Below are 144,179 nucleotides of genomic sequence, written 5' to 3' on the forward strand. Positions count from 1 at the left end.
GGATGGGTTCTTGACAGAATGTGCTCTTGTAAGATGGTGAAGTTCAGACTTGGGAGTGTTCACCAGAGTCTGGGATGGCTCATCAGTGAGGCTGAACTATCAACAAGAGTTGTGGAAAGTCCAGGAGATGGAATATTTTGTGGGATGGGTTTCCTGCCTCAACTTCCTGAGTAGAGGACCGCTTGAAGCAATGATCATCTTACAGTTGGAGCATGCCACTTTAAGGGTTTAAAACTGATGGGATGTTTTCTGCAGGGAAGGCTATACAATGCAGTGCTACCTTCCCTGGAGGTGTGGGATGGAGGTGGGAAGCTCTGGGCTGAGGCTTTCCCCGTGTTAAGCCGCTTGTTGGGAAAAGGGAAGAGAATTGATGAACATGTGAGAAAGGGGTGAGAGAGAGAGGAGGTTGTGGACTTCACAGATGCACCCACTAGGCTCTGCTATTCCAGGCGCACTGTGTACTTGGCTGCACTCAGTCCTCATACTACCTTCTCATGATTTACTGATGATAGTTGAAGATAAACTCAGCCTAGTAAGGCCCAGGTATACCTGCTTGTGGTGCCAGCTCTGTTTGAAGAGTTTTATGACCTTCTTCAGGGCGACTAACAATGTCTCAGGCCTGAAAGGTTACTTGCGGGACATGTCTAATGACCCTCACTAAGCTGGCAGGCTGGCTTCCTCCTTGTTCCCTGCTTGATTTCTCCAACCCGTGGGCTTATTAAAAAGGAGTGAAGTGTTTGGCTCCCTCTGGTGGTCAGAAAAGTATTACAAAAAACTAAAACTAAAGTTTGCCAGAGTTATTGTAAATATTTATGACTGTAGTGCGATGCCATGACACATGCATGCATATTTCATGATCATATCTGAGGAATTTGCATGTCTACTCCCTCATACCTTTATTTCAATTAGAATTGTTCAGAGCACAGAGGGTGGGGGTATTAAAAATCCTCTTATCTAGCTGTTTTGGAATGTGTAACTCATTACAATTAAATGCTGTAACCCTTCTGTGCAGTAGTTTAGTAAATAGCAATTATTAATCTAGTCTGTTTGCAATGACTTTCGGTGATGGAAGAAAAATCACTGCATGGGAAAGGTATGGTGGATCCAAGAGGGAGGAGGGTGTTTTAGAAATGGGGTTTCTGGAATGCTATAGGTGCTCCACAGAACTCCAATGAATTAGTGGATGAAGCAGAGACCTTGAAGCTAGATGGAACCAAAGGGATAGGTGTGAATTAGACCCAGCACCACACAACACAACTGAGACTTGTGCACAAGTCACGATCAGCTGCGGGGCCTCAAAGCCTCTGCCTGTGTAATCATGGGGTTGGGCTATGCCGGCCCTGTTCATTCCAGGCTGCATTTATCAATCATCTGGGAGGTTTAAAAGTACTGACAACTGGATCCTGACTCAAGGGATACTGTCTCAACATGTCTGAAGTAGGGGTATGTACAACATTTTTTACAAAACTTAGGGCCTGTGGGTGAGGCCCTGAGCTGGTAAGGGTGCCTGATGCCAAGTCTGAAGACATGAGTTCCATCCTGAGGACCCACATGGTGGAAAGAGAGAATTGACTTCTGTGAATAGTCCTTTGACCTTTAGTCCTTTGACCTTCACATGAGTGCCATGATATGCACAGCCCCTTCCCCAACACATGCACACACAAAAATAAATAAGTTAAAATGTACCAGAGTTTTCTTTTAAAAAGCTCCTTAGGTGGTTCCAGGTGGCAGGGAGGCTTAGAAACATCCGAGCTATTTTAGGGGAGACCCATCTGGCTGTTATTGCCTCTGATTCAGAGATTGTTTTTGAAGGATTTCACTACATGTTACCTGTGTTCTGCAGCAGATGATGTTATTTCACCATCAGGACAATGGGCTGACATTTGTCACCCATAAACCCAGACATAGATGTGGATGTTTGCATCCATAAGGAGATCTCAGCAATAGGTCAAAGGGATCTGATTTATTTTCCATGCCTGTAACGCAATTAAGTGTGCATTAGAAGGAAATCTACACTCTGGACATACAGAATAGCAGCGGCATGATGATTTCAAATGGCCAGTTTGCTAAGGTTTCCATTGTGTTGTCTCAGCACGCATTATGCATTGGAGCAAACATGGGTTCACTGGAGAGAGAAACACCTTCAGAAGATGTTTCATAGCCTCAAGCACTATTACTACATCTCCTTCACCATTCCTTCTCTCTGTGTCTTTGCATGAAACTTAATACTGATGGGGAAGGGCAAAGAAAAGCCAAGCCATAATGCGGGCAGCTATTCTTGAGATAAGCAGAGCCGTTTAGAGCAAGCTGTGCCTGTTAGCATCATTCAGAGGGCAGACGCTGTTCTGAGGTGCTCTGGGAAGACCATGTGCAGAAAGAGGAAATGTGTGAAGCATATTTTAGACTTCTGCCCCGAGTCCCCCCACACTCTCTCAGGTCACTGAGTAAGCATTCACACGAGATGGCTAACTGGGCCCAGATGGGGCTGCGTCCAGATGACATGAGCTCTGGATTAGATTAACAAGAAACCGCACGGAACAATGTCAGCAGTAAGAAGCACCCCTGATTGAGTGCTACCCAATGCCAGATGCCATGCTGCAGACACCTGAGCTTGAAAACAGGTTGCAGACCTCTTTCTTTTTATTGCTTAAGGCCTACCTGCCTGTAATAGCTCCCCTCCCTGGCCTTTCCAAGAACACTGTGCAGCAGGAAGGGTTTGCAGTGCCCTCAAATGAACTCAGTCTGTCAGGGCCTGATCTGCATTATTGTCAGAGAACAAGAGGCGGGTTGGATCCCACACCAACTTAGCTTCCCCAGAGAAGGACACTGTGCAAAGGGCACGCTTTGTTGGCCTCAAAGAATCCTGTTGTAATCATTTCACTCCTCAGTGTGCAGCCTGTGGTTCTTTGTGGTAACTGAAAGATACAGTCAAAGTGTTAGGAGCAAAATCAAAGGACTGTATCAAAGTCAGATGGAAGCCACAGAAAGGTTCTCTTGCTGGAAAAAAAAATGTTAACTTCTATCTCACCTGACAGTTGATCATACATATGTACATAATTTAGCGTTTTGAAAAATAGATGAAATAATCTCATAGTTGGAATTGTCGTAATAAAATGAGCTAGCATTTTCTGAGTTCTTTATTTCAGGAATTGTACTAGGTTCTATGGAAATAATAAACACTACTGCTAATTCTTACCATATGACCATGAGGTATGTTTTCTTATTCCATTTAACAAACTGGGAAATCTGGTTCCAAAGTGGTTAAATAATTTGCCTAGGTGTCAGTCGTTTGTACACTTTATAAGTGTCAGAGCTGGGATTCAGCAGCACATCTTGTTGCCTTCCAGTGATTTTCACCACACAATAAACATGCAAATGTTCAAGTGGCCCAGCGATCTGGTTTTGAAAAGCATAGAGAGCACATTTCAGAGATGTTCAGACTACTCCGGTCCTGGGAAGAGAGAGGGAGGCTGATGGAGCAGGAGGCTTCCTTCCAGTCCAGGAAGAGCTTTGTGAAGCTGAATTGGCCAAGTCACATTAATAGCCACAGGCTAAGAATACATCAATATAGTACCTGTCAAAGAAAGAAATTGCTCTTCATTGGCACTGATAAAGTTCTGAGGGAAATACATAGGGTTTGTCAGAGAGTGTAAAGTTGCCATGCAATGTGGTGATCAGGGAAACTGAGGCAGATTTTGGCTCTGGCTGCACAAAATTTGCTTTCTGACAACCACTGGACATGAGCAGAAGCTGTTATGCTGTGCTGACAACCTTTCTGGGGAATCCATTTATCTGTAGGCCTTGGACCAGTAGCCTTTAAAATCCTGCAGTATCAATTTGACCTCCAGGGGGCACTCAGACACCTTTATAGCCTGCAGCAGCTGTTCAAGGGAACAGAGCATGTAGTTCTGTCAAACCCTGTCCAAATCTTCACTATGTGTTTCTAAGTCAGAGTATCCACTTATTCATCCATCCATCCATCCATCCATCCATCCATCCATCCATCCATCCATCCATCCATCCAACCATCCAAACCTCTCACTTATACCTTCTCTCAGCCTAAACAGCTTTTGAATATACCCTAAAAGTCTGGTATTCTACATTATAGATATTTGAAATAGGTTGCACAGTTGCTTTTGAGACACTTATTCAAAGTCCAAACAGTTCTCCTCCTCGTTGAATCCTTGCACAGAGTATCAGGCTTTGTACTAGATAGATTCTTGGCATAGTACGGCTTGGGAAAAGCACCAGTTTTGTCTTCTATAACGTGTAGAGGAAATTTGTTTCCTTTAGTTATGTGTTTATTGCTTTCTGTTTCTTATTCTAGTCTCTTGAAACTCAGCACACAGGCAGACATGATTTTTTTGAAAAGGTAGTGTGAAGATCACAATCATAATCACTGACTTTGTGAGTGTCATGAAAAACAGTACATCTGAAACGTACCCTAGAGGGGTGAAAATGAAAAACTTAGGGACACAGGAACTAGAGATGGGAAAAGGCTAGAGGAAGAGCAATCACACCATTCTGGGTTTCCAGCCTTGGAAAAGGATGAATGAATCTGAGGGGAATTAGGACGAACTCTGAGGATGGTGCTGAGCCTTGGAGAGCTGCATTTTGAGCAGGATCTGAAGCATCTCTCCTCTCCATACCACACGAATATGTCTTTACACATTTGAGCAGCTTTCATGCTAATATGCCTTGATAATGGCACTGAATACAGTGCTATGAATACAACAAAGAAAATTCCTGCTCACAAGCTTATGTTTTGGGGGAGAAAAATAAGTAACTCAATAACAAAATCATTCCAGATGAGGATAAACGTGAGGAGGATGGTCACACAGGAAACTTCGTCAGGGAATGGTCAAGATGTGGTTTATTTAGGTAGGATTGGCATAAACAAATTTTCTGGGGTTATATTGGATCTGAAACCAGAACAAGAAGCACCCGAGTCTTTCTTAGCATTCTTAATTCTGAGGAAACAGCAGCTAGTGACAATCAACACCTCTGGTAAATTCTTAGAAAGATTTCACACTCTGTACATAGTCAACTATGGGAATTAGAAGTGGGAGGGGAAAGAGGGAGATGGAGTGAGGCTTTGTATAGGCAATAATTGACTTGTGTCAGTAGCCTTCTTAAATACCAAAGACAGACATAATGAGAATGAAGTCAGGGAAACAATCTCATTCACAATCGCCCTTTAAAAAGCCTTAGGATAAACAACCAAACAAGTGACAGACCTATACAATGAATATTTTAAAACACTGTGATAGTTCCTGAGCCTTGAGGGAAGGAGTTATGATATAAAAGACTCATTTATGACTGAGCAGGCCGTGGGCACTTATTCTCTGTATTCAGAGCAGTTGTGAGTTTCAGCATTAGTCGCCAAGCACAAAGCAGCTTCTCTAATTAGGTCTGAAAGCTTTACTAATCTGTGGGTAGAGAAATATTTATTTAAAAGCAGTTTGACTGTGTTTATTTAGCAAAATACTAGTAGTAGGCTCCTCCTTCGGGCCTATGAGCTTCCTGGCCACTGGTTCTTGCCTAGATTTACAGTATTACGAATGAGTTTCCTCCTGAGCAATTTATGGCTTCCATAACATTGTGCCACTAGTATTTCACTAGCCACTGAGAAGCAGGACCAGTTTGTACTCTCCTGGATCAGAGAGCAATGGACCTTGAGAGAATCAACTCCTTGTATTCCTTATGGTGTCCCGTCATATGGTATGGTATGGTAGCTCAGGACTTTGTTTTATTATTCTGACCACCTACTTACTACAAATATAGATGAAATCATGCTAACTTTAGAGTGCCTTACAGGTATAGAAAAAGTTCTGGGAGATGTATAAGTATAACATGTATACCTAAATGAGTGAGGATGGGAAATAAGTTCCAATAAGCTGTGAGGGTCTGGTGAAGGGATAAAAATGTTGGGTGTCAGAAGGTCAAGGAAGACACACAGGGTACCCTACTGAGGCACTGATAAAATTTTACAACAACCTATACTACTAATGTAAACCACAGTTACTATACCTTTCAGGACTCCTGTGGATACTGACATACTTTCATACTCTATTCCTGTGGGATGTTCTGTATGGCAAATGTGTTGCTCTGATTGGTTAGTCGATGACAAACAGCATGTGAAGATGCCGGTAAGCCACGAGCCACGTGGCAAGGTATAGATTTATGGAAATGGATTAATTTAAGCTATAAAAACAGTTATCAAGAAGCCTGCCACGGCCATACAGTTTGTAAGCAATATAAGTCTCTGTGTTTACTTGGTTGGGTCAAAGTGGCTGTGGGACTGGCGGGTGACAAAGATTTGTCCTGACTATGGACCAGGCAGGAAAACTCTAGCTACACTCTACCTTGTTTAAGTTGTCCATCCTTCATATAATTTTAGAGGAGAGTCAGGGTGTAAGGGATTGGGACAAAAGAACTCAAAAGGCTTATGAGCAAACTAAACGTCTTATGTCTCAGTGGCTCAAAACCATTTGGCTTGGAGCTTACTGGGAGTCCTTGAACTACAACTGGGGACAGGGCAGAAATAATCATACCAAATAGATTTAATAAGGCCCTGGTTCCATTCGTGGAAAGATACAGAATCCAACATACAGCATTGGAGTAGAAACTCATAGTCATAGACAAAATTTGTCAGAAGGTGTCCATTACTGGACCTACTATAGTAAACACTGTGGTTAAAACTGTTAACCAGCCATGAATTTTCCTTCACCACTCTCTCTCTTCTTTACGGCTCTATAATGCTCCCTCTGGTATGGTACACCTCTTTTCCTAATTGCTCTCCCACTTCAAGGCTAAACTGTAGGGGAAATGGGCCAGCCAAAGAAACCCAGCCTGTCCCTGAACCCAGAGCCAGTGAAAGAAACATACCCTGGATCTGAGACCTGACCCAGTGAAAAAAACACTTTATCCCTGAACCCAGAGCCCAGGAAACATGCCCTGACTCTGAAACCAGTGCCAAAGAAACACACTTTGTCCCTAGAATCAGAGATAGTGAAAGAAATATGCCCTGGCCCTAAAAGTAGAGCCAAAAGACTAAAAAGGACCATTGAAAGAAACTCAGTTTGGCCCTGAAATCAGAGCCATCTCTGCCCCAAGGAAACTAACCAATTCCTGAACAGGAAAACTAACCAGTCCCTTAGCAGAAAATCGTCTCCCTGGAGAAACTCCACCGTAAGAAGCCCTATATAAACCCTTCTGCCTGTTCGGTTGTGGGCTGTGCTTTCCCACCCCAGCAGAGGCAGCCACTCTCGGGCACTCCTCCTTCCCAAATAAATCTCTTTCTCAAGAGTCTTGGGTGAAATCTTCATTCATCGGGGCAGAACAGAAGAACCTTGCTGAGATGTCCCTTAGGGGACTGAGCAAGGGGGAGCAGAAAAAAGTAACAACTTTTTGTGGGAGTCGGAGGAGATTGCTACATTTCTTCAGGGCTTTCCCCTTTAGCAGCATGAAGCTGAAGAAGCAATATCTTGGGCTGGAGAGAAGAAGCAGCAGAGCTCTGCTGGGAAGCTCTCTTAAGTGCTGGCAGAGCAAAGCTCAGCTATAATGGCTCTTTCTAGGAGAGGAGCAGGATTGCTATATCCTGCAGGGAGACCATCTGCCACCACACCCCAGCTTCAGGTATAGCCTGATGACTTCCCAATAGTCAGGATACCTTTCCCTTCAGCGCTGTAACACTTGCTTACACCAACCATGGCCCTGTATTTGATTGAAATAGTCAGAAATCAGTAGGTTTTTACAATGCTATCAATCTAATCGACACTTATAGAATACTTTGCTTGGCAGTAGCAGCCCTATTGATAAACCTCTATTTTTTTTTAAATTATTTGTTTTTTGGCAGCCACTTCTGAGAAACTTCACCATTCAACTTCTCTGGAAATGGAATGCCATTCCTATGGGTCAGTGTCCCATCCTTCTTCCATACTGGAGACCCTCTGAAGTGCATCTTCAGCATTCCCGTGTCCTTAATAGTATGGGGCTGCTTTTACAGGTTAGTGCTGGTCACTTTCCTTCATCTGGCAGAATGTTTTCTGGTAGCCATGTTCTCTTCAAGGGGGTTCAAATCTCAGCTTCTGTGCATGGCAGCATCACTCCCCAGATTCTTTCATTTGCCATTATTTCTTAACCCAGAGATAACAACTTCTCTTTTTTTCACCCACTATGTTTAAACCTCATAGAACTAATGGGTAATGAACCATCTTCTGCAATTTTAGCTTGAGAATGTTTTTTATATGAAAATTTCCCTTTGTGGACATCTCAAGTGATTTCTTTTTTATTAAGAATTTTTTAAATTTATTTTATATACCAATGACAAATCCCCCTCAGTTCCCTCCTTCCCCTCACCCCAGTCTTCTCCCCAACCCATCCTCCATTCCATCCTCCAAAAAGGTAAGGCCTCCCATGGGGAGTCAGCAGAGCCTGGTACATTCAGTTGAGGCAAGTCCAGGCCCCACCCCTTGCATCAAGGCTGTACAAGGTGTCCCACTTCAGATAATGGGCTCCAAAAAGCCAGCTCACGCACTAGGGATGGATCCTAATCCTACTGCCAGGGGGGCCCTTTAAGCAGATCAAGCTACACAACTGTCTCACTTATAAAGAGGACTTAGTCCAGTCCCATGCAGGCTCCACAACCGTTAGTCTAAAGTTCAAGAGTTCCCACTAGCTTGGTTTGGTTGTCTCTGTAGGTTTCCCCATCATGATCATGATGCCCCTTGCTTATATAATCCTTCTTCCTTCTCTTTATAATTGTCTTGTTCCTGATTGAATTGCTTTGAATTTCTCTCCATTTAATTTGATGTTGGCTGTCAGCTTGCTATAAATTGCCTTTACTATGTTTAGGTATGTTCTTTGTATTTCTGATCTCTCAAAGACCTTTATCATGAAGGGGTGGTGGATTTTGTCAAAGGCTTTTTCAGCATCTAATGAGATGATCATGTGGTTTTTTTCTTTCAGTTTGTTTATATAGTGGATTACATTGGCAGATTTTCATATGTTGAACCATCTTTGCATCTCTGGGATAAAGCCTATTTGATCATGGTGTTTAAGTTTTTTGATGTGTTCTTGGATTTGGTTTGCCAGTATTTTTTTGAGTATTTTTGCATCAATGTTCATGGGGGAGGTTGATCTGTCTGTAATTCTCTTTCTTTGTTACATCTTTGTGAGGTTTGGGTATCAGGGTAACTGCAGCCTCATAAAAAGGATTTGGCAATATTCCTTCTGTTTCTATTGTGTGGGACAATTTGAAGAGTATTGTTATTAGCTCTTATTTGAAGTTCTAGTAGAATTCTGCACTGAAACCATCTGATCCTGAGCTCTTTTTGGTTGGGAGACTTTTAATGACGGTTTCAATTTCCTTAGGGGTTATAAGTCTATTTAAATAATTTATATGGTCTTGATTTAATTTTGATATGTGATACCTATCCAGAAAATTGTTCATTTCTTTTAGATGTTTCCAATTTTGTGGAGTATAGGTTTTTGAAGTATGACCTGATGATTCTCTGGATTTAATCATTGTCTCTTGTTATATCTCCCTTTTCACTTCTGATTTTGTTAATTTGGTTGTTATCTGCCTTTTTGTTAGTTTGGATAGGGGTTTATTTATCTTGTTGATTTTCCCAAAGAACCAACTCTTTGTTTCATTTATTCTTTGTATTATTCTCTTGTTTCTGTTTTATTCATTTTAGCCCTCAATTAGACTATTTCCTGGCATCTATTCCTCCTAGGTGAGTTTGCTTCTTCTTATTTTAGAACTTTCAGGTGTGCTAAGTTGCTAGCATGAGATTTCTCTAACTTCTTTATGTGGGCATTTAGTGCTATGAATGTTCCTCTTAGCACTGCTTTCATAATGTCCCATAAGTTTGGGTTGGTTATACATTCATTTTCATTGAATTCTAGGAAGTCTTTAATTTCTTTCTTTATTTCTTACTTGACCCAGTGGTGATTCAGTTGAGCATTATTCAGTTTCCATGAGATTATTGGTTTTCTATAATTTTTGTTGTTGTTGAAATCTAACTTTAAGCCATGGTGGTCTGATAAAATACTAGAGGTTATTCCAATTTTTTTTGTATCTGTTGAGATTTGCTTTGTGACTGAGTATGTGGTCAATTTTAGAGAAGGTTCCATGGGGTGCTGAGAAGAAGGCATATTCTTTTGTGTTAGGGTGGAACGTTCTGTGGATATCTATTATGTCCATTTGAGCCATAACATCTGTTAGATCCCTTATTTATCTGTTAAGTTTCTGTCTGACAGACCTGTCCATTGATGAGAGTGGGGTGCTGAAGTCTCCCACTAGCAGTGTATGGGGATTTATTGATTTCTTCCAATTTTTTGTTTGCCTTTTCCTCAATTTCTTTAAGGAAATTTTTCATTTCCTCTTTAAAGACCTCTATCATCTTCATAAAGTTGTTTTTAAGGTCACTTTCTTCTGTTTCTTTTATATTGTGATATTCAGGTCTTGCTGTTGTAGAACTGCTAGGTTCTGTTGGTGCCATGTTGCTTTTTATGTTGTTGTATGTATTTTTGCACTGGCATCTACCCATCCCTTCCTTCAATAGGTACAAGAGGTGTCTGTATCTGAGGGAGCTGCTCTTGGTCCAATCTGTGTTTGCTGTGTCTGTGTCTCAGGGGACCACTCTTGGTCCAATCAGATCTGGTGGATTCTGTGTCTCAGGAAGCCTCTCTTGGTCCAATCAGAGCTGGTGGAATCTGTGTCTCAGGGAGCCACTGAGGTTGCAGGGGGATGGGTGGGTTTGGGGTAGGGGGTGGGGGTCTGTACAGGTTCCATGGGGGATGTTGGTGGGTAGGCATGCCTGCAGGAGTCTTCCCTGGTGGCCTGCAACTGGGGCAGTGGTGGGTGGAGGTGGGAAGCAGCACAAATTGTGCCCCAGGGCCTAGGTCCTACAGGCAATACTCTCAGGGTGGGAAAAGAGTCACTCACCTCTTGGTCCAATCAGAGCTGGTGGATTCTGTGTCTCAGGGAGCTGCTGAGGTTGCAGGAGGATGGGTGGGTTTGGGGTAGGGGTCAGTCTTGTAGATTGCAGGGTCTGATGGGGGGTGTTGGTAGGGAGGTGTGCCCGCAGGAGTCTTCCCTGTGGCCTGCAACTGGGGCAGCGATAGGGGTGGGGGCATGGACTGTGGAATCTAGGTCCTAGAGGCAGAACTCTCTGGGTGGGAGAAGTGATTTCTGTCTCTGAAGTTGGCCTGGTTGATCTATCATGGCATGTCAGGATGACAAATGAGATTCTGATTAGCTTGTGGGAAGCTTTTCAAAGAGACCTGATTTGATTTAAGTGCCATTTGATGATTCCTCCATTCTTCCTTACTCATTAGGTCTGAAAGAATTATAGCTTGACTTCTAGAGGTCATTTACACAACAATCAGAGATCAGATGACCTTGAGGAAGAAAGGCAAATGCTTCTATGTTAACAAAACAGGGTGAAAAGGTATTTATTTATTTATTTTTTGTTTTACTTTTTGATGATTCAGTGGAGTCCCCAGACTACTCCTGCATTGTCTGCCTCTTAAACACATGTTATAAGGAAAAAAAAATGTCTTATTTTTTGAGCATAGACTATCTTTGGATGTTTCTAAACCTTTACTTTGAAAAGGATTATAGTTAATATACCATAAGAAAACTTTCTCCCTAAAACCTCATTCATATTCTAAGGAAATTAAAGATATATTCAATAAACATGGAATTTAATTTTTTGATAATTTTCTTTTTATTAAGAGGTGAAATTTTCCTATTGATTTGCAAGCATTCTTACATATTGTGTGTATTAACTTTTGTTTCATAACAAATTAACTTTACAAACAGCTTAAAACACTACACACTGTCTTATAGTTTCTGTGAGTCAGAAATTTGGTCATGTCTTTTGCAGGTTTTTAGTTTCAGGTTCTCTCATGAGATTGTAAATGAGGTCATCTAGAATGCAAAAATCTCATCAATAGGTTTGATGGAGTGGATCTGCTTCTGAAATCACTTTCATAGTTCTTGACAGGATGCAGCTATGTTTCTGCCTTTTGGACTAACAATCTCAGTTCTCATCTACCTGTTGGCTGAATCCCCCTTCAATTTTTTATATATCTTCTGTTAGACTGTGAGATGGTTAGAAGTGAGGTGAAGTCTTGCTGACACTCAAGGGAAGGGGATTATATGAGTGTATGCCAGATGAGGGGGTCTCATGCTATCACTGAAAAGGACATCTTTAAATAAGATTACACTCCTGAAATTATTTTTCCTACTATGAAAAAGTTTTTCTATTATTGATGACACTTTTGGGTACAACTATAGTTTTTTTCCCATGAAATTTCAGGTATAAAATTCTTAGCAATATTGTGAAATTAAGATATATATTTGTGTACTTTATGAAACTGCCTCTGAGGATGCCTGTGAGGAGCCGGACTGAACCATTAAATTCTCAGAGGCCCTGATTAAAGGAAAAAGGGAACTTTAGTTCTGTGTCCCTGTCCAGGAGTGGATTTAGACAGGCTGGTCTAGGACTGAATCAGTGACTCAAAAAAGTCAAGGCTGAAGCTTCTGGGGACCTGAGTCTTGCCTTTGGGCTGTGGTTATCAGTCCTGCAGCTGTGTCTGAGGGATCCTGTGTTCTCTTTGCCAGCATTGTCTGACTTAGTCCTCTGCTGACTTTGACTGTGCCCCCCCAACCCCCACTAATAGTGTATAAGCTGCTGTACTTCTTAATAATTTTGCTTGGCATAAGTCACTAGCTTCTGCAAGACCTCCTGGTTTCAGCTATGGCTTCTGATTTCTTTATTTCTTGTTTTCTTTATTTCTCATCCCTCTCATCCCACTACATACCTTAGCACTGGGACGCTTATTTCTGCTGCTTTGGGTTGGACCCCTGTCTAGCCTATCTATCATTTTTCAATGGGCAATTATTTTTTTTCAGTTAAGAAAAAAGTAAACTTGGCTAGCAGTTCCAAGGTTCTCTGCTGATCATTGAAACTGATCCATCGTAGAAGTGGCAGAGTATTCGTGACCCTGTTCAGTGGATTGGGACCTTCAGGGCTACCATCAGACCTCACTATGCGTTGGCTACAATCTGAAGGCTTCATATCAGCTTTTGATAATAGAAGACTGGTCCAGGGAGTATAACTTCTTTATCAAGCCTGGATACTAGGCAACTAGAGGGGTAAATATCACTGTGTCCACCTAAAGTCTAGTCACTGCATATCAGTTAGGAAGTTGTACCATAAAGACTATTACTCCTTGCATTGAACCACCCAGAAAAAGATGTCTATACTACTGTTGCCCATTGAGAAAGGGAGTTCCTTGGATAATAAACTTGACACAAAATTCTATTTTGAGCTATTGTATTGCAATTTTATTGATTTTTCTGCTTCCTCAAAGATTAAAACAATATTTTAAACTACATATAAAGTAGTTTTAATCTCTTTTGGCTAGAGTAGGATCTTATATTTTTGGTTGTGAGCCTAGCCTTTAACGGCTGAGCCATCTCTCCAGCCCTAGAGTAGGATCTTAAGAAGCTCATGAGCATAAAGCAAGGTGAAGATCTAGACAAGCCAACTGTTTGGTATCAACCTATGTAAGATGCCAAAAAGGAAAATAATAGAATAAATTCAAAACATTGTACCATTTGATTAATAATTACTTCATTTAACACATGGTGAAATGTGGATTCCTATTGCTCCATTTACACTGTCAGTGTAGGACTATGTGAAGCATGATTCTAATTAGTCTTAACAATAAAATCCTGCAGTCAGATATTGGGTAAAAGCTGAAAGATCAGAGAAGCAGAGCTGCCAGCCACCAGTGACTTCTTACCTCTATGAAATCTCAGACTGAATGCTGGGGGTGGGGAATCCTGTCTATACAAATCCTCAGACTAAAGGGCAGGGCTGAGATCCTGTCTCCATCCACCTTATATTCCTGTTTCACCTCCCTAGTGCTGGGATTAAAGGTATGAGCCTCCTATGTGCTGGGATCAAAGACTTGAGTCTCCCATGTGCTGGGGGGATCAAAGATATGATCCTCTCAAGTGTTGGGATTAAAGACTTGCACCACCACCACCCAGCTCTGTTTCTCTTTTAGACTATTTCAATCTCATGTAGCCCAGGGTGGCCTTGAACTCCTGATCTTCCTGCTTCCTCCTCCCAAGTGCTGGGATTAAAAGTGTGTGCCACCACTGCCTGGCCTCTATGGTTAACTAGTGGCTAGCTCTGCCCTTGAATCTCCAGGTAAGCTTTTTTTGTCAGAACACAAACAATCATACAATAACTATGTATTACACTCCCTATAAGCAACAGCTGCAACAAACCACTTTTGAGTACCACAGACGGACATGAGTCTGCCAAGTTGATGGTATCTGAAACACAAACCTAGATACCTGTCCACAGATGCAAACTTGAAGTTGACATACTTCATCATAGGAAAATCTGAAGTTATAATTTATGGTGATGTGCTCTTCATGAGAAGGAGTGATTTGTTCGTTGTCTAAGCTTGGAGATCTTACTGTATTTGCCAGGAATTTGAAAAATCCAAAGGAAGCATTAAAGGACAATAACATTGGGAGGTAGAGGCAGGCAGATCACTATGAGTTTGAGGCCAGCCTGGTCTACATAGCAAGTTCCAGGACAGCCAAGTCTACACAGAGAAACCCTGTCTCAAACCCCTTGCCCTGCCATAAAAGGACAATAATAAACATGTGAGAAATGCTCAATTGGAGTTTAACTGATGAAATTTTGGAAATTCACCTAGGCTGTCCCACATTTATGTGGCAGAGTTGCTTCTGTTGTGGTTTCACTTAACAATGCCTCTGGCCTGTGCTGTGTCTCCATCACTGACTCCATTACTGACTTCCTCGATTAAGAGAGTCGAGTGTTGTCAGAGATTGAAAGCTCTGGGAATTTCCCCTAAGGTAATTATTTGTTGTAGGCAAAATGATGTGTGTGTAGATTTTTTCATAACAGCATTGCTCATAACCCCAAAAACTCAAACAACAAAGCTGTCCTATAAAAAGAACTTTGTTGGGTAAGTTTGGGTACGTCATATACAGCTACAATCTCATTTCTTCTAACACCTAGTTTCTTCAAGATCTGTTCAGTTCAAGTTCTGTGTTTAGTAGATATGCCCATGATTGTAAATTTCTTACCACTGCAGTCTCTGACCCTGTTCCTAACACTTAATGGCTGTCCATTGTGTATTATGTGCACTGTCTTGTATCAATTTCTTCTCTCTACTCCCCAGTTGGAATGGTTTCTTTTCTACCTGTCTACTTTCTGCACCAGCTTCCTAAGGGATGGAAACTAGCAGTTATTTAGGCAAAACTCTTTCCTATACCAGAGTACTGGTTAAAAGCAAGTTTAAAATCTCACCTACATAAGACATTCTCTCATTGTAATTTACAAATTTAGTTAGAAGTAAGATGATGGAGAAATGTAGCCCCTGGGTCATGTGGAAATACATTCCTGTGATCTTAGCACCCAGGTAGCCAAACAGGGAAGATCTTGAATTCAAGACCAGCTTGAGCTACATAGTGAGACCTTGTCTCAACAATGTAAACACTGGGGATGTGGCAGAATGATAGAGCATCTGCCTGGCATAAAAATGCCTGTGATTTGATTGTAGTACATCACACACACACACACACACACACACACACACACACACACACACACACACACACACGTCTGTATACAAAAGAAAACTAAAACCACAATTTTAATAATCAGGCAAAGTGGATTGTACATCAAAAGCATTCATATGGATACAAGAAAGACTTCATAGTGACACATCATAACATGGTTGTCTGTTGAGCATGAGATGTCACATTTACAGCACATACTGGCATATACAGCAACTCTCCAGCTCACAGTCAGGTATATCAGGGACACGACCATGGTTAAATCACATGTTCTTCTGCCTCAGTGTTTCTGTTTCTTCTGTCTACAATTCTTATTCTTCTTTCATGAGGCCAAGCCAAATTTCCTCAAAGTTTTCTTTGGGGTCCATTGTTTGGCTTTTGCACCCCTGTTCTTGTTAGGAGCTGCTTGGAGTTGACCATCTTTGTGCCTTTAACTGTGCCCATTATTTTGATTACAATGATGCAAACACATTCCTAAGTAGACATTTTTTTTAGGTAGGGAGGAGTGTCTTGGAGGCCTCTTTTTACAGAAATAATTTTGAATGTCAATGTCATGTATTTTAGAGATTAAGATCTGTTTGGGCAAATGTGTGTGATTCATTGTCTCTTTGTTAAAGTTCCCTTTTCCCTCGGATTTGGTTCTCCAGGCTTCTTAAATGCAGTTTAGTCAAATTCAGTTTGAATTGTGTATTGATTATATGGTACATTTTTAGAAAAGAATAATGAAATAAAAATGGTTTTTTCTCTTTTTCTTGTGGTGAGCAGTTACATTCTCCTGTCTTCCATAGTATTACTATTGGGAACTGCTTTTCTAAATGATCTAGAGATAGGCAAGTACAGACAAGTTTTAACTTCAGTATGTCAAGACTTTTGAGGAAAGGTGGGAACATAAAATGGAAATGTTTTTTGTTGTGTAGGACAGAGTCAGAAAAGAAGAAGAGAAAGGAGATCGTTACATTTTGTTTTCTTCAGGGATGTGGTCCCTAAGAGGCTGCCCACATTCCAGTAGATGGCCCTACACACAGTCACGCTCACAGAGGCAGCATTAAATGGACTCTGTGTTTTAAAGAATGGCACATTAAGTTGGAAAGAAAGAGTGATTCTGGGGGGATTGAGCAGGAGTTGGAAGACAGGGAATGTGGTAGATTTGATTTAAGTACACTATATGCCTGTATGAAATTCTCAAACAAAAGTTGTACCATTTTGTGTTTTAGAGCCACGTGACTTTTCTTTATAGACAAGCTTCTTCTGTAGCCCTGCAAGCTCCCCTGAGTGCTGCAATTATAGGCATGTGCCATCATTCTTGGATTATATGACTTTTTGGATGCACTTCAAGTCATTAGTAAAGTACACAGAGTACTTAGTATATTTGATTTCTTATGGAAATTATTAATATCCCTGTGGTATGTTTTTGAGTTGATGAAGAAACTAAACAAAGAAGGAATGCCTGTATACAGAGCTGAAGACAGGAGTGACCTGGGTATTTTTTTTTAGTTGAAAATAGATTCTTCTCTCATATAGTACATTCCAATCACAGTTTACCAACCCTTCACTCTTCCCAGTCCCAACCACCTACCCTTTACTCCAGATCCACTCTTTCTCTATTTCCCTTCAGAAGATAAGGCCTCCAAGAGACAAGAACGAAACAGGACTATAGCTAGAGTTTTCCTGCCTGGCCCACTGTCAGGACAAATCTCTCTCACCTGCCAGTCCCACAGCCGCTCAGACCCAACCAAGTAAACACAGAGACTTATATTGCTTACAAACTGTATGGCTGTGGCAGGCTTCTTGCTAACTGTTCTTCCAGCTTAAATTAATCCATTTCTATAAATCTATACCTTGCCATGTGGCTCGTGGCTTACCGGCATCTTCACATGCTGTTTGTCATCGTGGCGGCTGGCAGTGTCTCTCTGACTCAGCCTTCCACTTCCCAGCTTTATTCTCCTCCTTGTCCCGCCTACACTTCCTGCCTAGCCACTGGCCAATCAGTGATTTATTTATTGACCAATCAGCAACACACTTGACATACAGATCATTCCACAGCACAGGACCAACAAGATACAATAAAACAAGGCAAAAGCCCCCATATGGAGGCTTGACAAGCAACCCAGTAGGAGGAAAAGAGTCTCAAAAGCAGGCAAAAGAGTCAGAGACACACCCACTCATACTGTTTGTTAGGAGTCTCATAAAAACACAAAGCTAACAAACACAACATATATGCAGAGGACCTGGTGTAGACCCTTGCAGGCCCCATGCTTGCTGCTTCAGTCTCTGTGAGCCCATGTGAGTCCTGCTTAGTTGATTAAATGGACCATGTTCTCCTGGTATCCTCCATCCCCTCTGACTCCTACAATCTTTCCTACCCTTCTTCCACAGGGTCCTCCAAGCTTCTCCCCTTAATGTCTGACTGTGTGTCTCTGTACCTACTCCCATCTGCTGCCAGAGGAAGCCTCTCTGGTGACAACTGGACAAGGCACCTATCTATGAGTATAGCAGGACATCGTTAGGAATCACTTCATTTTTTTTTTTTTTTTTTTTTTTTTGCCAGTTGTGTTTGGTTCTACCCTAGGTCTCTGGGCTATCCAGTCTCTGGTTGCTGGTCATCCAGGCAGTATAAGGCCTGGACTCCCTCTGGTGGTATGGGCCTCAAGTTAAAGCAGTCATTGCTTAGCCACTCCCACAAGTTCTGTGCCACAGTCTTGCAGGCAGGACAGATTGTAGGTTGAAGGTTTTGTGGCTGGGTTGGTGTCTAGATCTCTCTTTCTGTATCCTGCAGAGAAATTTGAAGGTTTTTATACTTCTTCCAAATACAGAACCAGTTAGGGTTCAGCACATTTAATAACCCACCCCTATATCTTACCCCATCTTTTCTTTCTCTTCTTTCAAGATATGTGGAGGTGAGGAGAACCAGCCACATGCTCCCACCGCTGTGTCTTCCCACCACAATGGACTGCATCTATCCACGAGCTAAAGTAAAATCCTTCCTTCCTTAAATTGCCTCTTGTAAAGTTTTTGCCACAGCAACATGAAAAGCAAATAACACACAGTTTGTCCTTCACTTTGTGAAAGAAAATCTCGACAGGATCTGTCTGTCTCTGTTGGTTAGTGAGATCTCAGAAACTCTGCCTGATTCTGTGAAGCATCCCAGTCTCCGGGATGAAGGGGCTAGTTTTGGGCTGTAGCTCCACTTATTTAGTAACTCATCATGTGTCCATTGTTTCATTTAAAAAATCTTTTCAACATTTCTTGGAACAGCCTATTTGGGGAACTGTTATGATGATAAGAAAAGAGTTTGTGATATTTTTAAAATTTTACCAAATTAAAAAGTAAATGGAGATTTAGAAAGTGCTAGAAACTTCCTTAAAATCATGCTAAACATATCTTCTTTGGAGAAGCAAAGTTAATCTGAATGAAGAGTACCATAAGAACTCAGACTTCCCTCTAATCTGTCCAGTCGCTTTCCCTTCCTGCCCTCCAGATCTCATCAGAAACAATTAGAACTAGGTAGTGGCAGTCCAGGGAAAGTAGCAGGAATAGGTAGGGGTGTAATTTGAAGGAATCAGCAGACCATCTAAAGATGGAAACTTTTAAAATGGAATTCCATTTTCTCTGAGCTGGGCCATGCCTTGATTCTAATTATTCCTCCACATACTTTATCTCGGGTACCGTGGGCCACAATCATGATTTAATTTCTCTGGGAAACCTTTCTGATACACTCCCTTAAAGAGAATTTGACTCAGTTGGAAATCACCTCCTTTGTGGGTGTCACTAACTACTACTGCTTTTCTTCTCCTGTACTAGACCAAAGAGCCAGGAAGCAGGGTCAACATTTTGAAACTCATATACTTTCTCAGAAGTTAGACTAAGAAAAAAAACCCCTCATCTTTCTTTGTCATTGACACTACCTAGCCAACATAATATTATTTTTATAATTGTTGCTTTTGTTATTTACAAATACTCCCGACACTTGTGTTTCCTCTATAACAACATCTGGGTTAGCTGTTAGGACAGAGTAATATATCACAGGACAGCCCTCCAAATCAGAGCCAATGCATGTACAGTACTTGGCACTGTTAGATGATGAGTAGACACAGTACACAGGCGTTATTGGCGATCATTATGATCCTATTCAGCACAATTACTGTATAATTATAATTAAATGACTGAAGGACACACCCAACCCCCAAAACTTTCATGTGAGCTCCTTTTTGGCCATCCACGGCTGCAGCAATGGTTTCCAACTTGTCATTTTAAGAGTGGTGCACTCTTCTTAAAACCATACTTATTTACCATGAAACCACTTTATGTATTTCAGGAGGAGAAATGGCTTACTTAAGAAAATCCCTGTTGTTGCTAGGAGAAGAAAATTTCCCCAAGTACTATGAGCCTCTTGATATATCACTGCACTTTTCCTGTCTTCCTAGTCTATTTTCTGTTGATAGAGCAGAATGCACGAGTGACTCCAGGTATTTTGCAAAGGGGTTTATTTAATTCACAGTTTTGGAAGCTGGTAATTATAAATCAGCGATCTGCATCTCTATCTGTTCAGTTCTGGCAAGGGCTCCACGAAGTGTGTCATCACCACTAAGGGAGTACTTGAGAGATCAAGTGGTGAGACTGGGATGAGGCCAGCTTGCTTTTCAAAACAACTCACTTCTGTGGGAATCCAACCTTTCTGTGGGTGGCACACTGAATGACCTAATTATCTTCTACCATGCCCCAACCCATAAGGAGTCTCTGCCTCAGCAACCTCCAGCACACAGACTTTGAAGGGACACTTATACTATAGCCAAACCATAGCACCATCAAAAGGGGAAAGGCATTATGGTGTGCTGATATTATTAGGTATATTTCTCAGATTGTTTGGGAATACTTTATCAAAAGTCAGCTGCTGTGGAGATTCAGTTCTTATTCAAATTACTAGAAATCTGTTTAAAATTCCAGATGTCATGATATTGGTTCTAACAGAAATTGACTTGGAGGTGGTCACAGGGTGATTGATTAGTTAAGTAGGGTGGATGAGAAGGGAGAGTGAAGGATTCTATTTGGTTTTATAATCAATCAATATTTATATGCACAGTAAAGAAAACTGCTGATAATCTATAACTTAGCCTCAGTTGCCATAAACAGAAACCACAATGCCAATCTGAAATCTTCAGGAAAATATCAACTTTCAATCATAATTTTATACTCATAGGTTTTACCACATAGTTTCCTGTATAGCCATTCCTCCATTCTATAAGACTTTAAAGACTTAACTGTTTTTGTGCTTTTCCAAATAATACCAAAGCTGAATTGGTCTCAGTCCCTCCAGAGTTCTGGTCATTTTGGGCTGGGACTGAGGGGACTGTGGCTTAGGGTTTGAAGATTTGTCTATTAGAAGTGTCTTAAGTAATTACTGGTTAGCCTGGGAGGTTCTTAAGGAGCATGAACAAGATATTGATTCATACTACAAATGGTTCACAAATTGGTTCATAAATCAATAAGTCCTCAGTTTGGGTGTGACTATATTTATGAACTGAGATACCATCTATGCATGAGTCCCGTGAGTCCCTGCTGGAATGGTACCCATTCTCAATGGTTGATGAGACGTTACATCCTCACTCTGGTATCTAATTTGTGAAATACTTAATCTCTCCCACTCTTTCCACTGTAGTGGCTGGGGAGTCAGAATCTCCCCCTTTGCTGAGTATATCCCTCTCTTTATCTAAGATAGAAGGACTGTTCAAACTCATAAATAAAGGCAGCTCTTTAGACCATGGGTGCATCTGTGGGTGCAAACAGCATTTAGCCAAATATTATTACAAAATTGTGGTGCCCATACAAACATGTGCTGGTCGTATCTTCTTGACTCTAGAAGACAAAATGTGGCAGCATGGGTTATAATGGGATCATTCTTCTTCTTTTGGTAGCAATCTATTCCTAAGGGAAACTTACTGGGGTCTCATGAGAACTATATTAATCCTCACAATATGGTATAGCAACTGTTTATAGATTTACATTGTATTGGCTACCACAACTAATCTAAGGATAAGTTAAAGCACTGAGAAGATTTTAATAAGTTAGATGCAAATAATGTATTATTTGAGCATCCATGAGTAGATATGGGGTTCCAAGGACCAACATCTTATGGAAACTAAAGGATGAATGTATTTCAGGATACAGTGATAACTGATCTATAAACTTCCTACCCCAGAGGAAACCTTTTTTTTTTGTGAGAGGCAAAACAAATAAATAACTTTACATATGGCGTTCATGATAAATTCCTTGTATAGCATTTCCAGTAGTATTCTTTAATTATTAATAAATTGTTGAATTTTGTAAAATGTTTATTTTTGAATCTATCAAGATAATGACATGGTTTTGATTTTTTATCCTGATAGAAGGTATATCTTATCAATTTTCATTAATTATCCCCAGTTACTTATTATTGATATGACCAAAATACTTAACTGAATAGCTTAAAGAAGAAAATATTTATTTTAGCTGATAGTTTCAGCGGAGTCAGGTAGTGGCTTCCAGTCCCTGTTTCTGGCCATAATGAGACAGAACAGCATGGTGACTAAGGACCTTTACTTCACTTTGTCTGGGAAGCAGTGGGTGGGACAGGAAGGAGTCAGGGACAAGAAGATCCCCGTGGTATATTTCCTTCAGGTCCTAAAGTTTCCAGAGGTTTCCAAGACAGAGCCATCACCTGATGATCATGTGTTCAACACATAATTCTGTGAGAGGTGTCTCATATTCAAACCATAGCACTGCACCCTTGGCCTTCACAGGTTCAGGACCATCCATAATGCAGAATGCATTTAGTCCATCTCCAGACTCTCTAAGTCCTTACCGGTACTAATATTCTTTAAAAATTCTGAGTTCAGTCTCTTCTAAGACTCAAAGCCACTCTTAGCTGTGATTGTGCAAATAGCACAGAATAAACATTTTCATTCTGAAAGAGAAAATTCCAGAATAACAAGGCATGATGGGACTGAAGAAAGACAAAACATAGGGGAAGATTTTAAATCCTGTAGTTCCACATCTGGCATCTAATGTATCTCCTGTGATATAAATGTCAGACATAGGAAGATGAATACTGTATCTCATTCACACATGCATAGTAAAAATAGAGAGTAGAATAGTGTTTTCCCTGTTTGCAATAAACCAGGACAAGGAAGAAATGAGGTGATAACTAATCAACATTTTAGCTGTGCAAGATGACTAAGTTTTATAGATGAAACATACAAGGTGGCCCCATTAACACTCTCTCTTAAATGTGCTTAGTAGGTAGTTCTCATGAGTATTTACCACAAAAATTTTATAAACAAGGTAATACATATGCAAACTAGTTTGATTGTGGCAATTCAGGTTTTGTATGTCAAGATATTAATGTGCTCACCTAAAATAAAGACAGTTTTAGTTTACTATTTATACTTCAATAAAGCTGAAAGAAAAAATCAAGTTGGTCTTGTGCAATGTTAAGTGAGGGGATTTCCTTTATGAGGGTGTAGAGCTAGACTGACCTCATAAAGGCTTCCAGTTTCTGGTGCTGACTTGCCCTGGCTTGGCTCAGGTTTACTAATTTGAATCATGCACTGTGACTGAACTGGCTGCTAGTTTAGCTCTGCCCTTCTCATTTCTTATCACACAGCATCATTGACTTCCATGGTATTGCTTCTGAGAACCTGGAAGGAGCAAAGACATGCTGACATTTTTGCATTGATTAAATCACATTTGGGTGAGTAATCTAATACTTTGCTTACATCGTGATAGTGGCCATTTGTAGGCTATAGTATGTAAATTTTTTAATTTCTAATTTTCCTAGTACATTGGCTCTTACTGTGTATTGTTCAATAAGAGAAGTTTTGAACTGGCTAGTTTGTAGAGTGCTTGCAAAGATCAATAGTTTGTGTTTCATAGTTCAGAGGCAAATGGATGCGACAAAGACAGTTTCAGAACATGTGTTGCCTTCTCTTCTTTAGGTTGTTACAGCACTAATGAAAACAGAAAACTCAGATGCTTGCTCCTCTTTAAGACAATGATTTATCCTTATTTTCCCACATGGTCCAAACTGTTTAAACCAGTCTCCTTCAGATTCAGTGTGCTACCTTGTTAGAAACTGAAGGTGCTGGGGTCAGTGGTGGACAGAATGGAAACATTCCAACCTTACATGTAGATGTCCATCTGTATTATAAAGAGGAAGATGTTTCTTAAAACAGCATGCTTTTTGATCAGCTGTGATAGTTTTAACTACAGATTTTTAATTTTGTGCCCCAAGAAGAGATCATGGGAAGCATGCCTATAATACTTCCTCAACAAGATATGGTTTTATGTTAATTACCTAACTCAGTGAAGATGAATTGCTCTTCTCTGTGTGGAAGAAGTGATCCAAAATAATAAGTAATAGTGGAAAATCTGTGGATGTTTAGTCCTCACTAATGGCAGCTGTGCAATCAGTGGCTTAAGAGAAGAAGGAAGGGCCGGGCGGTGGTGGCGCACGCCTTTAATCCCAGCACTTGGGAGGCAGAGGCAGGTGGATCTTTGTGAGTTCGAGGCCAGCCTGGTCTACAGAGCGAGATCCAGGAAAGGCGCAAAGCTACACAGAGAAACTCTGTCTCGAAAAAAAAAAAAAAAAAAAAAAAAAAAAAAGAGAAGAAGGAAGGAGGGAAAAATCCATTTTTTTATCTCATAAACTTTCATGTCTTCATCATGGCTGGCTCATTAAACAAACACTAGAGTTGATCTGAATAAAGGCTGATTGACATCCATTGGATGAAGCATCTTGTTCACTTGATTATTGAAGCTTCCTTTCCAGTAGCAAACCTTGGCCAAGCATGCTAATTATACATGATTATGATCAGAATTCTTGTCCATGTTGTCAGATACAGCCATATATTTCCTAGACCACCTATCACCTTAGTCTAACTTGATTCACTCCAGATTTTAAGTAACAAACTGGTCTATATGATAGTTTTCATAAGTCAGTGCAAGTCTTCATGGTTGCTTAGTGTCTCTATCAGAGACTCAATTACTCTAAGTAAAATTGCTTTAAATTTCATTTTATTATTTGAACATGAATCAGTTTGGTCTGAGGACACACAAGCATCTGTCAAACACATAAAAGTAGTTGTGGTGATAACAGAGTGTTTGTGGTCATATGTGTTTGCTGCCATCCCCTGTAGTATCTGCTCACTAAGTCCTGGAAGCCCAGTGTGGACAACTCAGACTCATGAGGACATGGACACCGTGTGTGCTTTCCAAAGGCAGGAAATACAGAGCCTTCAAAGTATTAGGAGACAGGGAACTCTGCAGAAGAGGTGTTCTGGGCCCTGAATACCCCCAGGAGACATTGAGAAATAGCCTTGAATGCCATGACCCAGCCTCAGCTAGAAGAACAATGTGAAAATGGGGTCCTACTGATTGGGAGATTACTGATGCCACAAGGTTATCACCTGAAGGGTGAGCAGAGGACCTCAGGAAGGAGCCACATGCTTTTCCTTTTGGGACAGCTACAGCAGGATTTTCATTCTTGGATGAGCTGGAAACATGAGTGTTCTGAAGTTAGGTGGGCATATGCTCCTTCTTGGCATTTGAGAAGAGCACAGGGATGAATCTGAAATTCATAGTTCCTTGTTTTATGAAATCAATTTGCACCATTCCATGAATGTGCCTAGTAAGTAAGTCATGCTCATCCTTGTCCAGCTGAGATGCAGTGCCTTCCATATCCTGTTTGCATTTAGGGCTTTGCTTTGGAGCTGATTGCTATGACTATTATTACAGTCTTATTTTTAAGGCAGTGCTCCAACTATTTAATGATATCAGTACCTCAGATTCTATCTCATATATGTCAGTTGCAGTTTGAAGCCATTCATCAACAAAAAGTTCACAAATTTCACCGCCTCCGCAGCTGTTTGTAGAATGAGTGATGAAGACATTGTGTAATTCCTCTGGCAAATTGCTAGTTTTTAGAGTTCCTTGGGTTTGGAGGTTCCTAGGTGGTTGCTATGGAGTCTAAACACAGTAGCTGTGGATGGAGCCTGCAGACCCTGTGGTCTTAACTCTGCAAGATGTTCCAAGGATTCCCCAGAAGCTCCAGCTTTGTTAGGTGGTGTGTGATAGAGCTGGTCTCCTGGGAACCTTGGTAAGGAGCAGTCTCTGTGTGCAGGCCTCTCTCTTGGTCTTCGGGGCTGGGGTAATTCTGTGTGTAATTTACTCTGCACTGGGTGTGGGCCACTCACAGAACAGGCTGGATGACTTGCTGGTAGTCTGCTCAAAGGCAGTCATGGACATATTGCACCTGGTTATAGGGCCCTCCAAAACTATGGTCTGGATAGTTCCATGGAGTCCAAGGGGAAGGATTGGGAGGCAGCTGCTGTGGGATGTTCTGTATGGTAAATGTGTTGCTGATTAGTCAATAAATAAAACACTTATTGGCCATTGGCTAGGCAGGAAGTGTAGGCGGGACAAGGAGGAGAATAAAGCTGGGAAGTGGAAGGCTGAGTCAGAGAGACACTGCCAGCCGCCATGATGAGAAACAGCATGTGAAGATGCCGGTAAGCCACGAGCCATGTGGCAAGGTATAGATTAATAGAAATGGATTAATTTAAGCTGTAAGAACAGTTAGCAAGAAGCCTGACACAGCCATACAGTTTATAACCAATATAAGTCTCTGTGTTTACTTGGTCGAGTTTGAGCAGCTGTGGGACTGGCAGGTGAGAGAGATTTGTCCTGACTGTGGACCAGGCAGGAAAACTCTAGCTACAGGCAGCTTCTATGCACATGCTAGATCCGTCAGAGGCCCATGGAGGTCCTATAGGTAACATGCAGATGCCCAGGATATCTTGGGGCTGGGAATCATACCCAGTGTTTATCATGGATAGATCTGGGCCTGCTCTGTTCCTGTCAGGCTGTGGTCATGGCATGGTCTTTTTGACACCACTGGAGGAGTCTGATTTGTCTAAATTATGGAGTGATTCCTTTGTTAAATGCCCATAAATTTTTACATATTGCCTGTCCAAATATTTCTGCTATATAGGGCCACAACAAACAGTTAGAACACTAAACAAAAAAATTTCCTGCACAGATTAGCAAATGCATCTGTACAGTTCTGTAATTTATCCAAATATCACAATGTTGTATTCACCAGAGAAGACTGCCAGGACAAGGGTTTAAGCCAATGGAAAGTCTTTTATTAGTCAGCCTATGACTACACTGGGTGTTCGGGATCCCAGTGTAGCACTGAGCCTTTCTAAGGTTGAGTTTTTCAGCACAAAACCATGTTCTGTGTTGACAAGAACAGTTAGCCAGAAGCAGAACTAGAGAAGCCAAAAGCAAAGGTAGTACATTTAGAGACTTTCCTAGAACCGTGGGCTTTGATGGATTAGGCCTTTGTTTTAGTTTGGGCAGGTGGTGCTGTCTGTATGCTGAGTTTCATTAGCCTGAATGGTACTTCCACCATGGAGCCAGTTGTCCTAAGGTCTCAGGGACCACTAAGGTCTTGAGCCCTACTGCAACTGTGTATACCATAAATATGCATTTTTAAGATTTAATAATCTCTGATGTTGGATGTTTGCTTGAGCCAAGGAGTTTAAAGACATCCTGTGCAACATAGAATGATCTTGCCTCAGGGAAATAAATAAATAATATTAAAATTTTAAATAAATATTTATGGATAAGATCCTGGGCTTTCCACATAATCATATATGCACTATGTCAAATTCCTTAAAAATCTGTTTATATTTTAATATTAAGTTTAAAGTATAGGTAAAATTTAGCAGTAAACTTATGAACAATATTTGTCAATCTATGAATTTGTTACAGCTTCGCATTCATGTGGCTCTTTAATTTCTCTAAAGAATATTTTATAGTTTTCATTGTACAGATTGTATTTGCATGATTATATTTAATTTTGATGTTATATTCATAAATTATATTTTGATATAATATTTAACAATTATGCTTTTTAGATGTAATATTCTAAGTATAGTACCCAAAACAAAATTTGTTTTGCTTCTTGTGTGTGTGTGTTCAGAAGCCAAAATCAATTATCTATCTCAATTACTTTCCACTTTATTTTGGGAGTAGCATTTCTCACTGAACCCCGAATTCACTGATTTGGCTAGCCTGGCTGGCCAGCAAGCTTCTGAGATCCCCCTATCTCCGCTCCCACTCCTAATGCTGGGATTACAGGTTCTTGGCTCCACACCCTGCCTTTCATTTGCATTCTGGGGATATGCACAGACCACTCTGTTGTGAAGGCTCCTCTAATATGTTATGACAGCCCACATATGACTGTTAGCGTTTTTTCCTCATTTTTTTTTATGATAGATTTCTCCTCCCAAGATTTTATCAGAAGTGAAAACAGTCACAGGGTTTTTCTCATTAAAAAAAAAAAATCTCTCACTTTCCAGAATCCAGTTCATTAGTTCTTTATGTTTTTAGTTCTTTCATGGGTATTGCCAGTCCATAATCCTTTGGTTTACCACATTGTCACTTTCAGTATGGGAGTAACTATCTCTCAGAAGTTGAACTTTGGAATGATTTCCAATCATTCATTGTTGCTTCAAGTATTAATGCAAAACTGTCTCATCTCAGAGAATAAGACACAATTTATTCTGCAGCCAAATATGAGTGGTCATGGCCCAGGAATAAAAATTTAGGTGAAACTGCTGGGAACAGTTTCATGGAGTAACAGGACAAAGAAAATCATAAATCAAGATACTTTAAAAATACATTAGTGGGAATATCAGATAAGTGGGCTACAAGCAAACTGGGAAACTTCTCTAGCCCTCAGATGCTGCCTGATGAAATTCTTAGCCATTGAGTTGGTGGAAGCTAGAGGTCTGTTTGTATATTCTTAAAATTTTATTTTATTTTGTTGTATCTCTGTGTGGGTATGTGCATGTGAATGCAGGTGCCTGCAGAAGTGGAATTGGAATTACAGGTGGTCGTGAGATGCCTGATTTGGGTGCTGGGAGTTGAATTTGAGTCCTTTGCTAGAGGGTATGTGCACTCAGCCACTGAACCATCTTTCTAATATCACTGTTAACACATTTTTAAAACAGGATTTTACTGATAGCCACAAGAGTGTTAAGTCAAGCACAGTGTGGGCAATAAATGCCTATTTAGATGGCTAAAGGAAGCTCAAGATAATTGGTTCTGGACCTGCAGCATGCCAGCTCTCTATAATCACAGAAATTTTAGGCAATCCACCTTGTAGATGTTTAACACAGGTGAGTTCCACCCCCGGGAATTTCAACTCACACAAAAATGGTACAAAAAGTCCAATCTATCCAGAGAATCCATTCCAGTCTTACTACTTATTCATGCAATGCTCTTTATAGTGAAATAAATCAATCAAGGATTATGCAAGGCACCCGTGATACACATTTTTCAAGTCTTCTTAAATCTGGGAAAGTTTCTAAATCTTTCCTTAAAGGATTATAGGGCAAACATATTATAGAATACCTACCAGTTTGGTTTGTATGATTTTTTTTGATTAGATGAACAATAATTATTTTAGCCTGGGCCATCAGATATGATTATCCCATGTTCTTACCCACCAAATATTAGTATATTATTTAGAACCTTTTGATTGTTTGGTTAAAATGGTGTCTACCATATATCTCCATTATTACCTCCCTACTACTTTTATTTGTAACTATGGTCTTTTGGGGGGATACTCCATTGTTACCACATAAAGTCTCATTTAACTTTTTAGTTTTATCTACTAGTTTTGTGCCTATTATGTTTCTTGCTAAATTAAGTATTAGCATCATAGGGGCAAATGGAGATTTCTAATATTATAAAACAGTAATTTAAGGATATTTGTTAAGCAATGTCAGGGAAAACTTTATTCAGGACCCTCATGATAAAAAGACAACCTCCTGATAATGGGGTTTTGAGGGAGGTGAGCATATACCCAACTGAATATAACAAGAACAAGCGGGAGCTTATAGCCCAGGACAGACTGATGTAGGTGGATGGAGAATTTCTCAGAGTGAGCAGGCATGAGGAGAATTCTGGCTGAACTGTACTAACAGGATTAGTTCTTGCTATCAGACATCACAGTGGATGGCCTAAGAGGGACCAGAGCAGATATTGAAACTATCAAAGAGGGAAATTCCTGCTAGGCTGGCCTGGAAGATTTCTTTTTCTAAAACTTTCATAAGAAAATGCACAGATGATTATAGGAGGCTTAGAAACCTGAGTGGATTTTTGTTAAGTGGATGGTCCTGTTCACTAATTTCAACATTTTTATTCATCTATAAGTTGACATTCTACTCTAAGGAAATAATTTTTCTTTTCCCACTTATTTTTCTTCTGTTTATTTAAATCTTTTTGTTTATATCAATTTGAACTCATGGCTACTTTATTTAACAGATATAATCCATTGTTATGACATTTATTTCAAAACTCAATTGTACCCTAATTTAGACAGAGTGAACCCCAAACCCATGTCTCCCTCTTATTCTTATTTCATACTCTTCTTTTCATACTCTGGCCCTGGCATTAGTTGTTTGTCCAAAAACATGTGGGCCATTGAGTGTAAGGGTATTTTGAGAACCTTTTGTGTCTAAATGCCCTTAGTAATACTGAAATGTGTTGTTCCTAGGCTCGCTCAACAGATGTAACTATGTATGTATCTATCATCCATCTTTATCTATCTATCTATCTATCTATCTATCTATCTATCTATCTATCTATCTCTCTATCTATCATCTTATATCTATCTGTATACCTAGACATTCATGTTGATTCCATATATACTTATACACATTGAAATCAATGACTTCATCAGTTGCTTTAATTCTAATTCAATGGCACAGAATTTATTTTTCTTTTGTATGTGTACCTTCTTTCTTAAATTATGAAGGACACTGGCTCCTCTTATTCCTCTAAATATTTGTTTAGTCCTTGTGTATGTAACCAAAATTCTGATATCCAAACCATTTACTGTGATGCCCTCCAATCCCCAGATCACCAAGTGCTTGTCTCTTGGTGGCTATTCTTCCTTTGGCCCCGTCCTCTTTGTCAAGTGCATATTACTGAAACACTGTTGTTACCTTTCCTAATTGCTCTGTTGTTCTCTATTACTAAACACTCTTCATCCAATTGCACTGAATCATAATCCTTAGAAATATTTGAAAATTAACTTTTATTCATACCATCCCACATGTTTGATATTGTCAGTCATTTCAAGGTTAGCTGTTCTAACTCCTGCACCTAAGGCCGAGGGAATACTGCAGAAGACAGGGGCAGAAAGATTGTAAGAGCCAGAGGATCAAGGAGTTTGCGGTGAGACTGTGTCTCCTAGTATTGTCAGAAGCCATACTCATTGAATTTCATCAATATGACTGCCTAAGCATGAACTGGACAGCAACATTAGACATACCAAAGTGGTTGGGGGAAAGATGATGAGGCCTTAACTCCATACAAAAAACTATAGGCATCAGAGGAATGTTGAAAGTAGGAGAAATATTCTTATCCATCAGAATATATATGTACATACACACGCATACACACACATATCTATTGATCTATATCTCTCTTTCTATTTATCTATCTGTCTGTCTGTCTGTAACAACAATTAATGAAAATAGAGGCCATGGATTTGAAAGAGGGAAAAGAGAGGTATGTAGAAGTATCTGGAGGGAGGAAAGAGAAGAGAGAAATGATTTATGTTATAATTTCAAAATAAAATAAAAAATATTAGCTTTTTAGTGTATGATCATATATACATTCTGTAGTTTTTCTTTGTATTTCCTTAGTGACTGACAGTCATATTTATATGTCTCGTTTTTCACTGACAAATCTTCATTCATAAAGTTAATATTAAAAAATTTCACCAGTAATTTGTAGCTGGACTTTCCTGTCAGGCTTTCTGTGGACCATCAACTCTCAAACAATGACATGGAGACTTATTATTAAATTATTAATTATGAAATCTTGGCCTTTAGCTTAGGCTTGTTCCCAACTAGCTCTTATAACTTAAATTAATCCATTTCTATTAATCTCTGTTCTGCCACATGTCTTTTTACCTCTCCTTTATCCTCTATGTCTGACTTGCTCCACTTAATCCCTGCCTCTATGGTTCTTCCTCACCACCCGATTTCCTCCCTCTGCCTGGAAGTCATGCCTATCCTCTCCTGCCTAGCTATCAGCCATTCAGGTTTTTTTTATTAAACCAGTCACAATGACACATTTCCACACAATGTACAAATATCCCACAATAGTGATTAATATTTTGTCTATTATTAAATTGTAAGCTACATATATATGTACATACATATAATATATATGTCTATAAAAACCCCATGGCCACATACATATTGTTAATATTCTCTTCCACATGCCTATGCTTTTTCCTCTTTTTATTAAGAGATTTTCTATTCATTTTACATATCAACCATGAATTCACCTGTCCTCCCTCCTCCCACTGCCCAGCCTTTCCCCCCACAACCCACTCCCCATTCCAACCTCCTCCAAGGCAAGGTCTCCCCTGGGGAGTCAGCCCAGCCTGGTACATTCAGTTGAGGCAGGTCCAATGCCCTCCTCCCTGCACCAAGGCTGAACAAAGTGTCTCAGCATAGGCACTAGGTTCCAAAAAGCCAGCTCATGCACTAAGGACAGGTCCCGGTCTCACTGCCTGGGGGTCCCCTAAACAGTTCAAGCTAAACAACTGTCTTGCTTATCCAGAGGGCCTAGTCCAGTTCCATGGGGGCTCCTCAGCTATTGGTTCACAGTTTATGTGTTTCCACTAGTTTAACTAGTTGTTTCTGTACTTTTTCCAATCATGATCTCTTGCTCATATAATCCCTCCTCTCTCTCGTCGATTGTACTCCTGGAGCTCCACCTGGGGCTTGGTCATGGATGTCTGCATCTGTGCCTATTCTTTTTAAAACATTGAATAAAATCTGTTTCTTAAATATACATAGGAAATCATATGAATTTATCTTGGCATTAATTTTCATTGATAACTTTTATTATTTTCATCTTTGTTAATGTCTTATTTTCTAATTGTCTTCTTAAAGATTGTATAGTTATTCATTTTATATTTTATAACACATATAAAATTAGTTTTATTTCTACATTGTCAAGGTTAAAGTTAATTTTTTATTTTAAATATTTTTGCATTTTGTTTTCTACTACTTATAGTATTTTGAATGTTTATTAGTGAGAAATAATCATTTTTAGTACTTTAAATTCTTCTTAAGCTTCACAAAATTTAGTTGATTGTTTTCATGAATTAATAGAAGATGAACATTATAATCTGCAACCACAATTGTGGATTAGTCTATTTGTTTTTAGTCTGGGTAGTTTTTTGTTCCACATCTTTTGAATCTGAATAGGAGTAGACACATTTATTATATTGTGCTGGATTTTTATCATTGTTCAATTTTCTCAATTTCAGTTGATATTGTTTGTATCGAAGTCTTTATTGACATTAACATAATGATGTAGCAATACATTTACATAAAAATTTTCCATTTTCTTCTTTTAACTTTTCTGTGTATAATTAATATTTTTAATTCTTATCTCATTTCAATTTGACTTATTTTCTTAAATGTTATCATGTGTATACATTGTATATAGCACTATATTACATGAGTACATTTTCATAAAAGAATATATTGTACATTGGGCATTTTCTCCACTTTCCATTTCTAACCCCCGTTCCTCCCTCTGTTTTGTTCCCTTAGAGAATTTTACTTCTATTTTCATGTCATATATACATACATGATTTTATGTATCTACCTGGAATTAAGGAACCATAAATGGAGACAATATATAATGTTTGTCTTTTTGAGACTGGCATAATTTGCTTAATATGATTATCTCCAGTTGAATCCATTTTTCTACAAAGAATATGGCTTTATTCTTCTTTGTGGCTGAGAAATCCTATTCTCTATACACAGTACCTTTTCTTTATCCAGTCCTGTGCTGTTGTATATCACTGGCTGCTTCTGTAATTTAGTTATTGTGAATAGTGTTGCAATCAATGTTAATATATAGTTACCTTTGTGTTATGTTGAGGTTGAGTCCTACCAGTAAATTCTTATGAGTGTATAACTAGGTCATATGATAGAGCTACTTTTAGCTTTCTGAGAAACTTGTATATTTATTCCACAGCAGTCAGAGTGTTTTACATCCCCACCAGTAGTGGATAAATGATTTTTATCCCCATGTTCTTACAAACATTTGCTCATACTTTTTTCTTAGTAACTGCCATTCTGACTAGGGTGAGATGGAATCTCAATGAAGTTTTAGTTTTAGTTTGTGTCTCTCTGATTGACAGGGTCTAGTTATGCAGACCAGGCAAGTCTGTAGCCCAGCATGTGTCCCTGACTGAGCTGAAAATCTCTAGCCTCATCCATTTCTCTGTCATTGGGCGATCCCTGTGTCTTTCTTAGGGTCCAGTTTTCTGGGTAGCCTCCCTGGAGTTGTGAGTAGCAGTCTAGTCATCTTTGTTTTACATCTAGTATCCTCCTATGAGTGAGTACATACCATGTTTGTCTTTATGAGTCTGGGTTACCTCACTCAGGATGATTTTTTCTAGATCCATCCATTTGACTGCAAACCTCATGATGTCATTGTTTTTCTCTGCTGAGTAGTATTCCATTGTGTATATGTACCACATTTTATTTATCCATTCTTCAGTTGAAGGGCATCTAGGTTGTTTCCAGGTTCTGGCTATTGCAAACAATGCTGATATGAACACAGCTGAGCAAGTGCCCTTGTGGTTAGATTGAGCATTCCTTGGGTATATGCCCAAGAGTGGTATAGCTGGGTCTTGGGGGAGATTGATTCTCAATTTTCTGAGAAAATGCCATATTGATTTCCAAAGTGGTTGTACAAGCTTGCATTCCCACCAGCGGTGGAGGAGAGTTCCCCTAGCTCCACATCCTCTCCAGCATAAGCTGTCTTCAGTGTTTTTGATCTTAGCCATTCTGACAGGCATAAGGTGGTATCTCAGAGTCATTTGATTTGCATTTACCTGATAATTAGGGATGCTGAGTAGATCTACATGAATAACCTGGACGTGAGTGGGGGTAATGAAGGGCAAGTTTTGAGGGAAAGAGAGCTTAGGGGAGCAGGAGATCCCAGCTGGATCAAGAACAGAGAGGGAGAACAAAAAATAAGAGACCATGATAAATGAAGACCACAGGAGAATAGGAAGCAAAGTGCTAGAGAGGTCCACAGAAATCCACAAAGATGCCTCCACAATAGACTACTGGCAATGGGTGAGAGAAAGTCTGAACTGACCTACTCTGGTGATAGGATGGCCCAACACCCTAATTGTCGAGCTAGAAATCTCATCCGATGACTGAGGGAACTGGATGCTGAGATCCACGGCCAGGCCTCAGGTGGAGCTCCAGGAGTACAATTGGTGAGAAAGAGGAGGGTTTGTATGAGCTAGAATTGTTGAGACCAAGATTGGAAAAAGCACAGGGACAAATAGCCAAACGAATGGAAACACATGAACTATGAACCAATACCTGAAGAGCCCCCAACTGGATCAGGCCCTCTGGATAAGTGAGACAGCTGATTAGCTTGATCTGTTTGGGAGGCATCCAGGCAGTGGGACTGGGAACCTGTCCTCAGTGCATGAGCTGGCTGTTTGGAACCTGGGGCTTATGCAGGGACACTTAGCTCAGCCTGGGAGGAGGGGACTGGACCTGCCTGAACTCAATCCCCAGGGGAGTCTTTGCCCTGGAGGAGATGGGAATGGGGAGTGGGCTGGGGGGCAGACAGCAGGGGACAGGAGGAGGGAGGACAAGGGAATCCATGGCTGATATGTAAAATTAAATTAAATTATAAAATAAATGCTGTGGGATGGTCTGTATGTCAAATGTGTTGCTGATTGGTCAATAAATAAATCACTGATTGGTCAGTGGCCAGGCAGGAAGTATAGGCGGGACTAACAGAGAGGAGAATTGAGAGAACAGGAAGCTGGGTGAGGGAGACACTGCCAGCCGTCATGATGACAAGCCGCATGTGAAGATGCCGGTAAGCCACGAGTCATGTGGCAAGGTATAGATTAATAGAAATGGATTAATTTAAGCTGTAAGAACAGTTAGCAAGAAGCCTGCCACGGCCATACAGTTTGTAACCAATATAAGTCTCTGTGTTTACTTGGTTGGGTCTAAGTGGCTGTGGGACTGGCGGGTGAGAGAGATTTGCCCTGACCTGACGGTGGGCCAGGCAGGAAAACTCTAGCTACAAATAAAATTAAAAAAAAAAAGAAAATCTCTAGCCTACTTCCTCAGCCCTCTGAGTGCTGAACTATATACCATCATACCAGGCTTTGTAGGCAATTTTTGTCTTGGTGTCTTATTTTGTGCCTTGTTTTGTGCTTGCTGAGTATCTTAGTATTCAATTTCATTTTAGTAGTGTATTTAATTTATATTATTCTTTACATTTATTTATTTTTGTGTGCACATGTGTGTGTATGTACACACACACACGCTCTCCTACACATGTTCATGTCATGTTGTGTCTGTGGAGGTCAGAACTTGAGGGAGTCTGTTCTCTCCTTCTTCCATGTGGGTCCCTGGGATTGAACTTTTGTATCAGGCTTTGCTGCAGCACCTTTACCCTCTAAGCTTTCTCATTTTGCCCGTATATTTATTTTAAGAACTATCTGTAGATTTACAATATTCAACTTTGTCCATTTCTAACTTAAAATTATATGATTTATTGTGTAACATATAAGACGAAGTACATAGTGATATTTTCCCACCCTATTCTTGAAGTTACTGTAAAGATAATTTTTATTTTTGCATGTGATATCCATCCCTGCCTGTTACCTTCCTTTAGACGGTCAAAAGAAAACTGCCCTTTAAATGTACTTGGAAATATATGTATATCCTGACTTTCCTGAGTTCTGGGATTAAAGGTGTGCAGCACCATGCCTGACTACAAATTTATTATTTGTAGAAATGTACTCCTTTAATCTAGACTTGGATTTACTGCTATTGTTCTTCTTTATTCTGTGATCTGTATTTTAAGCTTTTGGTAGAGTACATTTGCAAGCCAAGAATTCCCTCTTCTATTTTTTGAAGATGTGCTCATTCGTCCTGATAATATTTCAAATTTCACACTTTTGATTTTTTTGAAAGATCTATTGCTCTCTATTTCAGTCTATACTTAAATATTGAAGTAATAGTTATGATCATGATAATTATTCTGAAGCTAAAATGAGTTTCCTCTGGGAAAGCATATTTTAATTTCAAATATATGTAAAATTTCTCATTAAGTCAGAACACAACTCACAATCTGAGCAGAAGTGTTCACATTTAAACTCAACACAGTGGTAAAATAAACATTTAGTATTAAAGTCACTTTTGCAAACAAATCTGTCATTTAAGTAGGTGGAAAATAACTTGTTTAAAAAGGAAAGAATATACATGTTTTTCTTTTCCTATGAAGTCTTGACCAGAATTAATTAGTGAAGTACAAGATAACTATATTGTGACATAAACCACGCTCTACTCATGGAAACATTTGTTAAGAGATTAGGATACAGATATGACCCACTGTGGGAGTAATGAGAGAAAAGAGCTCACCATGGAGCAGGAAGCAATTTTTAAATAATAAAAAAAGATTTATTTATTTATGTGCATATGTGTTTGTGTTTGTGTATGCTATGTTCATGCCAATACTTTCTTTCTTTTTTTAATTTAATTTAATTTTATTTTACAATACAATTTAGTTCTACATATCAGCCACGGATTCCTTTGTTCTCCCCCTTCCCGCCCCCCTTCCCCCCAGCCTACCCCCTATTCCCACCTCATCCAGGGCAAAGCCCCCCTGAAGACTGAGATCAACCTGGTAGACTCAGTCCAGGCAGGTCCAGTCCCCTCCTCCCAGGCCGAGCCAAGCGACCCTGTATAAGCCCCAAGTTTCAAAGAGCCAACTCATACAATGAGCACAGGACCCGGTCCCCCTGCCTGGATGCCTCCCGAACAGTTCAAGCCAATCGACTATCTCACCCATTCAGAGGGCCTGATCCAGTTGGTGACCCCTCAGCCATTGGTTCATAGTTCATGTGTTTCCATTAGTTTGGCTATTTGTCCCTGTGCTTTATCCAACCTTGATCTCAATAATTCTTTCTCATATAAACCCTCCTCTTTCTAGTTAATTGGACTCCCAGAGCTCCACCTGGGGCCTAGCCGTGGATCTCTGCATCCAGATCCCTCAGTCGTTGGATGGGGTTTCTAGCACTACAGTTAGGGTGTTTGGCCATCCCATCACCAGAGTAGGTCAGTTCGGGCTGTCTCTCGACCATTGCCAGCAGTCTATTGTGGGGGTATTGTAGCTTGAGTTTTCCTGCCTGGCCCACAGTCAGGACAAATCTCTTTCACCTGCCAGTCCCACAGCCTCTCAGACCCGACCAAGTAAACACAGAGACTTATATTGGTTTCAAACTGTATGGCCGTGGCAGGCTTCTTGCTAACTGTTCTTACAGCTTAAATTAATCCATTTCTATTAATTTATACCTTGCCACATGGCTCGTGGCTTACCGGCATCTTCACATGCTGTTTCTCATCATGGCGGCTGGCAGTGTCTCTCTGACTCAGCCTTCCACTTCCCAGCTTTATTCTCCTCCTTGTCCCACCTACACTTCCTGCCTAGCCAGTGGCCAATCAGTGTTTTATTTATTGACTAATCAGCAACACATTTGCCATACAAAACATCCCACAGCAGGGTATCTTTGTGGATTTCTGTGGGCCTGTCTAGCACTTTGCTTCTTCCTATTCTCATGTAGTCTTCATTGCCAATACTTTCACAAATCAGAAGACGGAATTAGGTTCCCTGAACTGGAGTTATGAGCAGGTGGTTGTGAGCTCTAGATATGGATTATAGGAAGTGAACTCCCATCTTCTGGAAGAGCAGCAAATGCTCTTAACCACCGGGTTATCTCTCCAGCCCCAGAAGGTCATTGTAACTACTTCCTTGAAAGCAGTGTTTACTGAAGACTGCCTTTTCTACTAGATAAACAGCTACAATTGTATAATGCCAGAACATGAGAGGAAATTAAAAGGGAATGGGGTACTTTTTATAAACTCTTAATATATTGGCATCTAACCGTGCTAGTCAGGTATGAAATGACTTCATTTTTATTCTTTGAAGACATTGAATTATTTTGTTGTTATTGTTTGAGACAGGCATTCACTACATAGCCCAGGCTGCTTTGGAATTCACTATGTAACCCAGGACGAGCTCATACTTACCGCAATTCTCCTTCCTCAATCTTCCATTCTAGGATTGCATGTGTGAGCCACCCTATTCAGCTTACAGCTCAACACCCTCCCCCTCCCCTGCTCTCATCTTCCCTCTGTGTGCGTATTTCAGGTATGTTCCATGATCTGGTTCATACTTCTGGCTTGAAATATAAAGTCAGCTGAATAAATGTCAGTAATTTTAAACTTGTTCATTCTCTCGTACTTTTTTCCCCCACAAATTCAGCTTTTATGCCACCTTTCTATCATATTTCTGGATCCTTCACCAATGTTCCATGAGGAAGAAACAAAAGCAAAACAAATGAAAAACTGAAATCAGAATCACTAAATGCTATCAAGGAGGGAAACAAATTACAATCAAGAGCAATCAGCAAGAGTACAGCAAAAAAAATGTGAAAAGAAACTGAAGATTCCTAGAAAACTGTGTTGAGGCTCTTATATCAGCAGAACACTCCTTCATGGAGTGGAACAGAAACAGATCTTTTTCCTGCTAAGGTACTAGAAATACACATTCTTTTTGAGTGATGTGGAAAGGCAAATGTGTCTGTAATGGTAATTCTAATCAGCTGCTACAGAGTGACCCAGAAACACATTTGTGGATTTTGGAGATGACATACACTGTAATTCTTTGATTGGGATAGTGGACACTCTAGAAAAAAGTGAACACAGAAGAACAAGACAAAAGTGAATAAAACTTCTCTTATATCTTAGAAACATTTACATGGAATCAAATTTTAGTGCAGTCACTCTGCTTTGATGAGGCTTTACTTCAGCTCCTGATCTCAATTGCTTGACCTAAGTATGCTGTGAGGATACTTAGAAGGTGTCTTCTTGAACAGCAAACCTATTTTTAGTGATGGAGCTACTCTTTATAGTGTCTTCTTGGGATTGATAACTAACAGCTATCTTTGGAGAAAGTCCTAACCTTTCCTTGTATACCCTTTGTATGTGTGTGACTGCTTCTCTGTTTTCACACTCAGGACTCCATAGTGGTGTCTTATCACCATTAGCTCTGACATTAACAAGAGCTCCACATACATCATCACTAGAGTCATCAGAAGATTCTCTAACAAGGCACAGTATAGTCTAGCCCAAAGTGACCAAACTCACTTCATCTCTGTGTTTGTTTCTCATTTTCCCACATAGGCATTTAATTACTAGAGAGCTAGATAAGGTTGTATAGAGTCCCAAAGTCTTCCACAGTATCAAAATTAGAGATCAGTTGAAGGTTTGCTTGATGAGTTTTGATTTTTATCATTTTTATTTTTTAAATATTTAATATGGTGTAACTTTATGATTAGATTCTGATTTTTCCTCTTCAGTAGGTGGGGAATTAGAGGCAGGCATGTTTCCACAGTTATCTTGGAGCAATGTCTCTCTCCTTTTTGTTTTAATTTCCTTTATTTTTATCTTTATATCATTTCTAGATATGCTCAAAACCCTCAAATCTCCTATCTTGAAACCATTATATGCTGAATCTTTTCTAGTTTATAACTTAAAAATATTAAAATGTAAAACTCCTGACATATATGTATATGCTGTATGTACTATATATCTATGTATTGTGTTTAAAAACATTCTGAATTATTTTTACAGGTTTTCAAGTGTTACTTGGTTCAAGAGAAGGTTCATTATAGGCTAGAAGGAGATATGTAGCATTGTTCCACTATAACTCAATACCTATGTCACCTTTTCATGCTGCAACTTAAAGTGTTTCAAAGTGATTATTTGGCTGAACTTGACAGCCTCCCTCTGACACATTACCTTTCTTTCTGGAAGAGTATGCCAAAATTTCATCTGTGTTGTATGTGTCAAGATTTACTTCCTTTTCTTTCAAATAATTCTGAGATTAAGTTGCTCTATTGCTCTTAATATTCTGACAGCATGGGACTGTAGAGATGGCTCAGTGCTTAAGAGCACTTGCTGTTCTTCCAGAGGACCAATTCCCAGCACACATGGTGGAGCAAAACTGTCTATAGCTACAGTCCCAGTGGATCTAACCCCCTCTTCTGGCCCCAAAAGGCACTGTAATCAAGAGGTACACAGGCATACATGCAAGCAAAACATTCATACATATAAAATAAAAATGAAGGTTAAAATATTTTGATAGCATTATGTAAGAATTTTATTGAATATATAATTTTAATACAAAGGTAATTTGTATCTGTAAATTGAATCATTAGTATTACACTGTCTGTGACTACCATATATTTACTCAGTGATACTGACATAATATCTTTAAACTCTGAAAAGATCTAATGCATTTTTAATTTTATTGAAGGTAGAAGAATACTATTTTATGCTCATTAATATTAAGCAGTTTTCTTATTGCCTTCTATGTACACTATCATATTCTCTATATTTATTTAATTTCCTCTTTCTTTTACAGTATTTTTGTGCCATAGATACCTTTATTTTCTCATGGTGCTAGATAAAATATTTATTTTTCCAGAATTAAAGACTAAGATTTCAAAGATTTTTTCTTATACAAATGATGTTTATAATATTTTTAATACATGTTTTAAAAACTTTATTAAGAAAAGGAAGGTCCCTTAGTTTCTACTTACAAAGACTCAGAATATAGTCCACAGCATTTCCCTATGTCATATCATTATGACACCTTTGGGAGTTTCTTCACCATAGCCATTTTAAATTGCCCAGATAATATAATAAATAACAATATTGCTTTATGTTTTATTTTCAGGGAGAGTCAAGTCACCCTCAAACTCATACTTACTTGAACATTATTGGTGGAACCCTAATGTTAAAGATGAGCTTAAACAATCCTACACAGGAGTGGGGTGCCGCCCTCAGCTTTCTCTTGAAATGGAATGTACATATCAGAGTGGAAAAATAAGCTGCTGGGTGCATCTGTTCCCCAGAGTTCTCACAGAAAGCCCTACTGACTGTCATCTGTCCATAGCACATCTCATAGTGACCATTTTAATAAAAGGGACACAGCCGATTGATGCTCAGATATCCCATGTAGTCAGATGATATTCTTCTTTTTACATTGGTTGTCTTTATTTATATGTCCTCTACTTTCTTTGGTGAAGGATGTGGGAAACTTTAAAGCAGCTTTTAAATGGCCCATCATGGTCATTTGCTTGGTCATATGCTCTGCGCAGTATGCTTCTCTTTATTCTTGACTTCAGAGTCATTTTATTCTGTCAAGATATTTTTGTTTTTACTTCCCTTTCATTTCTTTGCTATTTTTAAGTATTTAAGCAAAGAAATATACATTGTAGATCTTTATTACTTCAGACAGTATATTTCTTTTAACTTTTATTAGCTGAAAATTAGTAAAGAGAAACAAATAGAAGAGTACTGAGGAGCACCATGGCAAATGCACACTATTCATCATTTTGAGTGCCTGATAATAATGAAGAATGTAATTATTTTATTTTAAAGTATAGCTAAAATAAAAGTAAGCTAATTGCTGCATTTCACAGGGAGTAAAAGCCAAGATTGTCCTCAGTAACAAGGATAATTTAAAAGATCATGACATGTAACTTTGCTGGTTCTAAACACATGAATGTGTATGCTTGAAAATCAAGCGATTATATGATCCAGAGGAAGAAAAATCAATATGTTGAAGAGACACCTCCATTCAATGTTCATGCAGCACTGTTCACAAGATGACAAAAAATGGAAACCACCTATACATCTATTGAGGGTTGATAAATGAGGAAATATGGCATATATATGTACTGAAATAAAGTCCAATCTTTTTAAAAGCAGGAAATCCCAGCATTTGTGATGACTCTCATGAACATGGATGACATTATGTTAAGTAAAATAATTCAAACACAGAGCAACATACATGATATTTCTTATACACATTATGTATAAAAGTTGAACTCATATAGACAGAATGTCTAATAGTGTTTGCTAGATTCTAGTCATGTGGGCTGGACCATACTGGGCAAAGTAGGAACAAAGTTTCAGTTAGGATGAGTAAGTTCTAGAATCTGTTGCATAGCATTGTGACTATACTTAATAACAGTGTATAGAGTACTTGACAATTTCTAAGACAGTAGAATTTAAATGTTCTTATCACCCACACAAAGGTAAATATTTTAGCTGATAGATATCTTAATAATTTGGCTATAGGAATCACTTCACAACATCAGGAGGTATCAGAACACTGTATTGCATACCATTACTATATATATATATATTGTCAGTAACATCTCAATAAATAAAAATGAAAAATGAATACATTAATAGAGTTGTACCGAACATTTTCTTTTGCTATTTTACTCATAAACTAATACATTTGTTCTTGTCCTAATTTCATAAAATGTGTCATTATAAAATAATCTAATGTCTCTATAGTCTTATCATTCACATTCATATTATTGATTTATATGGGTCATATTTACATATAATGTGAAGTGGTGATTGTGTGTCTCCAGTCTTCTGAGGGAATTACTTAATATTGACTTTGTTCTGAAGTAATTGTCTAGGTTGGCTTTGGTTCCACACATCACAATGTAATTAGGTTTCTGTGTCTGACTTGTTTTGTGAAATATAATGTCCTCCAGTTCTATCCATTTTGCTACAAATGACAGGATTTCATTCTTCTTTATGGGTGAATAATGCTCCGTTTAGTGAAGTTAATCTCCCGAAGGCATGGAGCCAAGTGCAAAACAAGATAGGATGCTAGAAGAGATTGCCTCAGGGGTTGGCAGCAGTCATTAAGACTTCCTCGCAAGGGGAATTTTCTCACAAGACAGAATTTTGAAATAGACTTTTGTTGCTTTTCTCTGTGTTGTCATAATTCTTACTGCCCCAAAATTGATACCATGATTAAAATTTCATTTTCCAGGTGTGATGGAGCCTGCAGCTTCGTGTTTAGCTGGATTCTTCATGGCCTTTCTTCTCTTACAGATCACTGTACTCACCCAAGGTAGAGACATCCTTCCTATTTTACTGATTAAATTTGTTCTTTGACAATTCCATACATGCTTACAAGGCATTCTGCATACTCCCCTGCAACCCTCTCTTATTCCTGTTTCATCCTTGTCAACTCCTCTTTTCCTGACATGTCCCCTCCTCAGAATTGTGCTTTTTGCTTTGTTTTGTAACCCACTGATTTTAATCAGAATTGTCTGTGTGCCCACAAGTTTGGGACTATCTCTTGGGTCATGGTGGGTTCACACAACAGAAGACAATGACTGTTTCTGCCTTAAAATCCACCAGTAGCCAATAGTTCAGCATGGAAGAGTAGGACCATTACTCTTGAAAATGAGTAATTTTATGAATGATGATGACAGTCTCAGTCTTTTTTTTTAATTAAGAGATTTTTTCATTCATTTTACACACCAATCAAAGATCCCCCTCTTCCCTCCTCTCACCACCCCAGCCTCATCCTCCCAACCTATCCCCAACAAGAAGGCAAGGGCCTCCCATTGGGAGGCATATCCAGTAGAGGCAAGTCCAAGCCCTTCCCCTTGCCGCAAGGCTGCACAAGGTGTCCCATCATAGGTAGTGGGCTCCAAAAAGTCCACTCATGCAGCAGGGATGGATTCTGATCCTACTGTCAGAGGGTCCCCAAGCAGATCAAGCTACACAACTATCTCGCCATGCAGAGGCCCTAGTCCAGTCCCATGCAGGTTCCACAGCCATTGATCCAACTTTCATGAGTTCCCACTAGTTGGCTTTGGTCATCTCTGCAAGTTTCCCCAACATGATTCGGATGCACTTGCTTATAGAATCCCTCTTCTCTCTTTTTGACTGGACTTCTGGAGCTCTACCTGGTGTTTGGTTGTGGATCACTGCATCTGCTTCCATCAGTCTTTGGAGAAAAACTCTGTGATGACAGTTGGGGTATTCACTGACAGTCTCAGTCTTATGAAGGTCCATTGCAGGCTACTAAAACTGCTGTGAGATCATGTTTTCAATGGCTGTATTGTTCTTAAAGACAGCATTTTATAGCGGTTTTCCCTATCACCTGGCTCTTACGTTTTCTCTGCTTCCTCTTTCCCAATGTTCCCTGACCTTTAACTATCATTTATTCCAAGTATCTTGAGCACCCACGAGTCTCTGCATTCACCATCCAATAGCATAGGAAATAAGGCCAAGAATAGGCTAATGGTACTTCACGAAGTTAAATAGTTTTTTAGCAAAGAAACTGTCAATAAAGTGAAGAGGCAGCCTTTAATCCTAAAGCTTGGGAGTCAGGGACAGGTGGATCTCTGTGAGTTAAAGGCCTCCTTGGTGTACATCAAGAGTTCCAGGCCATCAGAACAATGTAATGAGACCTTGTCTCAAAAACAAAACAACCAAACCAAACCAAACAACATAAAAGAGTGTATTTGTAACAATAATTCAAGAAAAAGAGGTCATGAATTTAATTGAGAGAGCAAGGGGGTACATGAGAAGGGTTCGGGGAAGGGAGGAAAGGAAGAAAATTATGCAACTATAATTTCAAAAATGAGAAAATTATTATCTGCATATATCTATCTATCTATCTATCTATCTATCTATCTATCTATATATATATATTTTGGTTTTTCGAGACAGGGTTTCTCTGTGTAGCTTTGCGCCTTTCCTGGAACTCACTTGGTAGTCCAGGCTGGCCTCGAACTCACAGAGATCCGCCTGGCTCTGCCTCCCGAGTGCTGGGATTAAAGGCGTGCGCCACCACCGCCCGGCTGCAAATATATTTTTAATTGAAATAGAATTACATCACCTTCTTCCATCCAGACACTCCCAGGTATCCTGCCTGCAATTCCTCTTATGTCATTCCACCAATCTCAAGTTGACAGCATTTTTTATTTAATTATTCCTGTCATGCACAAATATATACAAATGTATAAATATAACTTGTTGAATATTTTTGTGCTATTTGTGTGTATATAGTCTCAGGGCTGATAACTCTGCATTGGAGAACCAATAAAGGTGCTCCTTTTCCCAGCAATCACTAGTTGCTTTAGTTCTTTGTCTAGGGTTGAACCTTAATTTCCTCCTTCAACATTAATATGCCTGTTGATATTGCTATTGTTCTAGTATTGTTTATTAGCCATTTCTTGGAGAGACTGACTGTCTCAGTGCAGACCTGGCATTCTGGCTCTTACAAAATTTCCATCCCCTCTTGTGCTATGTTCTCTGAGCTGTAGAAGTAGAAACTATAATGTAGATGTAGCTTGTGGGTTGGGCTTCCCACAATCCTTTGTTTCTGTATTGTGCCTAGACACAGTTTCTGGGATGGTCTCCATTTTCTGAAGAGGGATATTTGCTAGATGAGGGGGTGGTAGCTTCACCTGAGGACATAAATAAAAAAAAGCTATGGATCCATTGTGAAATGTCATCCTTCACATGGTTATGAAATCATGAATTAATCTCCCAAGTGAAGCTAATATAATTTTCTTCTTATATATCAATGCCTGAGATGATACGCATAGTAATACACACATATTTATACACCAAGTATAAAACAAACATGTACATATATGTGTGTATGTATAGAAATGCATGTAGGCATGCATGCATGAAAATACTTATATATCCATGTATTCTTTTTGACAATTTCAAATGAACTATGTACAAGTTTTGCAAATTTCTTTTAAAATATGAGTTTTAAGTAATTTTATAGCCAGGTGGTGGTGGCACATGCCTTTAATCCCAGCATTCAGGAGGCAGAGCCATGTGGATCTCTATGAGTTTGAGGCCAGCCTGGTCTACAGAGCCGAGATCCAGGACAGGCACAAAAACTACACAGAGAAACCCTGTCTCGAAAAAAAAAAAAAAGTAATTTTATATGAATGTTTTGCTATTCTTTTTACAGTTTTGGAGAATTTCATCTTGTGATCACTTAAAACCACTTTACTTCTGTTCTACTATATAGATCTACTGAACTATTATGCTGCACTATTAAAGAATAATGAAAGATATGTTAAAGAAACATACACCATTAAAATAAGAATGGAAGATTTATTATTATTTCAAGATATTATATACAAATTCAATGTTACCAATTTAAATTATTACATATAAAACTTCACATATGTATAAATATATGTATGAAAATTTTAGTATTGATCTATCAAGTCACATGCAATTCTGCATCATCCCTTGTAATTTAGTTACACTTTCTCGAATGATTGAGCTTTTTAGAGAGTACTGACACCTCTGTGTATACATAGAATAGATCCTTTTATTTGGTGTGGCCCTTAGAGGAGCACAATCCATATCATTCCCTTCTGTAGTGAGGTTTTTACATGGGCAGGTGATAAACTCAGTTCATGAAGAGCTTCCCTTGCTCCTACAGGCCTCCAAAATGCTCACTGTTTCTTTCCTCTCTTCTTGTATTCACCTGGATGTGAGATGGATTGACCCAACATCATCTTTACCTTCTTGGGTTGAGAATTCTGATCACCAATCATCACCTTAAATTCTTTAATTCCTTTCCCCAGTAAGTGTTACAGAAGCAGATACATTGAGCATCTCTCTGCACCTTGTTGTTTCCCTGTTTTGATCCTCCAGTGGATGCTTATTTTGTAGGGTTTTTAATTAATTTTGGGAAATAGTTTTATAGTTTATCAACTTTGTGAGTTTATCTTCAGCAGGGAAGTTGTTTCAGTTTTCATATAATTCTTCCTTACCGCATCACGTAGAGTTTTGACAGCAAGAAGTCTAAATGTATTAATATATTAATTTTTAAAATCTGTTTTAAAAACTATGTTTATTTGCTATTTGCACAGTAGTCTAACTTTCTGAAGAACTTGATTCAGTGTCTATGCTCAAAATATGGTGATGTAAATGCCAAAGTAGCTAGTATAGAGATGGGAATACCTAGTTGAATTTGGTTTTGTCTTGGATTTATTGTTTATCTTTTTGTATTGAGATATATGTACATTCAGTAAAGCATATTAAGTGTACAACTCAGTGAAGTTTTGCTTATAGGGACATTCACGAATCCATTCTTCAGCTCCGGATACTGAACATTTGCAGCATCCCAAAATGTTGTTTTAACTTTTCCTAGGCAATACCATGCTCTTCTTGCCAAAGTGACCATTGTTCTCACTTCCATTGCCATTAATCACAAACATTACTGTATTATTTCATTTATAACAAACTTTCTAATAGCTAAAATTATTCACCATTAATCATTTATGATATGACAGGAGTTTGTTCTTTTGTATATGTTTTCAGTATTAGCATTTGGATTTGTTTGTATTATTTTTGTTGCTTTGAGTTTTAGGGTTATTAGGATTAATACTGTCATTAATAATTCTTAAAACATGTAAACATCTACTAAAAATTTCTGGGTTGTGAACAAAGGTATTTGTATAACTTTAGTTGATACTGACACTTTTCCATATAAATAGAGTCCTGTGTCTTATGATCTGTGGCAATGTCAGTTAGTCCTTGTCCTGCTTCTTCAACATTGTAATGGGGATCAATTATGTTTCAATGAGGTTTTGCTTTGCATTTCCCTGATGGCTGATGATGCTGGACATCCTTTCATATACTTTTTTGTCATTAGAACATCTCTTTAAATTAAATATGTCTCTACTGTTTTTCCATTTTAGAAAATTAGCTTGAATTTTTATAAAATAAGCACCTACTATCTATTTTGAACACAGTTCGTTTCTCAGATAGAGTATAGCTATCTTCTAGTCTGTGACTTTCTCTTTTTATCCATATTCTGATGTACAGAAATTACTAAATTTCATGAAATCTGATTTATCAGCTTTTCTCTGATTGTGTTTTTGTCTCTTTTCAGCTTGTGTTTACATAGAAGTATTGCTTTTGCCCTAATTGTGTCTATCCACATATAGGACACAGGTAGCATCCATTTGAGAATGAGCACTTCCACAAACTTTTCATATCTTGAATCCACGCTACCAATCATAACATCATCTTTCTCCTCTTCCTAGCTATGAGCTTGGATATACAGATTAACATTCAGGTTCCAGATGAAGAAGGGGTACTGGTGGAGTGTACTTCAGGAAGTTTGATCCCACCTGCTGAGATGACATGGAGAGACAGCAAGGGGAATATAATTCCACATTCATCAAAATTTGACTCTCAGGATGGATTATTGTACTTGAAGAGCAGCATTCTTCTAAAGAACAGAACACATGGTCCTGTTACTTGTTCCATTTACAATGTAACTACAAATCAAGAGAAAAAGAGAAGCATTGTCCTACCAGGTATGTTCTTATGCCTTGGTTCTATCAAAGATGAATTGTTTTAATCAAGGATTCAAATTGAGGAGAGAATTAAGTGAAATAATAAATGTGAAGTTATATTACAAGTTACAAAGTGCTGTAGAGCTGCACTATTTGAGTTGCTGGAAATCAGAAAAATACTGGATGCTATGAACAATGTTTTAAAGAAAGATATTGGGGCTGGAGAGAAGTCTCAGAGGTTAAGAGCACTTGTTCTCTATGAGGGCCTGTTTGGTTCCTAGCACCCATACTGGATGGCTCACAACCATCTGTAACTCTAGCTCAAGGGGATCCAGTGCCCTCTTCTGAACACCACATGCTCCTGCAGGAATGTGCACATGCATCCACTCTCACACATATATAGAAAATAAATCTTAAAGTAGCTATTGAAATAATTGGACAACGATCTCTCATTCTGTGTTGCATGTTAAGGATTCAAAAGCTTTGACTTCCACATAAATTTCTATTTCTAGTTTGGGCCCTTGAATATTGTTTCTCCTTTAAAATTATTGTTTGGTCTCCTCTGGAAAATAGCATATATATCTTCTGAGGTAAAAGGAAGATTAGAATCTTTCTGTATGTGCCTTTGTAGATAATAGGAGTCAAGACAACAGGGGAAAGGACATATTATAAATACAAAAATAAAGCACCAGGAAGCATGAAAGAGATGATGGGAGGATGAAAGGCATAGGAACAAGAAGATTACACAGAGAGAACCAAGAAATAGCCTCCAGTCCTATCCCAGATTCTAGAGTGAGAAGTAAAGACAAAGCTTCAACCACAATCAAGCCTGGCAGTGTTATGACAGTCTGGCGATTCTTGCCATAGAATATGCCTGTAGTTCTCATGAGTCCAATTGCAGTGATTTGATGTAATAGTGACTCCTCTTGCATGACAAGACAGTATTGGTGGAAAAAAATCCATTTTTCTGCTCTCTGTCTCAGAGCAATGTACATGGACTCTGAGCTAGCAGTTCTACCTATCCTGTGTTACCCTCCATGGAGTTTGCCTTATCAGTGGCCCAGAAACCAAGGAGCAAGGCAACCTTGGAATAAACCATCTGAAATTATGAGCCTAAATAAGGCATTCCTTCTTTAAACCTTTTAAAAAACATTTTATTACAGTGATAAAAGTTTCTAATACAACATGTAAGTAAAGAGGCAGGATTATCAAACTCAACTATCCATGCAAAAGTGTTGTTGATGAAGGAAATGTATGCTTAACAGCCTCACTTAATTCTGTACTTTGTATTGTATACGTAGATAAGTGCTGTTAGTTAATGAAACTAGACTCAGAGGAAAAATAAGATTTGGAAGTTATTAGTCCCATAATAGGACAGAAATAGATGAAAGAAGATATTTTACCTTGTTAGCAAGGGAAGGCAAGATGGATAAGCCGTTAGAAAACCTTTGGACATTAGTTCAGTTCTTGGGACCCATATGGTGGAAGGTGAGGACCTGATACTAAAATTGTTTCCAAAGTCTGTGCCAAGGAACCACTTAAAATAGCTAAGTTAATAGGGAAAACAGAAAAGATAGATTTATTCAATGGGGCTACTTTGGGAAGAGGGGAAAAGAGATCCAGTGATTTCCCAAGTCCATCTTCAGGAACCCTAAGTGAGATAAAGGTTTAAGGAGATAACTAAGGATATGTTCATTCAGTTTTGGTGAGTTTCTTTGTGTGAGGGTTCCTAGTATGTAATTTGTACACTGCAAAATGAATATCTTGCAAATTGTCCCATGTACAGTTTTTGGAATTAAAATGAGCTACTGTGCACAAAATTTCCAGTTGTGCAATTTCTTCCGTGCCAATATGAACCTGAAGTAAGAGCAGATCCAACTGGCTAAACTAAGGCCCAGGTAAAAGCTAAGAATTCCTGGTCAAGGTGTGGCACCACCACAATTGACCCATCATTGTTTGGGTTTCAGTTTCATCCTCCAAGGGAGTCTGACAAGTTGCTAGATCTGTGTGAAATGTCTATTCAGGGGAGACAAGTTTCCCTTTGTACTACAGCCTTTTCCTTCTCCCAGTATGAGATTCCTGGGGACATTATCATTTCTTTGGGGGCACATTGTTTCAATAGCCTGAGAGTCAGATTGAGAGACACAAATGTCTCCAGAATATAAGGATATTTGGGAGAAAAAGGTGATTGACTGTCTTAACCACATGTGAATCCTGTGAACTGAAATAAAGACCAGCAGGGCATGATATTCCATGGATATAATAGTAGCATGAATGTTATCGGGAAAATCAACCACTTTCTAATTGGATTTAAAGCTTGCTCCACAGGAAGAAACACATACCTGGTATTTGTAAATCATATAGGCCCCAGGATTGAACCTACTATTATTTTGCTAAATGAATATAGTGTCAAATTGTCTTTTAAATTGGAATCTCTCTACCCAGAGATTAGTGCAGCTTTAAGATCATTTCAGGGAAGTTTTTGTGCATTGGATATTGGTTAACACAGGGACTCACAATTGGTCAAAATGTAAAGAATAGATGTTTTTGGAGTGCTCAACCACAAATGGTGCATCCAAGCCAAATAGTATTACTCAAATATTTGGGAATTGGTAGACATAAACAGAGCACTGGAATCTGAACTAGACAGGGAGAATAGAGTGAACCTAGCACTCTGCATGCTGGTCCTGGTACTCTCAGGCCCTGCTCAAGTAACCCACTTTGCAGAAAAGGGGCTGCAGGAAGCAAGCAATCCACTACACTATGTCTCCGGGATTTCTCTCTCTTCCTCCTTTCCAGCAACAAACCACATGTGGAGGAAAGATAGGTCCAGATACTGAGAAACTAACTTATTGCAATCCTCAGGTCCTACTCTTGGCCACCGTGAATGGAGCTCTGACCATCATGATGCTCACAGTCAGAATTCCCTTCTGCCAAAACATCTCAGTGTTTCCATATCTGATCCCCCTCCTCTTCCCAGCTGCCTCAGTGGCCCTCTTCCTTCCAGGCACTGTGGCAAGGGTCCCTAGACTCCCTGAGTATTTAATCATCCTTCTCTTGAGGTACTTAGATTATCTCAGTTTCAAATAATAACCAACTCTCAAGATGACCAAGAAAGAACAATTGGAAGTGGGACATGGGCAAGACATATCCTTCAAAAGCATGTACCTTTTTTTTACCTACTTTATCCACTCAATCCCATTGACTAACATTTTTGCCATTTTCAAAAAATCCCATCAAATTATGAATCCATCAATGGATTAATCCACTGACAAAGTCAGAGCCCTCATGATCCAGACACTTCACAGTGATTGGATCTGCCAAATGAGGACTAAGCCTCAGTTGTGAATCTTTTCATTGGAAATGTATATCCAATTCATAACACCAAGTCCTTCTATTCTCTTTCAGATGTCCTCTTCAAACCAGAGTATATGTCATTGATGGCAAAGAGACCTTCATGTCCTGTAATATATTTGATCATTATACTTGTTTTATATTGTCTCAGAGGAATACTTGTTTGTTGTCTCAAATGGAAAACATGTGAATTCATGAGAGGTAAAGAGTTTCAAAACTATTTATTCTTGAAACACAATACTCAAATGTGATATATACAAAATGATTTACCCCAGAACTTTAGTGTATCCCAATACTCTTTGTCAAAGCGGGTCTCAAAATCTTCAGAGATCCTCAAGCTAAGCTGCCACCTTTCTTCCTTGTGTGGTTCTTCAGGGCTAGCATGCAGCTATCATCACAATTGCTTGCAAGGTCTCAGGATTCCTTCAGAGGTATCATTACTAATTTCTGTTCACTTTTGGTGTTTGTGGAATCTGTATCATAATATATTTTCTCTTCTATAAGTACTTGTCAGATTTTAGAGTTATTGCTGAAAATTTCTAGGCTTTCTTACATTGTTAGAAAGAGAAAGAGAAACATATAGCAACAAATAGCTGGATTATTCATCTTTCCTAATATTTTCCCAAGTTTTCCTTTGTTCTCATGAGACTAACCTGAATACTATATACATTAGGGGTGATCTTAATTTAAGGGAGCTAAGACCGGTGGTATAGAAGGCACGGGATATGTTTGGAACAGGAGTGCTGGACATCAGGACATGATGAGTAAACACTTTAGACCGTTAAAATATTCAGATAAGCCAGCATGCTCTAGGTCTGTCACCAGGTAGGTTACATTCTACACAATGTGGAGGAGAATAGGAAGGGGTTCTTCATTCTAGCCTTTATTTGCCCAAAGCCCAAATGACCATAAAATTTTAGCTTCAGAAACTTTAGACTTCATAAGAGAAAAGAACTTTTGTATATTCTAAGTTATTATGGGTGAAGGATGATATTAACTAGGGGACTTTGGAGATAATTTCATCTAGTTCAAAGGATGAAGTCCATTTGAGAGTTACTGTGAAAATGAGGCCTAGCTTCATTAAAAAAAGCATGAGCGCACATGATACAATGTGGGCAGTCATGTACACAATGCATAAAGACATCTAACATCCTAAATGTATATTCATAATATGACGGGGAATAGAATAAATAGCTTGTAATCAATATCTTACTAATTTTTCATAAACCATGAGCTCTCAAAACATAAGGTAAAACAATCTTATAAAGTTTTCAGCATGAAACACACCTTGCTTACAGAATGCACTTTATACACTATATTAAAATAGAAAACAAATCATTTATACCTACTCTCATACCAAAGAAATAAAAGTTATTAAGGAACCAAGTTATTAAGGACCCAAGTTTTAGGTAAATTGTTTAAGCTGAATAAATCTATAAATGTAGATCATAAATTGAAATGAAAGTGTTTCAAATCCCAGACACTTTGCTCCAACTATGATACTCTTCATCAAGATGTGGACTAGCAAAACCTTCCTTGCACTTTCAATGGTGGAGTGGCTACTACTTCACTAGCCAACTTGACTTATTTATTCATTTATTCAACATTTATATATTGGATAGTTCTTAAATATTGGAGCTATTATAGACATTGACAATAAAATAAAAGAATGAAAAAGAGCTTATTTTGAATAAGAAAACTCTTTTTTTCTTTAATGTTCTTGTTGGTAATTGCTGATATTTATGATAAAATATAGTGAAAAAAAAACACCAACCAAAAATACAACAAGAAAACTCATATATACATAAAGTGAACAAAGCCAGTATTCAACACAAACTGAAACAAACAGGCATCAACAAAACAAACTTTTTTAGATCTTTTCACCCTTAGTGTTCATAGTTATTGGTTTATTGCATGGTACAGTTCAGAATAACCCAACTATCTTTGCTATTTACTTTCTTCTCTAAATGTTCAGCCAATCAGTCATTTTTCTAATATATGTTTTGGTAAGCAGCAGCCATCTGCCGTGAAGCAATCTTTCTCACGCTGTAGTAAGCTTCCTAGAATATACACAGATCAAGCTAAGAAGGAATGAATGGCCAAGCAGCAAGGATGCTACAGGATATTATGGGTGCGTGGAAGTCATTACAACTGCTGAAGTCTTGGCTTCCAAGGCAGCTTTTCCCCCTTTTAGCTAGTTTTGAGTTTCAAAGAAACCCTACTCTATGGATCCTACAACCTTTGTGCACTTAAGCATTGAGACAAGGCTATAGTGAACAGGGTCCCACGGCATCCAAATTATATTTTCAGGCTAATTACATGCTGCACACTCACAAGAAAAGTGAGAAGATATTTATTATTTGATTTTATTTTTAAGCCTGCTCTGTCTTCATCTTAAATTGCCATAAATCTTAGCTTCACCCAATCCTAAATTCTATCTTCACTAAAAATTCTCAACTGTAATCCTAACCCTAGTCCTAAAAATCTTGCTTATGAAACTTTAGCCCTGACATAGGTTAAATGAACAAATGGATACAGCTCTGAGACCTTCAAGACACTACCTATATTCAGCATTTCTCTTGCTATTCCAATGCATTCTCAAAGTCCTAGCCTCCTAAATCTTCTTACTGACTCTTTTCCAGGTTCGAATAAAATGAAGCTTTGCTATGAGTTTATGTGGGAGTGTCTACCATTAGTTTTGTATATTGGCTTCCTCCCTCTCTATTTGAATTTCAGGAGCAGAGGTGAGTGCAACTAGACTGGGATCTGTCATTTCACCTTGCCTTTGTCCAATGCCTTCTCATCTTGGAACTATGTAGACAAAGCTGAGTAGTCTTTGTTGCAGAAGCAGCAGGCAGAGTTTCAGTGACATCCCAGTGGCTTCCTGTACTTCCTTGTAACTATATATTTTCCAAAGTTTTAGGCTTCTATCATGGCTGTTTGTATTTTCATACTCACAGTTACAGCTGCTTGTATAGCAATGAAAAGATTTATTTCTTCAGGTCTGGCCTCCATTTAATCCCACATGTATAGGCCTTCTTTTACAAAGTACAATTTTTATGTCACCAACATTTATCCTAAGCCAAGAATTCCTAAACATTAAAAAAAACTTTTGGATTAGAGGTCCCCTATGTTAATTAATGAAAAAAATATAATTTTTCTTACTTGATTTCATTTTCATTTCCTGAGAATGCTGAAAGCTGATGTTTGATCCTCTTGGGTGTATATTTACAGGGCATTTGGAAGTCTGGTCATGCTACAACATATACTGTTTATAGGATAGTATCTGAGATTTAGAAAAACTTTTCATTTCATTGTGGATATTAGGAGGAAGTGTTTTATAAAAAATAACTATCAAAATAAACCAAAAGATCAAATTACTATTTGTAAGGTGTTTGCGCTCATTCATAAGACAGAATTATATTAGACATTAGATACAGATATACCCTCTTCTGATTTAACATATATTTCAGAATGGTTGTCAATAAAACTCATTCCATGTATTTCACTACAAATCATAAAAACAAGCCTCAAATCCTAAGAAAACTGAACTCAAAGGAAATATCTTAAAGAGTCAATGGAAAAATAGCAAAAGTGTATAAAGATATGAAGGTATAACTTCCAGCACTATGGTCTTGTGTGATATTTTGTTTGTATTCTGACAAATAAAGCTTGCTTGGAGTCAGAGGGTGGAGTTAGCCACTAGTTAACTATAGAGGTTTGGAGGACTGTAGAGAGAGGTACAGGAAGTGGTAAGGCAGGGCTGAGACTGGATCTCAGCCCTTTTGCTCAGCGGAACAGAAGAGGTAGGAAGTCACTGATGGCTGCTCCCTTGCTTCTCTGATCTTTCAGGTTTTTAACCCAAATATCTGACTCCTGGTTTTTATTGATAAGATTAATTATATTTATCCATCACGATGGAATACACTAAATGTCCTAAACCAGTCTTTCTGATTACAATACATCTTCCTATCCATCTAACACTTATACAACTATGTAATTTTGAAGTTATTTTGGCCACCAAGAAAGCAAAAATAGTATTTTACATAATAGAAAATATAAATATATATGAATCTTTTCTCCCTATCTCCCCTCTTCCATTCATTTTATGTTTTTGTTGGAATCCTTATACCCTGGTTTTAAAGTCCATATCATGATTAAATGGACTAATTCTAATTCTCAGAACCCTCATAAGGAGGAGTATAGTAGAAATATCCACATTCATCTAAGGAGCCCAAAGTAGTGAACACTGAAATAGTCTATAAAAAAAATTACCAAGTAAAAGAGTACATCTCATCATATCATGCACTAAGGACAGGTCCTGGTCCCACTGCCTGGGGGGGCCTCCCAAACTGTTCAAGCTAATCAACTGTCTCACTTATCCAGAGGGCCTGATCCAGTTGGGGGCTCCTCAGCTATTGGTTCATAGTTCATGTGTTTCCACTAGTTTGGTTATTTGTCCCTGTGCTTTTTCCAATCATGGTCTCAATACTTCTTGCTGCTCATACAATCCTTCCTCTTTCTCGCTGATTGGACTCCCTGAGCTCCACCTGGCTGAGCTGAATCCCCAGGGGAGTCCTTGCCCTGGAGGAGATGGGAATGGAGGGTGGGTTGGGGGGAGGGCGGGGAGGGGTGGGAAGAGGCAGGACAGGGGAATCTGTGGCTGATATATAAAATTAAATTAAATTATAAAGTAAAAAAGAAAAAAAACAGTACATCTCATGGAATACTAAGAATAATAGAATTTAGGAGCTGGAGAAATTGCTCACTGGTTAACAGCACTTGTTGCTCTTGAAGAGGATCTGGATTCTGCTCCAGCATCTATGTGGCAGCCCACAACTCACTATTACAATTTTATGTGTTCTGAAGACCTCTTCTGGCCTCTAACATTCATACACATAAAATAAAAAATAGGTAAATTTTTGCAAGAAGGAATAGAATTTAGAAATTATTTTTCCTTAGCAAGATTGCAGCTATTAACTTGTATGAATTCCTTGCAAAATTTGAAGACAAAGACAATTAATTGATGGACTCTCCCATGGCATATTGAGGAGTAGTTGTCAAAGAGGGTTAGATTTTCAAAATTAGTGTTGATGGTCTGGACTTCCTATATATTAAGCATATGAAATATATCTTTTGTATAAAATGAAGAGTATTTTTGTATTTAAAAATGAAAAGTATTCATTAAAATATTAACAATGAAAAACCTTAATAAAAATATGATAATATTTCAAAAGTAGAATTCTATATAGATTCAATTATAGCAACTAAAATTTAAAACAACAACTCAGTGGCAACATTAAACAGGAGATCAAACATAATGGAAAAAGAACTGGACTTTAGATATTAGGTAAGATGCAGTGTGTGTATAGCTACCACATAAGACATGGACTCCAGATTATGCATCAGTTGGCTCTCATCAGAGAAGCTCATGTTTTAAGTAGATGACAGTTAACACAGAGATCAAGGAGCAGAGCATAAAAGACATTTGGATGGTCATTCCTAACCAGGTTATTTATGTCCTGCCTTCCTCAGAAGGCTCATGGATTATTGCAGAAGACAAGAAAAAAGTTGGTGGATGACTACAAGGACACAGTGTTTTCCATATGCAGCAGGGCAATTACACATATGAACTCATAGCAATTGAGATGACACACACAAGACCTGTGCAGACTCAGGCCAGACAAATCCAGCATGGAGAGGTGGGTAGGGCATGAAATCATACCCCTAGTTATAGAGGTATTGGCAGCTGATAACTGCTGGGAGAGGGAGAGTCAATTTTCTTTGAGGCTGTGGCTTCTAGTGTGCTCACTGCCCTCCAGTGAAGGACACACATCCAATATTACAAAGGCAGTACAAACTACTTGGGGTGTGTGTGTGTGTGTGTGTGTGTGTGTGTGTGTGTGTGTGTGTGCATTCACATGTGTGCATACATCTCTCTGTGAGAGTACTTTTGTTTTTCATAATAAGTATCTGTTGGGCACCATAGTTTCCTCTATTGGAATGTTCCTTAAGGCCTGAAAGATTCTTACCATTGCATTGACTGCTTCCTTTTCTCCTTTGTTTAACTCTTCTTTTATATCTCTGGATGACTACTGATCTCAGCTTTCTACTTGATTCTATTTCTTACTATATTTTCCACCTTGGTTTGTTAACAATTTCCAACTCAAACTCAAATGTAGTAGTTACAATTATAATAACCTATCCTTTGCATTCTTAATTTCATGTATCACATTTCAATATAGCTATCCACTTATTGCTTCATGGATTGACTTGGAGCTCTCAAATGTTACAATCACATTCTTAGTATGCTGCATATTAGAATCTGCTAGTCTACTGTGCTACAATGGCAGACCATGTTGACTTATCCAACTGCTCAATGTACCAATGTATTTCCTCTGTGCTTTTCCTGCAACATCTTGCTTTGGCAACTCCTAAACCAGAGAATAAAATTAAACAAGAGGATGCTCTCAACTACCTGTGGATAAACGAGTAAAAATAACAATATCTTACAACTTATATGCATGGCTCAAGCTGAACTGCACAAACTCTTTGACTTCCTTAAACTGTAAAGTTATGTCATAAAACTTTGGATTGGTGGCCTAACCTTTACCCCTCAAATGAAGGCTACTCAAAATCCCCTCCTCTTTCTTGTTGACTAGGATTCTGTGATTTGGCTTCTTAATTTATGCATATTTGTCTGTCTCTATTTTAATCATTTTAATATATGCTTAACATTTCTTTCTTTTTTTTCCAGCTTCTATTTTGGACAATGCATACCCACTGTACAGTAATTGGCTGTGGGATGTATGCATAATCTTGGTTGTAATGATGCTATTTTTCACTGGACTCATTCTGCTTCTATTTGTGACTCTAAACAGTAAGTGATGCAGTGGGAGTGGGAACTCCAAGGATGAGTCTCCTGTCTCTCTAACTGAATCCCCATGAATCTAATCTTCACTTCGTAAAACTGGAGGAAAATAGAGGCCTGGGTTATTTCTATCTTTCTTTACTTCCATAAGCAGATTGGGAGATATTGTGGGATTCGTTTAGACCTTGCTAAGTGTTCAGGTAGGCTTGACTGTGGGAAACTATCTCTATTAGGTTAGTTGAGATGGGAAAATTGAGACCTTAACTGAGGACTTTCTTATAACATTCACTGTTCTTCTTTTAAGTACTTTCAGTGATGCTAACCTCAACTATGGGGAGCTCTATCAGCCATCTCCTCCACAGTGCTGTTACCATGTTGAGCTTTGCCCACTGAGAAAGTTTAATTTCCCATCTTTAATGCTGGATTCTCACCGAATGCTGTTTTAAGGAAGCATCTTCTGCAACTTACCAAGACTAAACTAACTCCACGGATTTTCATTCATCCAGCTCCTGTTTCAAACTCTCTTTGAACTCTTACAAAGCCACTCAATAAAGCAGACTCAGAAAAGGTCTCCAGGGGCACCCAGAGAGAAAATAGACCCCCCCAGAGCTATTTAAATCTATTAAAATAGAGAGAATCTTGCTTTTCTTCTTTGAGTTCTTAGTTTCATTAATAAAATAATTTAAAGACAGACATGAAGGGAAACTGTGGTACAGTTTTATTAGTGTAAGAGAACATCATCAGGACACTCAAACTGTAAATCTTAGCCTCTGCTGGCATGAAGAGATGAGGAAGAGGAAGAGAGACAGTCATATGTTTTGGAGACTGGCAAGTACTCACACCCAGAAGGGAAGACTTGTTTCACAGAGTGAATGAGAGAGCCCAGTGTGTGTGAAATCATGTTTAGACATTTTCAATATCAAAAAGAAAAAGATAGAAGAAAAAGGGAAAAGGCATAAACACCCAAAACACTAATAAAAGTACATTTTTCTTTTCTTAAAACAATATTGTTTGGCATCATAAGGTAAAAATTTTTGTCATCACAACATTTTATAATGGCTACATAAATTTTAATACAGGTTTTCTTCCAACACATGTTCTAAAAGGAAACAATGCATACTTTTATTGATTGATTGCTATGGATTTCTTTTTTCAGGAATATTCTTTCCTTTTGGTTTAATGCAATCCCCAAATATGATTTATTCCACTGTTTCCTTTCCAATAGCCAAAGAACAGAAAGCACTGTGCCAACCACCGGAGGATGAAATCCTACCCTTATACCAGCTTTCACAGGAGTTCACAGAACAACGGTCACCATCTCCGGTAACTCTTTCGTATGTATGTATGTATGTATGTATGTATGTATGTATGTATGTATGTATGTATCTATCCATCCATCGATCTATTCATTCATTCATTTTACATCTTGGCCACAGTTTCCCCTCCCTCCTCTCCTTCCAGTCCCTCTGCCCCATCCCACCTCTGCTTCTACCCCCCACCCCATCCACCCCATCTACATTTCTGTTAGAAAGGGCAGGTCTCCCATTAGTATCAACAAAACATGGCATACCAAGTTGCAGTAAGACTAAGTGCCTCCCCATGTATTAAGGCTGGATGAGGTGACCCAGCATGAGGAGTAGGTGCTCAAAAACTGTAAAAGGATTGGAGACAGCCCCTCTTCCCACCATTAGGAATCCCACAGGAGGACCACAATACACAACTGTAACATATGCGCTGAGTGCCTAGGTCAGTCCCATGTAAGCTCCATGGTTGTTGGTTCAATATCTGTGAGCCCCTATGAACCTAGGTTAGTTGATTCTCTGAGTTTTCTTGTGGTGCCCTTGACCCCTCTGGCTCTTTCACTCTTCTCCTGTTCTTCTGCAAGATTCCTGAAACTCTGCCTAATGTTTAGTTGTGGGTCTGTCCTGTTTCCACCAGTTACTGGATAATGCTTCTCTGACGACAGTTGGGCTCGGCACCAATCTGGTCACAGGAGACAGCCAATTTGGCATATGTATATGGTATTGCTATAAGCTGGGATCTTCCTTGTAGATTCCTGGGAGATTCCCTTACGCAAGGTTTTTACCTGATCTCAAAATACTCCTCCCTTTCCAGTAGTCTTTTCATTACTCTCCTTCATCCTCCCACCCCCCGCATCCGGATCATTCATGTTCCCATCCTCACCTGCCCTCGGTCCACTCATGGAATCTCTTCTATTTCCCCTTCCAAGGGAGATCTGGGTGTTCCTCCCATGAACCCTCTTCGTTATCTAGTCTCTCTGGGTCTGTGGATTGTAGCATAGTTCTTTATTTTACAGCAATATCTACTTATTAGTGAGTACTTACCATGTTGGTCTTTACTGGTCTGGGTTAGTCCACTCAGGATGATTTTTTTTCTAGTTACACCCATTTGCCTTAAAATTTCCTGGTGTCCTTGTTTTTAAAAGTTGAGTAATATGCCGGGCAGTGGTGGCACATGCCTCTAATCCCAGCACTCAGGAGGCAGAGGCAGGAGGATCTCTATGAGTTCAAGGCCAGCCTGGGCTACAGAGTGAGTTCTAGGAAAGGCACAAAGCTACACAGAGAAATGCTGTCTCCAAAACAAAACAAAAGTTGAGGAATACTCCATTGTGTAAATATACCACATTTTCTTTATCCATCCCTCTGCTGAGGGACATCTAGGTTGTTTCCAGGTTCTGTTTATTACAAATAAAGCTGATATGAACATATTTGAGTAAGTATCTTGTGGTATGATTGAGTATCTTTGGGTATATGCCCAAGAGCAATATAAGTGGATCTTGTGGTAGGTTGATTCCCAGTTTTCTGAGAAACCACCATTGACCTCCAAAGTGACTGTACAAGTTTGCACTCCTACCGGCAATGGAGGAGTGTTGCCCATGATTCACATTCTATCCATCATGAGCTGTCACTTGTGGTTATGATCTTAGCCATTCTGACAGGTGTAAGATAGCATGTCAGAGTCATTTTGGTTTGCATTTCCATGATGGCTAAGGATGTTGAACATCTCCTTAAGTGTTTCTCATCCATTTGAAATTCTTCTGTTGAGAAATCTCTGTTTAGATCTATACCGCATTTTTTTTTATTTTGCAATACAATTCAGTTCTACATATCAGCCATGGATTCCCTTGTTCTCCCCCCTCCCGTCCCCCTCACCTTCCCCCCAGCCCCCCCATTCCCATCTCCTCCAGGGCAAAGCCTTCCCCACAGACTGAGATCAACCTGGTAGACTCAGTCCAGGTAGGTCCAGTCCCCTCCTCCCAGGCCGAGTCAAGCAATCCTGCATAGGCCCCAGGTTTCAAACAGCCAACTCATGCAATGAGCACAGGACCCGGTCCCACTGCCTGGATGCCTCCCAAACAGATCAAGCCAATCAACTGTCTCACCCATTCAGAGGGCCTGATCCAGTGGAGACCCCTCAGCCATTGGTTCATAGTTCATGTGTTTCCATTCATTTGGCTATTTGTCCCTGTGCTTTATCCGACCTTGGTCTCAACAATTCTCGCTCATATAAATCCTCCTCATTCTCGCTAATTGGACTCCCAGAGATCCACCCAGGGCCTAGTCATGGATCTCTGCATCCAGATCCCTCAGTAGTTGGATGAGGTTTCTAGCACGACAATTAGGGTATTTGGCCATCCCATCACCAGAGTAGGTCAGTTGGGGCTGTCTCTCGACCATTGCCAGCAGTCTGTTGTGTGGGTATCTTTGTGGATTTCTGTGGGCCTCTCTAGCACTTTGCTTCTTCCTATTCTCATGTGGTCTTCATTTACCATGGTCCTATTCCTTGTTCTCCCTCTCTGTTGTTGATCCAGCTGGGATCTCCCGCTCCCCCAAGCTCTCTTTCCCTCGACCCTCGCCTTTCACTACCCCCACTCATGTCCAGGCTGTTCATGTAGATCTCATTCCATTTCTCTGTCATTGGGCGATCCCCGTGTCTTTCTTGGGGTTTTGTTTTCCAGGTAGCCTCCCTGGTGATGTGAGTAGCAGACAAGTCATCCTTGTTCCACATCTGTTGTTGTTGAAATTCAGTTTTAATCCATGGTGGTCTGATAAGATACAGAGGGTTATATCAAATTTTTTTATCTGTTGAGATTTGCTTTGTGGCCAAGTATATGGTCAATTTTAGAGAAGGTTCCATGTGGTGCTGAGAAGGAGGTAAATACTTTTGTGTTTGGGTGAAATGTTCCATAGATATCTATTAGGTTCTTTTGAGTCATAATGTCTGTTAGTTCTGTTATTTCTCTGTTTAATTTCTGTCTGGATGACCTGTCCAAAGGGGAGAGTGGGGTTTTAAAGTCTCCATTTTTTCCAACCCTTTATTCTGCGGTACTATTTGTCTTTGATGTTGGGGTATGCTTCTTGTATACAGCAGACTCATAGAACTTGTTTTTCACATGCTATCTGTTAGCTTATGTCTTTTTATTAATGAATTGAGTCCACTGATATTGAGGCATATTAATGACCAATGATTGTTAATTCCTGTCATTTTGTTATTGTTGATGGTAGTGTGTGTGTGTTTCCCTTCTTTGGGTTATGCTGCTGTGAGATTATCTACTGCCCATGTTTTTGTAGGTGTAGTTAACTTCCTGGGGTTGGAATTTTCCTTCTAGTACCTTCTTTAAGGCTAGGTTTGTGAACAGATATTGTTTAAATTTAACATTGTTGTTCAATATATTGTTTTCTCCATCTATGGTGATTGACAGTTTTGCTGGGTATAGTAGACTGAGCTAGTATCTGTGGTCTCTTAGAGTCTGTAAGACATCAGTTCAGGCCCTTCTGGATTTTATGGTCTCTGTTGAGAAGTTAGGCATGATTCTAATAAGTCTGCCCTTACATGCTACTTGGCCTTTTCCCCTTGTTGCTTTTAATATTCTTTCTTTCTTATGTATGTTTAGTATTTTGGTTATTATGTGGTGAGGGGATTTTCTCTTCTGATCCAATATATTTTGTACTTTTTAAGCTTCTTGTACTTTATAGGCATGTTCTTATTTAGGTTGGGAAAATTTTCTTCGATGATTTTTTTTTTTTTGAGACAGGGTTTCTCTGTGTAGCTTTGCGCGGATTCCCGGAACTCACTCTTTAGCCCAGGCTGGCCTCGAACTCACAGAGATCCGCCTGCCTCGGCCTCCCAAGTGCTGGGATTAAAGGCGTGCGCCACCAGCGCCCAGCCTTCTTCTATGATGTTTTAAATATATTTTCTAGGTCTTTGAGCTGGTTTACTTCTTGTGCTTCTATTCCTATTATACTTATGTTTGGTCATTTCATAGTGTCCTAGATTTTCTGGAAGTTTTGTGTTAGAAATTTTTTTGATTTAACATTTTCTTTGACTGATGATATTTGCTCTATCATGTCTTTAACACCTGAGATTCTGTCTTCCATCTCTTATATGCTATTGGTGATGCTTGTATCTGTAGCTCCTGTTTGCTTTCTCAAATTTTCCATTTCCATCATTCACTCAGTTTGTATTTTCTTTATTTCTTCTATTTCCATTTTCAGGTTTTGAACAGTTTTCTTTGTCTGTTTGTTTGTGCTTTCTTAGTTTTCTTTTAGAAGTTTATTGATTTTTTTCCAATATTTTGTTTGTCTTTTTCTCACTTTCTTTAAGGGATTTTTTCATATCCTTTTTAAGAACTTCTATCACCTTTATAAAGTAATTTTGAGGTTATTTTCTTGTGCTTCAGCTGTGTTTATATGTTTAGCATATAAAGGCAGACCTATTAGAATCACATCTGACTTCTCAGTGGAGACTCTAAAATCCAGAAGGGCCTGGATTGATGTCTTGAAGACTCTAAGAGATCACAGATGCCAGCCCAGAATACTTTACCCAGCAAAACTGTTAATTGCCATGGATGGAGAAAACAGGTCTTACTGCTATAGAATAGCTGGGCTCTGGTGATGCCATATTGTCTATTCTGTTATTGATTGTGTTCTTACACTGGCATTTAGGCATCTGGATTTCGGATGATTATAGGTCTAGGTTATTTCTGCTCTGGGGAACCAGCCCCTAAGGCAGCATAGGGTTTGAAAGGAATCCACAGCGTTTTTCTATCTGAGGGGTTAGAGAAAATGAGGACACTCACACACTCTCTTGATGGTTTCTTCTTTTATTCTCTCATGATGTTCTCACTCATATTGTTCTCCCTTGTTGCTCTCTCCTCTCATGTCTTTTTACAGCTTACATATCCCCAAAAACTCTTTTAGGCAAAACAGGAGTCACAAAAAAGTCTCATGCTATAGGTAAAAATATAATTAGAAACAGACATCGCAACAACTCTCATGCAATATATCTAAATAGAATGCAAGGAGCTTATTTTCTTAGCCAACCCTTTTATTGACAGGCTGTAAATTGTAGTTTTAAAGAAAGAATCAATTACTTTATTATCTATCTTAAGAGGTAATCTTATAAGGAATTTTAAATGAATAGTACACCTAAAACTGTTGAAGAGACCAAGAAAATGAGAAAATCATGTACTTGCAACCTATCTGAGTGTATATTTATTTCAACCTTTTGCCCCTGCATTCTTTCAAGCAGGCAAATTAAACTAACTCACAACCACGTAAACATTTTTAACCAACACTCTGCAATCAGGAATCATAAATTCTGAATTTTCTTTAGATTTCCAAGCTACCTAGTGAGTGCCAGGTTTGTGTCACAGATTCTCTAGTTCAGGCTCAGGTACCATTTATCTTTTAGTATCAGCTCAGCAGGCACTTTCTAGGATATTATGGTACCATAATGCATAAATCTTAAAATGTACTTTTTATCCTGTGTGTGATTCCTGACCATCAAAAGAAACCTATAATCCTTATTGGGGCTACAGAGTCAAATTATTTTTTTGTAGCCTTGACTAGTCAGAATTTATTTTCACAAATTGAGGTCAGGAATGGGTGCAAGGGATTAATCATTTGCCAGCTAGCAATAATTGGGCTATTTTGTATTTATGACCTAGCCAGATTGCTCAGCTATGCCCTTGTGAACTACAGATAGTTTTTCTGGGAATGTTTATCTTAAAAACCATTAGCAAGGCATGTTGTCTAATCTAAATCTATTTTGAAGCTTTGTATCAGATAGTGTTGCTCAGCAATAAAATTAAAGAAATTTCAGCCATTCTGGCTCACATCAATCATTAATTTGAGCTGTGATCAGAATTAGATCCTTAGGGAGAACTAAGGGGCCCTGATTGTGTAGGCTATCCTTGAATTCATTTTTATTCATGAAAGTTATACAACTTAAGGAGGAATCATCTTCCTGACAATCCACAGATATAAATGCTCAGTAGATCAGGATTTATTCATGAGATAAACACACCATAATACAGGCAGTGGGAGACTCCCCACATCTAAATATACCATGTCAGATACCAGAGAAAAGATTGTAGCAGCAACATGTAAAGGCACAACAGAAGCAAAAGACATTCTGGAGTCTCTATTTTGGTAAGCCTTACATAAATGAGATACATTCATCAGAGAGTTTTTCTTCTGGTGGGCTGACACCCTGAACCCCAATTGCAACCTGCTGTTCCTCTGACATGGCTACTAGCAGTAGGTGTTGACTCCTGAATTTGTCTTTGCTAGATGTGTGTTTTGTTCTTTGGTTTCTCTTTCCTCTCGGGTCTTCTGGCCTAAATAAGCAAGGGTTCTGGTGACTAGCAAGTCTTCAGGTCTAGTAGGGTGTCCCTTCTGGGGTTTTGGGATCTAGGGGTCCCTAGATCTGGCCTGGCCTCTGGTAAAGCCAGATTCTTTTTCTGAAGTCATCAACTATGATATGGAGCCAAGTGGAAGGGGTGCAGACAGGGATCCCTAGATCTGATCTGGTCTCTTGGGTCTCTAGGATCATACTGGCCTCCAGCACAGCTGTCAGCACGGGGTCCCTAGATCTGCCATGTGCTCCAGTAAAACTGAAGGCCTGTGCTCCAATAAAGCTGAAATCTTCTTTTGAAGTTGTAGACACGGGGTCCCTAGATCCAGTCTGGCCTGAGGTGAAGCAGAAGTCTTCTTCTGAAGTTGTAGACAAGAATATGGAACCAGGGGTGGGGGGCTAAGGGGGATGGTTGTGCATGCAGGCTGTAGTTGTTGAGCAGGCTTTAAGGGATTTGGTATTCACCAATCTGATTACCAGGGTAGGCCAGATCAGGCACCCTCACCACTATTGCTAGTAGTCTAATCTGCAGTTATCCTTGTGGATTCCTGGGGATTTTCCTAGCACCTGTTTCTCCTTATCACCATGATGTTTCCCTCTATCATGGTATCTCTTTCATTGCTCTCCCACTCGTCCCTCTCCCAGCTCAACCATCCTATTCCCTCATGTTCTAATCCTCTATCCTCTCCTCTCTATTGCCCCCCCATCCCCAGTTTACTCATGGAGATCTCCTCTGTTTCTCCTTCCCAAGGTGATCCACACATCCTTCTTAGGGTCCTCCTTGTTTCCTAGCTTCTCTGGAACTGTGGGTTGTAGTCTGGTCATCATTTGCTTTATATCTAGTATCCACTTATGAGTGAGTACATACCGTGTTTGTCTTTCTGAGTCAGGGTTACCTCACTCAGGATGATATTTTCTAGTTCCATCCATTTGCCTGAAATTTCATGATGTCATTTTTTTTTACATCCGAGTAATAGTCCATTGTGTATATGTACCACATTTTTTTAAAATCCATTCTTTGATTGAAGGGAATCTAGGTTCCTTCCAGGTTCTGGCTATTATGAATAATGGTGCTATGAACATAGTTGAACAAGTGTCCTTGTGGTATAATTGAGCCTCCCTTGGGTATATGCCCAAGAGTGGTATCATTGGGTCTTGAGGTAGATTGATTCCCACTTTCCTGAGAAGTCTCAATACTGATTTCCAGAGTGGCTGTACAAGTTCACAGTCCTACCAACAGTGGAGGAGTGTTCCCCTTGTTCCACATCCTCTCCAACAGAAGCTGTCTGCAATGCTTTTGATGTTAGCCATTCTGACAGGTGTAAGATGGTATCTCAGAGTTGTTTTGATTTGCATTTCCCTTATGACTAAGGATGTTGAGCAGTTCCTTAAATGTCTTTCAGCCATTTGGTATTCTTCTTTTGAGAATTCTCTGTTTAGATCTGTAGTCCATTTTTAAAATTGGATTGTTTGGTATTTTGCTGTCTAGTTTCTTGAGTCTTTACATATTTTGTGTGCTTTTGAGTTGGTATTCTTCTCCTTCCTCATCCCTATTATTCATAGGTTTGGTCTTTTCATAGTGTTCCAAATTTCTTGGACATTTTGGGTCATGGCTTTGTTGGCTTTAGTGTTTTCTTTGACTGATGAATCTATTTCTTCTACCATATCTTCAATGCCAGAGATTCTCTCTTCCATCTCTTGCATTCTGTTGGTTATACTTGCATCTGAGGTTTCTGTTCATTTACTCAGATTTTCTATTTCCAGCATTACCTCTGTTTGTGTCTTCTTCATTTTTTCTCTTTCCCTTTTCAGGTCTTAGACTGTTTCCTTCATCTGTTTCCTTGCTTTTTCATGATTTTCTTTCAGGGATTTATTGCTTTCTTCTGCTTTATTTGTCCTTTCCTCTAGTTTTTTTTTATAGTGTTCTTCCCATTTTTTGTTTGCCTTTTCCTCAATTTCATTATTCAACAAGATCATAGAAGAAAACTTTCCCAACTTAAAGAAGGAAATGCCTATGAAGATACAAGAAGCCTATAGGACACCAAACAGACTAGACCACCCCCTTGCCACATAATAATTAAACAACTAAATGTACAGAATAAAGAAAGAATATTGAGTAGCAAAGGAAAAAGGCCAAGTGATTTATAAAGGCAAACCCATCAGAATAACACCTGATTTCTCAATGGAGACTCTGAAAGCCAGAAGGACCTGGACAGATGTAATGCAGACACTAAGAGACCACAGATGCCAGCCTAGACTAATATACCCAGAAAAACTTTCAGTCATCATAGATGGAGTGAACAAGACATTCCAAGACAAAGCTAGATTTAAACAATACTTATCCACAAACCCAGCCCTACAGAAAGCACTAGAAGGAAAATTCCAACCTAAGGAAGTCAGATACACCCCCAAAAACATAGGCAATAGATAATGCCACAGCAGTAAACCCCAAAGAAGAGAAGTACACACACAATACCACCAAAAAATAACAGGAATGAACAATCACTGGTCATTAATACCCTTTAATATCAATGGACTTAATTCACCTATAAAAAGACACAGGCTTACAGAATGGATACGAAAGGACCCATCTTTCTGCTGCATACAAGAAACACATCTCAAATTCAAAGATAGACACTACCTAAGAATAAAAGGCTGGGAAAAGACTTTTCAATCAAATGGTCTTAAGAAGCAAGTGGGTGTAGCCATGCTAATATCCAGCAAAATAGACTTCAAACTAAAATCAATCAAAAGAGATCAAGAAGGGCATTGCATACTCATCACAGGAAAGATCCACCAAGATGAAGTTTCAATTCTGAACATTTATGCTCCAAACATGAGGGCACCCACATATGTAAAAGAAACATTACTAAAGCTTAAACCACATATAAAACCCCACACATTAATAGTGGGAGACTTCAACACCCCACTTTCACCACTGGACAGATCTCCCAAATCAAAACTTAACAGAGAAATAAAGGACTTAACTGATGTTATGACTCAAATGGACTTAATCGATATCTACAGAACATTCCATCCTAACAAAAAAGAATATACCTTCTTCTCAGAACCCCATGGAATCTTCTATAAAATCGACCACATGTTTTGGAGAATGTCCCTCTGTCAGATGTGGGGTTGGTGAAGATCTTTTCCCATTCTGTAGGCTGTTGTTTTGTCTTATTTACTGTGTTCTTTGCCTTACAGAAGCTTCTCAGTTTCAGGAAGTCCCATTTATTAATTGTTGCTCTCAATGTCTGTGCTACTGATGTTATATTTAGGAAGTGGTCTCCTGTTCCAATGCATTCTAGGCTATTTCCTACTTTCTCCTCTATCAGGTTCAGTGTAGCTGAATTTATGTTGAGGTCTTTGATCCCCTTGGACTTGAGTTTTGTGCATGGTGATAGATATGGATCTATTTGCAATCTTCTACATGTTGACATCCAGTTATGCCAGCACCATTTGTTTAAGATGCTTTCTTTTTTTCAATTGCACAGTTTTGGCTTCTTGTCAAAAAATCAGGTGTTCATAGGTGTGTAGATTAATGTCAGGATCTTCCATTTGATTCCATTGTTGGACATGTCAGTTTTTATTCCAAGACCAAACCATTTTAATTAATATAGGTCTATAGTAGAGCTTGAAGTCAGGGATGGTGATGCCTCCAGAAGTTGCTTTATTGTAAAGAATTGTTTTAGATATCCTAGGTTTTCTGTTTTCTCATATGAAGTTGAGTATTGTTCTTTTGAGGTCTGTGAAAAATTGTGATGGGAGTTTGATGGGGATTGCATTGAATCTGTAGATTGCTTTTGGTAAGATTGCCATTTTTATTATGTTGATTCTACCTATCCTTGAGCATGGATGGGAGAGCTTTCCATTTTCTGATATCTTCTTCAATTTCTTTCTTCACAGACTTAAAGTTCTTGTCATATAGGTCTTTTACTTGTTTGGTTAGAGTTATCCCAAGGTATTTTATATTATTTGTGGCTATTGTAAAGGATGATGTTTCTCCGATTTCTTTTTTGGCCCATCTATCATTTGTATATAGGAGGGGTACTGATTTTTTTGAGTTAATCTTGTATCCTGCCACAGTACTGAAGGTGTTTGTCAGTTGTAGGAGTTCTCTGGTAGAATTTTTGGGTTCACTTAAGTAGACTATCATATCATTTGCAAATAGCAAAAGTTTAACTTCTTCCTTTCCAATTTGTATCCCATTGATCTCCTTTTGTTGTCTTATTGCTCCAACTAAAACTTTGAGTACTATATTGAATAGATGTGGTGGGAGTGGATAGTCTTGTATTTTGTTCCTGGTTTTAGTGGAATTGCTTTTAGTTTCTCTCCATTTAGTTTGATGTTGGCTGTTTGCTTGCTGTAAATTGTCTTTATTATGTTTAGGTACGTTGCTTGTATTCCTGATCTCCCCAGGACCTTTGTCATGAAAGGGTGCTGGATTTTTGTCAAAGGCTTTTTTTCAGCATCTAATGAGATGATCATGTGTTTTTTCTTTCAGTTTGTTTATATAATGGATTACATTGAAATTTTTGTATGCTGAACCATCCCTGCATCTCTGGGATGAAGCCTACTTGATCATGGTGTATAAGTTTTTTGATATGTTCTTGGATTTGGTTTGCCTGTAGTTTTTTGAGTATTTTTGCATCAATGTTCATGAGGGAGAATGATCTGTGTGTAATTCTCTTTCTTTGTTACATCTTTATGTGGTTTGGTAACTATAGCCTCATGGAAAGAGGTTGGCAATATTCCTTCTGTTTCTATTGTGTGGAACAATTTGAGGAATATTGGTATTAGCTCTCCTTTGAAATTCTGGTAGAATTCTGCACTGAAACCATCTGGCCATGGGCCTTTTTTAGTTGGGAGATTTTTAATGACTGCTTCTACTTCCATAAGAGTTATGGGTCTATTTAAATTGTTTATCTTGTCTTGATTTAATTTGGGTATATGGTATCTATCCAGAAAATTGTCCATTACTTTTAGATTTTCCAATTTTGTGGAGTACAGGTTTTTGAAGTATGACCTGATGATTCACTGTATTTCCTCTTTGTCAGTTGTTATGTCTCCCTTTTCATTTCTGATTTTGTTAATTTGGATTCTCTCTCTCTGCCTTTTAGTTAGTTTGGATAAGGGTTTGTCTATCTTGTTTATTTTCTCAAAGAACCAACTCTTTGTTTTGTTTCTTCTTTGTACTATTTTATTCATTCCAGCCTTCAATTTGATTATTTCCTGGTGTCTACTCCTTCTGGGTGAGTTTGCTTCTTTTTCTTCTAGAGCTTTCAGGTGTACTGTTAAGTTGCTAGTGTGAGAGTTCTCCAACTTCTTTATGAAGGCATTTAGAGCTATGAACTTTCCTCTTAGTATTGCTTTCATAGTGTCCTATAAATTTGGGTATGTTGTACATTCATTTTCATTGTATTTTAGGAAGTCTTTAATTTCTTCCTTGACCCATTGGTGATTCACTTGGTCTTTATTCAGTTTCCACGAGTATATAGGTTTTCTGTAATTTGTGTTTTCTGTTGAATTCTAACTTTAAGCTATGGTGGTCCAATAAAATACAATTGGTTATTCCAATTTTTTTGTATTTGTTGAGATTTGCTTTGGAGAAGGTTCTATGGGGTGCTGAGAAGGTATATTCTCTTGTTTTTTGGTGGAATGTTCTGTAGATGTCTATGAAGTCCATTTGAATCATAATGACTATTAGTTCCCTTATTTCTCTGTTAAGTTTCTGTCTGACAGCCCTGTTTGTAAGATGAAATATTAAATGGTCTTATAAATGAAGTAACCAGAGCCAGGTATTGTGGCGAACACTGAAAGGTCAGAGATACAGAACAAGCCACATCCAACCTCACCTTGCCAATTTCTCAGCTGATCTTTTTTCCTCAGACTGAAAGTCTCGGAATCCTCATCCAAATGGATCTCAGCTGAACTGCTGCTAAAAGAGGCTCTAGTTCCTGGTCCTCATGCCTTATATACCTTTCTGCTTCCTGACATCACTTCCTGGGACTAAAGGCATGTGTCACCATGCCTGACTGTTTCCAGTGTGGCTTTGATCTCACAGAGATCCAGATAGATCTCTGCCTCCTGAATGCTAGGATTAAATGTGTGTGCTACCACTGCCTAAAACTATGTTTAATATAGTGGCTGTTCTGTTCTCTGACCACCAGATAAGTTTATTGGGGTGCACAATGTATCAACCATGCCTGTTCATTGATGAGAGTAGGATGTTGAAGTCTCTTACTATTAGTGTTGGTTTGATGTTGATTTAAACTTTTGTAATGTTTCTTTTACATATGTGGGTGCCCTTGTATTTGGGGCATAAACGTTCAGAATTGAGACTTTGTCTTCATGGATTTTTCCTGTGAAGAATAAGTAATGTCCTTCTCGATCTCTTTTGATTAATTTTAGTTGGAAGTCTATTTTGTTAGATACTAGAATAGCTACGCCAGCTTGCTTATTAAGCCCATTTGACTGGAAAGACTTTTGCCAGCCCTTTACTCTGAGTTGGTGTCTGTCTTTTAGGCTTAGGTGTGTTTCTTGTATGCAGCAGAAGGATGGATCCTGTTTTTGTATCCATTCTGTTAGTCTGTGTCTTTTTATAGGCGAAATGAGTCTATTGATATGAAGGGATATTAATGGCCAGTGATTGTGAATTCCTGTTATTTTTTGGTGGTAGTGTTGTGTGTTTCTCTTCTTTGGGATGTGTTGGTGTGGGATTATCTATTCCCTGTGTTTTCATGGGTGCATCTAACTTCCTTAGGTTGGATTTTTCCTTCTAGTGCTTTCTGTCGGGCTGGATTTGTGTACTGTAACTGGAGAGTTTCTCTTCAGCTCCCACCAAGCCCCAGCAGTCCCGCAGCCCACTTATAAAATAAACACATAGACTCTTATATTATTTAAACTGTTTGGCCTAATGGCTCAGGCTTCTAGCTATCTAGTTCTTACATCTTAAATGAACCCATTTCTATAAATCTATACCTTGCCACATGGCTCATGGCTTACCAGTATCTTACATGTTGGTACTCATGGCAGTGGCTGGCAGCGTGTCCTGACTCAGCCTTCCTGTTCCCAGAATTCTCTTTTCTGATTGTCCCACCTATACTTCTTGCCTGGCTACTGGTCAATCAGCATTTTATTTATACAGAGCAATATCCACAGTAGTTTAAATCTGGTTTTATCATGGAATATCGTATCTACTCCATCTATGGCAATTGAGAATTTTACTTGGTATAATATTCTGGACTGGCATCTATGGTCTCTTAGTGTCTTCATATGTCTGTTCAGAACCTTCTGTCTTTCAGAGTCTCCATTGAGAAGTCAGGTGTTATTCTGATGGGTCAGCCTTTATGTTACTTGACCTTTTTCCTTTACACTTCTTAGTATTTTTTCTTTACTCTGTATGTTTAGTGGTTTGATTATTATGTGACAAGGAGAGCTTTTTTGGTCCAGTCTATTTGGTGTTCTGTAAGCTTCTTGTATTTTCATAGACATTTCCTTCTTTAGGTTGGAAAAGTTTTCTTATATGATTTTGTTGAATATATTCTGTGTGCCTTTGAGCTGGTATTCTTCTCTTTCTTCTATCCCTATTATTCTTAGGTTTGGTTTTTTCATGGTGTCCCAGATATCCTGGATGTTTTGTGTTATGATTTTGTAGTCTTTAATGTTTTCTTTGACTGATGAATCTATTTCCTCTATTGTACCTTCAATACTAGAGATTCTCTCCTCTATCTCTTGCATTCTATTGGTTATGCTTGCATGTGGAGTTCCTGTTCATTTACTCAGGCTTTCCATTTCCAGTATTCCCTCCATTTGTGTCTTCTTTATCGCCTCTATTTCAGTTTTCAAATCTTGAACTGTTTCCTCCATCTGTTTGATTGCTTTTTCTTGACCTTTTTTTTAAAAGGATTTATTGATTTCTTCCAGTTTTTTGTTTGTCTTTTCCTCAGTTCCTTTAAGGGGATTTTTCATTTCCTCTTTACAGACCTCTATCATCTTCTTAAAGTCATTTTAAGGTCATTTTTTTCTGCTTCTTCTACATTGGGATGTTCAGGTTTTGCTGATGTAGACCCACTAGGTTCTAGTGGTGCTATACTTTTCTTTATGCTATTGAATATATTCTTGCACTGGCATCTATCCATCTCTTCCTCCAATTGGTGTTAATGGTGTCTGTGTCTCAGGGAACCTCTCTTGGTCCAATTGACACTCTTGGTCCAATCAGAGTTCTTTGCCAATTGGAGCTGGTGGAGTCTGTGTCTCAAGGAGAGGCTGCAGTCTCAAGGATGGGTGGGTTTGGGGGGGGGTAGAGTGGGGCTTGTAAGTTACAGGTTCTAATGGGGGGTGGTAGTCAAGCCTGCCTGCAGGAGTCCTGCCTACTGGCCTGTAATTGGGGCTGCAATGGGTGGGGGTATGGTAGCACAGGTTGTACCCTTGGGCCTAAAGCCTTGAGTGATTGGGAGGCTTTTAATGACTTCTTTTATATCCTTAGGGGTTGGTTATAGGTCTGTTTAAAGTGTTTATCTGTCCTTGATTTAACTTTGGTAAGTGGAATCTATCAAGAAAATTATCTATCAAGAAATCCACTGCTTTTAAGGTTTTCCAATTTTGTGGAGTACAGGTTTTTAAAGTATAACCTAATGATTATTTGGATTTCTTCAGAATCTGTTTTTATGTCCCTTTATTGTTTCTGATTTTGTAAATTTGGATATTCTCTCTGTGTCTTTTAATTAGTTTGGATAAAGATTTGTCTATCTTGCTGATTTTTCTCAAAGAACCAACTCTTTGTTTCATTGATTCTTTGTATTGTTCTCTTTGTTTATATCTTATAGTTTTCAGCCCTCAGTTTCATAAGTTATTTCCTGGCATCTACTCCTCTTAGGTATGCCTACTTCTTTTTTTTTTTTTTTTGGCTTTTCGAGACAGGGTTTCTCTGTGTAGCTTTGCGCCTCTCCTGGAACTCACTTGGTAGTCCAGGCTGGCCTCGAACTCACAGAGATCCGCCTGCCTCTGCCTCCCGAGTGCTGGGATTAAAGGCGTGCACCACCACCGCCCGGCTCGCCTACTTCTTTTTTATCTAGAGCTTTCAGGTGTGCTGCTAAGTTGTTAATATGAGATCTCACAAAATTTCTTTTTAATGTACCACTTAGTGCTATAAACTTTCCTCTTAGCACTACTTTCATCGTGTCCCATAAGCTTTGCTATGTTGTATATTCATTTTCATTGAATTCTAGAAAGTCTTCAATTTCTTTATTTCTGTCCTGACTCACTTTTCATTCAGTAGAGAGTTTATCAGTTTCCATGAGTTTGTAGGCTTTCTGTTGTTGAAATCCAGCTTCAATCCATGGCAGTCTGATAGGATACGGGGTATTATTTCAAAATTTCTAGTAGATGTTTCTAGTAGAAATTTGTTTGGTGACTGAGTATATGATCAATTTTGGAGAAAGTTTGGAGAGGCACTGAAAAAAGGTATATTCTTTTGTGTTTGGGTAAAATGTTCTGTAGATATCTATTAGATCCATTTGGTTTATAACATCTGTTAGCTCCAGTTTTTCTTTTGAGTTTTGTCTAGATGATCTGTCCGTTGGTGAGCATGGGGTACTAAAGTCTCTCACTATCAATGTGTGAGGGTCAATGTGTGATTTAAGTTTTAGTAATGTTTCTTTTACAAGGGTGGATATGCTTGCATTTGAGGCATAGATGTAAACTCTTGGAGAGATCAGGGATACAAGAAACATACCTCAACATACTAATGCAATGTACAGCAAGCCAATAGCCAACATCAAATTAAATGGAGAGAAACACAAAGAAATTTCACTAAAATCAGGAATACAACAAGGATGTCCATTCTTTCCATATCTACTCAATAAGTTCTTGAAGTTCTAGCTAAAGTGATAAGAAAGCTGAAGGAGATCAAGAGGACACAAAGAAAGAAAGAAGTCAAACCATTGCTATTCACAAATGATATGTTATTATACATAAACAACCCCCAATATTCTAGCAGGGAACTGCTGATAACACCTTTAGCAAAGTGGCTGGATACAAGATTAACTCTAAAAAATAATAATCAGTAGCCCTCTTACATACAAATAACAAATGGAGTGAGGAAGAAATCAGAGAAACAATATCCTCGCAATATCCTCAAATAATATAAATTATTCTGAGGTAACACTAACCAAGCAAGCAAAAGACTTGTATGATAAAAAAACTTCAAGTTTTTGATTGAAGAAAGAAATTGAAGAGGGTATCAAAAGATAGAAAGATCTCCCATGTTCAAGGATCAGTAGGATCAACATCAGTAAAAGAACTTCTGGAGGTATCACCAGCCCTGATTTCTACTGTACTACAGAGCAAGAGAAATAAAACCCACATGGCATTGGCATAAAAACAGAAAGGTGATTAATGGAATTTAACTGAAGACCTAGACATAACTTCACACACCTATGGATGCCTCATATTTGACAAAGAAGCCAACAGTGTACAATGGACTAAAGAAAGCATCTACAATAAATAGTGCTAGTCTAACTGGATGCCTGCATGTAGAAGAATGCAAATAGATCCATGTTTATCATCCTACACAAAACTCAAATCCAAGTGGACCAAAGACCCAACATAAAATCAGATATACTGAACCTGATAGAAGAGAAAGTGGGGAACAGACTTGAACACATTGTCACAGGAGACAGCTTCCTGAACGGAAAATGAATAGCACAGGCACTAAGATCAACAATTAATAAATGGAACCTCATGAAACTGAAAAGCTTCTGTAAGGCAAAGGACACTGTCAATAGGACAAAACGGCAGCCTATGAAACAGGAAAAGATTTTCATCAACTACACATCTAACAGGGGACTAATATCCAAAATATATAAAGAACTAAAGAAACTAGATATCAACAAACCAAATAATCCCATAAAAATGGTATACAGAGCTAAACAGAGAATTCTCAATAGAGAAATCTCAAATTGCTGAGAAACAGTTAAAGAAATGTTCAACAGCCTTAGCCATCAGGGAAAAGCAAATCAAGACAACTCTGAAATTCCAACTTACACCTGTCAGAATAGCTAAGATCAAAAGCACAAGCAACAGCTCTAGCTGAAGAGGATATGGAGCAAGGAGAACCCCCTTCCAATGCTGGTGGGATTGCAAATTTATACAACCACTATGGAAATCCATATGGCAGTTCCACAGAAAACTGGGAATTGACCTACCTCAAGACCCAGCTATACCATTACTGGGCATATACCTGAAGGATGCTCCATCTTACCACAAAGACACTTGCTCAACTAACTTTGTAGTGACTTTATTCATAATAATCTGAAACTGGAAACAATCTAGATGTCCCTCATCCAAAGAATGAGTAAAGGGAATATGGTACACTTACACAGGGGAGTATTACTCAGCTGTTAAAAAAATGACATCATGAAATTTACATGCAAATGGATGGATCTAGGAAAAAAAAATCATCCCGAGTGAGGTAACACAGACCCAGAAAGATGAACATAGTGTGTACTCACTTATAAGTGGATATTAGCTGTTAAGTAAATGATAATCATGGTATGATTCCACAGACCCAGAAAGACTAAGTATTAAGGAGGCCTCTAAGGGGGACACATGGATCTCCATGGGAAGGGGAAATTGAATAGATTTTTGGGAGTGTTCTGGGGGCAAGTGACAATGGGAACAGAAGGGGACAGTTAAGCAGAGAGATGGAGGGAAATAGCACTGGGAAGGATAAGTGGAATTAGTGTTTGGGGGTCATGTGGAAACCTAGTTTACTAGAAACTCCCAGGATTCTATGAGGGTGACCTTATCAAGGACTCCTAGTAATGGAGGATACAGATCATGAACTGGCCATCTTCTGTAACCAGGCAAGTCCTCCAGTGGTGGGACTGGACCAACCCAGACACAAAACCTTTGACCTACAATCTATCCTACCTGTGAGGTGTGCTGGGGCAACTGAAGGGCAGAACTTGTGGAGTGGCCATTCAATGACTGCTTTAATTTGAGGCCCATCCCAGGAGAGGGAGCCGATGCCTGACATTGTTTAGATGACCAGAACTGGAGACTAGACAACCCAGAGACCTAAGATAGAAAAAAGTCAACAAAATGACTCCTAATGATATTCTGTTAAACTCATAGATCAGTGCCTAGCCCAACTGTCACCAGAGAGGCATCCTCTGACAGCTTATGGGATCAGATACAGAGACCCATAGCCAAACATTAGGTAAAGGGAGCCCAAATTGGAGATCTTCCTCAGGTCTCTCCCCTTAGAGCTTGGGGAATCCCACAGAAAGTGGGGGTGGAGATGGATGAGAATTGTAAGAGCCAGAGGGATCAAGGACACCACAAGAACATGGCCCACAGAATCTACTAAGTGGTGTTCATAGGGACTTACAGAGAGTGAAGTGATAATTGCAGAGCCTGCCTGGGTCTGTGTTAGATCCTCTGCAAATGTCATGGTTGTTAGCTTGGCATTTTTGTGGACTCCTAACCGTGGGAGAGGGGATATTTCTGACTCTTTCACCTGCTCTTCACACCTTTCCCCTCCCACTGGGTTGCCTTGTCCAGCCTTGATATGAGGGTATGTGCCTAGTCTTACTGCATCTTGTTATGCCACATTTAGTTGATATCCCTGTGAGGCCTGCTCTTTTTTGAAACAGAGGAGGGGTGGATCTGTGGGAGAGGAGAGGTGGTGGAGGGAACTGGGAGGAGTGGAGGGAGGGAAAACTGTAGTCAGGATGTATTGTGTGAGAGAAGAACAAATAAAATAAAGAGAGACTTCACAGTTCATGTTTCTTTATAAAAATGAACTGTTTTAGTCACTTCTGCTTTAAATAATCTGTAAAGATAACAGTTCCAGAGACCTCATTTCTCAACTCAAAAGTTAAGATGTTGAGGACAGCCATCTTAAGAGATCTGTATATATACACCAAACAACTGAAACAAAATGTCATCATCTGCCATGATTTACATTGTCAGATTCTGCCTTAAGTCTAATTACTTCCTAACACTGTGGTTCTTGAGTACCTTATGGTAGAAGAAGACCTTTTATTAACATTAATATGAAGATTGTGAATAACAAGTTGCTAAATGATACAGTGTGTGTATGTGTGTGTGTGTGTGTGTGTGTGTGTGTGTGTGTGTGTGTGTGTGTGTCTTGATGTGTCAGATTATACTATAAGATGAAGATGACCCCACAACCTTCCATGAATATGGAGTTTCCCAGACCCCTCTCAAAATAAAATATCTATGTATTTGCTCAGTTCCTCAGAGATTGCAGAGAGGAAACGGCCCAGCTCCAAGGAAGTATTGTAGAGGAGATCTTCAATCAGCCCCAAGGAAGCTGTGAAGAGGAGATCTTCAATCCTCTTCAGCCCTTAAGATTGAATTGCAGTCTCAACTCGGGAACCTGAGACAGTAAAGAAAGAGAGGAAAGGATTCTGATTTGAACTATAAAATTTATATCTGCAAAATATACAATTGAGAGGTTCTTTGATCAAATTTTGTTCTGTCTAAAAAGTGTAGATTTTTAAAAATACATTTTTAAATTAAAATACAATTACATTGCATCTCCCTTCTCTTTCTTCTTTATCTCCTTTAATGTACCCTCCTTCCAAGCCTTCCCATGCCCCCTCAAAATGATAGTCTCTTTTTCTTTATTTTTGTTAAACACACATATATGTATATGTATGCACAGATATATAAATACAAGGTGCTGAGACTGTTTTTGTTGTTTGTATATGTATTTTCAGGGCAAAAAATGACATTTTTATTTTGAGCTTTGTCATCATATAGATGACAATGAGTGTCCATGTGGCCTGTGATGCATACTCTCCTCCACATCTTAAACTCAGTAAGGACTGAATCAACATGGATTTGTTTAAAATTATTCTTTGACAAATTTTCTTCAAATGTGAACATAGGATTTCATTTTTGAAGAAAGGATCACTAAGGCAGTAAAAACCATGATACAAAACCTTAGGGAAATGTATTTGAAACCAAATAATATACTTTTATATAAAGCCAATGTTTAGCAGCAAGATGAAATATTTTCCTAGTCTTCAAAAATTCTAAAAATATATTACCTATGTATTATCTTTGCAATTTTCATATAATAGTATCAAAATAAATATATTAGTGTCATAAATAATAACTCCTGGTTATGAGAATACCTACACATATAGAAAGGTAACTAATAAACATAAAATGAATCAAAAAGTCTAAATATTTCCTGAAAGAATTAAAATACATCAGTGAGAGGGGCTGGAGAGATGGCTCAGTGATTAAGAGTATTTGTTGCTCTTACATAGGACCAGAGTTTGGATCCCAGTACCCTTATTAGATGGCTTATAATCACATGTAACTCCAGTTCCAAAGAATCCAAAACCCTTTCAAAGCTTAATTTTTACATATGTACTCTCATGTACATACCCACACACAGTCACAGACAAACATGATTAAAAGTGAAAAAAATCCTTAAAATACACTGATCAGAAATATAAATGGACCCAAATCTCTGCTTTTTCGAGATGATGATGAAACTAAGTGAAAAAAAATGGGTGTTTGGATTTTTTAGAATATATTCTTAAAAAAAAACAGTTTCAATGTAAAGGAATAGAAAAAGAAATCACTGAAGGTAAGCCTTAGTCTTTAAAGACCAAGCCATCTTTCCAGCTCAGATCTGAAAGCTCCATCAATATTAGCTAGCTTTCATAGTTCTGGAAGGTACTATGTATGCTACCAGAGGATAAAAGTAATCATTAATTATACACAGCTGTGAACCCTGCCAGCCTGCTGCTATAATAGTGACACAGACATCAAAAGATTAACCCACCACTTTTTCATTGGATTTAAGTTCCAATCCATAAGATGAATCTCATATCTGGCTCCATTATCAGGCAAAGAACCTGTGGCTAAACAGGACATAGGCTGTAAGTGGGAGGAGGGACCTACTGCCATAATCCTGATTAATGGACATAGCATTAAACCAATTCCTAATGACTTGTTATTATATTCACAGATCACTGCATCTCTGAAAACTCACCCGAGAAGCTTACATTTGCAGTAGACAATGATTGACACAGAGACTCACAACTGGCCAAGGTACAGGCACTAAACAACTGCAGGATGCTCAGCCCTAAAGTGGGCATGTATACTGCAACCCTCTCTCAGGATGCAAGGGTCATTGTAGGAGCATGTAAGAGCCAGAGGTGGGGAATAACTATAAGGGAGCAGTAGATTCTGCTACAACACAGAAGCTATACATTAACTCACAATAATTGTAACAGCATGCAAAAGACCTGTGCAAGCCTAAACCAGACCAAATCACAGCAAGTAATAAGAATTGAACATGAAATTTCATCCCTAGCTTTGGAGTTATTGGCAATTGTTAGCTTTTAGGAGAGGGAGAGACAATTTTCTAAAATTATATACTCTTGAAATTTCCTACGCCAAAGAAAAGAAATGAGTCCATTACTTTTAAGTTCAGCAAATTGGCAATATGTGGACAGAAGATAGCCAGATTTTTTTTTTGCCAAAATATCCTTTGAATGGCCTTTAGTCCAGTTGTTTACAGAGACTTTATTTCCCTTGGAAGCTCTTGAGCTGTGTCTATCTAGTCCACTCTATTCTCAGTACTGTCTTCCAGGCTCCTAGTAGAATTGCCTGTTATTTGTGTAAACTTTCTGATTTTCTAGTCCAAAGTTCCAAAGTCATCTACGTTTCTCCAAAAGCCATCAGGGTAGGATTCTTCTTAGCTATACCCCACTGTTTGCTAATCAACACCTTTATTAATTACTGGCAAGAAGAGGAAGTTTCAGCTCCTCTTTGGGGACTTTGCAGCCGAGAAGAACCAGTTGGAACTACTTCGAGTCATGAACAGCAAGAAGCCTCAGCTGGAAGCAGATGAGGGAGGAGGACCAAGAAGAGGCTGCTAAGGGGAGGAAAATGGGCCAGAAGGGCAAGAGAAAGGAAGGCCGGCAGGGACCTTTGAGCAAGAGAAAAGGTGGACCGCCGGGCCAGGGAGAGAAGAGGAAAGGAGGCTTGGGAGGCAAGAAGCATTCCAGGCCTCCCTCTTTCGGTGGCAAGAAGAAAGGAGTGCCGCACCAAGGTGGGAAGAAGAGGAAGTAGTATTCTCCCCCACTGGACCTATTCTGCAAAGCGAGGACTGTCTGAACTAAGGGTTAAATTGTGCGCACCACCGCAGGCTGGTGCAGGAGGTGGCCGCTGCCCCCATTGAGCTCGAGATTAAAGGGACCGGTTTGCCTCCCCTCAGGAGAGTCGGTGCTGGACTACGAATAATCTTTTCCCCACAACAGAGACATTGGCTGGAAATTAAGGACATATTTTGAGAACATGAGAATTAGAAAAATAATGTGGTCAGAATCAGGAGTAAGTTAACCACCTGCTTTTTTTTAAAATCTTTACTTTGGATACTCGGTAAGAGTTGATCAGATTTCTGGGGCATAGCAGATTGGTGTCAACATTTTTGCATTATTTTTGTAACAGAGCTTGTATATTTATCAAAGCAGGGAGAATGGGAAAAACCAAGTCTACCTGTGGTTTACAAGTGTTGTGAAGGTTACTTAATAAAAATATGTCTGTAAAAAAATGCCACAATTAAAATTGACTTGTCAAAGAAAGTTTGTCTTTGACTATAGTTTCAGGGGTGGATTGGGTCCCTGATGGCTAGAGAGAGAGAGGTATGACAGCAGGTGGCTGTGTCAGGAAACTGAGAGATCCCATCAGGATAATACAGAGGTAGCAAAATCTGTGGTACTGGTAATGATGTTGTTGAAGTAGGAAGAGGAGGGTCTTAGACTTATCATCTGAGATTGTAGCCATGACTCCTTCCTTCCTACCACACCCTTGCTACAAATAATCTTGGAAGATTCTAGAATGTATAAGAAGGGGAAAGTTAACTGAAGAGCAGCTACTTGATGAAATGCTCATGAGGTTGTCATTAATGATGGAAATAATTTGCTATGATGAAGCTGTCTAGGAACCACTCATGCTCCTGCGTGTAGCCCACCACTCATGTTCCCCAAGTAAGCCCAATAATCTCAGTGGCTCACCAAATTGGACTTTGGTGGAATGTTTATTTGACCTGTCCCTGGTGCTCAATATAGTGTGAGTAGACATTCATATCTCTCCAGGAAAACTTAATGTAACCGTGCCCCAAACAGCATCATATGTATGACACCAAAGAATGTTGCCAGCTCAAATGATAAGTACATCCTCTTGGACCATGGCTGCAGTTGTCTCTGTGTGCCTGGAATAAAGAATGTAAGGATGTTTCTTTACATCCTGTGTTACAGCCCTGTGTTCGCAGGCTTCTAAAAACTTCCAAAAGTTAATAACCTCAGCTTGTGATGTGTGGGATCTGGTCAGTTACTGAAAAGCATTCAAGACAATTCCCCATTGTCTAATGGCCCCTACGCCTTTGGGGCCATGGTTTCTTTGGACAAAACTTTACAGGTTCCTTTTTTTTTTTTTTTGGATAAATGGCAAATTTTCAAAACTTTTGCTCTGCTTTGTGTTCGCAGTTCTATTTGTAAATGACAAAAAACCAAAACCAAATACAATAAAAAAGGTATCTATCCATACTATAGCTAAATGCTGCAATAACATTTCCTCTGCAAAAGTAATTAGTTCACCAATAGTCGATTGATAAAATGTCAACAAATTCTTTGTCAGAATGTAACATGAATTCTCTCTTGTCCATTTGTCAAAAAAGTTCTTGTTCTCCTCTGAGAACTCATGAGCACAGTTTTACTACCCCCATTGCAATAAGAATTTGCTCTTTTATTCCAATGTCCCACCTGAATCACCCTAGAAATGTTTTAAAGATTCTTGAACCTGTACCTCCAAACTTTTCCAGGTTGTACTCACAAAACACTTCCAAAGAATGCCACACAACTCATAGACATTGTTGACACAACAATGATCTTGCTTTTCTGTTTAAATTTTCTGTTAGTGGGCTTTTCATCATTGTAAAAAATACCCAAGTTAATCAACTTAAAGGAGAAATACTTTTTATAGATTGTTGAGGGCCATGCTAGAGGAACAGAAAGCAGCTTTGGAACTCATGGAAAACAGCCCAGCTGTTAGCATAACATGTTGGGTGACGCTTGGAGAGACAGAGCACAGAGGACTAGTTTTGTGAGGACCTTATGCTGTTATTGAGCATAGCTCTGCTTGTTGTCCTTGAGGTCACCACGTTTCTCACAATCTATGAGTTGGATAAAAACTCTAAGGGGGTTTCTAGCCCCTCACTGGGCAGTGTCACTGGTATTTACAATAATAGTGATTGACTTTTTCTAAGCATTGCTGCTTGAGCAGATTAATGATTCAACCACCACCCTTTGAAAGAATTTAGAGATGTAGATCATTAGTAAAGTTAAGTTAAGATATCTATGTTAATGGCTTTGATGTAGACAATCTTGGGGAACAATTTAAAGTTAGGAAGGCACACTGTTAATTATTGAATGAGTAATTCTTTGAGATCAAGGAACAAGAACAAAGGCAGCCTAGTTATTACTAGCTGATGTGCCTTTCTTGCTAAAGATGGGTTGGTGACCAAAGGTGATGATTAATTTCTTGTATCCATTTTTACCCTTGGCTTCCTGGTGTGATTTAATTAAAAAATGTAGATGAGTGGATGTGTACTCTGAGGATCTAAAGTAGAAATAACTGATTGTTCATATATTTAAAAGTTTAGATTTGTGATTCTTTTAAGATCTCTTGTAAGATTACTTTTTGAGATTAATAATATGATTGATCCTTTCTTTGTAACCACAAACAGCTGCCTGTCAGTACAAAGTAACTGGCTGAAATATCCTTGGCTTTCTTAAAATTTTGTTAATCAGTTTATAAAAGAATCATTGCTTTGGAGTGAAAATTCTATGGTGGGAAAATTAATACAAAGAAAAATACTTAACTACTTGTGGGCTTCTAAGAAAAACATGTAACTTGTGATCATAATGTAATTTCTTCCTGTGTAAAGATTTCAATTTGTTTCTGGAAAATACGTAACTTGTGGTTCTGAGGTAATCTTTTCTGGTGTAGAAATTTTTGTCTTAGGAGGTATAAAAGGGATAAGAAAAAATAAGAGAAGTAGAAGGAAAACATCAGGGAAGATGGAGGAGGACATCAGGGAAGATGGAGGAGGAGGACATCAGGGAAGATGGAGGAGGAGGACATCAGGGAAGATGGAGGAGGAGGACATCAGGGAGGATGGAGGAGGAGGACATCAGGGAAGATGGAGGAGGAGGACATCAGGGAAGATGGAGGAGGAGGACATCAGGGAAGATGGAGGAGGAGGACATCAGGGAAGATGGAGGAGGAGGACATCAGGGAAGATGGAGGAGGAGGACATCAGGGAGGATGGAGGAGGAGGACATCAGGGAGGATGGAGGAGGAGGACATCAGGGAGGATGAAGGAGGACATCAGGGAGGATGGAGGAGGAGGACATCAGGGAGGATGGAGGAGGAGAACATCAGGGAGGATGGAGGAGGAGGACATCAGGGAAGATGGAGGAGGAGGACATCAGGGAGGATGGAGGAGGAGAACATCAGGGAAGATGGAGGAGGAGAACATCAGGGAAGATGGAGGAGGAGAACATCAGGGAAGATGGAGGAGGACATCAGGGAGGATGGAGGAGGAGGACATCAGGGAAGATGGAGGAGGAGGACATCAGGGAAGATGGAGGAGGAGGACATCAGGGAGGATGGAGGAGGAGGACATCAGGGAGGATGGAGGAGGACATCAGGGAGGATGGAGGAGGAGGACATCAGGGAAGATGGAGGAGGAGGACATCAGGGAAGATGGAGGAGGAGGACATCAGGGAGGATGGAGGAGGAGGACATCAGGGAGGATGGAGGAGGAGGACATCAGGGAAGATGGAGGAGGAGGACATCAGGGAGGATGGAGGAGGAGAACATCAGGGAAGATGGAGGAGGAGAACATCAGGGAAGATGGAGGAGGAGAACATCAGGGAGGATGGAGGAGGAGGCCATCAGGGAAGATGGAGGAGGAGGACATCAGGGAGGATGGAGGAGGAGGACATCAGGGAGGATGGAGGAGGAGGACATCAGGGAGGATGGAGGAGGAGGACATCAGGGAGGATGGAGGAGGACATCAGGGAGGATGGAGGAGGAGGACATCAGGGAAGATGGAGGAGGAGGACATCAGGGAAGATGGAGGAGGAGGACATCAGGGAGGATGGAGGAGGAGGACATCAGGGAGGATGAAGGAGGAGGACATCAGGGAAGATGGAGTAGGAGGACATCAGGGAGGATGGAGGAGGAGAACATCAGGGAAGATGGAGGAGGAGAACATCAGGGAAGATGGAGGAGGAGAACATCAGGGAAGATGGAGGAGGACATCAGGGAAGATGGAGGAGGAGGACATCAGGGAAGATGGAGGAGGAGGACATCAGGGAGGAGGACATCAGGGAAGATGGAGGAAAACAATGGGGTAGAAGAACAGAATAGAGAAAGAACAGTAGCAGCAGAAAGAAAAAAATAAAATGAACATCTAAGGTTTGATCCTCAGATAAAGTTCCCGTGTGTGTCTCTGCATTTGTCCACAGTTCCTTGACTCCACACCTCCTCTTCAGTACCTGACCTGCTGAGGACTGGTTCCCTCGACAATAATAATTTCAGAGAGTTTAAATCATTGTTATCTGGATGTGTTGTTTGGGTGAGGTGAGGGTTTTCACATCCTGCCTAGGGAGAGAGAGAAAGGTATAGAGTGAGGGAAGGAGATAAAGAAAGAAGGAGGGGGGAGACAAAGAAGGAAGAGGAAAAGGGGAGGAGAAGGAAGATGTAGAGGTCAGTGGTAAATGCATTAGCACATATGAATATTCCTCCAGTGATCTACTTCCTTCATCTAGGCTCCACCACCTGATATTTCTACCACACCCTAAAACCACAAGACAAGGAGCAATCCTGTACTGCAGGAGCTTTTAGGAGATATCATATACCAAACCATTCAATGTAAAATTCAAATTCTAGTAATTGACTCAGGGTAATAAGCATCTCTATCTTCCAATCTTTCGTCATTTTGATGTGTTGGGGTATTTGAATTGTATTTAGAAATTTTTTGAACTGTCATAGTTTTTTTTAAATGTAGCTACTCTACTATGTTCTAGAAGAACCAGAAGTAATTATACTTCATATTTTGGGACATTCCACTGTGCCTTTGTTCATAAATCCTCTCCAGGACCTTCCCTATCTTCAGTGACTATTAATTCATTCTATTCTATCAGATTGGCAGTAAATTTTCAGAAATAAGTGAGAACATATAGTATGTGCCTTTTTTCAGCTTAATAATTATGATCAATGAATTAAGATGCTTAATCACTACAAATATTTATGATTACTTAGAGTAATTAAACACAAATGCAACATTTAACTGTTAATAAAAATTCTTTTTATTTTCTGAGAATTATCACCATTTCCACCATTTGGATTGTTGGTTTTTATCCTTGTTATTACTCTACCACCTGCTCTGATTTATTTCCAATTTTTAGTAAGTTACTGTTCACAGGAGCCACAAATATTTGAACTTGAATAGCCAGATACATCTTCACACTCATAATGTCAAATACTTGGTCATATTCAAAATTCTGTGATCACATAGTTATTTTCTTCTGTGATAAAACAGCACATAGTTGCACTGTAGATTCTCTATCCTTGGTGCTGTGTGTGGTCCTGTGCTCCTGTAAGATGGACAGTTAAAGAAATCCAATTTACTGCTTATTGTGATTTCACCTCTTACTAAAGGCAAGAGGTTTAGTTGAGATGGGAACACTATTGAGAATATATTAATTTCCTTTGAGATGCTGTGATATTATTGAAAAGCATTATGAAGAAAAACATTAATTTACAAATTGGTTAACTTGAATTATCCAGTTTAAATTAATGAGAGTATAAAGTCTGCTGGGAAGAATCTTGCAAGGAATAAATCACTTCAGAAGATAGGCTAAATTACTCTACACAGAGCATCTTTATAACTGAAATATGGATTGTAATTGTAATAAAAGGTATTTTTTGACTTCTGAATAAAATGGTAGATTATAAGTTATCTATGAATGACCTTATAAATAAGAAATGCCAGGATGTTCTGAAGAAAAATAGGAGGAATAATTAAAGAGTTGATAGGACAGAGGAAAAGCACAGAGACACAAAAAGGGAATCCAGAATAAAAGAGCGGAAACAGGAAATAGTACAAAACTCTAGACTCAGCTCTCTCACAGCAGTGAAAGACAAAGCCACACCCACAGGTTAAGTCATATGTTCTTGGGGATATATGCCAATCAAACCTGCCAATCAAACTCACAAACCAAGCCAACCTTTCTCAAAGTCTTAATTCCAGTGGGGACACTTAATTTGACAGTGAATCTGTATAATGCCTTAGAATTGGAGAAGAAATCCATCGCATTATTCTCCAGATCTTGGAGAGTTACAGGCAGGCAGTATCTCAAGGGAGAGGTTTATTGCTTCCTCTATATGTCTTTGTATTGTATTTTCTGTGATCACTGGTGATTCAGCAGTTGATTTTAACATATTTAAATACATATTGTATTCCTTTTATTTGGTTTAGTTTGGCCATTGTTGTTGTTACATGATTTATTTTCTCCTTACTGAGTGATACTAGGGATTGAGCCTTCAAGAGAAGCCTCTTGTAAGAAAATCCTAAAGTAAATGGTGAGAGCTATCCAACAGATATGCAAGTCACAACACAGTAACACAAGAAATAGGAAAAAAGGCAACATTTCAGTGTCAACTGCCTAATCATAAGATAAAAATATACTCAAGTAGTTGAAATGTCAAATGAAGAGTTTCAAAGTCTAGCAATAACAAAAAGAATGAACTCAAGGGGGATAAAATATGTCATTGAGTGACATATTAGGCATGGATGAAATTCACAATATGAGACATAACAGAGCACATTTGGTGACAAGTAGAATGGTTTGTTCTTTGATGCATTGTGTAATCTGTTGGTCAAATCAGTTAATATATTATTTTCACAGAGTTTTGGGAAAATTAAAAATATAAATTAATACAATATTTAAATAGCTGAATCAGCTCTGTGGTTGTTCTTCATGGGACACAGAGAAGCAATAGCAATAAGCAATCTTCAGTTCCATGTAGCTGAAAGGAGAGTTCATGTTTGCTTCACTGAGAGACAGTAATACATCCTGCCTTCAACCCTGTTGTTAATACCATCAGGTTAACAGGTAAATGGCACTTGCACTAAAAAATATTTGCTACAGGCACTGAACTACTTTTTATCTATAATTAACCCATCCTTGTGACTGTAAAAAATGACTAGGTTGTTTTTCGTGGTGGCAGAAACTAAGCACAGATAGCACAAATATCAAGCAAGATACAAACACTGTGATGAGATGAGAGAAGTCTGGCTCCTGACCAGTATTCTAGATGTGACCTTTATGCCCCAACAGGAAATTCCAAAGGTTTTGCCCATATGTTGGGAAAGCTATACTCCCCATGCCATTCTTGATGCAAAGGTATTGCCTTCACATATCTTTTTTTTTTCCTGATTGATAACTGTTCTATTATATGTAATTTTTTTTTATAACTTTTTTTTCTTTTTTTTTTATTAATTTATTTTGCAATACAATTCAGTTCTACATATCAGCCACGGATTCCCTTGTTCTCCCCCCTCCCGTCCCCCTCACCTTCCCCCCAAGCCCCCCCATTCCCATCTCCTCCAGGGCAAAGCCTTCCCCACAGACTGAGGTCAACCTGGTAGACTCAGTCCAGGTAGGTCTAGTCCCCTCCTCCCAGGCCAAGCCAAACAATCCTGCATAGGCCCCAGGTTTCAAACAGCCAACTCATGCAATGAGCACAAGATCTGGTCCCACTGCCTGGATGCCTCCCAAACAGATCAAACCAATCAACTGTCTCATCCATTCAGAGGGCCTGATCCAGTGGGGACCCCTCAGCCATTGGTTCATAGTTCATGTGTTTCCATTCATTTGGCTATTTGTCCCTGTGCTTTATCCAACCTTGGTCTCAACAATTCTCGCTCATATAAACCCTCCTCATTCTCGCTAATTGGACTCCCAGAGATCCACCCGGGGCCTAGTCATGGATCTCTGCATCCAGATCCCTCAGTAGTTGGATGAGGTTTCTAGCACAACAATTAGGGTGTTTGGCCATCCCATCACCAGAGTAGGTCAGTTCGGGCTGTCTCTCGACCACTGCCAGCAGTCTGTTGTGTGGGTATCTTTGTGGATTTCTGTGGGCCTCTCTAGCACTTTGCTTCTTCCTATTCTCATGTGGTCTTTATTTACCATGGTCTCCTATTCCTTGTTCTCCCTCTCTGTTGTTGATCCAGCTGGGATCTCCCGCTCCCCCAAGCTCTCTTTCCCTCAACCCTCGCCTTTCATTACCCCCACTCATGTCCAGGCTGTTCATGTAGATCTCATTCCATTTCTCTGTCATTGGGTGATCCCTGTGTCTTTCTTGGGGTCCTGTTTTCCAGGTAGCCTCCCTGGTGATGTGAGTAGCAGACAAGTCATCCTTGTTTCATGTCTAGTATCCTGCTATGAGTGAGTACATACCATGTTTGTCTTTCTGAGTCTGGGTTACCTCACTCGCCTTCACATATCTTGAGTCAAAAAAGTTCAGACCCTCAGGCAGCGATGTTCCTTTGCAGATCTGGTTCAAGAGCCTCCTTTTGGGACCTCTTTCTTTAGTGCCTCAGCTAGTAATCTGAAAGATCCGATTACTTCTGCTGTATTTTTTAATGTGAGGGAGCCTCCAATTATAGTGTTATTCTACAAGCATTTGTAGAATGCATTTCAGTGCATTTCTAATCCTATGCCTTCCCTGTGGCCTGTTTCCTTTTTAACTCCATAAATTGACAGAACCCTTGGTGATGAGATGATTTCCTTAACTTGAGCCACATTTCATCTGATTATTTCTCAAGTATTGTTCCATAACAAAATTGGAACAGTGTGAAGCTAGACACAATTTTCCTCTTGGTTCTTGTTAACTACTGCAATAAATGAATAAAAGCTTGATAGGTGCTTGCATATGGGGTTGTCTTACAGAATGACTCGATACTTGGCAATTTTCAACAGAAGGTCTAGGGAAAGCCAAGAGAAAGTACAATGATGAAGGCGTAATGTACACTGTTCTTTTCTGAGTCTAGGTTATACACTGTTTGGCTTAAGGAAAAAATCACCAGGCTGGAGAGATTGCTCAATGGTTAGGAGCACTGGTTGCTTCTCTAGAGGATCTGAGTTAGATTCCTAGCACCTTCATGACAGCACGCAGCCAACTGTAACTATAATCTTAGGGAATACAGTGTCCTCTTCTAGCCCCTGTGGACACTATATACACATGATGTATAAACATACATGAATGCAAAGTACCCATACACATAAAGTAAAATAAAATAGATTTATTGTCCATAATAACTCACCAGAAATTTGTGTGTTAGGGAGAAAATGTACTGTTAATAAAAGGTACATATTGGGTTAAACATAAACACAGTTTTAGATAGGTCTTAAGGTTTGTCAGATTATAGAATATTGGTCAAGTACAATAATCAAGCATTAAATTTTCTTTCCTGGGATACTGCTCTATAGTCCCTTCATTTTTTTTCACATGGAATTTATACTTGTACAACAAAACAAGAACTTTTAACCTTGGGTACAATGCTAGCAGATGCTTCAGTGATATTCCATTGAATAAAGATTCAGATGTATTTCTAGTTGAAACTCCTGTGAGTTTCTGGTAGAGTGTGCTTCTGGTAGAGTAGCTCAAACTTTGAAATCAAATGTGGAGAGATTTTTAAATATGGCAAATAGGCCAATGTTTAGAAGCTTTAGAGAATTTCAAGATGAAACATAGTGGGCTTTCCATGTTTACTAGGACAGTTGTCAGAAAGTGCAGTCAGATCTGAGACTGTCATTGGCATTGAAAGTATTAACACTGGTGCTAATAGAGGTTCTAGGAATCCCAAGAAGGTTATGTGTTAGAAGTTTTTAGATAACTCTGTTTTCTTTCTTAGCCCAGGTATTAAAACACAAGGAACAGAAAGTCAACTTTCTGGATGTCTGCACATCCATCATTTGAGTTTCCACCTTCCCCACACGGTTTACCTCTCAATATGAAGTAAATAAAAGTAATGAGCATGACCACGAACACCATCAGCATGCTCAGGATCATAGTCATGTCATCCAGCCACATACCATCCAAGTCAAATTGTGCATCTGAAACAAAGATTGGGCAGAGATACAAGAATTAGGGTATTCAAAGCATAGAAAGGAAGGCTTTATTAAGATTTCTGATAGATTCACCTTTCTGCTTCCAATTTTCCATATTTCTGGATATATGAGGTTGGGGAAGAAATAGTTTGGGTCATACGGATGAATCTAAAAATGAGTATGTTTGGCATAAGCCTGGAAGAAGCTGTGAGAAAACAGATATACATTGTCTTATTCAAAGGAGCATGATGCATGCTCTGGATAGCCAGAGTCTGAAGGACTCATGTGTATATATTACAACTTTATCTCCTTTATGAAGTGATGAGAGGCCTCAAGGATTCAGGGTTTCTTTCTAAGGGGTATGGTGAAATAGAGTGCTCTTAGGATAAATAGACTCTCTGAAGTTGATATCTTACATGTTTCAAAAGTAGTATGCTAATGTATAGCATAAAAAGCCATTAAAAGTGTATTTCCTAGGTGAAGTAGAAAACATTTTCAGATCTTCATTGTCAACATAATAGGGGTACTTGTTTCAGTACTACATAATTATGTTGATTAGAAACCACTTCCCTAAATTAACTGTAGTTATTAAGATATCTAATGGCATGATAGTTATTCAAAATAAAAATATTCAGAAGATTCAAAATTTACATTTTTAATAATTAATAATTAATAAATCCACCAAAGAGTTGAAAGTGGGATCTATGTTCATAGTAGCATTATATGTAGCACCTAAAAAATATAGATATCACAAGTGCCCATCACTGGATGCATGGATAAGCAAAATGTCTAATATCAATACACTGGTTTTTTTCAAACTTGTGTAGGAAAGAAAATCTCATGAATAAACTATTGAAATCATTATACTGAATTAAAGAAATCATTTCCAAAAATACAACTATTATAAGAGTCCACCTATATAAAGCACTTAGTCTAATTAAGAGTATACAGGCAGAAAATAGGATGGTAGTTTCCAGGGACTGGGGGTAGGCATAGTCACTGTCAGGGAGTTACTAAAGGTTTGGGAAGACCAAAGTACTTTGGAAATAGATGGTGATGAAGTTTGTGCAGAAATGAAAACATACTAATTGTCATATAAAGATAATGCTAAAATTATTAAGATGGAAAATTTTATGTTGTGTACATTTAATTTGAATAAAATAGGTTTTTTCTCTTCAAAACTAATTGTTATGAAAATTCAACAGCTTCCATAGAATGGAAAATTATTTATAAAATGTATGTTGACATATGATTTGATTCTGCCCTACAAATATAAGAATGTGTGCTCTGATCACTTCTTATCACAGAGGTGCAAACAGACAGACTCATGACCTTCTGTTAAAAAACCTCTTACCACCTCCCCATTGAAATAATCACTATGGATTGAAGCTGCTACCCTTTTTTCTCTCTTCATCACACAGAAGTATGTGATACTGACATGAAGATAGACATAGGGGCCAGATGAATGGCTCTGAGAACCTATATATCACAGAATAAAAATAAGTTTTGTTAAGGGTACTAATATTTTTCAACAAGTGATGAAAAATATTTTCAAGAAACAGTGCAGGAAAATTGGATACCCTTATATGTCCATACATAACACAGTGCCCAAATGGTTTGATTATTATAACACTTGGAGACAAACATAGGGGGAAAGTTTTGCATTTATTTTAGCATTGATTTCTTGGATGTAACATCAAGGACACAGACAACAAAAGAAACAGGAGAAAAACTGGACTGTATTCTTTTAAATTGTGTATCTAAAGGCATAACTGATAAAATAAAAAGGCAACCTATGGAATGCTGTGGGATGGTCTGTATGTCAAATGTGTTGCTGATTGGTCAATAAATAAATCACTGATTGGTCAGTGGCCAGGCAGGAAGTATAGGCGGGACAAGGAGGAGAAAAAACTGGGAAGTGGAAGGCTGAGTCAGAGAGACACTGCCAGCCGCCATGATGACAAGCCGCATGTGAAGATTAATGGAAATGGATTAATTTAAACTGTAAGAACAGTTAGCAAGAAGCCTGCCACGGCCATACAGTTTGTAACCAATATAAGTCTCTGTGTTTACTTGGTTGGGTCTGACGGCTGTGGGACTGGCAGGTGAGAGAGATTTGTACTGACTGTGGGCCAGGCAGGAAAACTCTAGCTACAAATGGCGCCCAACATGGGGCAAGAGTTTCCACCTAAAAACTGAGAAAAAAGATTCTAAAACAGAGCTAAAAACAGCTTCCTAATTGTCTCTCTCAAATGAGCGGCAGCTGCTGGTTTGAGCTACTGGCGGGTTCCTAGCGTGCGCGCTCGACCTGCCGCTGTATGGCGGGAATGAGGCTTCTGCAAGTGGCACATTAAGCTGCATGGTGGATTTAGCCTTTGCTAGTATAAAACAAAAAAAGAAGTTTTTGGGCTACACGCTGCTTGGATAAAAGCATAGACCCACAATAGCTCCCAGAGCTGGTGGTAAAGTACCACAGCCATATTGGGAAGCTGAGGTGGGCAGAGCCAGCAGCCACAGCTGCTGCAGCTTAAAGCAATAGATTCACAATAAGACAGATTCAGATGTAATAGTTTACAATGTGTGTAAAATATATGTAGGCTTGAAAGAGACAAAAAGGTGATATATACAGTTATAGAAACAAATACATAGTTTTTAAAAATAAAGTCTTTAAAGAGACAGTAAAATTAATATAAAAAATAAGCCACATAAGGATGAATATTACACAGAGAATCTGGATTGTGTTGTCTTTGGGATTTTTAACTGCAGAAAAACATTTGATTGTAAAAGCTGTTGAGTTATGCCAAAATGTATATTTTAAAGGTACCTTCACTTCAAAATTTGGATACAAGGATATGTTGCTTTGGAAAGGAGATTCTGCTTTTGTTCCCACAGAAAGCCAGAGGCTATGGATTTATTCCAGATTAAGATACATCAGGTTTGACCAACCAAGACCCCCTGAAAGGTCTCTGATGACACCATGGCCCAGATGATCCAACATCCAGAATGGTTTCAAGGCAACTGGCTCAGATGATACAGCCTCATGGACTACTCCATGATCCTAAAATTTTCTTTGTTTCGCCAGAAGATACGGTGCCCCCCTCCAGCAGGAAGTAGTAAGAGAAGCTACGCCCAAATTCCCAAATATACCAAGCTGACTTTGGAGATGTGTAAAGGTTAAAACCTTCCTTTTTAAGAAAAGAAAAGGGGAAGTGCTGTGGGATGGTCTGTATGTCAAATGTGTTGCTGATTAGTCAATAAATAAAACACTGATTGGCCATTGGCTAGGCAGGAAGTGTAGGCGAGACAAGGAGGAGAATAAAGCTGGGAAGTGGAAGGCTGAGTCAGAGAGACACTGCCAGCCGCCATGATGACAAGCCGCATGTGAAGATGCCGGTAAGCTACGAGCCATGTGGCAAGGTATAGATTAATGGAAATGGATTAATTTAAGCTGTAAGAACAGTTAGCAAGAAGCCTGCCACGGCCATACAGTTTGTAACCAATATAAGTCTCTGTGTTTACTTGGTTGGGTCTGACGGCTGTGGGACTGGCAGGTGAGAGAGATTTGTACTGACTGTGGGCCAGGCAGGAAAACTCTAGCTACAATGGAATGGGTAACAAAGATTAACAGCTATTGATAAAACAGAATTTCTGAAACTCAACAGTCAAACCAATCAACACTAACTAATTATGAGCAAATGACTTGAATAAACATTTCTTCAAAAAAGATATATGAATGGACAATATGCACACAAAAATGCCCAATATCACCAGTAAAAAACCCTATAATGAGCTACTGTTCATTTGGACGTCTGATACATAAATAGGTTAAAAACCATTAAACGTGCAAATAGAGGTATTATAGGATGCTGAAGTTCCTCTTTTTAGTGTACACTTTTGAAGAATTAAAATCAGAGTCTGGAAGAAATACTTGTATTCTCATGGTCACAGTAGCATTGTGCATAATGTTAGTGTGCAACATGCATTACAACCCCTCAGGGCCGTGTTCCATTAATATAAATACACAATTCTTTCACAAAAATAGTAGAAAAGATAACAGACGCTTAATATTAGCTTTCTTGTGAAAAATGAAAGAAATGTTTCACATTTAAATTATTTGTTAATATTTGTTCTAAAAATCTTTTCTAGCAGTCAATAACTTCTTTTAATGTTTTTAAATGATATTAACTAGCACTAAATTTTTTGCTATTATGGTAAAATGGATATGCATAATTTTATTATGCTAGTTATTTTTAATTTCCCCATTTGAATAGTGAATGTGTTTACACTTTTTTGTAACTACTAGTACCATTGATTTCCAGAATGGTTTTTTATCTCACAAGCTGAAATTTTAATTCATCAAACAATTTCCCCTACTTGCAACTCCAGAAGTCACAACTCTATTTTAGGCCTGCATGGTGTTCACTACTAGAAGTGCCTGATATAAATGGAATGGGAGAGCACTTGTCTTTTTATGACTAACTGGTTTATCATGATGTCTTAAATGTTTGCCTATATGTGGACATAGCAGACCATGGTGTAGGATAATTTCAAAATCTTTGCTTTCAACTTAAGGCCATTTGTGTCTTCCATCCAACTACTCAATATAAAAAGTCTTCTAATTTAAGACTTCTGCATTGGGACTTTTAATGCATAGTTGTACTTATTTTAATTAATTACTTTATCTTGTTGATTAAAGGTAAAGTAGAGGACACATTTTAAATATGTTACATTCAGCTAACCCTGAACTTTCACAATTACCATTTCAATTTTCTTCTCAAGGAGAAGAAGAATGCATTGCGGATATTTATATCCATGATAAAATTGAGAAAAAATTCTGTGGTGTGGATAATTTTGAGAAGCAGGTCATCTTTTGGACATCAATTCAAGAAATCTGTCACTTAAGACATTTAAGGTCTATCTGATTATTATCTCCTCTAGCCTAAAGATATGGGATGAGTGAATTAACTGATTAAGTGATGATGTAAAAAATAACATTATCAAACTGAAGAAAACTGTTTAGGAGCAGATATATCATGACTTTATATCTTTAAACCCATAAAAACCCAGAGACTGGAATCCAAACATCATATGTTCCAAAGCTTATTGTTCCTGAAATGCAAACTGATAACACTCTCCATTGGCTAAGCTGTGACTGAGTATTTGGAAAAAGAGAGATTTATAGAAATTTTATAGAAATATAGCATCTTCTTTACATCACATACCTCTATTTTTTCTGTACAAACAGGAGATGAGTAATATGAGTGTAACAACAGAAATAATGGTTATCAGCAAGGCCACAATCAAAGGAGATCTGCATATGCAGGGGTGACCTAAAGAAAAGGTGTTAAAATCACTGGTTATTTGTTGGTAGAAACATTGAATTAACAGAAAAGGGTAAGGTCTACATTTTTTTTTCTTTTTCGAGACAGGGTTTCTCTGTGTAGCTTTGTGCCTTTTCCTGGAACTCCCTTGGTAGCCCAGGCTGGCCTCGAACTCACAGAGATCCACCTGGCTCTGCCTCCCAAGTGCTGGGATTAAAGGCGTGCGCCACCACCGCCCAGCTAAGGTCTACATTTTAATGTCATCTCTCTGCATTTCAAATAGTGCTAAGGCCAAAAAGTAAAAGATCAGAGAACTGTTGGACACAAGAACAAAAACAAACAAACAAAAGAAACAAAAACAAAAACAAAGCAAAAAAAAAAAATCCAGCTGATTTTAGGATGGGAATGGCTTCAGGTTGAGGACAAATATATTTAGAAAAGACAGATGTTGGTCTTTCTCTCACCCATCAATCAGTGGGGTAATTAGAGAGCAGGATATAATGCTCATAATTGTCATTGTCATTTTATCTGTGCCTGAAAGATGCTGGGAGTAGATTAATTCTGATGACCTCTGAACTGCTTGAGACTCTATGCTCTTTGGATATAAGAATTTAATCAGGAGGACTTTAGATGACTGATGTCATTCAGGCACAGTCAGCCAGGCTTTCCAGGAGATAATCTGGGGAAAACAGAAAAACTGCGATCTGAAGGGTGCTGGACACATTTGGACAATAAGGCCACACCCATGGAGACAACAGCAACAGAGAAGTGAGAAAACGTTCTCCACTTGGGGCACAGGATGCTTGCCACTGGCAATCAATAAAGCAGAAGTAAGAAGCCACTTCAAAAAGACTTTTGTTTATCATGGTAGCTCAGTAGCTCATGACCCTAGGTGAACCAGTCTAATTGATAAAGAACTATACACTGAAACCCATAAACAGAATACCATGAAATTATAAAAAACAAACAAACAAACAAACCATGAATCAGGCCTGAATAGTATTCATTAAGCTGAAAACCTGGTGCGAGGAAATCTTTACACAGATTCCATGCAAAGTTAAGGACATTGGCAAGAACCATAGCATAAAGATGAGGCTAATGTTCACAATTGAATTCAGAAGAAATTTGTACAGGTGTGACCAGATCTGAAATTCTACCTGTGAAGCATTCTGAACATAGTCCTAGGAAAGTGTCAGTAGTCCAATCAACCAAATAAAGAGGCAGCAATGAGAACAGGACTGTCCATAGCAGAGGAATGGGGAAAGACCATGAGCAAGTCTGGATGAAAGCCAGCATCAGTTCAATCACTTTTCAGGTTCTGGTTGTTTTTGTTTAATACATCAGGTCCTTTGAGCAGGACATCTCAGCCCGGTTCTGCTCTGCTCTTGTCAATAATAATTTTTTTCTCTTTCTCATTTTTAGTACTTTATTACTTTTGTTTGTTTTTTCTTCTCCTAAAAACACAATATGGTGTGGTTTGCATTGTCTCGGTGTCTCATCTTCTTGAAAGATAAGGTTGTTTTATGTGGTCTGACAGCATATTTTAACTCTGTCTCTTAATTACATTAGCCATTCAGGACATAATCAATCAACAAATGGACCTAGGAAATTAAAAAGCTTCTGTATAGCAAAGAAACCTTTCAATCATATGAAGAGGCAGCCTAGAGAATGGGAGAAAGTCTTCACCATCTATAAACCTGACAGAAAACTAGTATTTGGAATACATAAATAAAAAACCCACAAATGCCAAGAAAACTAACAATCTAATAAAAATGGGTTATGGAGAAATGACTCAGTTGTTAAAAACATTTGTGACTCCTGTAGAGGAGCCAGGGTTGGTTCCTAGCACCTATGTAGTCAACCACAACTCTAGTTCAAAAAGAGGATCTGATATCCTCTCCTGACCTCCATGGCCACCAGGTATGTACATGGTGCACATACATCCATGCAGGCAAAATATTCATGCATATAATATAAATAAAATGTCTTAAATTTTTAAAAAGCAAATTGTGGGATTGAATAGACAATTCTCAAAAGAAGTATATAAATGACTGGTAAATATATTTATATAGTTTGAATGAAGGTATTCTTCATGGATGAATAATGCTATTCCCACAGTCCATAAGTTATTAAATTAAAATCCTTATGCCCACATGGGATATCTCCCTATGTGTTGCTGGTTAGGGAGGTCCCAGAACTCCTCAAAATTATACACGTTTATAGCCATTGCTCTTGGTTCTTCACCAATAATAATAATAAGACACCATTACTGAAGATGCCACACATTTTCATTGCAAGACACAGAGAAAGCAAGCTGAAATTGATCTGGAAGCTTCTTAAACATTGGATAGCTTTCCTAATGTTGGAAATTGCTTTTCAGGCTACTGGGAGGGAAAAGCCATTGGTGGTCTTACTTACCTGAGAATCCTATGGGCTACAATACCAACTTTCCAGTTAGGTTGTGGCCACCAGTGAAATAGTGGCATGACTGTTATGGTGGCAACCAACTGCTTTCTGATTGGATTCTGGCCTGTTCCACAGGAAGGAACTCAGGCTTGGTAATGTAAACCTGACCAAAAACCCAAGATTTGGGAATTCACAGACCCAAGTTGGGAACATATTACTGTAGTTTTTGTAAATGTGGATGTTGTCAAAGTAACTTCCAAATATTTGTATTTAAACTCATAGGGTAGTGTTGATCTCATCCTTGGTTAGAGAAAGAGAATTCTGTTTGCAGTGGGTGATGGTTAATGTAGAGACTCATAACTTGTCAAAGTGTGAATAATAAGGGACTGTTGGATGCCCAGCCCTAAATAGAATACATACAATCCCATCCAGGTTTCAATAAGCATGGCAGAGGCTGGTTTGTGGTGATGGAAAAAAATATAAAGACCAGATTATGATTTTTAGACATAGTATGGCTGTTATGTTCATGAACTTATTGCAGCTGTGTTTTCCTGTGCAAGGTGGTACTTGTATTTATTCTATCACTGATGTATGAGGGATTTATGAGACCTCGCCCCTCCCCCCAGGAGCTACTGTCAGTTGGTAGTTGCCAGAGAAGGGTAAATTATTTTCTTCAGTGATGTAGCAACTGTTAAGTTTCCCATGCTTCAGTAAATAACCTCTCATACAGTTAAAGTTAATGGATTACAAAACCCAATAAAACAAAACAAACAAGTAACATAAAAGTAGCTGGGGTATTTCCTGTGAAGAAGATATTCTGTGGGATTGTGAGGAATATTAAAAGAGTTAATGAGAGAGTGAAAATGTCCAAAAATTACAATACATAATCTAGTATCTTGTCAAAGGCAAATTTAAATAAAGAAGAATTTTTATTGATGAAAGGACCTTTAAAATATTTTTTAGTGCATAACATAGTGGAAGAATTTGGCTGTGTCTTCTCTCCATGAAAGTGCTCCATAATGTATTTTCTTCCTTAAGTATTATTCATTCCTCTGCCAGGGAATTATAGGCACAGTCAAACTTAATAGGTATAGTGTAAGATATGAGTATTTGTATGACTTGTATTGTCTTTTGTCCTACCACTAGTGCCTATGTGATTTAGGTTCAATATTTAATCTTGATATTTTAATATTTAATATGAGCAAATATACAATTTTTACATAATTTTAATAGATAAGTATTTAGTTATATTATTTAATTAAATATATACAACACAGGTTATGAGCCTTACTAACTATAAGACTTTTCGAATAAGGTTTGCCAGTAGCAAAGCCTCAGTAAGTGCTAGCATCTTAAATGATATGATAATTCCTACTATAAGATCAACTCTGCTTCTTTTAGAATGATCTAGAAGTACTTTGAAGACAAGATGAGTAAAATGTTACCGGCTCAAGGTTCACCAGAGATAAAGACTTAATAATTGGAGGGGATTTGGGTGACAAAGTTCTACTTAGAAAAGTCTCTAACTACAAGTCTCTCAGGAGGGATCTGAGATTCTGAAGAAGGAAATGCATTCAATGATTCAGCGATAAAGAGAAACAGCAACAAAGACCCACTTCTTATAAAACAAACAAACAAACAAACAAACAAACAAACAAACAAACAAACTAGGTTGTAACAAGAAGTGAACAAGGTAAGTATGAGTTGACTTTTGCAAAACAGCAATAAACAAGAATAAATATAGTGAGTCTGTGGCTTTCTGCTGTGTGGTTTAGATGCAGTTTTTGAGAACGGCACCTGTTTTAATTCAGATAATAGAACTCAGGCAAGGAGTTCAGCTGGGAATGAAAGGGGAAGTCAAGAATAAGAGAGAAACATACAAGTTCTGATACCCAAATCCTTACCTAACAACTAAGCTGCACATGGAAGAATTTTCAATGGCCTTGAATACGCACTGGAAAGATAGAGTTTTATATGGTGGAATCTGTTAGTTCAAGGTTATTAAAATTAGCACACCCTTAAAACCTGAACAGATGTATATTTGTCTTTTAATTTTTCTTGTGACCCTTCAAGTTCACTTCCTCCCAATATAGCACTGTTAAAAAGGAATGCCTTTTTCCTCCTAGGAAATTAAACCTTCTGATAGTCCAACTGGTACACCTCTCCCAGTAGGCTCAGTTTTCCTGGTGTTACACTGAATGAATACTATGCAGCCATTACTGCAATGTGCAGTTTAGAACTTTACTTTCTGGCCACATTGAGCCTATTGGATCCTTGAAGCTGAGAGAGGGGTGTGCAAATGTTAGATGTTAAGAAGCTCTCCAATTTTTTTATCTATCACCACAGGAAAAGGAACTTTCATTTTGACTAATGCAAATGAAGCAAGGCTTTCACAAAGAACAATGCCAGCAGCTCCATCAGCAAGAGAGAGACTTTTGTGGATAAAGTTACATGTATAATGTATGACCCATAATAATATCCTTGCAGACATGCTTCTGAATGAAGTGTAAGGCAGTATTAGGTCCCTCTCCCTCTCCCACTTTGCTTCTCCCATCCTGAAAATGTACTTACCTTCTAGAATATGTAGTTTAATACTGGGTATTATTATGAAGAGTGCCATCATAGTCAGAATCACACCCACAATCATCTTCCAAATAAAATTCCAAGAAAACATTTCGACTGAAATAGAAAGCCACAAATTTTACCACCTAGAAGTGTTTGGACCAACCCAATTAGGAGTGTTGTGGCATATCCAATTCTTCTCCATCCCTACCACCTTTGATGGTAACTTTAGGCCAGTTTTAGAGAGGCAGATATGAACGGTGTGAAAAGTAGCATAGGTGTAAATTAGGATGTGGTTGGTGCAAAGAATGAAGGCCACTCTTTCCATTTCTTTCCACCATTTCTGTCTCATGAACTCCCTGACTGCAAGAGAAGATGAAAAGCCAATTCGTCCTCTCCCCTGTCAAGAAACACAGGTTTCTGCCAGTTCCAAATCAGTGCTTCAGTTCTGTCTAAACTCTTAGGTCACACGCAATGCCAATGTTCTCACTGAATGATGGTAAAACTATGGACCCACAGAGTAGGAGCAATAAAAAGGCAAGTGTGCTGGTTAGTTTTGTGTCAATTTGACACAAACTACACTGCTTTTGGAAGGAAGAATATTGTTTGAGAAATTGCCTTCATCAGATCAGCCCATGGACCTATCTCTGGGACCTTTTCTTGATTAATGATTGATGTTGGAGAGAGAAAATGATGGATGTGGGAGGACCCCTCCCACTTTTAGGCAGTGCCAACTCTGGGAAGCTAGTCCTGGTTTGAATAAGGGAAAAAATATCTGCCCAGCACTCAGGAAGCAGAGGCAGAGGCAGGTGGATCTCTGTGAGTAGAGGACAGTCTGGTCTATGGAGTGAGTTCCAGGACAGACAGGGCTACACAGAGAAACCCTGTGTCAAAAAAGAAATGAAGAAAGAAAGAAAGAAAGAGAGAAAGGGAGAAAGAAAGACAGAGAGAGAGAGAGAGAGAGAGAGAGAGAGAGAGAGAGAGAGAGGGAGGGAGGGAGGGAGGAAGGAAGGAAGGAAGAAGGAAGGAAGGAAGGAAGGAAGAAAGAAAGAAAGAAAGAAAGAAAGAAAGAAAGAAAGAAAGAAAGAAAGAAAGAAAGAAAGAAAGAAGGGAGAAAGAAAGAAAGAAAGAAAGAAAACTGATCAAGCCACGAAGATCAATCCAGTGATCAGGTTTCCTATATGGTTTCTGCCTCTATTTCTACTTGTCCTGACTTCCCTTATTGATGGACTGTGAACTGGAAGTGTAAGCCAAATCAAACTTTCATCCCAAGTTGCTTTTGGTCATGGTGTTTATCACAGTCATAGAAAGTAAAGACAGCAGGGATGCTTATATTTGACCAGGGAGATTCAAGCAAAATTTACGAGCATTAAGAACACCTCTTTATCGCTATTAAAATATATTATATTATGTATTGATAAAGGGAACTGTGAATCAAGAAGATATAACTGTTACAGATTGTAGTGGGTAGCTGTTCCAGCTTTGATCTGGAAGTACTACCCCCAGTGAGGTTTCTGGTAACTGTCACGCCTACCTATGGCCTGCCCCTGAGGCGGGCCGAGACTGGAGCCCTTAAGACCCAAGATCCGGATGTGCCAGCTATATTGGTTCCTGTTAATCCTGGATGTTGGATGGTAGACCAAGCAGAGTTCTCCAGAGAACACTGCTGGACTGTATTTCACCTCTCCCAGACTCTGTAACCTATCCCTTTACTAGTTGTAAGTAAAACCCCCAAATAAACCTCCCTTTTAACTATGTGGAGTTGCAGTAATACTTCCATCAGTAACAGATGTATGTGCACAATATATTTATGTAGTTAATTTCTTTTTAAAATTGGTATATGTTCATGGCATTCATAGATTCAGGTTTCATAATTTGACAATTTCATAATCACATGCTTTATATTTCCTTCTCTTCCTCTTCTCTCACCATTCCTTTCAATAGTCTTAGTTCTTTCCCTATTCTCCTTTCTGCTTGTGTGTGTGTGTGTGTGTGTGTGTGTGTGTGTGTGTGTGTGTCCACAAATGACAGCAAATGTGATATTTGTCCTTCTGAATTGGCTTTATTCCACTTTATGTTATCACTAGCTGCACACATTTTCCAGCAAATGATGCAACTTCATTCTTCTTTATGGCTGAATAAAATTACATGCCACATTTGCTTACAGATTTATGTGTTTACAACTTGGCTATTATGATAAGTGATGGAATAAACATAGATGTGTGAGTACTTCTAGAGTCCTTTGTTGTATATGTATAAATGGTACATCTGGATTATAACTCACATATGATAGTTCTATTTGCAGAGTTTTTAAATGACTTTTAGAAAGATTTATTTATTTCATTTTATGAGTGCTTTGCTTGCATGCATGTGTGTGAACCATGTGCATGCCTGGTGCTCCTGAAGGTAAGAAGAGGATACCAGAACCCCTGGAAAAGGAGTTAAAGATAGTTGTGAGCCACAATGTGGATGCTGAGAACTGAACATGGGTCCTCTGCTGGAGCAACAAGTGCTCTTAACCACTGATCCATCTGTCTAGCAACTTATTGCAGCTTTCTTAAACCTCAACCACTGTTCCCATAGTGGTTAGAACAGTTTACATTCCCACCAGCACCATTAAGTGTGGCTTTTTCTTCACATCAGGATTTGTGGTTAGTTGTATATGGTCGATGTATTACATTATCTGACCTCAAATTTTACTATAGAATCTTAGTAACAAAAGCAGCTTTGTTTCATTTTTATTAATAGCTGAAATAATGCTTCATTGTGTAAATACACTACATTTTCAATATCCATTCATCACTTGATAGAAATCTTGGTTGTTTCCATTCCTAGCTATTGTAGATAATAGCACTGAATATGGGCAATGAAGTATCTCTATAATAAGATGTACAGTATCTAGGGTATATGCCCATGAGTGGATCGTAGGGTAGATCTAGTTTTAGGTTTTTGAGGAATCTCTCCACTGATTTCCATAGTTGCTTTACCAGGTGCATTCCTACCTTCAGTAATTAAGCAACCCCCTTTCCCATACCTGTGCTAGCACTTACCATTCTTTTTTTTAACCTTAGCATTCTGACTGGGATGAGATCTCAAAGTTATAGTCTGCATTTACCTGGTGGCTAAGGATGTTGAGCATTTTCTTAAGGATTTCTCAGCTTTTTATATTCTTTACAATGAATAATGTTGATAAAACATTTTAAGAAATGAGTAGCAATTTAACCAAACATCAAACAACACTTTACTCTAGGAAAAACAAAACAAAACAGGATCTCATGTACAAAAATTTCCAGTATTAGGAAAAGGATGAAAGAAATGAATCTAGCAAAGGGAATCAATCAGAAAACAGATGAGATGATGAATAAAATGAAGGGAAAGTAATGTCCCGAAACCAAGTGAAAAAGGCACATGAGTTTGGTGTCAAGTATAAATGATATAAAACCTATTTCAAGAGTGAATACACGAATTTCACCTGGTAGAACAATGCTTGTGCTTTCCTCTTGGCCTGTTAGACGGTTCCAAATGCAACAAGTGACATTCCTGAGGGAGCTGTCTCTAAGGAGAAGTGTCATCTTCATATCAAACAATTTGTCTTCATCCCGTGAATGGGATTTTGATGCAGCTGGAATGACCTCTCCTCTGCTATCTCTCCATTCCAAGTGAGGTTGTGGGAACCAACCTCTGGAGTGACATTCCACTATCACACCTTTGGTAGTAGGAGGATGAACAAGAATCTGCACCCGGGAGCTCCCAGCTGGTTATAAACAAGGGGAAATTAGTAGTGTATAGTAGATGGAAAGAAGAAAAGAACACAAAAAGAAAACCACTCCTCTTCTATGTTAACTCCACTGTCTGTACATATAAGGATAGTCAAAACTCTATGGGGAACAAATTGACATAATAAATCAATTAAAAGAGATGGCACCAGATGGAAAGTTGGAGAGGACATAATACACAATTAGCAACTATTATACTAATAGGCAAACTTACTGTTCTAAATAAGTCTGGTGATGAAAGGCCTCTTTGTTTCATTTAGTTTTTCTTTCAGTAAAATATTTACTATTTAATAAATCGAAACAACTGAGTTAAATTTCAGATTATAAAAAGCAACAAAACCATTCAAGATTCAATTCCTTGTAGAATTTATAAGTGGATATTTTTCTTATATGTGAATCACTGAATTAGTTTCAGAGGAATCCATGCTTACCTATGACCTTGACTTCTGTGATGTGCTCTTCATAGAACTTGCCGTCTTTGAAGATGCAGTGGTAGTACCCATCATCATCAGGATTGACATTAAAGATCCTGAGAGTCACTTTCCCTTCTCCAATGGCATCTTTCAGGAGCTCTGTTCTCTCCACATACTTGGGGATAATTTTTCCAAACAGGTCTTTGCCATCCTCGTATAGGTTAATAGGTTGTGTATAGTGGGTCCTGAACCAGCGGATCTCCATGTGCTGGGCATTTTGTGGTGGAGACAGCTGACAACTGAGCTCAAGTACTGCACCAAATGGAGCCAAGACTGGCTTCTCTAATCCAGTCACTGTAAATCGTTCTGGGAAGAGAAACAAGAACCAAAATGTGAATGCCTTAATCAAGGAAACCCACTAAGTTACCCCTTCCTCAAAACACACAAACACATTTTTATTGTGGGCCATTTTTTCCCAGCATACTGTAAAAAAAAAATCTTAATTTTACATGAGTTCAATGGTGGCTCACCAAACTATTCCCCTGATGAAATGTGTATAATTTCCATTGTTGCTAAATGGCTTCCTAAGATAATTGCTATCAGCCCAGTAGATGTCTCTTCTTTCATTCTATTTCACTCTTTCTCTGAACGATTCTATTTATTATTTTTTATCGATTATTTTATTATTATTATTATTTTAAATTTTATAATTTAATTTAATTTTACATATCAGCCACGGATTCTCCTGTCCTTCCTCTTCCTGTCCCCCCCAACACACCCCCATTCCCATTTCCTCCAGGGCAAGGACTCCCCTGGGAATTCAGCTCAGCCTGGTAGATTCAGTTGAGGCAGGTCCAGTCCCCTCCTCCCTTCACCCAGGCTGAGCAAAGTGTCCCAGCATAGGTCCCAGGCTCCAAAAACCCAGCTCATGCACTAAGGACAGGTCCCGGTCCCACTGCCTGGGGGCCTCCCAAACAGTTCAAGCTAATCAACTGTCTCACTTATCCAGAGAGCCTGATTCAGTTAATTGTAATGAGCTGTTGTATGTGTTTGCTTTTATGCTTAAGCTTCACAGATCTTCTTGGATTACTCTTAACTTTCTTTGATTTTGAAACACTCTTATTCCTTGCATGTTTAAATTTGTCTTCAAGAACCTGTTACTGCCATTCTCCTAAACAAATGTAATTTCTAACTGCATTCTAAGATATATCCTCATATCTACATATAAATGTAGCTTTCCCCTATTACCAAAAACTTCTTTTTGTGGCAAGAATTTTACTGACTGAGCCATCTCGGCTTGACTTTTTAGAGAGAGAGAGGAAGGGGCAGGGGAATAAGAGAATGATGTAGGTAGGTAAAGGATGTATGGGGATTTGGGAGGAGTAGGGAGAGGGAAAATAATATGATCAAAATATATTGTATGAAAAATAACAAAATTTCTTTTTGAAACGTGGAAATGACTACAAAAATTTTCAATTTGTCAAAATGCAGAGAACAATTAACTGTGGGGTGCACAGCCCCAACTAATACATCTACAAAATAGCACCCACAGCTTAAGGAACATCACAGAAAATGGGTGGTATAACTGTAGGAACCAGAGAACCAGGATTTCACCTGTGTGAGATAGTATTTTCCATATGAGAAGGCAGCTGCACCCATGAAGCCTCAACAATGTGGTCATTTAAATAGGCCCTGTCAACACAGGTTGACATGCTGATGTGGGAGGGGGAAATCTCACTAGGTTTCAATCACCCTTAGATGAAGATGTACAGCAATTAATGGTGGCCAAGAAAGAGGAGAATAAGTCTTCTCCATGAATCAGCCCCCTCATAAATTATTCATTCCCGAGTGGTCAGTCTTAAATACTCATACATATGAGCAACACTAAATGACTTCAGTAGGGTGTGTGTGTGTGTGTGTGTGTGTGTGTGTGTAATACAGAATAGGCTGTGGGTTTGAGAAAGATTGTGTGTATGGGAGGAGCTGGACAGGGAGAGGGAGTGGTGGAAATGATGTAAATATAATATGTATATATGAAAAATTTAAGTAAAAATTTTTGTTTCCCTTATTCTCTATTTTTTATTATGGAACTCTATTTTATTTCTTTTCAGTTTTACCAGAAAGACAGAATAAAGTGCTAAAACCTACTCTTCCAAATGTCCTCATGTTAGGACAAGTTATTTGTTTTGTTTTTCCTTTGAATATAACTAGACCACTGCAGATGATCATATGGAGTCTAGAGTCAAAACTTTCAAATGCAATTCCAGATTTTCCTACAGTTGATCAGTACTTGGATTAACACATATTTGAGTTTATAAAAATCTTAAAGGAAAGAAAGAAACCTTCTCAAAGGTGCACTGGAAATTTTAAACCATATGGCAAAAACACAAATCAATGCATGAATGTGAAGTGATCCCTTGCCCTAAAATTGAACACACACACACACACACACACACACACACACACACACACACACACACACACACACACACAAGGCATATCAATGAACTTCTTAGAGAAACTTCTTCTTTAGTCCCCTACCCTGCTGAGTTTAGAATATCTCTACAAGATCTTAAAATTCATTGTATATATTCAGTGAATGTTCTTAAAATCTCAAATTAGTCCATAAGAAGAGATCTCATTGAGACAGTTTAGAGATGCAAATACATAGGGAAATTTTGCAAGGATGACTTCTGGGGTCTGTGGAGATAAGATGATTCTGTCTGGCTTAAACTTTCACACACATAAATTCACAGCATCTGTGACTGCATGCACAAGTTTAAGCTCACCCAAATCCCAAGATGAATGGAGGAGGGACTGATGAAATCCCACACCTAGCTCAGAAGCTATTGGCATCTGATGGCTGGTACAGGAGGAGAGTAAGATTCCCTCATGTATGCAGCCCCTCAAAGTCTACCCATGCTCTAATGAATGTTAACACACCTGTATAGAGGCTCTTTCTTTATATCACTAGCTATTGAATAATGGTATGGGGACTTTTAATTAATCATGAAAGCTTGGCCTTAGCTTAGGCTTGTTCCCAAATAGCTCTTAAAACTTAAATTAACCTATTTATATTAATCTATGTTCTGCCACATGGCTTGTTATCCCTCCTCAGTACCTTTCCTCTGACTTCCTTCCTGTCTAGCTGGCGAATCTCCCACATCTCAAATTTTTTTCTCTGCCTGGAAGTCCTACCTGTTCTCTCCTGCCTGGCTATTGTCTGTTTAGCTTTTTATTAAACCAATCAGAAGGTATCTTAGGCAGCTGAGGAAGGGCAGAGACACATCTTCACTCCTTCCTTTCTTCCTCTTCCCCCTCCCTCTCTATTTCTCTCTTGCTCTTTCTCTCTTTTTTTTAACCAAATTAACCATAGACTTACCATAGTTTTGAGCCTACATACTTCATATGCCTAGATATGACATAAAGGATTTGAAAAATAGGTCCATGCAAAAGCCTGCACCCAAATGTTTATAGCATCACTACTCATACTTGTTCAAATTTGGATGAAATTGAATATTCTTCAACAGATAACTGAACAAACCAAATGTGGCACATTTATACAATGGACTACTGTCTATTATTAAAGCTTGTATGGTTTCAAGTGTATGGCCTTCTAGAAAAAGCAAAGATATAGAGTACAAATGATGGTTGATGGGGTTCTTAAGGGGAGAGAAAAAAAGAAGAGTAGGTGGATCATATGACATTTCAAGAGTGGAAAAATTCTTTATGACACCAGGTGCATCCATGAGGATTTCTGAGTTTAAGAATTTCAGGATCTTTCTTAGGGTCCTCTTTACTAGGAAGCCTCCCTGGAGTTGTGAGTTGCAGTCTGGTTATCCTTTGCTTTACATCTAGTATCCACTTATGAGTGAGTACATACCATGTTTGTCTTTCTGAGTCTGGGTTACCTCACTCAGGATGATTTTTTCTAGTTCCATCCATTTGCCTGCAAACCTCATGATGTCATTGCTTTTCTCTGCTGAGTAGCACTCCATTGTGTATATGTACCACATTTCATTTATTCATTCTTCAGTTGAAGGGCATCTAGGTTGTTTCTAGGTTCTGGCTATTACAAATAATGCTGTTATGAACATAGTTGAGCATGTGTCCTTGTGGTATGATTGAGCATTCCTTGGGTATATGCCCAAGAGTGGTGTAGCTGGGTCTTGAGGGAGGTTGATTCCCAATTTTCTAAGAAAGCACCATATTGATTTCCAAAGTGGCTGTACAAGTTTGCATTCCCACCAACAGTGGAGAAGTATTCCCCTTGCTCCACATCCTCTCCAGCATAAGCTGTCTTCAGTGTTTTTGATCTTAGCCATTCTGATGGGTGTAAGATGGTATCTCAGAGTCATTTTCATTTGCATTTCCCTGATGACTAAGGATGTTGAGCAATTCCTTAAATGTCTTTCAGCCATTTGAGCTTCTTCTGTTGAAAATTCTCTGTTTAGCTCTATAGTCCATTTTTTAAATTGGACTGTTGGGTATGTTGATGTCTAATTTCTTGAGTTCTTTATATATTCTGGATATCAGCCCTCTGTTAGATGTGGGGTTGGTGAATATCTTTTCCCTTTCTGTAGGCTGTTGTTTTGTCTTGTTGACCGTGTCCTTTGCCCTACGAAAGCTTCTCAGTTTCAAGAGGTCATATTTATTAATTGTTTCTCTCAGTGTCTGTGCTATTGGTGTTATATTTAGGAAGTGATCTCTGGTGTCAATGTGTTCAAGACTACTTCCTACTTTCTCTTTTATCAGGTTCAGAGTAACTGGATTTACGTTGAGGTCTTTGATTCACTTGGACTTAAGTTTTGTGCACGGTAAGAGATATGGATCTATTTGCAGCTTTCTACATGTTGACATCCAGTTATGCCAGCACCATTTGTTGAATATGCATTCTTTTTTCCATTGTATAGTTTTGGCTTCTTTGTTGAAAATCTTATGTTCATAGGTGTGCGGATTAATGTCGGGGTCTTCAGTTCGGTTCCATTGGTCCACATGTCGGTTTTTATACCAGTACCAAGCTGTTTTTATTACTCTAGCTCTATAGTAGAGCTTGAAGTCAGGGATTGTGATGCCTCTAGAGGTTTTTTTTTTTTTTTTTTTTTTTTTTTTTTTTTTTTTTTTTTTTTTTGTACAGGGATTGCCCAATGACAGAGAAATGGATGAGATCTACATGAGCAAACTGGGGGTGGGGGGTAATGGAGGGCAAGGGTCAGTGGAAAGAGAGCTTAGGGGAGCGGGAGGTTTCAGCTGGATCATGAACAGAGTGGAAGAATGGGGAGGGAGATAGTATGATGAATGAAGACCCTAGGGGAATAGGAAGAAGCAAAGTGCTAGAGAGGTCCCCAGAAATCCACAAAAATACCTCCACTGTAGACTACTGGCAATGGTCGAGAGAGTGCCTGAGCTGACGTGCTCTGGTGATCAGATGGCCAGACACCCTGGCTGGCTGTCATGATAGAACTTTCATCCAGTGTCTGATGGAAGAGGATGTAGAGATCCACAGCTGAGCCCCAGGTGGAGCTCTGGGAGTCCAATTGGTGAGAGAGGAGGGATTGTATGAGCGAGAGATATTAAGACCATGATTGGAAAAAGCACATGGACAAATAGCCAAACTAGTGGAAACACATGAACTATGAACCAATAGCTGAGGAGCCCCCAAATGGATCAGGCCCTCTGGATAAGTGAGACAGTTGATTAGCCTGAACTGTTTGTGAGGCCCCCAGGCAGTGGAGCCAGGACCTGTCCTTGGTGCATGGGCTGGCTTTTTGGAGCCTGGGGCCTATGCTGGGACACTTTGCTCAGCTTTGGTGTAGGGAGGAAGGGACTGGACCTGCCTCGGCTGAGTCTACCAGGCTGGGCTGACTCCGCAGGGGAGACCTTGCCTTGAAGTAAAAGGGAATGGAGGGTGGATTGGGGGAAGGGTTGGGGGTGGGAGGAGGGAGGATGGGGAATCCGTGGCTGATATGCGAAATTAAGTTAACTATAAAATAAAAATATTAAAAAAAATTTTTTTCAGGATCTGATAGCTGGAACAACCTAAAACCACCAGGTGGCAGTAGCACACAACAGCCTTCTATTTGAGTAACCATTTCAGGGTTGCAAAGTAGGAAGCCACAGAGGAAGACTTTGCAGAGACACAGAGGACCACCATTGCAGAGATACAGAGGACCACCATTTAGAAAAGGATGGTGGTAGACAAGGAACTCTCAAGATTGGCAGCACTCTTATATATCTAAGTGGAACCACTCCATAGCAAAATAGGGAGTGACAGGGCCATAGAGTTGCAAAAGGCATCAGCAGCTCAGTTTAAAAATGACTATGTGGGCCGGGCGGTGGTGGCGCACGCCTTTAATCCCAGCACTCGGGAGGCAGAGCCAGGCGGATCTCTGTGAGTTCGAGGCCAGACTACCAAGTGAGTTCCAGGAAAGGCGCAAAGCTACACAGAGAAACCCTGTCTCGAAAAACCAAAAAAAAAAAAAAAAAAAAAAAAAAAAAAAAAAAAAAAAAAAAAAAAAAAAAAAATGACTATATGGTAGTTTTATTTCTGTTTTTTTTTAATTGGTATATATCCACTATATATAGGTGGTGGTATCTTAGGGACATTTTCTTTTAAGTGTATAATGTACTTTCACTAAGCCCCATGCCCCCAACAAGCCATTAATACGTTTCTTTCTCTTCTCCACTTCCTGCTGTCATCTTTAATCCCTTAGTTTGACTTCTGCTTTCATGCTATACATACAAACACACCTTTAAGCATTTATCTAAAATACAGGACTCACAAATTAAAGAAGACATGCAGTATTTTGCTTAATGTATTAATGTGCATTAATGTATTGAATCCACTTCATTTCAAGTGAATTTTTGTTCTACTATATAGTTGAATATTTTTTTATTCATGTATTTCTCTATTCCTGGACACAAAAGTTAACTCCATAGCTACTGTGGGGTATGGTGCAATAAACATTACTGTACAAGTAATAGGGTGGTATATTGGCTTAGAATCCTTCAATAAATAACCAAGGGTGGTATAGCTGGATAATATGGTTGATGAACTTTATTTATTTTTTTTTGTTTTGCTTGTTTTGGATCCTACATATTGATATCAGTGGTGGCTAAACTAATCTAGATTGTGACCTGTAGTGTGTAACACACTTCTTTCAGCACACTTGCCAGCATTCATTTATTTTCTTAATGATTGTCATTCTAACCATGGTAGATGAAATCATAATGTAATTTAATTTTCTTTTCTCTGATAATTAATCATGTCGAACTTTTTTCATATGTTTATTGGTTGTTTGTACTTCATCTTTAAGAACTCTGTATTTAACTAGACTATTTATTGATCGGATTGTTGGATTTCTTGGTATTTAGTTTTGTGAGTTCTTTATATATTCTACATATTAGTCCTCTGTCAGGTGTAGTGTTAGCAAATATTTTTCTCTTATACTGTATGTCATTCATTCAGTTAACTGCTTTCTTTCCTGTACAGAGATATTTTAATATCATGCAATCCCATCTGTCTGTTTTTGGCATTATTTCCTGAATGTTTAGAGTTCTACTCAGAAAGTCTTTGCCTATGTTTATATCTTAAAATGTTTTCCCACATTTTTCCTCTGTTTCAGAACTTAAAATCTTAAATTAAAATCTTTTCTATATGTTGAACTGGTTTTACACATGACCAGGATGAGCTATAGTTTTAACATTCTACACATGTATATTGGTTTTCTCAGCACCATTTGTTGAAAGGCCATTTTTTTTCTCCATCTTGTAAAAAGTCACTTGTCTTTAGTTGTGAGAATTTATCTTTATAGTCTATTCCATTGATCCACATGCTGGCTTTTGCATTGTGTTCACAACCAGCAAGTAGAGAGGAGTGACTGCTTGTACTCAGACCACTTTCTCCTTTTCATACAGTCCAGGATTTCATCCTGGGGAAGTGAGCCATCCACAGTGGATGGGTCTTCCTACCTCAGTTTACCTATTTAATATGGTCTCCTATGGGTGTGCCCAGAGGCTTCTCTCCCAGATAATTCTAAATTTCATCAAGTTGGCAACAGAGCCTTTGACATTTTTTTCTTTGCAAACTTGTTATCGATAAAGTTCATGAGGTGAAGTGAGAAATTCATACCTGCCCTCAGTGCTATCATATGAAGGAGGCACATGACAACAACACTGAGTCTGTAAACAAGTAGTCTTCCATCATCCATCACACCTGCGAAAAGAAAGCAGATTCATAACCAGTGTAGAAGTCAGATAAATCAGCAACTGCCTAAAGCACTGTCTTCAAGTTGTGGCTGTCATCATCTTTTAATCCCAGGTAAACAACAAATGCATGTCAGGAGAATCATTTACTTTGTGTTATTTAGCATTCTGAAGTTTTATTAGCAAATATGACATTTATGCTAAGAAGGCTCAATAAAATGACTATATTTTCCCAGAGATTTATTTATTTTTACAAGATTGTCTTCTCCAAGGCTTGATTGGATATTATTATTATTTTTTTGTTGTTGTTGAAAACTCCATGGGCCTGCTTTCTTCCCCAAAGTTGATGGAAATGGAGAACATGTGCAGATTTCCAAAGCCTCCATTAGTGGAATCATTTGATATATTTATTAATTACTATACAGAAAAAATTAAAGTCATATTTATCTTCATTTATGGTAGAAATTAAATAATCATTTTATATAGAGGAAATAACTTTCTTCTATGACATTTTAGGAACCCCACTGAATTTTTTGTTGAGACATTGCCTAACTTAGTTAGGGTTTCAATTGCTGTGAAGAGACACCATGACCACAGCAACTCTTATAAAGGAAAACATTTAATTAGGCCTGGCTTACAGTTTCAGAGGTTTAGTCCATTATTAATTACTATACTATGACTAACTAGTGACTCAGTTCTGCACTCTGATATCTAGGCAAGATTTAATTGTTAAAACCAACAAAATATCACCATACACAACCAACATAAATCTAAGTGGATAAAACTCAAAGCAATCCCATTGAAAGTAAAAATGAGACAGTGCTGCTCACTATCCCCATTCCTTTCCAATATAGTGCTTGAAGCAATAAGGCAAGAGCAGGAAATTGAGGAGATACAAATAGTAAATGAGAAGGCAAATTATCCCTATTTGCAGATTATATGATATTATATGTAAGAGGTACCCAAACAGAAAACCTCTCAAAATTCAACAAAGTGGCAGGATACAAAAATCAACTTACAAAAATTAGCCTTCCTATATACAAATAACAAGCATGCTGGGAAAGAGATCATGAGCACACTCATGTACAATCACCTCAAAACAATATCCTGGAATAAATCTAACCAAGGAAATATAGAGGTATTTGAAGATTTCAAAGTTTCTGAGGAAAGAGATTAAGGAAGACATCAGAAAATGAAAAGACCTCCCACACTCGTAGATTGGTAGATTTAATATTATGAAAATGACCATTATACTAAAAGCAGTTGGTAGATTTAACACAATCCCAATCAAAATTCTCATGAGTTTCTTCACAGAAATATCCTAGAATTTGTATGGAACCACAAAATACCAAGGATAGCCAAAGCAATCTTGGAAACAACCAACAACAATACTGGAGAGATTATCACTTGAAATTTCTAAATAGATTATAGAGGTATTGCAATAAAAACAGTATGATACTGGCACAAAAAAACAACTTATAGAAACCCAAAAGAAGACACAAACATAAATACACCTAACTGTAGCCATCTGATAATTGACAAAGTTGCCAAAATTATATACTTGAGGAAAGATAGCATCTTTAATAAATGGTGCTGAGAAAACTGGATGTCCTCATGTGAAAGAATGAATATTTATATCTATCACTTTCCATCAAAATTAAATCCAGAAGATCAGTGACCTCAATTTGAAACCTGGAATGCTGAAACTGTCCAAAGACAGCTTGGTCAGCATCCTACAAGATGTAGGTGTAGGAAAGGGCTTTCTAAATAGGACTCTGTTTGCCAGGTAATTAAGGCCAACAATTAATAAGTGGGAACTCAGAAAACTAAAACTCTTCTGTACAGCTAAGGGAACAATCACTCAAGTGAAGGGGAAACTTACATAGTACGAGATAATCTTTGCTAACTATATATCTTTCAGAGGACTAATACTCTGAATGTTTAAAGAACTGAAAAAACAAAGAGTCAAGAAACAACCCAACTGAAAAGCAGGCTCTATATCTGAAGAGAGAGTCTTCAAAAGAAGAAATCAAATAGGGTAAGATGTACCTCAAAGAGTGTTCATCTTTAGAAATTAGGGAAATACAAATTGAAACAGCTTTGAGATTTCATCTCACACCAGTCAGAATGGCTAAGGTCAAAAAAATAAGCCACAGCAAATGCTGGTGAGGAAACTGGAACCCTCATTCACTCTTGGTGGAACTGAAAACTGGTGCAGTCTGGAAATCACTCTGGAAATCAGTGTGGAGAATTCTTAAAAAACTAAAAATAAATCCAACATATGACCAAGCTTTACCAGTCCTTGGCATATGCCCAAAGAACTTGACAATATATAGCACAGGCAATATTCATTTCCACCTTATTCACAATATCTAGGAAATGGAAACAATCTTAATGTCCTTCAACCTATTAACAGATAATGAAAATGTGGTATATATACACTACAGAATGTTATTCAGATGTAAAGAAATATTAAACCATGACTTTCAAGTAGATGGATGGAACTAGAAAGTATTATACCGAAGGAGGTTATACAGACACAGAAAGACAAATATCACATGTTCTCTATCATGTATGGTTCCTAGCTGCAAGTCTTTAGATGTAAGTATATATCCTAGAGTAACTTCAGAAACCAGGAAAAAAATGAGCATGGAAGGGGAATAGAAGTACACAAGTGATATGAAGGGGAAAATGGGAAAATGGGGATGGGCATTTTAAATAGGGAAGGGAGAGAGTGGTCAATAAAGAAGAATGGGGGGAAAGGGTAAATAACAATAAAGATACTTGAAAAAGCCTTGAGGAATCATACTACTTTATATTTACCTAAAAATTATAAACAATATACTTATGTATGTATATCTATATTTTAATGGAGATATGCCACATGAATTGACAATGCTTTCCCAGAGAGCCATAGGGCAGCTAAGAAAAACCCCAGCACCAGGCATGAGAAACCTCATTTTGAGTTGTTAGTCAGGGGGGAACTCCCAAAACAATATAGGCTACTGCTGTTTCCCACGGTTGTCTCCCAGAAGTGAAGGAAAGTCCCTATTGCTGAAGATATTGTGTACTTATGAACATGTGATTCAGAAGATTTGATCTGAGTCCAACTTGAAAGCCTCCTCCCTGAGGACTAACTTTGAGAGTGGCAGAAGATGCCATGCAAGGTGCCAAAGGAGAAAACTATCAATATTCCCATCTAGCCATGATATCAGTGAATTATAATCATGACCAGCATGGAAAAATATTTCAAAATGTGCAATAGTGGTATTCATATCTTAGCAGCAATCAACAGCTCTCTAATTGGATTTAAGACCCACACACCAAGAGGAATATCATACCTGGTACTGGAAATAGAGCCAACTGCCCAGGGCTAGTGAGGTTATGGATCTTAGAGGAGAAATTACCACTGTCAATTTACTAGACCAACATAATTCCTAACTATAAATAAGTGTAGCACTCACCATTCATCAGAGAATCTTTTCTTTATTGCCTAGGGAAACCAATACAGTAAACCACAACTGGTCAAAATACATAGAACAACTGATCATGGGATACATCTACAACACAATCTCTGTACACGAGGATCAATGTGCATTGTAAAAGACAGGGTGGGAAGATTGTAAGAGCCAGAGGATCTGTTGTAAAACTGTGTCTCCTAGAAACAATAGAGAAGCTGTACTGTTGAACCCACAACAATATGGCTGCCTAAGCAAGACCAAAGCAATGACAACACCAATAGACATGCTGTCATGGAAGGGGAGATCTCACAAGGCCCCACCTCTAGACAGAGAACTACAGGTAACTAATGACTACCAAGAAAAGAAGAATTAGTCTTCCTTGGGAATGAGCTCCCTAATTGGTTACCCAATGCCTAGTGGTCAGCCCTCAAGTCATATACATCCAATCAACAACAAATGAACTCAACGGATCATATTTTTATATCTATTCACACACACACACACACACACACACACACACACACACACACGCACGCACACACACGCCATAAATTTGAGGAGTAAGAGGTGGGACAAAGCAGGGATTAGAAGGTGGAACAGGGAGAAAGGAAACTATGTGATTATGATTTAGTTTTTAAAAAATCCTTTATATGGAGTTTTAATCAAAATTTGATTTGTTGTGGGATATTTTGATCACACTCTGACACATCTGAGACTGACAATAAAGTTTACCTTAAGTCAGAGGCTAGAGCTAACAGACCAGCTTGGCCACCTGTAGGGTAAAAGGGCCAGCCAAAAAAACCCACCGTGGCCCTGAAACAAGAGCCTGTGGAAGAAACATACCCTGGCCCTGAAACCATAACCAAAGAAATACACCCTGACCCAGAAACCAAACTTTGGTACTGGAATCAGAGCCAGTGAAAAAAATATACCCTGGCCCTGAAACTAGACCCAAAAGGCTAAAAAGGGCCAGTGAAAGAAACACACTTTGGCCCTGAAACCAGAGCCAAATCTGCCCCTGACCAACTGAACATGAAACCAACCAATCCTTGAGCACGAAAACCAACCAATCCCTGAGCAGAAAACAACCAGTCTCTGAGCATGAAATACAGCCATTCCATTCTGAGCTTGTCCAAGCTCAAGGAGATAGAAATCTGATCAATTCTCTCCCTGAAAATCTTCTCCCTGGAAAAAGTCTACCCATAAGAAGCCCTGTATAATCCCCTCTGCTTGTTCACTTGGCAACTGTCCCTCTCCACTCTGGCAGAAGCAGCCACTCTCCTGGATTCTTCCTTCCCAAATAAATCTCTTGAAAGAGTTTTGGGTGAAGATCTCTTGCTGGCATGGAGCAGAATGTCTGCTGGGAAGTTCCCTTAAGGGAGCAGAGCAGAAGTAACAACTTCACCGGAGCTGAAACCGGTTGCTACATTTCTGCTGGGAGTTCTGCTTAGCAGAGTAAAGCAGAAGTAACAACTTGGGCCGGAGCAGAGAAGAAATGGATACCTCTGCTGGGAAACTCCCTTGAGAGCAAAGCAGAGCTCAGCTGCAGCAGCTCTCTTTCACACAGAGCATCAGGATTGCCACATCCTGTTGGGAGAACATCCTCCATCAGACCCCAGCTTCAGGTATAGCCTGACATCCTGGTAAGTCAGGACACTTCTCGTTACAGCTATAGGTATCCAGGATACCTTCCCTTCACACTTGCAGGTTTAGCCTGACTTCCTAACAAGTCAGGATATCTTTCCCTCCAGAGCTGTGACACTTGCACTGCTTTCACACCTGCTCACATCTGTTTGGGCCTTGGGCTTTTACTGCTGCCGCCACTTTTGCAAGGTGCCAAGGGGACCAACTATGCACCTCCTGCATGCTCTGCCCAGTCATGTTGGGCAGCAACAGCTAGCTGCCAACCCCTCCCTCCCCCTAGACAAACACCAGTGACACAGCTGGTTACCCGCACACAGTTCCACCTTTGATGTCACCTTTAGCAGATCTGGTGAGATTCCTGGGAATTCTTAAAGGGGCAATTAGGGTTAAAAATAAAAGAGAAAAATCTTTCCCACATTAAGAATCAGAAATATCCCAATGCAGGGAGTTAGGACCCTCTTTAGTGCTACTATGTATGGCTTGCAAATGGAAAAAAAAATAAACGAGGTGATAAATGACTACAATTGGACTTTCCTTTGGGCCACCAGCTCACAAATAATGACACAGGGACTTATTATTAATTATGAAAGATTCGTCTTAGCTTAGACTTGTCCCCCCCAGCTCTTATAACTTAAATAAACCCATTTATTTTAATCTACATTTTGTCTCATGGCTCATTACCTCGTCTCTCCATACTGTTCATGCTGCTTCCTCTGTGTCTGGTTGGTGACTTTGCCTTCTTTACAGAGTTCTCTCTTTCTCTCCACCCTAAAGTCTGGACTATACCTCCTGCCTAGCTATTGGCTGTTCAGCTTTTTATTACACCAATCACAGCAATACATATTCACACAGTGTACAAATATCCAACAACAAACCACTTAGCTGGGATTGACATAATACTGATTGTAATTACTATTAGTTTGGTAATTCCTATTTTATTCTTAACAAAGTGGTTTAATAGCTGTCAAATATGATATTGATAAGATATAAGCTTTAGAAAGACTTATTACTGATAAGATACAAGCCTTATTAAGGCTTGTCAATGAAAATAATAAAAAAGTTGACTGATAAGATACAAGCCTTAGAAAGACTTGCTAATGAATATAATAAAAATTTGACAGATAAGATACAAGCCTTAGAAAGACCTACTAATGAAAATAAGAAAAATATTCAGACAGAGGAATTTAGAGCACAATGTGCTGAACCACTGAATTATGAAATTGAAGAGGAGCAGCCAAAGATTATTAGATAACCAACCTCAGTTTATCTAGTTACCATTCAAGAACAATCAACAGATGATATGCACCACCAAGGCTATGCAGAAGTTGTCTGGAATCCTGTAGAAGTTTTTGATTTGAAGAGATTTAAAGAGATAGTTGTTTCATATGATATGCATTCATCCTTTGTGAAGCAGATGTTAAATTCATGGACAACTCAATAGAATTATACTGTAAGACTAGAAAGATTAAACTACAACTATGTTGAAACCTGGTTCTCAGTTACAATGGAGAATATGTTGGAAAAAGGAACCTAGGGTCATAGAACAATGAGGCAGGGCTCAAGGTATGGAAATTTTCCAAGATTAGCTAGTCAATGAAGGTCAGTATGCTGATTTGAAAAGACAGTATAGATTTTATGACCATACTGTGGTGCTATGTTGTTTAGCAGCTTTGAATGCTTGGGACAGGTTAAAGAATCAGGATAGAGGTTTAAATCCTTTACTAAAACTGTACAAGGCCCAAAAGAAGTCTTCACTGATATTTATTTATTTATTTATTTATTTATTTATTTATTTATTCATTTATTTATTTATTTATTTTCTGTCTATCTATCTACCTATCTATCTATCTATCTATCTATCTATCTATCTATCTATCTATCTATCTATCTATCTATCTATCTATCTATTGGTTTTTCAAGACAGGGTTTCTTTGTGTAGTTTTGGTGCCTGTCCTGGATCTCACTCTGTAGACCAGGCTGGCCTCAAACTCACAGACATCCACCTGGCTCTGCCTTCCAAGTGCTAGGATTAAAGGCGTGCACCACCACTACCTGGCTTCACTGATTAATTTTTACAAAGATTGATTTCAGCTGTAAATAGAAGGATATAATATCCAGAAGTTAGACAAATATTAATTGAATCTTTGGCTTTTGAAAATGTTAATTCAGAATGCAAAAGGGTGATTAGTTCTTTAAAGGCATGATTGGCACCAATAGATGAATGGATTAGAAATATGCCTGATGTTGTATCTCACACTTATGATGCTGCTTGGGTAGAAGTAATTTCTAGAAATTTAAGAAAAAGAAAATGTCAGGTGTTTTAATGGTAAATAAGGTCATTTGAAAAGGGAGTGTAGGCAAGATGTCCTTAGAAACAACTTTTTTTCTAGAGATAATTTGAACAGAAGGACCCAGCCTTCTCTAGTATACAGAAGGCATGGCAAAGGTTGGCATTGGACTAATGTAAGCAGATCAACAAGGGACAGGCAAGGTAACCCTTTGCCATCAGGAAACATCCTGAGGGGCCTCACACAGGCTCTAATATCAAATATGGCTCAATCATTCTCAGTCAGCATTGGAGAAACTCATCCACAGTTCAATTAAAAGACTTAATACATGTTGTTAAAAACCACACAGCTCTGGATGTGACGAAAGACATAAAAACTTTTATAGCTACAACAAAAAGTTCAGGAGAGACCAGAAAACAGGTATTTTGGCAAACTTCTATAAATGATCAGTGACCAAAGCTAAAAATAGAAACAAATGGCATTGAAATTAAGGGTTTGGTAAGGTAAAGATGTAATAATACTTTCACCAAAATCTTGGCATCCAGATTGGCCTCTTCAGGAGGCAAATGTTTCAGCTTCTTGGGATTGGAACTTTATCTCAGGTAAAACAAAGTGCAAGACTGATGGACTGTATAGGGACAGAGGGACAGATAGGAAAATTAGAAACACATGTGGCTAACAGAGCAATGAATTTATGGGAATGTGAATGGAAACCACATATTAACATTCCTGCAATCTCAGAAACAAACCACAAAATTAATAATGATTCTGAGAGAAGTATTAAAAAGTATTATCAAGAATAGTGACAGACCTTTCAGATTGTGCATAAACAGGGCACAACAGCTGGTGTTCTTTCAAGGGTATCAACAACCCTACCTTTACAATGTGGTTAATAGAAAAACCTTTGTTGGTGGGGAAATGGCTGTTGACATAAAAAAAAATTACAGGCACTAGAACAGCTGGTACAGGAGCAGTTAGATATTTAACATATTGAAGAATTGACTAGTCTTTGAAATTCTCCTATATTTGTCATTTAAAAGATATTTGGAAAATGGAAAATGTTAATAGATTTAAGAACCATAAATAAGGTGATTCAGTCAATATTCTCTTTAGAGCCTGGAATTCTATTGCCTTCTTTATTACCTAAATGATGGTTTATTATAGTGATTAATTTAAAAGACTGTTTTTTAAACTTTACCTTTGTAAGAACAGGATAGATAAAAAATTGCCGTTATAGTGCCTACTTAAAATAATTCCGAGTCTGTTAAAAGGTATCAGTGAAAAGTTTTTCCACATGGGATCTTAAACAGCCCCCCTTCTATCAATATTTTGTACAGCAGCCATTGTTAATAATTCATAATCAGTTTCCTCAATACATAATTTACCATTATATGGATGATATCTTAATAGCTTATTCAGACTCAGTTATCTTAGAAAAAAAATGTTTGAAGAGTTAAAGAAAATTTTGCCTTTTTGGGGATTAAAAATTGCTTTGGTAAAAATACAAAGAGGAAATTCCATTAATTGCCTGGGATATAAGAGAGTTTTACAAAAATTCAACCACAGAATGTACAAATCGGGAGAGATTAATTATGAACTCAAGGATTTTCAAAACTGCTGAGAAATACTAGATGACTATGTCCCACAATTGGATTAACAACTCAAGAACTAAGTAATTTATTTCAAACCTTTCAAGGTGATAAGGACTTAAATAGACCATGAAAATTATCAGTTATGGCTGGGAGAGAATTGGCTTTGGTAGAAAATAAATTGCAAGAGGTACATGTAGATCATTTAGATCCAGAGGTTGATTGCATTCTATAAATTCTCCCACAGGAATTCTTATGGAGAGAAAATATAATATCTTAGAATGGATATATTTATCATACAAATAGAGTAAAAAATTAAAGACCTATGTAGAAAATGTCTCTGGATTGATTCTTAAAGAAAATTGTGACTTTATCAATTAGCAGGAATAGACCCAGCAGAAATTGTGGTACATTTTACTAAAGCTGAAATTGCCTCGTTATGGACAGAAAATGAACATTGCAAAGAGCTTGCAGTGGTTTTTTTGGGTGTGTGTGTGAATGGAAGATTAGTAAAAATATCCCCAAAGCAAAAGACTTCAGTTTATAAAGAGAACTAATTAGATCCTTCTTCACATCATACAGAGAACACTAATTTCTGGAGTCTCTACATTCTACACTAATGCAAATAAATCAGCAAAGGCAGGCTATAAGTCAGGAAAAATAAAGTGGCTCAAAGCATTTATAATTCAGTCCAAAAATCAGAATTACATGCTATTCTCATTGTATCATTAGATTTTTAGAACCTCTTAATATAGTTAAAGACTCTTAATATGAAAAGAGTTGTTTTACATTTTGAAACCATTGAAATTATTTCAGATGATTCATCATTAACTTTATTGTTTATTTAATTACAAGAAATAATCAGAAATAGAAATCTTCCCTCATATATAACATATATCAGATCCCATATGAGGCTACCAAGCCCTCTAGCACAAGATAATGATGAAATTGATCAGCTATTTTGTAGGAAATGTGCTAGAAGCATCGGAATTTTATAAAAAACAACATGTTAATATCAAGGGTTTGAAAACAGATTTTTCTATCACCTGGCAACAATCCAAAGAAATTATAAGCAAATATCCTACTTGTCCTTTCTATAACCAAATTTCACTACCTGAAGGAAGCAACCCAAAGGGTACTCAAATAAATGAATTTGACAAATAGATGTGTTTCATTTTGCTGAGTTTGGAAAATTAAAGTATGTGCACCATACCATAGATATTCATTCAGGATTTCAATTGGCAACTACTTTGAGTTCAGAAAAGGCTAATTCTGTAATCATATATTTATTAGAAGTTATGGCCATCATGGGGGTACCTGCACAAATTAAGACTGACAGTGCTCCAGCATAAGTCTCTAGTAAAATGAAACAATTTCTTGCATATTACAATATAAAACATTTATAGGTATATCACAGAATCCTACAAGACAAGTAGTTATAGAAATTTCTAATTGCACTTTAAAAATATATGCTTAATAAACAGAAAGGGGCAATAAACATCTCAAGAGATATATTTCACAATGCTTTATTAACTTGAAAGTTTTTTAATGCTAATGAGAAAGGAATGAGAGCTGTGGAGAGACATTGGATAATAGAAAAACTTGCTAAATTAAATAAGTCTGTGCTGTGGAATGTCTTTCTGTATACTGTGAATATGTTTTATTACCATTGGTTAATAAAGAAGCTGCTTTGGCCTACAGCAAGGCAGGATGTAGCCAAGAAGGAAATCCAAGCAGAGATACAGGGAGAAGGCAGAGTCAAAGAAATGCCAGTGGATCAGAGGGCAATTTGGTATGGAACAGTTAAAAAACAAAATTAAGGAACTAGTCTATTGCCACTAATCTCATAATCCTTTGGCTTTATTTTGACTCTTTATTTTCTTAATGTATAAATATTATCTAAAAATTATATATATATATATATATGTACATATATCATACATATAGTCAATCTGCCATGATATTAATGGTCATATAGAGCACTAATTCTAGAAATAAGCTTCATCCAGCTTCCTGAATATGATTTCAGGATTGAGTACAAAGCAGGTAATTAGGAATTAAGCTTGTGTATCTTGGGTGTATGTAATAGGTTGTGGTCTTTAACCTCTCTGAGATATGCTGCATATGACATTTAAAATGTTAAAGTTTTCTATAGTGAACCATGACCATTCCTAACAGCTACCTTTGAAGTCTCCAAAAGGATGATGAGACCTCACAAATTCACCTGCATTGTGGTAATGCCATTCATCTGGTAAACACCACCCAAAGATCAGCTTTGGACTACAAACTGCTCAGAACAATCTCAATTTGGTTATCTAAGATGATCCAACATCATAGACTACTCTAGCCAGAACTTCAGATAAGCCCTGCACTTTACTATAACACAAAGACTGAACAACAGTTAGCTCTCCTAGAAATTGACCTTTATCTCAAGTTCTTCAAGTTGCCATTCTTAAAGATGCCATCTCCTCCAGACAACAGGAAGTAATTTTAGGAACATGATGCCCACATTACCAAGAAGTGAGATTGGTGATTTTTGGTCATTCAGTTAATATTTGTCATCCTTTGGGGGGTTAGTTACAAGTTGTTGTTGGTCATGGTCAGGGAAGAAACTAAGCAAAAGAAATTAGATTCAGGGGTCTCATTCTGAAAAGAAAAATGGGGAATATAGAAATGATAGGATAAAAGGATAGAATATTGAATCTACTTTCAAACTGAAAAAGCAACTGCTAGTCTCTAATATTTTACATTGGTATGAATTTTTGTATAATGAAACAAATTTAAGGGTTTTTGTTATACTGTATTATACATTTCTATTTCTTGTTTAAGGTTTTATACATATGTAGCTCATTAAAAAATGAAATGTAAAGTTCTAGTCCTTGAAAGCTATTAAGGATAATAAAGAAACACAGGTTAATAGTTAGTCATCCTTAACAATCAAATTTATAGATTGTTATAACATACTATATATATATATATATATTTCTATTCTTGTTTAAGGTATTCTACCTATGCAGCTCATTTAAATATGTATGGTAAAGTTCTAGTCCTTGAAAGCTTTTACAAACTGTTTAGGATAATGAAGAAATGCAGGTTAGTAGTCATCTATAACAATCAAAGTTGTAGACATGTTAGGTATGTTTTCAAGGTCAAACAGAGATATATTTTAAATAGGTAGATGGTCTTAAACATTTCAGAGACCTACAAAATAGGACATTTAAAATGTTTTAATAACGTAAGGCTTTTTCATGATGGTGAGATACATTTGTTCCTGGCAGCAGCAGTTTACTAAAAAAAAAAAAAGATGATGGACATCAAAGAACCTTCACATGGAATTTGCTTTCATTGTGGTAAAGTTAGCCACTGGGCAAGAAACTGCCCAGCCTTGACTGCTGACAGCATGCTGTCCAATTGGACAGTCACCTTAAAAGAAGGTGACTGCTAAACTTTTCCAAGACAAAGTAGAACAGTCCTTCAAAATTTCCTGCTTCACAAAAAAGTCTGTCAGATATTCTAGGCCTTTAGGTTGAAAATAGATGCCCCAAAGTTGCAGAGAAAACTTGGATGATTGTCCAGCAGCTAGATGTTTTCTGTTTCTATAGTTTTGAAAGTTATTTGTTCTACACTTCTTGTTTGCTCAAGTAATATTATATCCTTCTCAGGTCTCTGATGGGGTTGAAGACTAGATAGTTATAGTTTTCCTTGTTACCAAATTCAAAAAATAAAATCACAGAAGAGGTATAAAATGTATATGGTTGAGATGCATGAAAGATTAAATTGTTTAAGAAAATGTTTTGAGGTCTAAAAAGATAGTTTTGGGTTGGTAATACAAGTTAGGACAGAAAGTAAATTAGGTACAAAACTTTTGACTCACCAAGATAGGATAGGTAATGGAATATATTCTCTGAATTGGCCAAATCTAAATGGACTGGACTTTGTGAATATAATTATTACCTGATAACTTTTTTTTTATTGTATATAGTTTTACTGTGCTAGAGTAATACCTTCTCTTTTTATTTAGACAAAAGGGAGAATGTTGTGGGATATTTCACTCACACTCTGACACTCTTGATACTGACAATAAAGTTTACCTTGAATCAGAGGGCTCAGCTAGCTACTAGCTGACCAGAATCAGCTACATAGGCTTTGGAGGACCTAGGACATATAGAGAGACACAGGAAGTAGTAGGGAGGGGTTAGAAAGATTCATGGGCATTTTGGATTGAGGAATGAGAAAGAGAGGAGATCACTGGTTACTTCTCTGCTACTTTTCTAATCAGTCAGGTTTTAACCCCATATCCGACTCCCAAGTTTTTGTTAACAATATAATAATTTAGATAATCATTAAAAAATTCAAGAATATGCCATGAACAGTTTGGTTGTGCTTGAAACAAAGTTATAACAGAAGAAAGGATGAATCAGCACTGTTTCTGTTATTATCAGCAGCTAGGGTGCTGCTGGGTTTAAAGAGAGGTACCTCCTGTGAACATATATAAACAAGCTTTACTGTTTTGAATGGCTTATTATGAGTTATAGTAGTTTTTATTATCTCTAAATTTTATAATTTTTTTTAACATTTCACATTTTCTTTAGTAAAATAAGTGCAATAAACATTGTGGCTTCCAGGGGTTACCTTATTTTATTTTAATAATACTTATTTTTTATTTTTTATGTACGTGTTCATGTGTTATTATACATATGTGGATGTGTGTATCCATGGAGGCTAGAAAATTGTCAGAGCCCTAGAAACTAGAGTTACAAAGGATTGTGAACAATTAGGTTTGGGTGTGGGGAAGCAAATTTCTGTCCTCTGTAACGCCAGCAAGCACTCTTAACTGTTGAGCCATCTTTCTAACTCTCCAGCATGATCATTTAATGTGCAATGCTCAAATCAGGGTAGTAGCAATTACATTTCCTTAAATATTGTTGAATATTTTCAAACTTTGGTCTTTTAGTTACTTCAGTTATTGTAAAGAATACTCACACAAATATAGCTTATTCTTCCTCAATAATCATCTTTTGATACTCATATTAATCCTCCTTCTAACCTCCCATGTCACTTTTTTCAGCTATTAGTGACAACTATTCTACTTTCTCCTATAAAAACAACTTTAAAACTTTTATAGGTGAGTAAGAATATGCAGACCTTTTTTTGCTTTGATGTCCTATTTAAGAAAGTATAAAAAAAATCAGTCATATTTTTAAAAAGCTATCACAAACATCTCACAACAATGCATTTCTCCTTCACTCTCTGCTTTTCTTAGTCACAAGTGTCTACAATAAAGAAGATGGACTGGTTGCAAAGAAAATTATAGGGATGAGGGCAGTCTTACAACTTTTTGACCGAGAAATTAGCTGAAGAATAAATATATTTTTTCTTGTTATCTAACCTTATGTTCCACAAATTGAGTCAACATTACTGAGGATTTACAGCAGAAGAAATACATAAGGAAAACATGAGAAAAACTTTCCCCAGTGGTTACTAAAACCTCATCCTTCTAGACTTCCAGGTGTCAGCAGCCTTCAAGCACAGGTCTTTAGCCTCCCCAGAAATGCAAAGATAAGATTTTTTCCAGAGGCACAATCAACAGAGAATGATAGAAAAGACCTTTCATGAATAGACTACTAGGTACATAGTCTTTCTACATTCTGATACTTACTTGAGCCTGATCGTCACAAGGCAGCTCTCTATTGTTCCGATAGACAAACTCAGTTGGGTCACCTGGATTTCTGATAATGGTCAGGTAATTTTCTGATTCCAGGGGAAGACGATCCAGAGTCAGATACCAGGTAAAATTGACCATCAAGCTACTTCTGTTCTCAAATTCTGGCTGTATGATCCTGCCCACCTGAAAATTTGTTCTCTTTTGCAGGGAAATTCCTAGTAGGCTGGTTTCATCAACAGACAAGTGAAACCTTTGTGCAGCTTTCACTTCATATTGCTTAAGTACTAGCAAAGCTTCCGTCACCCAGTGAAGGAGCAAAACAAAATCTGACTCATACCTGTCATACACTGAGTACTGTCCAAAAAAGATATGATTAATTTATTTGGCATGGCAGAAGACTCAATTTATGAAAGCACAAGCAAAAGACTCTCAATTCAACTTTCAGAGAGCACACAATGGCTAGCAAGATTCTTGAAACAAAATAACAAGTTATCCCATGAAGCAATGGAGCCCAGCAATTTTTCCAGGGTAATAGAAAAATCTGACCTTGAAAACAGAATAAAATGTGAAGGATCCAGAACACATCTGGTAGTTTAAGATGGCTGGTATAGGGGAGAGGTTGGGGAGGCATAATAAGAGATGAACTGCTGAAAGTAAAAGGATAAACTTATGAAAAGGACAATTTTAAAATCATATGTATACATATATATATTACACATACTGTATTAGTTTCTTTTCTCATTGTTCTGACAAAATATCTGATAAGAAGAAACTTAAGAGAGTGAGGATTTATTGCCTGTAATTTTATAAATGCACTTTTAAAAATAATTATGTACACATTTGAATATATTTATAAAAATAATCACATATATTCACATATATGTAAGTATAAGAAAATGAATGTGTCTTTATATATACATATATAATTATAACTATAAACTTAATATATATGTTAGTGATGATACATGCATATGTATATACTTTTGTGTAAACAATGTAGTATCTTTACATAACATGCATGTATTAGTTATTAGTCAGGTTGATGTGACCAAGTACCCAACAAAAACCACCTGGAAGGAATGATTTATTTTGGCTCACAGCTCCAAAGAAAGTGCATCGTGGTGTGGAGGCATCCTGCTGGTCACATTGTGGTCAAAGTCATCAAGCAAAGTTCAGTGAATGTTGGTACTCAGTATTTTTTCTCCTCTTTAATATTTTAAAAAATCTTTTTAAAATTACTTTTTTATTTAGTCTTTGAGAACTGCATACAATATATTTTGATCATATTCATTCCTCTCCCTCAACTCCTCCTAGATCACCTCATATTTCCCTCTCCCCCACCCAACTTCATGTTCTGTTGTTCAAAAAAGGAAAACAAAACAAAAACAGAGTTCAGTTTGTGTTGACTGTCTAAGCCTTGGTTCAAGGCCTGCCCTGGACTGTGGTTGATGTGCTTAGTGTCATTCCACTGAAGAAAACTAACTTCCCCTCTCCCTGAAGCTGTCAATTGCTAATATCTCCTTGGGTTTGGGTGGAACTTCATGCTTATTCTTTCATGCTGGAATTTTGTCTGGGTTGAGTTTGTGCAGGATTTACACATACTATAAGAGTCTCTGTGACTTCATATGTACTTCTCCCCTGCTTTGCCTAGAAAACTCTGTTTCCTTGAAGTCATCTATCCTTTCTGTCTCTTACAGTCTTCTTTTCTCCTTTTCTGCATAGATTCTGGAGTGAAGATGAGGGAGTTGTGATAGATATCTCTTTTAGGGCTGAGTATTACAAAATTGCTTATTCTCTGCATGTTGACCAGTTTGGGTTTTCTGTGTTAATTACTATCTATTGCAAGAAGAATTTACTCTGACAAAGGTTAAGCTTTTCACTGATCTATATGCCAAGAGGAGTCATTTTGTTGCTGCTTTCATTTAGCAGAGTAATAGTAGTAGGCTTTACTCTAAGGCTCATGACCTATGTATCTTTAAGTTTTTCTCCTCACTGACAATTCATGTATGGGTTCCATCTCATCAAATTGGCTTTAAATCCATTAAAAGTAGTTGGTTTTTCCCATTATATTCAATATGCAAAACTTGCAGGAAGTTCATTGCCTTAGTCACTGTTCTACAACTGTAAAGAGACACCATGCCCAAGGCAACTCTCATAAAAGAAAGCATTTAATTAGGGGCTTGCTTACAGTTCCAGAGGTTTAGTACATTGTCATCATGGTGGGGAACATGGCAGAAGGCACGGCAAGCATGTTGCTGGAGAAGTAGGTGAAGAGCTCCATCCTGATCTGCAGGCTGAGAAGAGACACTGGGCTTGGCATGGGCTTTTGAAAACTCAAAGCCGAACCCCATGATACACCTCCTCCAACAAGGCCATCTCTCCTAATCTCTAATTATTTCAAACAGTTCCACTTCCTGGTGACTAAACATTCAAATATATGAGCCTATAAGGGCCATTCTTATTCAAACCACCACAGTCATTATAGTTCACAGAGTTCATAGCTGGATGAGACTGAAGACTACTCTTCTCTTCTGGTAGCATGCAGAGGACCTTCCAACCCTATGAATACTAGCTGGTAGGGATAGAACTTCTGGTTGAGTATCAGTTAGATTTCTCCATATTCTATGCCATAAATATATGATATATTCAGCAATAGGAATTACTGTCAAGCTCTAGAGGATAACCAATAGCATTGGCTACAGTCTATAATGTTGGGAAGTCTATGGGACCTTATTGACCAACAACTAGAAGATATAAGCTATTCCTGGAATTGGAAGCTTTATTTGGAGGTATAAGCTGTCTAGTTGGGGCATTCTCTCCCCCATTATATGGTAGCTTCATTTCAATTACTTTCATATATGTATATATCTTAGGAAGCTTCTACAGTAGTAGGTTTCTATATGTTTTTCAAAAGGACTTTAGTGTTTCTTCCCTTTATCTCCTCCATTATCCTTCTCTCCAAACCCCTTATCCATCTAGTCCTCCTATTCTAGTTTCTCCTTTATCTTTCAACAACACTAATTCTATTTCCACTTCATTAGATATCCTCTCCTCCCTTAGTCTCTTACCAGGACCTAATCTCTGTGGTTATTCAGATTGTAGTACACATATTGAAAGCTTAAAAGCTAACATCCATGTATAAGAGGGAACATAAGATAGTTGTTATTTTGGGTCTGTGTTAACTCATTTGGTTGAATTTTTCTGGTTTTATCCATTATCCAAAGGGTCTCATGGAACCACCCAGACATTATAGGCTATTGCCAAAGGTATTTGGTTGCCCTTCACATGAATGTAAGTCTTTATGGCAGAAGACACTATTTACTTATGTAACTGAACATGGACACATCGAGCTTGTACTTAGCTCGATGCTTCACCCCTTCTGACTAGTGTTCAAAGTGCTAGAAGGTACTCTGCATGCTACTAGAGGATAAATGTTGTGTTTTCAATTTCATTCAATTCCAGAGAGCTTTTTTTCCCTTCTTTATTTCTGGCTTTACTCATTTTTCATTCAGTAATGTATTGCTTAGCTTGCATGAGTTTGTATGCTGTCTGCCATTTCTATTTCTATGGTTGCTGATGTCCAGCTCTAATTATCCCTTTGTGATCAAATAGAATTAAGAGTGTTACTGCAATTTTCGTATATTTTTGAGACTTGCTTTGTGTACTAATTTGTGGGGAAATTCATGAACTGTGGAGAAGAAAGTGTATTCTTTAGTGTTTGGGTAGAATGTTCAGTAGATGTTTGTTCCATTCACTCGATTTATGATATTATTTAACTCCAGGGTTTCTATATTCAGTTTAGTTTATATGACCTGTCTATTCATAAGAATGAGATATTGAAGTCATTCATAATCACTGTGTTATGGTCAAAAAGCAATTTTAGATCTAATAGTGTATTTATGAAATTGGATAACCCCAAGATTGGTGCATAAATGTTCAGAATTGAAATATCCTCTTGGTGGATTTTTTTCATTAATGAGTATACTGTGTCCTTCCCTATCTCCTTTGACCATTTTGGATTTGAATTTCTAGTTTGTCAGATATTAGAGTAGCTATGCCCAATTGTTTTCTTTGTCCCTTTTTCCTGGTATAACTTTTTTCATTCTTTTACCCTAAGGTCATAGTTTTTCTTGATGGTAAGGTATGTTTCTTGGAAGTAGCAGAATGATAAATTCTGTTTTTTAATCAATCTGTTACTCTTTTCTTTTTAATTTGAGACATTGAGATAATTAACACTGTGAGTCATTATTGAATAGTATTTGTGAATTCTTAACATTTTGCTCTAATTGTTAAAAGAAATTATCACAACTAGATTTGGGGAGAACCACATACTTTATACTAGGACAGGAAAGATGTCTTGAGGATAAACATCATTCATCAAAAACTACAGCTTGTGAAATGCAAATTAATTTGAAAGGAGACAGAATAAACTGATAATATTTATAAAGGATACTGCATTCTGAAGCAATCACCTGTGGAATGTTTTCATAGGTTTTTGACACCAGCGTCTACTGAGGCAACTGCAACTGTGATAGAAGGTCACTAAATCTTGAGCTGACAGTATAATTTGGTAATGTCATCCACTCCATACAATGGATTGGTAGAAGATATAGTAACAAGAAATGTGGGGTTTTGGAGAATGGTACTCAGTTCGCAGGTAGCTGCTGAGGTTGGGCAAGGTATATCAGATTCAACATCTCTACAAGGAAACACTAAGAAGCCATTTTATGACACTGTGAATGTGAAATACAAGATGCAAAAGAGATCTTTGGATGTTAGAGATGCCAGGATTTTGAAACATCCACCTATAAAAGCTGTGCACATGGAAAGGCATCAGTCCAAGGGAGAGGTTCACATGCTTCATGTAAAAGCATTGGCAGGGAAAGGCTTCTAAGGCTTGTAGCACAATGATTCTTTCATGAGGTGCGGATGATGACATGGAGCTACAGGATTTTTGGGTTTTCCTTTCTGGGCTCCAGCCTCACTTTGGCATAATCTTTACTTACTCTGGTTCAATTTCTCACATTTTGAATGAGAACATTCCTTTTTTGCCATTGTGTAGTCAATGTATGTAACATATTTGTATAGGGTCTCACAGTTAAAAGTTTGCTTTGAGTCTCAGATGGGTCTTTTTACTTTAGGCATTTGAACAGTGTTAGAATTATTAAGATTTGAGAGACTATTACATTAAATGCATTTTGCATTATGAGAATGCCTTGAACCTCTGAGAACCAGGTAGGAAATGAGTTAAAAGTAATGTTTTTGGGTTTCAAATTGACAAGGGGTGTACATATAATAGTTAACCTTGGTTATCAACTTTATAGAATTTAGAATAGTAGACAAACCTCTTGGTTTTCCCTTCAGGAATTTTCAAAAGGACATAACTAAGTGGAAAGACCCAGAATATGGGCAGAACCCTTCCATTGGCTGTACTCCTGGATTGAGTAAAAGTGAAAATGTATCAATAATCATTTTTCATCTCTCCACTTAATGACCCTGAATATAATATGATCAGCTGCTGCCAAAATGGAACAAAAAACAGCTAAATCTGATAGTGTTTCCTCATCCTGAAGCCAGTGTCATTCTCTTCATCAGGGGCTTCTAGCAAAGTTCTGTTGACCCAGGAGTCTGAAATGTCTTAAAACTGTTTTCCTAACTATAGAGCCAAGCAGAATGGATGCATAAGCAAATACCAAAGAGAACTGGAGAGACTATGAAGCACAACCACCAGTTTGTTCCAAATAAGACCACTTCATGAATAGAAAGAAAGGTTATTGGGAAATCAAACTGCTAAGACCATCATGAGATGGGGCAGAGAGAAGACAAAATGATGGAGAAGCAAGCATATTTTTCTTAAAAAATATATATATATATATATATATATATATATATATATATATATTCTCTGCAGGTACACCTGCATGTCACAAGAGGGAATCAGATCCCATTGTAGATGGCTGTGAGCCATTATGTGGTTGTTGGGAATTGAAATCAGGACCTCTGAGAGAGCTGCCAGTGATCTTAACCACTGAGTCATCTCTCCAGTCCAGAAGCAAGCAGATTTTATATGACAGTCAGCAAGGTGAGTATCTGAGCTGATACAGGCTGTCCGACTGACCAGAAATTAGGATTCCTTAACCAAGGTAGTTGACCTTTGTGGGAAGGTAAAGGGAGGTTTCTGTTGTGTAACATTAATTTAAGATGTGCCACATTCATTTATGCTGTGGAATATTTGTTTAATGATGCAAAGATGTGTTGCATTCTTTTATGTTGCACATGTTTAACTCTGTAAAGCTGTGTTACTTTTCCTGTCTACAACACTTGATTGATCTAATAAAGAGCTGAACAGCCAATAGCCGGGCATGAGAGGGATGAGCGGGGCTGCAAGACAGAGAGAATAAGTAGAAGGAGAAGAAGAGCAGGGATCAAGAAAAGGAGAAGGAGAGGAGGACACCAAGGGCCAGCCACCCAGCCACCCAGCCACCCAGCCAGCCGTGGAGTAAGAAGTCAAGAAAGGAATATAGAATAGAGAAAGGTAAAAGTCCAGAGGCAAAAGTTAGATGGGATAATTTAAGAAAAGCTAGCAAGAAATAAGCCAAGCTAAGGTTGCGCATTCATAAGTAAGAATAAGTCTCTGTGCATTTATTTGGGAACTGGGTGGTGGGTCCCAAAGAGTAAAGAGTAAAAAAACAAAAACCAAAAAAAAAAACAAAACCAACTACATTTCGGTGCCAAACATGGGGCCACATTTCCATCTAGGGCCTGAGAATGCTGGGGGGAAAAGTGTGTGTGAGGAATACAGGCTCTTTAAGAAACTCTGCCATACGTCAGAGCATTTGAACATCCTTTTTCACATGAAGTAGAAAGAAAAACTAATTAAAAATGTCTGCCACAGTGCAGGGCATTCAGTTCCAGAGCTGGGGGATTGAATGCAATTCCTGGTCATGCACCTCTGACTGGGCTGTGAGCTTTAGACTTGACTTTCACAGACCCGATGGGGGTGGCATAGCCAGCCACTAAAACCATGGCTGAGGTTCTAGATGCACTGCTTAGCAGTTTAAAAGCTCATGTGGTCAAAAAAGACTAGAGATAAGTAGTAAAGACAGGTCCAGATGGAAAAAGATGCTAAGTAGGTTACACTGTGTTTAACAATGTGTGTAGGCTTAAGAAGGAAAGAAAAGGATATAGACAGCCATAGAAAAAAATAAGTTGTTTAGAAATAATAAGTTAACTAAAGTCTTTAAAGAGAGAAGTAAAGTAATATAAAATAAGAATAAGCCACGTAGAGATAGAAAATACACAGGGAGATCCAGAGATCCTATATATTTCTCTATTGACCTTGAATTTTTTGATTGCTGATAAACAAATGATAGCTATTAAGAGACATGAGATTGAAAGAGGGACTGCTGAAATAAACCAGCTTAGATATTTTAAGGATGCTTTAACTTTAGAAAAAGGTTTTGCTTTTGTTTCCACAGGAAACAAGGGGCTATGGATTCCATCCAGGTTAATATGGATCAGGATTGATTAGGAGAGAACCTCCTGAATCTTGACAGGTAATATATATGTATATATCAACAAAGGTTACAGCTGGTCTTCACAGGACTTGGCCATTATCTCAATTTTCTCAGGGACCCCTTAAGATGTGTTTGCCCATAGACAGCAGGAAGCACCCTAGAGAAAATGACACCCACATTTCCAAGAAGTGGGTGGGTGGTTGTTGGTTATTTGTTGAATTATGGTCGTTTGTTGTCATTTAGGAAAATACAGGAATATAGGATAAAAAGGCAACTATTAATATCAGATATTTTGCATTGCATGGATTTTGGTATATTGACACAAATTTAAAGTTATTTTTTATTAAACTGCATAAAAGTTTCTATTCTTGTTTGGGGCACTATACTTATATAGCTCGTTTAAAGATGCAATGTAGAATTAAGAAATGAGGTTAGTAGTTAACTTATAGTAATCAAACTTGTAGTTACATTAGGTATGTTTTCAAGGTTAAACAGGTGTATTTTAGACAGATAATTTTCAAACACTTCAAGGACCTAGAGAATATGGCATTTAAAAATTTTAATAACCTAAGATTTTCATGAAGATGAGACACATCTGCTTCTGGCAGCCAATACAAGGTGGGATAGTCATTCAAATTTCCTGCTTCACTGTGAAGTCCACCAGATATTCTAGGCCTGTAGGCTGAAGATGGTTGCCCCAACTTTGCAGAGGAACTTTGGGTTACAGTACAGGCAGCCATATCTCTCTGTTGTTAGGTAACATTAGATCCTTCTGGGGTCTTTGATGGAGTTAAAGACTAAATAGTTAGAGTTATAGTTTTCCTTAGTTATGATAAAAAGTAAATTAGATATAAAAGTTTGAATTCACTAAGGTAAGATAGATAACAGTATTTTCTCTGAATTTGCTAAATACAAATGGACTGAATATTGTAAATGTAATACTTACTTGAAACTGCTTTTGCTATATATAGTTTGACTATGTTAAAGTTAAAACCTTTCATTTTATTTAAACAAGTGGAGGAAATGTGTAATATTAGTTTAAGATTTGTTACGTTGATTTATGCTGTGGAATATTTGTTTAATGATGTAAAGATGTCTTAAATTCTTCAATGTTATATTTGTTTAATTCTATAAATCTGTGTTACTTTGCCGTTCTAAAACACCTGATTGGTCTAATAAGAAGTTGAATGGCCAATAGCTAGGCAGGAGAGAGAAACAGGTGGGACTGGTGGGCAGAGAGAGTAAAAGAAATCTAGGAAAAGAGATCTAGGGAAGAAGAAAGAGCAAGAAAAGGAGAAGGAGAGGAGGAAGTCAGGGGCCAGCCACTTAACCATGCAGTCAGCCATGGGGTAAGAATGAAACATTGATATATTTGATATATAAAGGTAAAATGTCCAGAGGCAAAATATAAAGAGAAATGGGATAATTTAACTTAGTAAAGCTGGTTAGAAACAAGCCAAGCTAAGGCCAGGGGTTCATAAATAAGAATAAGTCTCCATGTATATATTTGGGTGGTGGGTCCCAAAAGTGTAAAAAACAAAAACAGGTTCCTAGATGATTAAGGGTTGTTCCTGGTAAAAAGGAAACTTCTTTAGGAGATGTGCTTTTGTGGTAAACAGAAACCATCCTTTAGGCCTTCCTTTAGGCTTCTTTACATGTTAAAAATCCTTCTGTTTACTTCTCAATAATCCTTCTGTTTACAACAATATCACCAGCACTGCCATTTTGATTGGGGGGCTTTGGACCTATCACTGGGCACTGTCAGAAGACATTGTCTCTAAGAAAATAACAAAAAGGTTTCAAAATGATTAAGACTGCTTTTCTTATGAAATGTTTATGCCTCATATTCCTTTCCTAACCTGACCAGTTAATCTTGTTCTTTTGGCATGGTTATATATCTGACTTTATTAGTGGCCCTCCTCTTTAAAAATTCATCTGGAGAACTTGAGAACTACAGTGGCATAGGGTGTGTCATCTTAATTTGTAAAAGGCCTCTAGGGCATTGTATTGTGCAACTTAGATTGAGAGTGATCCATTTATAGATAATTTGTCTTGAAATTTTTGAGATTTTTTTAGTAGGAAGAATAATAAAAATGCATAATAATGATATCTTTACTAATTTGAATGTTAGGAATCAAATATAAATTTACTAGATCTAATGCTACATGATTTTTCTTGTTCTATATTTATGTATGTGAGACTTCTGTTTGGTGAAAAACTTCCTTAATGTTGCAAACAAGAAGTAGCTTCATGTCTTGTTATCCCTATGTGTTGAATAGACTAATAAGAATACTTTGACTGAGTTTCTCATTATTCTGATAATCAGTCAGATTCTAATTAGAATCAGAGATAAGAAAATTCTGTTCCAATTAGAGTGCAAATGATCATATCACTTTGAAAGTCTGTAGGTCACTAAAGAATAATCCTAATTGATTTTTAAAAGACAGAATCTTATACAAACCTTAAATACCCATCCATCCTCAGACAATGTTAAAGATTATTGATTTTTTTCATAAAGTCTGAAGTGTCATCCCAAAATCAAGAACAAGTAGAAGCTGGATATTCAACAAAATCATAATTTTTCTTGATTTTTGCAACTTTTTAGGGAAACAGACTGAAGATTCTAAATAGTTGAGACAAAATCATGGCATTCTCTGGGGCAGAGCATTCAAAGAGTAAGAGTCACCACACAAACTTGTATGAAGACTTCAGCTACAATTTAAATGTTTTATTTTATTTTGTACATGGATATTTGGCCTGCATACCCATCTAGGCACCACATGTGCACAGTGCACTCAGATGCTAGAAGAGAGTGTTGAATCCCATGATTCTGGAGTTACAGATGGTTGTGAGCTAGATGTGGGTGCTAGAAATAGAACTCAGGTCCTCTGGAAGATCAGTCAGTGCACTTAACTTCTGACCCATCTCTCTAGACCCATTCAGCTAGATAAAACCAAGTGTGGGTTATCTTAGTGAATAAATCCCTAGAATATACAAAGAAAGCTTACATTCACTTGCAGAAATTTTATTGTGACTCATACTGAGAATCCATTAAAATGGTAGAGACAGGGTGAAAAACTTCAAAAAGTGTTCTATGGAAATGAACAGAAATCTCCTCTGTAGGAGAGGCAAAACAACTGGAAGATCTTTCCCTTATGGGGCAACTATTACTATAGTGGGAGAAAGAAGTGGACATTATTACTTCAGTAACCAAATGTAGAATTACTGTTAGATACAAAGAAGTAAGAATTCTTCTTAAGTAAGTCAACAATAACAACAACAAAATAAACTGTGTTTAGAGTGTTAGAGGCATCACTCAAAGCATAAAACCAATATGATTAAGACAGTTTCACACTTGATTTTAGGCAGAGAGGCCTAAATTTGAGCTTAATATGGAACACAAGGAATATTCCTGATCCTGGCATGAATCTAACAAAAATTCAATAAAAATGCAATGCCAGCTTATTCCCTGCTAAAGGATATAGAAGAACACAAATAGGGACTATCCATAATGAGTCAGCTCACAGGGATATATTAAAGCTATGGTTGAAAAAGAAATTGAGACTAATACTCTGGTTTTGATCCAGTAAAACTAGTAGCTAGAGGCATACCAGAAGGTAGTGGGTGAGGGAGATCTTAAGAGTTAGTTCAACCTGTGTCCCCCATGACACCCATTGCAGCCCCAGTTGTAGGGCAGCAGGCAAGACTCCTGCAGGCATGCCTGACCACCCCTCCATCAGACCCTGTAATCTACAAGCCCCACTCTGTCATCCCCCAAACCCACTGATTCCTTGAGACCTCAGCTCCTCCCTGAGACACAAACTTTGCCAGCTCCAATTGGACCAGGAGGTGAGTGACTATTCTCCAAGCCAGTCACCCCAGCCTCTATTCCCTAGGCCCAAGGGCACAAGTATCCCCTACTCTCACCTATTACAGTCCCAGTTTCAGGTAAGCAGGCAAGACTCCTTCAGGCAGGCCTGCCCACTGTCTCCATTGGACCCTGTAGTCTACAAGCCCCACTCTATCCCCCAGACCTACTCATCTCCTGAGACCTCAGTGGCTTCCTGAGACACAGACTCCTACAGTGCTGATTTGACCAAGAGTGGCTTCCTGAGACACAGAGACCACTTGCACGGATTGGATGAAGAGATGAGTAGATGACAGTGCAAGAATACATTCAACAAATAAAGAACAATATGACACCACCAGAAGATACTCATTCTATAATAGCTGGATGAAGAGATGAGTAGATGCCAGTGCAAGAATACATTCAACAACATAAAGAACAATATGACACCACCAGAACCTACTGGTTCTACAACAGCAAGACCTGAACTTCCCAATGTAGAAGAAACAATAAAATGACCTTAAAAATGTGTTTATGAAGATGATAGGGGCCTTCAAAGAGGAAATGAAAAAACTCTCTTAAAGAAATAGAGAAAAAGACAAACAAAAAATTGGAAGAAATCAATAAATCCCTTAAAGAAAGTCAAGAAAACCAAGAAAAAGCAATCAAACAGGTGAAGGAAACAGTTCAAAACTTGAAAATTGAAATAAAGTCAATAAATAAGACACAAATTGAGGAAATGCTGGAAGTAGAAAAATCTAAGCAAACAAACAGGAACTACAGATGCAAACATAACCAACAGAATACAAGAGATGGAAGAAAGAATCTCTGTTATTGAAGATATGATAGAAGAAATAGATTCATCAGTCAAAGAAAACATTAAAACAAACAAAGTCATAACATAAAACATCCAGGAGATCTGGGACACCATGAAAAGACCAAACCTAAGAATAATACCGATAGAAGAATGAGAAGAATATCAGCTCAAAGGCACAGAAAATATGTTCAACAAAATCATAGATGAAGATTTTCTCACCCTAAAGAAGGAAATGGCTATGAAGATACAAGAAGCTTATAGAAGACCAAATAGATTGGACCCCCCAAAAAATCTCCTCATCATGTAATAATCAAGCCCTAAACATACACAATAAATACAAAATATTAGAAGCTGCAAAGGAAAAAGGCCAAATAATATATAAAGGCAGACCCATCAGAATAATACCCAACTTCTCAATGGAGACTTTGAAAGTCAGAATGTTCTGGAGATGTTATGAAGACACTAATGTAGCCATAAGGTTTTCTCCTGTTCTTCCCAGTCCCATGGCCCCAAAGCTGCTTATAAAATTATTACTCAGAAGCTTATATTAATTATAACTGCTTGGCCATTAGCTCAGGCTTATTACTGACTATCTCTGACACTTAAATTAACCCCCAATTCTTATCTATGGTTAGCCACATAGCTTGGTACCTTTTCTCAGTTCTGCCTTGTCATCTTGCTTCCTCTGTGTCTAGCTGGTGACTCCTTACTCCATCCTTTCTCTTCCTATCATTCTAATCTGCTTGCCCCACTTATACTTCCTACCTGGCTACTGGCCAATTGGTGTTTTATCAAATCAGTGTACAAGAGCATTAACCCAAAGCATTTCCCCTTTTCTGTCTAATCAAAAAGAAAGTTTTAACTTTAACATAGCAAAATTACATATAATAGAACAATTATCAAGCAGGAATTACAGTTATAATATTTAGTCTATTTGTATTTGGCAAAATTAAAGAAAATATTCTATCATGTATCTTATTTCTCTGAATATAAATTTTCATATCTAATTTATCTTTTATCATAACCAAAGAAAATTATAATTATAACTATCTGGTCTTCAACTACATCGAAGACCCAAGAAGGATATAATATTACCTAAGTAAACAGGAAGAGCAGTGTAAGCAACTTCCAAAAATCAGGAATGTTAGAGACAGCTGCCTGCCTGAACAGTCATCCTAAGTTCCTCTGCAATGTTGGGCCATTCATCTCTGAGCCTATAGGCCTAGAGTTTCTTAATCGCTTCAACAAGTGTCCTGCAGAATGTCTGGCAGTCTCCTCTGAGAAGCAGGAACTTGAAGGACACCTTGTTTTGGCAAAATTTAGTGGTCATTTTTGATGGGTCCTGCATATCCAGTCTATACAACATTTTGTCAAGCATTCCAGGCACGAACAGTCTCTTGCCCAAATGGCTAACTTTTGCCATAAGGAAAGCAAACTTCCCATGAAGTTTCTTCAATGCCCATCATCCTCTTGGAAGTAATTGATGCTGCCAGGAGCAGACATGTCTTACTGCCCAGAA

General features: G+C 38.3%; 2 protein-coding genes and 2 pseudogenes across 2 annotated transcripts; 1 reads left to right on the top strand and 3 right to left on the bottom strand.

Moving 5' to 3' along the window:
• Positions 1 to 23,284: 23,284 nt before the first annotated feature.
• On the top strand, positions 23,285 to 80,832 carry LOC128097256 (selection and upkeep of intraepithelial T-cells protein 10-like). Its single transcript, XM_052717630.1, has 8 exons — positions 23,285 to 23,369; positions 43,709 to 43,789; positions 48,765 to 49,040; positions 52,428 to 52,574; positions 55,016 to 55,117; positions 59,131 to 59,253; positions 60,470 to 60,567; positions 80,166 to 80,832. Exons 1-8 carry the CDS (start codon positions 23,297 to 23,299, stop codon positions 80,313 to 80,315), a joined length of 1,050 nt encoding a protein of 349 aa, XP_052573590.1. The 5' UTR covers positions 23,285 to 23,296; the 3' UTR covers positions 80,316 to 80,832.
• On the bottom strand, positions 25,060 to 30,173 carry LOC128096101 (E3 ubiquitin ligase TRAF3IP2-like; annotated as a pseudogene).
• LOC128096103 (eukaryotic translation initiation factor 4E-like) lies at positions 39,694 to 40,224 on the bottom strand (annotated as a pseudogene).
• Positions 80,833 to 91,982: 11,150 nt separating the features above from the next.
• Positions 91,983 to 121,174, bottom strand: LOC128096965 (putative selection and upkeep of intraepithelial T-cells protein 1 homolog). The gene is made up of 9 exons (XM_052717182.1): positions 121,081 to 121,174; positions 115,759 to 115,842; positions 107,646 to 107,993; positions 106,911 to 107,192; positions 103,444 to 103,555; positions 102,669 to 102,673; positions 98,372 to 98,479; positions 93,045 to 93,167; positions 91,983 to 92,023 (listed from the first exon to the last, which is right to left on the bottom strand). The coding sequence occupies exons 1-9, from the start codon at positions 121,172 to 121,174 to the stop codon at positions 91,983 to 91,985; spliced, it is 1,197 nt and encodes a 398-aa protein (XP_052573142.1).
• Positions 121,175 to 144,179: the final 23,005 nt, after the last annotated feature.

Source organism: Peromyscus californicus, unplaced genomic scaffold (genome assembly GCF_007827085.1).
Source record: "Peromyscus californicus insignis strain IS unplaced genomic scaffold, ASM782708v3 Scaffold_5__1_contigs__length_169319896, whole genome shotgun sequence".
NCBI lineage: Eukaryota > Metazoa > Chordata > Mammalia > Rodentia > Cricetidae > Peromyscus > Peromyscus californicus.

Excerpts from the sequence above, each read along its gene's own strand:
- LOC128096965 (XM_052717182.1), bottom strand. The coding sequence starts at position 121,174 with ATGACTGGGCAGAGCATGCAGGAGGTGCATAGTTGGTCCCCTTGGCAC. Across the intron at positions 115,843-121,080 it reads AGCCCAAGGCCCAAACAGAT|GTGTGATGGATGATGGAAGA; the intron begins GTGAGCAGGTGT and ends TTCTTTTCGCAG. Across the intron at positions 103,556-106,910 it reads CACAAGCATTGTTCTACCAG|TCGAAATGTTTTCTTGGAAT; the intron begins GTGAAATTCGTG and ends TTTCTATTTCAG.
- LOC128097256 (XM_052717630.1), top strand. The coding sequence starts at position 23,297 with ATGGTATTGCTTCTGAGAACCTGGAAGGAGCAAAGACATGCTGACATT. Across the intron at positions 49,041-52,427 it reads GAGAAGCATTGTCCTACCAG|ATGTCCTCTTCAAACCAGAG; the intron begins GTATGTTCTTAT and ends ATTCTCTTTCAG. Across the intron at positions 52,575-55,015 it reads AACATGTGAATTCATGAGAG|GTTCGAATAAAATGAAGCTT; the intron begins GTAAAGAGTTTC and ends ACTCTTTTCCAG.